Here is a 134,702-nt window from a genome sequence, read left to right as displayed (position 1 = left end):
CCTCAAATGTGTTCCATAGGACTTGTATTTCTGGAACATAGAGAATTTGTGTTTCCTGTTTTCTCTAAAACCAAGAGTAATGTACTAATATTATAATGGAAATAAAATAATATTATAATGGAAATAAAATTCAGCTGGTCTGTGGCTTCTAGGCAGTTTTTACCTTGAGAAATGGAATGGAAAATTAATTGAATTTATAGTTTAAAAGGTAACATTAGACCAGAAGTCAACAAAACTGAATTTGTCAGCACATATCAAGTTAATCACTTCATTCTACTGTGTTCACTTGATTGCATGTTGTCTTTTACAGTAATATTCATAGCTAGACAAATTTTCGATAAATTTAGCTTCTGTTTTGAAATTTGCTTCTATGTAACATTAATCCCCAGTTTAAAAAAAAAATTCTAAACAAAAGCAACCAGTAAGAAATTCTGTCAGCCTTAAAACAATACAGTGCCCCCCACCCCATCTCCCACATACAGTAGAAAGTTTGCATAGGGGGTGCTGGATGATGGCGTGCCAGCTGAAGCAAACCACATAAGGTTCCCAGTTCGAGCCCCAGACTCCCCATATGCAGGGAAGTCGCTTCACAAGTGGTGATGCAGGTCTGCAGGTGTTTACCTTTCTCTCTCCCTCTGTCTTCCCACCTCTCAGTTTCTCTCTGTCCTATCCAAAAGATCAAGGGAATTGCAGGAGCAATGGATTTGTAGTGCAGGCACCAAGCCCCAGCAATAACCCTGGAGGCAGAAAAAAAGAAAGTTTGTGTATAACTTCTGAGTATACCTATCCATGAAGACGTAGCCATTATGTTGTTTTCCTTATTCCCTAAATCTTAGCTGTCAATAGCCTGCTATTTACTGGAAGCCTTACTGATAACACAAAAGGTACACTTTGTATGTTACACACTTTATATACTGTATTCTTATAATAAAGTCAGAGGGGAAAAAAGTGTTAAATAAGTGATGAGATAATTCATTTACAGTACCATGCTATACTTACTTATACCTTTACATCAAAGTTTACATGAGAACTCATATGTAAGTGGACCTACACAGTTCAAACTAATGATTAAGAGTCAACAGTATTTATATAGAGACTTATTTAAAAAGAGAGACTTTTTTAAAGAAATTGGCTCATGAAATTATGGAATCTGTTTAGTTGGGAGGTGGCGCTGTGGCTAAGGCACTGGACTTTCAAGCATGAGAATAATATTGTTTCAGGTCTGAAAGCCTGTAAATTCCAGTCAGTCTGAAGGCTGGGACAGACCACCTAAGGCAATCTAGCAGAAATTCCTTCTTAAACTCACATTTTATTTTCTTCTCTTCAGCTTAGAAAGGGCAATCTGCTTTATCTAGTCTACTAATTGAAATACTGATCTCACCCAGAGACGTATGGCGTAGGGGCAGCAAAAACTATTAGGGCAATGTCTAGACACTATGTCTTAGTCAAACTGGCGAAGTAAATTAACCTTGACAGATCATTAGCTTAATTTTTCGTTGTCTAATTTAAAATAAATGATAGATAAAAAATAGTTTATGAATAACAATAGTTCTGAATATTTACTGTTACCTAGTAAGTAGCAGTAGTAATCCACAAGTACTGCTGTGTAAAAGCTAAAATTTACCTTACAGACTCTTCCTTTCCCCATACTAGTTAGTTTCTGGGACCATATCCAGGCATCAGTGAGGTTCAGAAATAATGATTGCCATTATGTAGTGCTTAGTATGAACCAAAATGTGCTCTTATATAGAGAAATTTATTTTAATCTCAACATTTCTGTGACATTTATATTATAGTCTTCATCTTAAAAATATGTTTATTAGTGATTTAATAATGATTTATAAAATTACAAGATAATGGGTACAATTCCACACTGTTCTGCAGTGGTTCTTCCTATAGTCCTCATCTTACAGAATAGGAAACAAGTATAGAGAGGGTAGCATCAAGGAAAATACTATAAGAAAGAAGTCAGGGAGTCGGGCAGTAGCGCAGCGGGTTAAACGCACATGGTACAAAACGCAAGGACGGGTATAAGGGTTCAAGCCCCCGGCTCCCCACCTGCAGGGGAGTTGCCTCACAAGCGGTGAAGCAGGTCTGCAGGTGTCTATCTTTCTCTCCTCTGACTTCCCCTCCTCTCTCCATTTCTCTCTGTCCTATCTAACAATGACAACATCAACTACTACAACAATAAAAAAAAACTAAGGCAACAAAAGGGAATAAATGTAAAAAATTTAAAGAAAAAGGTCATACAGTATCCTCAAAAAAGATATATCTAAACAATAGAGGGATTCTTAGATTTATTTATTTATTTTTGGATCAGAGAACCACCCAGTTCTGGCTATTGGTGGTGCCAGGGATAGTACCTGGGTCATGCATGCAGGTACAGTGAGCTCCCGCTATACTGTTTTCCAAGCCCTCAGATGTCTTTCTTAATGATAGACAAGATAGGGTAAATGGAGTTTTATAGTTTTCTTCTGATTCCAGCTTATTTAATGCCACTAGTATTTTTTATTGCAGTTCCATTTGCTCTATAGTAAGAAACTTCCCCAGATATTTGCAAATAAATCATCAGTCTGATTTTGGTGCCAGTTTGCTCAAAAACATTTTCTGGTCTTTTCATGCCACACTAAAACCTATGGTAGATAATTTCTGAATTTCAAGATTTCTGAGCAAAGGCCACTAATGAGCAGCTTAAGGGTATAATTTTGGAAGTAGAACAGAAGTTCTAAGAGTTGTGAATTGAAGGGACAGGACTTAGAACAGACTGCAGTGAAAGGGACACTTGATTGTCAAAGTCACTAGACAGAGTGACTGCCAAGCCTCTGGATGAATCAAGGAGGAGTAGATGGTATACCAACAAAGAGTGGATTTTTTTTTGGGGGGGCAGAAGGGCTGAGGACCAAGTGCCCTATAGTGAAGGGAAAGGATAAATTAACAGAGGATATGCCAGAAAGCATGGTTCCATGCTGATACTTTTTTTAAAATTTTTTATTATCTTTATTAATTGGATAGAGACAGAAATCGAGAGGGAAGGGAGGGATAGAGAGGGTGAGATACAGACACCTGCAGCACTGCTTCACTACTTGTGAAGCTTTGCCCCTGCAGGTGGGGCCTGGGGGCTCGAACCCAGGTCCTAGCGCATTGTAATGTGTGCTCAACCAGGTGCGCCACCACCCGGCCAAGCTGATACTTTTCAAATTGGTTCAGTATATGTAAAATTAGCAAAGAAGAAATATAAACAGGAGGGAACTTCTCAGAAATGAATGTAAGCCAGGGGTGAGTGTAAAAACACCTCCGGAGTAAAACAAAACTTACTGTTGGCAAATCTAAAGTACTGGGCAGGAACTTTGTGGGAGCAGTTCCCAGATTTGCTTCATATCCACTGCTTCTGGTAGCCATTTTTTCCACTTTGTTGTTACTGTTGTAACGGAGAAATCGAGAGGGGAGGGGAAGACAGATTCCTGCAGACCTGCTTCGCAGCTTGCGAGGCGAACCCCCTGCACTTGGGGAGCCGGGGGTCTCGAACCTGGATTCTTATGCTGGTCCTTGCACTTGGCGCCATGTGTGGTTAACCACTGCGCTACGGGCCTCCGCGGCATAGTAAAAGACTCGCTCCCCAGGAATCAAGTGGTGGTGTACCGGGTTAAACTTAGTACAGAGTTCAAGGATCCTGGTTTGAGCCCCCAGCTCCCCACTTCACGAGTGGTGAAGCAGATCTGCAGTTGTCTATCTCTCTTCACCTCCTCTTAATTTCTCTCTGTCCTATACAACAGCAAAAAATGGGGAGGGGATGGCCGCCAGGAGCAGTGGATTCTTTATGCAGGCACCGAGCCCCAGTGATAATCCACGAGACAAAAAGAAGACTTAATCCTCCTCGGACATTCCTAACCAGTGCTTTTAGACATTAACAGGCACAACCATTCTTGGATTTGGCACTTCCTTAAAGTGAACACTGTTCATGGGTCAGTGTTAAAAGGAGACCTGCGGGAGTCTGGGGGTAGCGCAGCCGGTTAAGCTAACGCTTAACTGGCAAAGGACCTGTGTAAGGATTCTGGTTCCAGCCCCCGGCTCCCCACCTGCAGGGGAGTCACTTCACAGGCAGTGACTAGATCTGCAGGTGTCTTTCTCTCCCCCTCTCTGTCTTCCCCTCCTCTCTCCATTTCTCTCTGTCCTATGCAACAACGACAACAATAATAACTAAAACAATAAAACAAGGGCAACAAAAGGGAATACATAAATATTTAAAAATAAATAAATAAATAAATAAAGGAGACCTGCAAGCCATGAAGAACTTTGGTCCATACTCCCAGAAGGAGAGAAATGTTAAGGGAAGATAACTAGAGGGCTCCAAACTACAATTTCATCAGGAGCCAGAGAGAAGAGGAAAATAGTACATGAAGCAGTAATAGGTGTAGGTGTGAATTGGGAAGAAAAGGCAGGACCACAGATAAAATGGCCATATATATATATTTTTTTTTCATAGAAATAATAGCCCATATCCATTAACCTGGGAAAACTACTGCAGTTTCCACTGGAGTTAATGGGGACACCGACCTCTGGTGGTAGGAATGGTGTGGAATTATACCCGTTATCCCATAATTTTGTAAATATTAAATTACTAGTAAAAATAAATAAAATAGGTAGATATCAATGTTAAAAAGGAAACCAAGGCTAAGGGAAATTTCCTTTTATACACAGGTAGTAGGTACACAGCATCCCTACTCTACCAGTTTAGGAAAAAGAATGGGGCTTTTGGGCCTTGCACTCAATGGCTCAGGTTGACCACCCTCCGGGTGCTGTCCTGTGACGTCACCAGGAGATGCCAGAAGCCCTCAACTATGAGACAATTCGCCAAGGTGACGACACCTGCCGGTGACAATGCCCTCTCCTGGGCGGAGTGTCTTCAGATCTTGTGTTTTAAACTGTGTGTGGGGGGAGGGGAAGGGCGTGATAAGCCTCTGATTTACGCTATGGCAGAACGAAAAGGCAAGAACTTCGATGGTGTGAGCACTGACCGCCTTAAACTGGAGCTGCTGGAAGAAATCCACATGAAGTGAGTTGAGGGATGGGGAAGGGGTGGGTGGCGGCGCATGGAGGCCTCACGTGATGGCGCCAGAACGCGCCACTTGCGCCCAGCCTCTGGGTGCCCTGCCATTCAAGACTGAAGCTACTGAGGCAGGAGTGACACCATCTGTTAGATCTGGTGACATCTACAGATTTTATAGAAAGAGATAGTCTCTCTGCTGAGGCATTTGATATTATAAATAAGCAAACTTTGAGGTAGGATGGTTTGCCTTTAGGGTCAAATCAAATACGAGTGTATTATGAACACAAATATGTTTTTAGCTTTAATGTTCCACTTGATTCAGGTTTGCTACTTCAAATTGCAGTTTTTGTTATTCTTTTCTTTAACCCCTTTTAGAAGAATTTAAGAAATGTGACATTTTACAAAAAACTATGCCTCTACTATGTGCTTTAAAAAGTATTCAACATAGGTGCTTCATATTCTTTGAACTGTTTCAAGTATTTTTTTAAGTTACCCCAACACACCCACAGGCCACATTAGAATTAGTCTTCTACTTGGCCCTATAGCATTCTATACTTCCTCTATTGTAGCTGTAATCAAACTTTTAATTGCTTGATCTTGTACAAGATCTTAAGCATTCTGATGCCAGGTTTTGTATTCTGTTGGCAGAGAATAAGAGGAAGTGCTTTAAAGGAACCATGCTTGAGTTCCACCCTCAGCTCTTGTCACTCCTTAACTGTTCTTGAGCAAATTAATAAGCTGCTTTCAACCTGTTTTCTCACATCTAAGGTTGATAAATAGGCCTTTATCCCATACCTCATAGCAGCTGTCACCAGGATTGTGTGACATGAATGTAAAGCACTTAGCTTAGGCTTACAATAAAGCATTTGGTGAGTTTACTGATATTTCTGTCCTGTCCACTTACTGTAATATCTTCAGTACTCTGTACAATGTTTTGAACATAAATGGCATTAGAAATATTCAATAAATCTGTCGTCTTAATTTGATAGTGTACTATTCATTGATGCTTCTTGAGATTACATGTTAGAGCGCAGGGTTTCTAGTGGTTGCCTGAGGGCCTTTGAGCTTTAGTGAATATTAGTGTCCTGGAACTGGTACATCAGAAGCCTTTGTTTCACTGATTCCTAATTCTCAACCATATCTTCTCTAAGTCAAATTTTCACAAATTGTTCCTGAAGTGAAATAATGGGATACTATGTTATATTCTCATGTTATTTTTCAATTGAATCGTAACTAAATATTTTAACTAACAGGGATATAGTGCAACTCTCAATGCTTGAAATAAGACACAAGATAATGGAGCTGGAAGCCAAACTCAATACCAATGATGAAGGTATTAATAAGAAATTTTTTTCTGTATTGGGTATTAACATTTTATAATCAACAGTAAAATATAGTAGTTGATATATGTGTAACATTTCTCAGTTTTCTGTGTAACACTCTTAACTCCCCACCTAGGTCCTCTTCTACCATCATGTTCTAGGACCTGAACACTCCTCCCCTCCCCAGAGTCCTTTACTTTAGTGCAATACATCAAAAGAAAATGATTTTATGGGGCCAGGTGGTGGTGCACTTGGTTGAGCACACATGTTACAGTGTGCAAGGACCAGGGATCGAGCCCCCGGGCCTCACCTGCAGAGTGAAAACTTCATGAGTAGTGAAGCAGGACTGCAGGTATCACTCTGTCTCTCTCCCTACCTCCTCATTCTTCTCAATTTCTGGCTGTCTGTACCCACTAAAAATAAAGATAATAAGGGAGTCGGGCTGTAGCGCAGTGGGTTAAGCGCAGGTGGCGCAAAGCACAAGGACCGGCATAAGGATCCCGGTTCGAACCCCGGCTCCCCACCTGCAGGGGAGTTGCTTCACAGGCGGTGAAGCAGGTCTGCAGATGTCTATCTTTCTCTCCGCCTCTCTGTCTTCCCCTCCTCTCTCCATTTCTCTCTGTCCTATCCAACAATGACAACAACAATAATAACTACAACAATAAAACAACAAGGGCAACAAAAGGGAATAAATAAATAAAATAAATATTTTAAAAAATAAAGATAATAAAAAATTAAAATATATATTTTTTAAATAATTTTATATGTGACTTCTGTAATTTGTTCATTTTACCTAGATGTCTATAGTTCCTTAAAATACACTTTAGTATTTTGGGCAGCATTACTGATAAAATTATACAGATGTTTTTGAAACTAATATTTTAGAGAACCAAACCTGTTGTTGTATACTTATTTAAGGGTTTACAAGTTTAAAAGTTTTTTTTCAGAAACTATAAAAACCTGTTATATGACATCAGTTTAATATTTCCTTAATAAATCATAAATGATCACGTTTTCTACTTAAATAAGGTAATAATACCCTTTATGTCTTAACTTCTATATTTGGGCTATAATTTTGAAATTCTTATCTAGTTGTTGACTCTTGGTAGAATGTGGACGAGGAGAGCAAATTTTGCATATGCATATGCACATAACCATGTATCCTTGGAAACCATATATCCTGTGTACAGTATGTTAATTCCACAAATATTACAGGAGTCCTTGCCATGTTTGAACAATTTTTGTGGATGGCATTTATATTTTCTGTTCTAAAGATAGTCAATAATTAGTAAATAAAATGTCAAACTAAAATATGGAAATAAGAAGTGATGTAAGTTCTGCATATGGAGAAATGGAAACTCAGGTAAGCAGAACTTAATGTAACTCAGATAGGGGCGGAAGGGTAACCTTAGAAGCTGTTCTCAAACGAATGATAATGAACAGTAGCAAACAAATAATAGCAGAAAGAATAATTCATGCTCACAATAACATCCTTTTTAATTTTTTTTTTTAATTTTTTATTGCCAAAAAAAATTTTTTTATTGCCATCAGTGTTATTTCTGGGGCCTGTGCCAACACTACAAATCCATTGCTCCCAGCAGCCATTTTCTTCCATTTTTATTCCCTATTTTGTTTAATAGGGCAGAGAGATTAGGAAAGATGGAGGAAAGAGGGAAAATGAAAGACATCTGAAGACTTGCTTCACCATTCATGGAGCATTCCCCCTGCCAAGTTCTTGCATATGGTAATGTGTGTGTTCAACCGCATGCGCTACCACCCAACCCCAATATCCTATAATTTAAGGACTTAAAATGATAAATTGCCTCTTACAAATCTAGATTAGACTAGATTCCCCTGGATGGGACTTTATTTGGCTCTCATGTAGCGTAGTTGCAGACAAACACTGTGTGGGGCTCAGTCATCTGAAAGTTTAGCTGAGCTAGACATTCCAAAATCACCCAAGCAGGTGGCATCTGATTCTGGCCACTAGCCTAGGAGTCCAGCTGATACTACCTCTCAGAAGTACTCTGCTTTTGCTGTCACAGAATGGCTGCTGGATTCCAAGAGCAAGTATTCCAAAAGGCACAAGTGGCAAAAAAAAAAAAAAAAACTGGGAATATTAAAAGCTACTCCCAGATCTAGTTCAGTATCATTTCCACTCTATTTAACCAGTCAAAGCAGTCACAGATTCAGGGCTGTAGATAAGAATAGGCTCTATTTGTCATGGTCAGTTTATAAATGAACTTATGGGGTGGAATATAGTATTGTAGTCATCTTTGAAAAACACAACCTGGTAGAAGGAACATAAACAGTGTCTTTTAAAACAAACTATTGTGTAATTTTTAAAAAATGGAAGATATATTAATATTTATAAAGAAAATAAGTGAATGGTCTTCACTATGAAGCAAATGAATTTATATTCTGAAGACAATGGGTGATAGTTTTTTAAAGATTTTATTTTAATGAGAAGGATAGATATATAGAGAGACAATGGGTGATATTAAAGGAGTTTTTTAATATTGTGAGATAAATGCATGACTAGGTGTGATAACTGAGAATATCTACTTTTTAGACCACTATTTCATAGTTTGTACTCTATTTTTTAATTTTTTTATATTTATTTATTTATTTATTTATTTACTGGATAGAGACAGCCAGAATTGGAGAGACTGGAGTGATAGAGGGAGAGAGACAGATACCTACAGCACAGCTTCATGACTTGCAAAGCTTTTCCCCTTGACTGGGGTGGGGGTGGGGTGGGAGAGGCCTCGAACCTGGTCCTTGCCCATTGTAACATGTGTGCCTAACCAGATGTGCCACCACCTGGCCCCCATGGTTTCTATTCTCTTCTCTAACTTCAATCATCAATCCTGTTCTCACGGTCAGCTAGTAAACTTTCTTTTTCAAAAAAGGCACTGAGAAAAGATTTCCTACATGTTTTCACCAGTAAAGCTATCCAACTACCTACATATTTGTATATTATTCTCCTTAATGTCCAGTTACCATCATAGGTTCTGTTAAAATCTTATATAAAGTTAAGCCCCTCCACTTGTGCAATAGGTTTCATCTATTCTTTCTTACTCAAGTTTATCACTCCGGTGATCGTCCTTCTTTTCACCGCACCACCTGCTTTCCCTGCTCCACTAGATTGTTTCTAACAGCATGAAAACTATAAACATAAGGAATGTATCTTAGCTATTAATTTTGGCAGAATCAGGGCCTTACACATGTGTAATTTCAGTGCTCTTGGCTGACTGTTGTTGTTGCCGAGATGGATAGAAAGGGAAACACCACAGCTCCAGTCTTCTTCAATACCACAGTGCCTCTCATGTGGTACAGGGCCTCAAACCTGGATTGAAATTATGCAAGATATATGCCCTATTCAATGAACTCTCTCTTTATCTCTGAATTTATATTAATAAAAGAGGTGACAGATTTCTTTCGTTCCCACATTTCCTCTCCTTCCCTTATCCCCTTTCACTGTTCCATGTGCAGTAAAACTCTGATTTTTTTTTTCCTATTTCTATTGTTTGTTTTATCTATCTGGGTAACTTTTTATGTGAAGGGGAAAACACAATCAACTTCAAAGAGCTTTACATTTCCATAATGACCTCTTGAAACTTAAAGATTCATAGAAAACCATAGCCAGAAAAAAAAAGTCTATGTATTGATGTATTCTGAGTTTCATCATATTAAAGCTCATTTATAAGAAAGCAGGAAAGAATATACTTGGGAACTTTTTTTTTTTCATTTCAGCTCTTTTTTTTTTAAAATTTTTATTTAAGAAAGGATTAATGAACAAAACCATAAGGTAGGAGGGGTACAACTCCACACAATTCCCACCACCCAATCTCCATAACCCACCCCCTCCCATGATAGCTAGGAACTATTTTTAAGCTAATAGAATATTTGGTAGAACTTCGAATGTTCTTTTTTTTTTTAATCTGAAAACTCACAACTAACCTTTGAAAAAAAGATCATTACCCTTATATGTGACCTTGGGAGAACAACTGTAATTTCCAGTAGAGGGAATGGGGACACAGAATTCTGAGAGTGGAAATGGTGTGGAATTTTAACACTGTAATTTTATAAATCAATATTAAATCACTATTTTTTCTTTTTTTTTACCAGAGAACTGCTCTGTTCTGGCTTGTGGTAGTTAGTTCCAGGACTTGAACCTGGGACTTTGGAGCCTCAGGCATGAGAGCTTCTTTGCATAACCATGATGCTACCCCCCCCCCACATAAAAGTAATTGTAAAAAAAGAAAATATTCAGAAACCTTTTTAAGTTAACAAATGTTTGGTAGAACTGAATGTATTTTTAAAATTTAAAACCTCACAACTAACCTTTTGGGGAAAAAAGTGCAACACCACCCTACTTTATTATTACTATTGTCTTTATTTATTAAGTAGAGTCAGCCAGAAATTGAGAGGAGGAGGGAGATAGACACTTGCAGTCCTGCTTCACCATTTGTGAAGTTTTCCCCCTGCAGGTGGGGACTGGGGGTTTGAACCTGGGTCCTTGTACACTGTTATATATGTGCTCAACCAGGTGCACCACCACCCGACCCCATCAGCACCCTACTTTATACATGAAAAATTAGAGACTCAAATTTCAAATGACTTCCTCAATGGGTGGTGTGTTACGTATGAATCTAGAATTTGATTCTAGTCCTCCTGATATAAAATCACAAGACACTCCCTTTTTTATCATTTTTATTGGGATGGTATTAATGGTTTAATTTCTCATCTCCCTATGAAAGTTCTTTGCATAACACTCTCCCTCACAACCTAGGTCCTTTTACATCATTATGCATCAGGACCCCAAGGTTCTTTACTGTCCCTCCTTGCCCCTCCTTTACCAAAGTCCTTTTCTTTGATGTAATAAATACACTATGCCCTGTTCAAGTTTCACTATGTTCTCCCGCCCTGTTCCTATTAAGTCTCACCTATAAGTAAGATCATCCAGTATTTGACCTTCTCTTTTTGAAGAGCCTCTATTCCTGTTAACCTTTTAATCTTAGGCTTCTCTAATTTTCTTTTGCATTTGTCATCACTGGGATTTCACTGCTCTAGAGCAGCTATGTTTGGAGTGTGTTGTGGGGTGGGGAAAGACGCTGCAGTACCAAAATTTCCCCAGTACAGTGGACGCACTGTTTGGCAATTTTTTTTCCCTCCTAGACATGGTAGCCTTGATTTACTGAGCCAACTGGACATTTGCTTATCAAGGGATAGAATTGGTCCAGATGTGTGCCATATGAATGTTATGGTCTCATTCTCTCTAGTTGTCACTCCATCACACGTTTTCCCTCTATAGTCAAGTGAAATTGCTCTTATTCCTGTCTTCATCTCCTTTGCTTTAAAAAAATTATTTTAATTATATTTATTTTTTGGATAGAGACAATCAGAAATTGAGAGAGATGGGGAGGTGAAGATAGGGAGAGAGACAGATACCTATAGCACTGCTTCACCATTTGCAAAGCTTTTCCCCTGCAGGTGGAGAATGGGGTCTTGAACCAGGATCCTTAAGCATTGTAATGTGCACTCAGCCAGGAGCACCACTACTCAGACCCCCTTCATTTCCTTTCTAAGTCACACCTACACCTATTACTACCTCTGTGTGTCATTTCTTTTTCCTCTTCTTTCTCAAATAGAAACTGTCTGACTTCCTCTGATTTTCAGATTCTCTTCCCTCTGAGTGAAGGTATAAAAACAAAAATTCCTAGTTACAAATGTACTGGGTCCTAGTGGAATTAGGATTCAGATCTTAATCTTCCCCCCTCACTTTCACCCTCTGGGAGTATAGAACAAAATTCTTCATGGGGTGCAGAAGCAAGGAGTTCTGGCTTCTGTAATTGCTTCTCCACTGCACATGGATGTTGGTAGGTCGATCCAAACCCCTACCCTGTTTCTATCTTTCCCTAGTGGGATACTCCTCCACTTATTATGACTTTTATCTTGAAACTATTATTTGACACATCACTAAGCACTGGGTCCGTTATCTGTAAAATAGGTTTTTGTTTTCTAAATGATTAAGTTACTGACACATACAAAGTATTGTATACTTTATACACAATGAATGGTGAACCTGTAAACGAATTTATGAATAATTTTGAAAATTAAAAAAATGAATACAAATTTGGAAGGAAGGCAAATAAGATTTCTTCCATTTTGAAATTTTATTAGAGACTTAATAAAATTATGAGATAACAGGGGTATAATTCTATGCCATTCTCTGCCAAAATTCTGTGTCCCCATTCCCTCCACTAGAAAATGTAGTAGTTCCCTCAAGGTCACAGATGTGGGTTGACTATTATTTCTGTAAAACTATTTATCTATACTTATATATGTGCCTTTTTCTTTTCCTATGGTCCTACCTCCTCTTCCTTTCTAAGTCACACCTACACCTATTACTGCTTCCGAATGTCCTTCCTTTTTTCTTCTTCTTTCCAGGTCTTGATGCAGTTGGAGCTCAGAGCCATATGGTCATCTTCCCCTGTATTTCTCTTCCCCTAAGAGCATGGACCAAAATTCTTATGGGGTGCAGAAGGTCAGAGATCTGGCTTCAGTATTGCTTCTCTGCTGGACATAGGCATTGGCAGTTCAATCCATACACCCAGTCTGTTTCTGTCTCTCCCTAGTGGGCTAGGGCTCTGGAGAGGTGAGGTTCCTGGACACATTGGTGAAGTTCTCTGCCCAGGAAATTCAGGATGGAATCATGATAGCATCTACAATTTGGTGGCTGAAAGGCAGTAAGATGTAAGGAAGGACAAAGTGATTAATAAACAGGAACCAAAAGGTAGGAATATAGCAGATGAAAATAGGTATCTTGGAGTGGAAAAAAAAAATCTAGGAAGTCTATTTTAGGTATGTTTCTAGGGGCCTACTAGTTTATTAGTTTTTGCTTGAGTTTGCTAGACAACACGGAAGTGACTAAAAATACTCCCTAGGAATATTAAGGTAGAGAGTAGCTCCCAAACTGAATAAAATTTTTAAATAAAATAAACTGTTCAACCTATCAACCTGAACCTGACCAAGGGCCCATATATATTCATATTTAGCACAGAGGCCTGTAAACTCTGAGTCCCTGTCAGTTTGAGCTCATAGTGTATGATCACATCTGAGAACATTCTAGGCTGCACTTAATTTTGGACCAGTCTTCTTCAAGTGGCAGGGCATCATGACCCAGCCTCCCTTCGGAGAGTGGGGTAGTCCCTACCGTTGCTGCTTTAGGATAAGTTTCTGGAGTGGTCCACAAGAGGGCTTATGATGACATTCCTGATGAAAGTAACAGTGATAATGGAGAGAGGGATCTATTAAAGGTCTAGGCCCATCATATCTATGTGGCAATCCAAGCCTCCCTGCCTAGGGTCCCAAACGATAGGGTGATCTGATATTGACCAAAATGGTCTTGATTAAATGAGCTAATCTTTTGCTTCTATCCACTTTTGTATTCCTTTCTTTATCTGAAGAGTTTAGACTTTTCTCTTAGTTGTTAAGCTGTCAAATGGCATCTGTTTTATTCAAACCAGCATTAAGTTTATGAAGTCAGCCTTCTTTGGGGCTTTCTACTAGATTGCTGAGCTTACTAGGTCTGAGTCTGATGAGTTAGAGAATTTATGATGCCTTCTTTAGGCCATTCTACTAGAACGCTAAGCTTATTAGGTCTGAGTCTAATCACAGAGGGCTATTAAGCACTTTTTCTTTGCCCCTTGCTTATAGATATATGTACACCTTTACCCAGTTCCCTAGGCTCTAGCCTGTATCTAGTACCTATTACTTTGTTAGGTAACATGCCATCTGAAATGGAATTAGGTAGTTCCATGTGTTAGGAAAGAACTCACCAGATTAGAAGATTTGGGAGGTTGCAATCTCAGGCTTGGTGTCTTTGGCAACAATCCACAGTAACAAGTCAGTAGTAGCATAATGTGGCATGGTGGCACTGGTAGCACTGATGTAGATGAGGTCGACAGAGGCAGCATGATGATAAGGGTTCAGACGGAAGAACATCAAAAAATATGGACAAAGTCTTATAGGTTCCAGGACTAGGAGAAATAAGGATCTTAAAGAGAATGGGAAGGGTTCCTTGTAGTCTTAGAAAGAGTTTAAAATATCAATAGTTGACTATTATTATAGCCAAGTTAGTTGGAGGTTTGTTTTTCTTTGAAAATCCAGTGGTTAGAATCTACTGTATTGTACTTGAACTTATTATCCTTGTGCCATTTAGGGCTATCCACTAATTGCAGTATCTTAGATACTGACAGAGTCAAATGGTTTTTTATCTTATCTGGCCTAAGGTTGTAGGTAACTTAGATAGTTAAAGAAAGGAAGAAAGAAAAGAAAAGAAAAGAAAAGAAAAGAAAAGAAAAGAAAAGAAAAGAAAGAAGGGTGGTGGTATAGCATAACGGTTAGGATAAAAAGACTTTCATGCCTAAAGCTCTCAAGTCCCAGGTTCAATCCTCCACACCACCATAAGCCAGACCTGAGCAGTGCTCTGCTAACAAACAAACATATATATATATATATGCTTAAACACCTCCTGGAAATCTGCAGACACCATTTAGACTGTTACATATGGTCCAAGGGGGAAGAAACATGTTCCTAATATTCCCTTTACTACAGTTCCTTGTAAGGCTACATGAGGAACTAAAAATAAAATGGGGTTGGGATAGGCAGTGGAGCACCCGGTTGAGTACATGTTACCATAAAACAAGGTTCAAGTCCTGGCCCCCACCTGAACAAAGGAAGCCTCATGAATGATAGAGCAGTGCTGCAGATATCTCTCTCTCTCTCTCTCTCTCCCTCTCTGTCTCCTCCTCTCTCAATCTCACTCTGTTTTATCGCATTAAAAAGGAGGAGGAGGAGGAGGGAAGAGGAGGGGAAGACAAGGGGAGGGGGAGGAGGAGGAAGGAGGAAGAGGAAGGATAACTAGAAGGAGGAGGAGAAGAAGAAGAAGAAAAAAGGAGAAGAAGAAAAGAATATATAATGAAATGGGTAGGGGGTAAAGAATACCAGTATCCCCAGTAGCTATAGTGATGTCTGGCTGTCTGATAATCTGTGAGTCTAGTCTCCAAAGTCTGAAACATGCCATGTAACATGGAAATGTTGGTTTAAAAAATTACTTCACAGAAGCCTGGCAGTGGCGCAGTGGGTTAAGCGCACGTGGCGCGAAGCACAAGAACTAGCTCAAGAGTCCCAGTTATATCACCCGGCTCCCCACCTGCAGGGGAATCGCTTCACAAGGGTGAAGAAGGTCTGCAGGTGTCTATCTTTCTCTCCCCTTCTCTGTCTTCTCCTCCTCTCTCAGTTTCTCTCTGTCCTATCCAACAACGGCAACAGTAACAACAACAACAATGAACAATTGCAATTTATAAACAATAAGCAATTTATATTGCTCATTAAGTCAAGTGCAATAGATTGAACTGGTAAATGTCATTTTAGTGAAAACATATAAGAAGAAATTAAGTGAATCTGATTTTTCTTCTCTATCTCATTCAGGTAGTGGATGGAAAGCCCGTTATGAAATACAACTTGAACTGAATGATCAACTAGAAAAACAAATTCTTTCACTCAAAGAGAAATTAGAAAAAATCCACGGAAATCCTTCAGGTATAGAAGCAATAAGTATATGCTTTATGCAGTGCATTAAAACTGACAAAATATCAATTTTTTTCTGTTTGATTTGTTGTAGATAGACTTTCTTCTATTCGAATCTATGAGCAAATGCCAGAGGTAAGTTATGGGTAGTTAAAAAGAATAATCAAAGGAAAATGTGTGCATTTTCCCACACAGATTTCAAACAAAAGATGAAAGACGCTGTTAAGGATCAGCTTTGTCAATTGAAATGATTCTTGGCAAAAATCATTTTTTCAGAGGTCTCTGTTCTGGGAGTGAGGAATTCAGTAAACTTCAAGCTTAGTCTCTCTAATTTTTTATTTAAAAATGGAAATATTGACAAGACCATAGAATAAGAGGGGTACAGCTCCATACAATTCCCACCACCAGAACTCCATATCCCATCCCTTCCCATAGCTTTCCTATCCTTTATCCCTCTGGGAGTATGAATTCAGGGTCATTGTGGGTTGCAGAAGGTGGAAGGTCTGGCTTCTGTAATTGTTTCCCCTGCTGAACATGGGCATTGGCATGGTCAATCCATATGTCCAGCCTGTCTCTCTCTTTCCCTAGTGGGGCAGGGGCTTGGGGAGGTGGGGCTCCAGGACAAATTGGTGGGGTCATCATGGTAGCATATGGAATCTGGTGGCAGAATAATGAAGCTGGAGGGTTAACATCCTGACATCTCTGGAGACAGTCCAAAGTGAAACATGTTAACGTGGTACTGGTTGCACTGATTAGGTTAGGATCAGCAGATGCAGTATCAATTGGTATGCACTGAAAGAAGCATTCAGGAAAGTGAACTCCACCCCAGAGGTACCAGGACTGGGAGAAATAATGGGTTTTGTGGAGACTGGGGGAGATTCCTGCTGTCCTAGGGTTTAAGAAGGCAATTAGATAGTTATTGCTATAACCAGATTATTTGGCAACTGGGTTAACTTTGAAAATCCCATTGTTAGAATTTGCTGTATCATACAAGACCTGCCCATAATTTATGTCCTTTAAAGCTATTTGCGTATGGCTGTATCTTATTAAGTGACACCAACTGTATCTTATTAAGTGACACCATGAGTTGCTTCTGTTCTCCCTGATCTAAGATTATAGCTGATTTAATATTTCAAAGAAAAAGTCATTATTAGCTTAGTCTCTTTTTAAAATACCTAGACAGGAATTCTGTTGGAGGTGCAAGCAAAGTAGAAAGGAAATAATGTTGCAGAATAAAAGAAGTATTACAGCTTAAGTATTTTACAGTATTAAGTATTTTACATAATTGGACTCAATAGCCTATTAAGATCTTATGTTGTCCTCTGAGTATATTATCAAAATAGTTTTGTTCTATATGGTATAAAGTAGAAAACTTGTGATTACATAATATATGGTATATATTTAAATAAATTTATATAAATATAGATATATATTTACCCCCTTATTTCTGTCTCTTTGAAAGTTGGAAAAATAACTTTAGTTTTTTTTCCCCACCATTGGAAGGGTTTTTTTTCCTTTACCATGGAGATATAACTCCATCTTGTGGTACTTACAAATTACTGCAAGGCCTATCATAAAATTAGTGTTCTTCCCTCCCCCTGCCCTTAAGTAGAATTTCAATGCTGCCTATAGAATATAATACAGAAAATGCTGCCTGTAGAATATAAATAATTCTGCCTAACATACTTCTTGGTAACTCATCCTTCAGTCACAGCTCAGGAAATGGGGTATCACTAGCACTTTGATATGGTAATTATATTACAGCAAATCAAAAAGCACTTTACAGGGTTCCTAACTGCTAGCTTCAGTCTCTGTAACACCTTTGGTTTTCCCAGATGAGTTTTTATAATTTTGAAAGGTGGTTCTTTAAGAGATTCAAAATTGGAGAGAAAAAAATGGATTACTTTTCAGTAAGGAAATTACTTCTTAATAAAAAGCTACTGACTTTTATCTATTCCCTAAGCTTTTAACAAATATATGTGCAATTTTTTTCAATGTTCTCATTCAAAAAATAAATATGAAATGTTAAATTGTTTTCAAATTGGAGAGAATAGTGTTTAGCTCACCCAGTAAAGCATGAGCCTTATTATAAAAAAGCTGTGGGTTTAAGCTCCCATACTACCTAAGCACAACAGGACACCAAAGGAGGCTCCATAGATGGTGGAGCAGTGCTGAGGTGTCTCCCACTCTCTCACCTTCTCTCTTTAGCTAAAGAATGAAGAATCTGACCCAGAAGCAGTGATGGCATACCACAAGTATGAGGCTCTGGGACTGCAGAAAAAAAAACAAAAACACAGTAGATGCATCAATATGACCTAAGACACACACACACACACACACACACACACACACACACACACACATATATACATATCCCTATTTAGCACTTTTACACGGGAGCCTATGTAACCTCTGAGTCCCTGACAATCTTTGGTGGAGAACTATTACTGTGTGGTAACATTTTGAAGAGGTGTGAAATAACAGTTTTAGACATTTATAGACTTATACATCAAAATACCTCAGAAACAAAATCTTAAAAATACTTTTTTAAAAAGGGTCCGTAAAATACCTTACCTAGATAGTGCACCTCTTTTGTAATGTTCACAACCCAGGTTCAGTCCCAGTTCCCTGCCTCATGTGGGGAAACTTCAGTCCCGTGGTATCCTTTCCTCTGTCCTTTTCTTTCTGTCTTTGTGTCTATGTGAAAATGTCAACCTGGAGTGGTGAAACTTTAGTGAAGAAAAAAAGAGACAGGTGGGAGAGGGAGAGGAAGGAAGAGAAAGTAAAAAAGAAAAGGAAGGAAGAAAAGAGAGGAGTGAATTGTATACTTGGGAACTGTGGTTAGTTAATTGTATTCTCATGTCTTTCTCATAGGCATTCAGATGTGATTTTATATTGTTTGTAATGTGTTCTTTAATGTAGAAGTTGCCGTTTTTTAAGTTGATTGATAGCTTCCTTTCTACCTGGACAGAAAACATTGAGATAGGGCAATATAAACACCTACAGAACTTTCTCTCTGCTCATGACATTTCCCCCTTGCAGTTGGGGACCACTGGCTTGAACCCTGGTCCTTATACAATTGCTCAACCAGGTGCACTACTGTCTGGCACTACATTTAAATTAACCCTAAGTATCTCTTATTATAAATCTATAAATAGTACCTTTACATTTCTTACTTTTACACTGTTATTTTAGTCTAATATTAGACTTTACAACTAAATTAAAAGAACAGATTAAAAATATGCTATTACTTGGGGACTGAAGTCTGATTATTGTTAGAAATAAAATAGCTCTACCATAATAGGAAAATTAATTTTGTATGTACGCATTGTCATTATCATTGCCTCTTTCCTCCTTCTACCTTTCTTTCTCCTTCTTTTCCCTCTTTTCTCTTTTTCTTTCTCCTCCTCCTCCTAGTGGAGTCTTTAACTTAGCAACACAAGAGTATGCCTCTCTAGTTTGCAACCCAGATCATATAGTCAGTTAAGACCACTTGCGGGGGTCCAGCGGTAGCACAGTGGGTTAAGCTTGTGAAGCTTCCCCCCCCTGCAGGTGGGGACGAAGGGCTTGAACCTGGAACCTTGCACACCATAATTTGTTCGCTTAACTAGGTGTGCCACCGTCTGCCCCTTGATCTCTGTATTTAGACTCCTGAACTCAGCTTTCCAAGTTATCTTTAACTGTATCCTTTTCTAGTCACACCTTGCTTCTTCTTCACTGCTTAAATATTTTGCTTCAGCTCCCTCACTGCTAAACAATCATTTCTGACTCATGCTTACGGTTAATATACAGCTCCCTAGCTTTCACTTTTCTTTGCCTATCCAGGTTCTTCTTAGTATGAGATACTGATCTCTCTAGACCACATTTATTAGCTTCTTTTAAAAAAAAGCTCATGAGATACTTGTTATTCAGGATTTATTATGTTTGCTCCACATTTTGCCTTGAAATTTGCCTTATCATATGTACTTTTTTATATGGGCTTCTAATATTTGGGTCATATCTCATTGAAAATATCTCTAATATACAAATAATTTATAATGTGCATTCTACTAAGTGACTCACTTATGTTCAGCCCCGTTCTCCCAATATATAAATAATTTATATACCAGTAGTTTATTTATAAGCTAATTTTTAGATCTTAGAGTGAATACTCCCATTTGAAATGCCATTTAAATTTTTATCTAACACTGTATCCAGTTCTTACTATTAGGATAAATTAAGCTTGGAGTCCTCAGAGCATAGGTCTCTGCAGAAAAATGTTTAACTCTTTTCATCTGAATCCCTTTAAATGTTCCTACATGAGCATTAGTTTATTTTATAAGGACTTACTTTTCTATAAAATAACCTCATATTTATTCATTGATTTTCTGCTGGAGCAAGTTGTTTTTGAAGGAGGGGAATGGAAAATCATTAAAGAAACAGTGCATGGTTTTCAAAGACAAATAATGCATTCCTGAGACTTACCACCTGACTTTAACAAGGGTAGTAATCAAATATGCATACTGGAACATTGTTAATTCCAAAGCATTTGTTTTAACTGATGTTAATTTTAGAGATTAGAATTTGCCTTGTTTCAAATTGACCTAATTATACAGAGAGAAGGAGAGACACCTGCAGCTCTGCTTCACTGCTCATGAAGCTTGCCCCCTGCAGGTGGGGGCCAGTAGCTTGAACCCAAGTTCTTGTGTATGGTGATCAGTGTTCTCTACTGTGTTCATCAACACTTGACTCCTTGGTGCAATTTTCTTTTTTCTTTTAATTTTTTTGCATTATCTTTATTTATTTACTAGATAGAGACAGAAATTGAGAGGGAAGGGGGTGATAAAGAGGGAGAGAGACAGAGAGACACCTGCAGCACTGCTTCACCACTTGCAAAGCTTTCCCCCTGCAGGTAGGCACCAGGGGCTTAAACCTTGAACATTATAACTTGTGTGTTCAATGAGGTGTGCTACCACCCGGCCCCTAATGCAATTTTCTTAACAGTAAAATGGAAATAAATATATTGGCCACATCAAGGGCTGGTTTAAAAAAAAAAAATCAAGTGAGGGAGTCAGGCGGTAGCTCAGTGGGTTAAGCGCACATGGCGCAAAGAGCAAGGTCTGGCATTAAGGATCCTGGTTTGAGCTCCCAGCTCCCCACCTGCAGGGGAGTTGCTTCACAGGCGGTGAAGCAGGTCTGCAGGTGTCTGTCTTTCTCTCTACCTCTTTGTCTTCCCCTCTTCTCTCTATTTCTCTCTGTCCTATCCAACAACGACAACAATAATAACTACAACAATAAAACAACAAGGGCAAGAAAAGGGAAAAAATAAATCAATATTAAAAATATATATATATCAAGTGAAATGTGGCATATTATTAGCATTCAATTAATGTTACAGTTATTAGTATAAAAAGTTCATGTTATAGAATAATGAATTCACATGAGAATATATGGCATTCACTAGTGAAGTGGTGGCTGTTTTTGTTTTTGTTGTTTAGAATTCAAGTTCAAGTATAAATTTACTATTTATTCTTCCAGGAATCATTAACTGCATTACTTAAGCAGCTAGAAAAAGAAAAAAGGAGTCTTGAAAATCAAGTGAAAGCATATGCACAAAGGTTGGAACTTGAGACCAAGGTTTGTTTTCATTCTATACTAAGAAATTCCTCTGAGATTGTCATATTATATACAGGTATGTTATATACAAGCTGACTATATAACTACCACAGAATACCTAAACAACTATTTCATATTCTACTTTATTATTTATTATATTCATCATCTAGTGAACAAAGAAAAAAACTAATATTGAAGGGGGAGATAGTGAGGGAAAGAGAGAGACAGCTGCAGTACTGCTTCAAGCCCCCTGGGGGCTTGAACCCCAGTCCTTGCACATGGTAACATGTGTTCTCAAGTGAGTACACCACCACCAGGCCCTTTTCCTATTCTTTTTTTTTAAGTTTTATTTATTAAAAGGAAACACTGACAAAAACCATAAGATAAGAGGGGTACAACTCAACACAATTCCCACCACCAGAACTCCATATCCCATCCCCTGATAGCTTTCCTATTTTTTATCCCTGTGGGAGTTCGGACACAGGGTTATTATGGGGTGCAGAAGGTGGAAGGTCTGACTTTTGTAATTGCTTCCCTGCTGAACATGGTTGTTGGCAGGTCAATCCATACTTCCAGCCTGTCTCTTTCATTCCCCAGTGGGGCAAGGTTCTAGGGAAGTGGGGCTCCAGGACACATTGGTGGGGTCGTCTGCCCAGGGAAGTCCGGCTAGCTTCATGTTAGCATCTGGAACCTGGTGGCCAAAAAGGGTTAACATATAAAGCCCAACAAATAGTTGACTAATCATGAACCTAAAGGCTTGAAACGTTCATATGAAGAGTGGGGGGGGGGGGTCCATTTTGTAGATAGTTAGTAGCCTTATTTTAGTTGTATTCCAAAGAGCCCATGACTATTACTAGTTTGTTTTTTTTTTTTCCTGAGCCTGACATCTTATATGCAGGTGAATCTAAATTATTGTCTGGGGAGATGATGTCATGGCTGGAAAAAGACCAGAAATATGGATAAGGGAATAGAGTAGCTCCCAAATATGGGAAATTTGTATAAATATTGTTGACTGCAAACCCCATCGATTTGATCTAATCCAGGACCCACGTTCCCCTTAGGAGCCTATGTGACCTCTGTATCCCTACAGATAGGAGCTCACATTCTGTGGTCACGAGTAGGAACGTTCCAAGCTGCCCCAACTTCAGGACCCATCTTCCTCAGGTGGAACTTAGTATTTGTTGTCCATCCCCCCTTCGCAGGATGGAACATTCTCTACTGTTGTTGATCCACATTGAGGGCAAGGTCCTACGGGGGCCCACAAAGGGATCTCTTGTGTTGTTCCTGATAGAGATGTTCCAGTATAAATGGAGAGAGGAATCTATTCTATTCTGTTTTTAAAGGCAAGGTAGAAAAGTCAGAGAGCTAAGTTATTAAGTGTTTCTAATAACAGAAATCTTTCTTCATCTTGGATTCTTTACTTGTGCATGTTCCATGCAGGCTCACCATAAAACCAACAAGGAACACCATGAATACTTGGCAGAAATGTCTCAGGTAACTTTTTTTACTACCAAATCTGTAGTTTCCTTTCTTTGTAAATTATGTTTTGTGCTTTCATAGATTTTCTTTTCATTTGATAGAGAAACAAATGTCAAAAAAAAAAAAAAAGAATATGTGAATGGGGTAGACAGAGGTGCCCCAGCAGAGCACACATTACCATCCACAGGGACTTGGGTTCAGGTCTCTGATCCCCACCTGCAGAGGGTAAACTTCATGAGCAGTGGATTAATGCTGATTTCTTTCTTTCTCCCCACACCCCCATTTTTTTTTTTTGCTTCTAGCGTTATTGTTGGGACTTGTTGCCAGCACTACGAATACACCACAACCAGTGACCTCCCCCCACTCCCATTTTATTGGATATGACAGAGAGAAATCGAGAGGGGGAAGGGAAGATAGTGATGGAAAGGGTCAGATAGACACCTGCAGACCTGCTTCACTGCTTGTGAAGCACCCCCCTGCAGGCGGGGAATGAAGGCTCAAACCCTGGTCCTTGTGCCTATCCTTGCACATACTACTATATGTGCTTAACTGGGTGTGCCACTGCCTGCCCCCTCTCCCTTTTTATTTCTTTCTGTCAGAAATAAAAATAATATATGAGAAGAATTTACCAACTTTCTAAGTAAAAAAGCCAAAAAGGAAAATAACTTTAATAAAAAAAGTTTTATTCTAGAGTTGGGGAGATTGCTCAACCTGGGAGAGCACTGCACTCACATGTGTTAGGGCCCAGGTTTCATCCATAGCACTGCTGTGCACTAGAGTTGAATGGTGCTCTCCTCTCTCTCAAAAACAAATTAGGTAAATACTTTACCCCTATTAACATTACTCTGATATTTTTTATTAAGATATAAGTTCAGTTTTCAGGGTACATTATCTAGTTAGGAGTATATGAAAAGCAGTGGTTCTATGAGTCTCAGGAAAAAAGGATTTGAGGTGTAGAGATGGACATTATCAACTTAGAGAACATAAAGCCATGTGTCTGAGTGAATTATTAGAGGAGGAATACTCAGGGTGAAAAGATGGTCTATGCTGTCACCCTGAAGAGTTTCAACATTGATATTCAAGGGACAAAGAACCAAAAAGAGGATTGAAGTCTTCAAGATACAGCTGGACGAGGCAGAGAGTTTGATATGAAGGTCAGCAGGAAGTCATAAAAAGTTCAAGGAGGGCTGGGTTTGAAATAAGGCAATCTAAATTACGGACCTCTAATATTATGAAGTCCATGAGCAGGTTAAAAGGAAGAAAGTTAATTTGGGCATGGATCCAGAAAGGGAATATATAAAACGATTTGGGAATGAACGTCAAGACAATGGTAGATAAATGGAGACTTAAAACTTCTAGTGTTTACTAGGAAATTAAGGCAAAATATGATTGATCCTTATAGTGTCTTATCCCTAAAATAGACAGTCATTTCAAATTTTTTATTTTCTTTTTAAATTTATATATTTTTATTATTCTTATGGTTGGGTATTTGGTTGGATGTGAGTATCCTCATACCTTTTTTTAGACTATATACTCCACTTATATATATACTATATATATATATACTATATATATATACTATATATATATATATATACTATATACTCCACTTATATATATACTATATATATGGACTATATACTCCATTTTTAGACTATATACTGCCAATACTTGCCAATTGGCATACTTGCCAATTCCATTTCTTTCAAGGGTTAACACAAGTCATCCTTCTTTATGAGACCATTAGATGATGGTAGTCCAGTGATCAGTCATTGCAATTTTGGTTTTGAATCTCAGCTTGGCATTTACTGCTATGTCACTTTTCTGATTCTTAATCTCTCCTTTCCTCTCATGTGAAAGGGATATAATAGTAGTATCCTGCAGTATATTTGTATTTGGAGATAATTTATGCAAAGTGTTGAGTGAGGGGGTCGGGCTATAACGCAACAAGTTAAGAGCATATGGCGAGAAGTGCAAGGACCAGCTTAGGTATCCTGGCTCCCTACCTGCAAGGGGGTCGATTCAGGAGCAGTGAAGCAGGTCTGTAGATGTTTATCTTTCTCTCCTCTTCTCTATCTTCCCCTCCTCTCTCTATTTCTCTGTCCTATCCAACAACAACAGCAATAACAACAATAACAACAACGAACATAGTCAAAGATGGCTACCAGTGGAGCAGTGGACTTGTAGTGCTGGCACAAAGCCCCAGTAATAACTCTGGAGGCAAAATAAAAAAAATACAAGTTAAGTTAAAAAAAAAAGTGCTGAGTGAAATGGCCAGCATATAATAGGTTCTAAATTCCAATAAATGGTGAATATCATTTTCTCATTTTGCTTCCCTGATCTCACTAGCCCCTCTTTTTGTGGCAAGGAAATCAAAATCTCTACTTCATTTAGATTTCTTTCTTTACCTTTGTTTGTCATTTAGGTGAAATAGTTCCTATCCTGATTATGCAGAATCACTAATAAACAATCAAAGCCCATTTTAACAGCTTCCCAGGAAGATGATAATCCTGTTCCCTAGTGGAAATGTGAATAAAGATTTTCATTCTAAAGTACTACAGATAGTACTGACCATGTGGATACTATGGTGACTTGAAAGGTCATAAATGATTTGCAGTTCTTTCCATAATAAACACATAAATGATTGATTCCTTGGTAGGTAACTACAGCTAAGTAGCTGTGATACAATTGTGTTGTCTTCTATGTTTTGACTGATACTCATTTTCATATCTCAGTATTATATATGAACACTTTTTTATTTTTTAATTTAAGAAAGGATTAATTATCAAAACCATAGGGTAGGAGGGGTACAGCTCCACACAATTCCCACCACCCAATCACCATATCCCACCCCCGCCTCTGATGGCTTTCCCACTCTCTATCCCTCTGGGAGCATGGACCCAGGGTCATTGTGGGTTGCAGAAGGTGGAAGGTCTGGCTTCTGTAATTGCTTCCCTGCTGAACATGGGCATTGACTGGTCGGTCCATACTCCCAGTCTGCCTCTCTCTTTCCCTAGTAGGGTGGGTCTCTGGGGAAGCAGAGCTCCAGGACACATTGGTGGGGTCTTCTGTCCAGGGAAGCCTGGCTGGCATCCTGATGACATCTGGAACCTGGTGACTGAAAAGAGAGTTAACATACAAAGCCAAACAAATTGTTGAGCAATCATGGACCCAAAGCTTGGAATAATGAAGAGGAATGTTAGGGGGATACTCACTGCAAACTCTAGTGTACTTCTGCTTTCAGGTATATATTTTGCAGTAGTTTATGGATACGTGTGAACATATGCTCTCTCTCACAGAAACTGGTGTATATCTAGGTTTGGGGACTTTGTTAGAAAGTGAACCACCTGAGATGGAATTAGAGAATACTGTGAAAGGAAAGGTCTCACCTGAGCAATGAAGCTGAAGGGTTGTCATTCCACACATGAAGTCTCTGGAAACAGTCTGAAGTGAGGCATGTTGAGGTGGCAATCGTTGCGTTGATTAGGTTGCGATCGGCAGATGCAACATTATTTGATATGGATTGGGAGAGGCATACGGGAAAATGGGCCCTACCCAATGGTTCCAGGACTGGGGGAAGTAGAGGCTCTATAGTGGAGATGTGAGGTTCCTGCTGTCTTAGGGTTCCAAAAGACAATCGATAGTTAATGTTATCATCACATTATTTGGTAATTGGGTTAACTTTGAAAAGTCCTTTTGTTAGGGTTTGCTGTATAGTACCCAGTATCTTGTATATAACCAATAGCTGTGCTATTGGTTGCTTCTGATCTACTTGGTCTAGGCTTTTGAGACCATTGCATATCAATTACACAGCCTATATATTTAAAAGATTCAGTTTGTGTTTTAAAAAAACTTCAAGACATACAATTAATTTCCCCCCTCATATTAATTAACTAGTGATTTATATGACTACATTTTACTAGGAGTATACATAAACACCATTCCCACCACCAAAAGACTGTGACCCATCCCTCCCACCCACTCCCACCCCCCACTGGCCCAGGAAGCTGCATGTCTACCCCTCACCACAGGGTTTTTACTTTGGTGCCCTACTTACAATTTGGTCAGGTCCTGCTTTTAGTTTCCCGTTCAGATCTTCTTTCTCAACTTCTGTTGATGAGTGGGATCATCCCATACTCATCTTTATCTTTCTGACTTAGCTCACTTAACATGGTTCCTTCTAGCTCTATCCAAGATGGGTCAGAGAAGGTGGGTTCATTGTTCTTGATAGCTGCATAGTATTCCATTCTGTATATATACCACAGCTTTCTCAGCCACTCATCTGTTGTTGGACATCTGGATTGCTTCCAGGTTTTAGCTATTATGCATTGTGCTGCTATGAACATAGGAGTACACACCTCTTTTTGGTTGGGTGTTATGGAGTCATTGGGGTATAACCCCAGGAGAGGAATTACTGGATCATATGGAAGGTCCATGTCTAGCCTTCTGAGAGTTTTCCAGACTGCTCTCCACAGAGGCTGTACCAATTTACATTCCCACCAGCAATGTAAAAGGGTTCCTCTGTCCCCACAACCTCTCCAGCATTTGTTGCTGCTGTCCTTTTTGATGTATGCCATTCTTATAGGAGTGAGGTGGTATCTCAATGTTGTCTTAATTTGCATTTCTCTGACAATCAGTGACCTAGAGCAGTTTTTCATATGTTTGTTAGCCTTTTGGATCTCTTCTGAGGTGAATGTTTTGTTCATATCGTCTGCCCATTTTTGGATGGGGTCATTTGCTTTTTTGGTGCTAAGTTTGCTAAGCTCTTTATATATTTTGGTGATTAGTTTCTTGTCTGATGTCTGGCATGTGAAGATCTTCTCCCATTCTGTGAGGGGTATCTTTGTTTGTTTAATAGTTTCTTTGGATGTGCAGAAGCTTTTCAATTTGATGTAGTCCCATTGGTTTGTTTCTGCTTTAGTCTTCCTTGCAATTGGGTTTGATTCATCAAAGATGTCCTTGAGGTGTAGGTGGGAAAGTGTTTTACCAATGTTTTCCTCTAAGTATTTGATTGTTTCTGGTCTGATATCTAGGTTTTTGATCCATTTGGAGTTGATTTTTGTCTCTGGTGAGATAAAGTGGTTCAATTTCATTCTTCTGCATGTTATAACCCAGTTTTCCCAGCACCATTTATTGAAGAGAGACTCCTTCTTCCATTTAATCCTTCGGGCCCCCTTATCAAAGATTAGATGTCCATAGGTGTGGGGATTTATTTCTGGGCTTTCAATTCTGTTCCACTGGTCTGTGTGTCTATTTTTGTTCCAGTACCATGCTATTTTGATGATGATGGCTTTATAATATAGTTTAAGGTCTGGGAGTGTGATGCCACCATTTCTGTTTCTTTTCCTCAAGATGGTTTTGGCAATTCTAGGTGTTTTCAGGTTCCAGATAAATGATTGTAGTGTTTGTTCTATTCTCTTAAAGAAGCTTGGTGGAACTTTGATGGGTATTGCATTAAATTTGTATATGGCTCTGGGGAGAATATTAATTTTGATGATATTTATTCATGAGCATGGGATATCTTTCCATTTCTTGGTATCAGTTTCTATTTCCTTGAGTAGCGACTCATAGTTTTCAGCATACAAGTCTTTCACTTCTTTGGTCAACTTTATTCCTAGGTATTTGATTGATTTTGCTGAAACAGTAAAGGGGAGTGATTTCTGGATGTCTTCTTCTTCAGATTTAGTGTTTGCATAAAGAAATGCCACTGATTTTTGTACATTGATTTTGTAGCCTGATACCTTGCTATATTGCCTAATAACTTCCAGTAGTTTTCTGCTGGATTCTTTAGGATTTTCTATGTATACTATCGTATCATCTGCAAATAGTGAGAGCTTGACTTCTTCCCTTCCAATCTGTATTCCTTTGATTTCTTTCTCTTGCCTGATTGCTATGGCAAGAACTTCCAATACTATGTTGAAGAGTAATGGTGACAGTGGACAGCCCTGTCTAGTCCCCGATCTGAGGGGGAATGCTTTCAGCTTCTGTCCATTGAGTTTGATGTTGGCTATAGGTTTGCTATATATAGACTCCACTATCTTGAGGACTTTCCCATCTATTCCCATTTTTTGTAGAGTTTTGAGCATGAATGGTTGTTGGATTTTGTCAAAGGCCTTCTCTGCATCTATTGAGATAATCATGTGGTTTTGGGCTTTGCTTTTATTGATGATGTGAATGACATTGATTGACTTACGGATGTTGAACCAGCCTTGCATTCCTGGGATGAATCCCACTTGGTTATGATGGACAATCTTTTTGATATGTTGCTATATCCAGTTGGCCAAGATCTTGTTTAATATTTTGGCATCTATGTTCATCAGAGATATTGGTCTATAGTTTTCCTTTTTTGTTCTGTCCCTTTCTTGTTGTGACACATGGGATTCTTGCAAGCAGCTTATGGTTGGGTTGTGTTTTCTGATCCATCCCCCCACTCTGTGCCTTTTGATGGGTGAGTTTAAGCCATTGACATTTATTGATATTATGGATTTAATGTATTGTAGTGCCATTGTTCAAAAAAAATTTTTGTTTGCTCTGATATATTGCAAGTATTATAGTGATGTTCTTGTTTATAAGAGGTCTTTTAGAACCTCTTTCAGGGCCGGCTTGGTGATGGTTGCTTTCTTTAACTGTTGTTTGTCTAAGAAGGTTTTGATCCCTCCATCTAGTTTGAATGAAAGCCTAGCAGGATATATTATCCTTGGTTGAAACCCTTTTTCATTCAGGGCTCGGTAGATATCTTGCCATTCTCTTCTGGCTTTTAGAGTTTGAGTGGAGAAGTCTGCAGATAATCTTATGGGTTTTCCCCTGTATGTGACTTTTTGTTTCTCTCTTGCAGCCTTTAGGATCCTTTCTTTATCCTTACTTCTTCTCATTGTGACTATGATGTGTCTTGGTGTCTTCAGGTCTGGGTTGATTCTGTTTGGTACTCTCTGGGCCTCTTGAATCTTGATGTCCTTTCTGTTATTCAGGTCTGGGAAGTTTTTTTCTATAATTTCCTCTAGAATGTTTGCTTCTCCTTCCTCTCTTTCTTCCTCTGGCAGGCCAATTATATGAATGTTACTTCTTTGGAGATGATCCCATATGTGTCTGTTGTTGTTTTCAGTGTTTCTCAATCTCCTTTTGAGCTCTCTCCCTCTTTCTTAGTTTTCTCTAACTCATCCTATGTCTGACTAATTATGTTTTCTGCTTCTGTTAGTCTGCTTTTCCTTCCCTCAGCTTCTTTCCTCAGTTCAGCTATTTCAGCTTTCAGTTCTCTAATTGCCTCAAGATAATCAGTATTTTCCTTGGGGGTCTCAACTTTTGTTTCCCTAATACTGCCATTCCTTTCTTCCAATGTTGTTTTCATTTCTGTGATTAATAAGTTTATTATTGCTTGCATACTTTTCTTATCTATGGTTACTTCTGGCTGATTTGTAGTTTCTTCAGGGCTCTTGTCTTCATTCATTGGAGTAGCAGTTTTATTTGTTTTTGATCTACCCATTTTTTAATTTATGTGTTTCTTATTTTTATGTTCTGTTTTTCCTCAGTTTTTGTGTTTTGAGTACAAGCAACACTGTACTAAATACCTTTATGACAAATGCAATCACAAACCTCAGGAATTACAATAGCAACTGAAGCAAGTAATTAAGCATTTTAATCATTACCAGTTAGCCAAACAATGTCTCCAGTCTGTGAAAAAATAGTAACCAATTCCCAGTGAAGAAGAAAGAGAAAATAAAGAAGGGATAGCAAGAATAGACAGTTATGCAAATCTACTATCCACTGTGTATTCTAGGGGTAACAAGAGTGGAAAAGGAAGTAGAGCAGAGATACACACATAGAGAGTCCACTCTGAGTCAGATATCTTCCCCAAAATAATTCCTAAATTCAGAAAGACAAAGAAGAAGGAAGAAGTGTATGACAACATAAAAAAAAAGAAACAAGAGACCGAAAAGATAAGAGCAAGAGCTGTAATTAAAGAGCAGTGAAAGGAAAGGTTTTTTATTACTTTATTTTTAATTTAATTTAATTTTTTTAATTAGCTAGGAGGAGGAAGGGGAGAGTCTGTAGAGGAGGTAGGAGTAACGAGACAAGTTCCTCCCACAATAGATAAGATGCCCACTACCCTAGCAATGAAAGATACCCTAAGAGTTAATTCTGATCAACCTAAAGGGGGGGAAGATATATGCCTTTATATAATATTAATAATAAAATAGAGCAGGGTACAAAAAAAAAAAACCCTGTCCCAGATTACCTCAAACCTCGTGAGCGGTGGCAGCTGATTGTTAAGAAAGGAAAACAAACAAACAAAAAAAAAACCTCAGGACTAGACAAGGTTAGCTGAAATAGACAGTTATGTAAATCTACTATCCACTGTATATTCTAGGAGTAGTTAAAAGAGGAAGGAAAGTTGAGCAGAGATACTCGCAGTGAGAGTCCACTCTGTGTCAGAATTCTTCCCCAAAATAATTCCCAAACGTGTATCAGTGAAAGCACACTGTTTGGTGGTTCGGGGGATGGGGCCTGTCACTTTGGAAGCTGTAGGATTAAGGAAGAAAGGATGACAAGAATGAGAAAAAGAAAAATGAGAAAGAGAGAGAGAAAAAAGAAAAATATAAGAAAAAGAACAGTAATAAAAGAGCTGTGGAAGGAAAGTTTTTTATTTAAAAAATTTAAAAAATTATTTAATTAGCTATGCGGGGGGTGTTGGCTACTTAGAAAGAAAAAAGGCCAGAGGTTTCAGAAGGGACTAGACTTAGAATGAATGATACTCCTTGGTGGGATGGGAATCCTGGTAAAGAAAGAAGCTAAGCAGGGGAGCCTGCTAGGAGCTGGTTCCCAGGGACTGCTTATGGGGGTGGAAGGGGGAGGAGGTACGATTTGGATATAATAATTTAAAAGAAAAAAATTTTTTTCTCTTTTTTTCTACTCTATTTTTTTAACCCAAATTAAGTTATAGTCACCTCCTTGGTGTCACCTCTAGAACCTCTTACTGACTGGCCTACTAAAGGCAGAAATTCCTACCGTTTCCAGAGGATGTGGTCAGAGCTCAAGCCACTAGCAGCTTCTCAGTCTACCATCTTCTGGAACCCCCGTATCCTATTTTTTCTATGGCCCTGTCTTCTCTTCCATTTTTTTATTGTTGTAGTTATTATTGTTTTCATTGTTGTTGGATAGGACAGAGAGAAATGGAAAGATGAAGGGAAAACAGAGAGGGGGATATAAAGATAGACACCTGCAGACCTGCTTCACTGCTTGTGAAGTGACTACCCTGCAGGTGGGGAGCTGGGGGCTCGAACCAGGATCCTTGCACTTTGTGCCACCTGCACTTCGCTACCACTTGACTCCCCTCTTTTCCATTTTAAGTCACAGCTACACCTATTACTATTTCCACCCCCCCCCCCATGGATCCTGGTGGAATTGGGTTTCAGACTTCTCAGCTGAAAGCTCTATGAGCCAGAAAAGAATAGAATGACATACTCAGAATACTCAAAGACAGATTCTGTCATTTAACAATCTTATATCCTGCAAGACAGACTCTTAGATATAAGGTACAAAGAAGGAATAGAATTCTTCACATAGAATGCAAAGATGATAAAGTTTGCCAGTATTTGCCTCCTCTAGTCTATATAACTTTAACAAGTCTCTTTTGTCAGAATGTTGGTGGGTATTGCATTTAAGCCATCTGACTACTTTGTACCTTTTAATTTGTTAAGTTTGATCCAATTACAATGAGGGAGAATTGTTGATATCTGGAGGCTTACTATCATTATGAGTTCTGGTTCTCTTTATTTCCTTATTTTTTTTGTAGAATTATTTCATTTAGATAGAAGAGTTCCTTTTAATATTTCTATGTTATTCAATTGTGGTCAGGATAGGTGTTTGATATGAATAAATTTTATTTATTTAGAAATGTTTAAATGCTTTATATAGATATATAGGTATGAATATGTACTATCAAAATGACATAGAACTGTATTTCATTTTAGAGATGAGTAACTTTTCAATTCATTTATAACCATTATTCTTCACCTTCTCTTGCATATATTATCAAAGAACCTGGTTATAAAAGAATTGAAAAGTTATACTCATCTCTGAAATGAAATTTAAGGATAATTTATTATAAACTTTTTTCCCTATCTTGTGCATGTGGATTTCACTGCTCCCAGGCTGACTTTATTTTTTAATTTTTTAAAAATTTTTTATTTATAAAAAGGAAACATTGACAAAACCATAGGCAAGGAGAGGTAGAACTTCACACAATTCCCACCATCAGATATCTGTATCCCATCTCCTCCCCTGATAAGCTTTCCTATTGTTTAACCCTCTGGGAGTATGGACCCAAGGTCGCTGTGGGATGCAGAGGGTGGAAGGTCTGGCTTCTGTAATTGCTTCCCCTCTGAACATGGGCATTGACAGGTTGATCCACACTCCCAGCCTGCCTCTCTTTCCCTAGTGGGGAAGGGCTCTGGGGAAGCGAAGCTTCAAGGCACATTGGTGGGGGGAAGTCTGTTTGGCATCATGCTAGCATCTGGAACCTGGTAGCTGAAAAGAGAGTTTAAGATACAAAGCCAAACAAATTGTTGAACAATCATGGACCTAAAGGTTGGAATAGTGCAGATGAAGTGTTTGGGTCGGGGGGTGGGGGAGGGGATCCTCCATTTTGTAGACAGCTGGTAGGCATGTGTTTGTTATATTTCGAAGGGCCTGTAGCTATACTAGTGGTTTTTGGTTTTGGTTTTTGTTTGTTTGTTTGTTTGTATTTGCCTGAGCCTGAAATCTGATATGCAGGTGGATCCTAATTATTGTCTGGGAAGATGATGTCATGGCTGCATAAAGGACCAGAAAGCTGGATCAGGGAAGAGAGTAACTCCCAAATATAGGAAAGGTGTATAAATATTGTTGACTGTAAACCCCAATTTGATGTGATCTGGGGCCCATATTCATCTTAGGAGCCTAAGTGACCTCTGCTTCCCTGTAGATTTGAACTCACATTCTATTCTATGGTCATGAGTAGGAACATTCCAAGCTGCCCCAACTTCTGGACCCATCTTCCTCAGGTGTAACATAGAGTATGTTGTCCATCATTCCTTTGGAGGATGGAACATTCTCTTACCATTGTTGATCCAAGTTGAGGGCAAGGTCCTATTGGGGGCCCACAAAAGGGGTCTGTTTTGTTGCTTCTGATAGAGATGACCGGTAATGGAGAGGGATTTATTCGAGTTCTAGGCCCATCAAATCTGTTTGGGAATCTCAGGACTCACCGATTAGGGCCCCAGCTGGCGAAATGGTCAGGCTGACTTTATTTTATTTTGTCTCCAGGGTTATCGATGGGATTTAGTTCTGGCACTATGAATACACTGATCCTGGTAGACATTTTTTCCCCCATTTTATTGGATAGGACAGAGAGAAAATGAGAGAGGATGAGGAGATAGAGAGGGAGAAAGACACCTGTAGACCTACTTCACTACTTGTAAAGCATTCCCCTTTCAGGTGGGGAGCAGGGGCTCAGACCCAGATCCTTGTGAGGGATCTTGCACCTTATGCTGTGTGCACTTAACCGGATTCACCACCACCCCCTGACTTTATTATTTTTTTTAAGAGAAAGGCAAAGAGACAGAGGCAGAGAGAGTTAGAGCTAGCTTTCAATCACCAACACTCAATGTTTTATATTGCAGGTCTCTGGCTTACCCAAAGTTTCTAAAAAACAACAGATCGATCACCTGCCTAGAATGAAAGGGAATCTAATGAAGATGTAAGTTTAATTATAGCTTTCCTTTTGAATTAATTATATTTACATTTGAATGGTACTGGTAAACAGGTGTCCCTTATTTTTGAAAAGTTAAACTTCTAGATCTTATGACAGCATCATAATCTTCTAGACAGTAAAATAACTTTTAAAAAAATGCATTCTGTTTGGTAATTATTCATATAAATTTTTGTAGACCCCAGGAATAATTTTCATCCTCAGGTATTTTATTTTTTAAGCTATAACAGTACTGTACCCAAGGGAAGCTTAAAACGATACCATTAACAATATAAATGTAGACCCATATAATTATCAGCCTTTTTAGTACAGAGAGATGAAGTCTGAAGCAACTATAGGTGACCATGCAGTTTAAATTAATTTCCTATGTAAACAAAAATAATTTGATTAATAAAAAAATGAGAAATGTGTTTGTAAAAATTATAAGGAGTATGGTGCTTATCTTTGTGAGTTGGGGCTTAGGGATACAGAACCTTGGTCCTGGTGTGGTGTAGAACTATTTATTGTAATCTTAAAATCTTGTAACACACTATTAATAATGAATAAAAATTGTTTTAAATTCAATGACAAAAAATGTTATAGTTATAAGAATATAGCTACAGATAAATTTTTCTTAGTCCTATATTAGGTACATAAGAATTACTCAATCTTTATTTTATATAATCTTATTCTATGCAGGGTTATATAGTCATTATTAAAAATACAAAAAAATTCATTGAGCACACTCAATATCATGCCAAAGGTTCAACCATATATTTATCTACTATAGACTCTATAGTAGATATCTTGTGGGATGATTCCCACTCCTTGTATTATCTGTCCTGTAGTTTAGCTGTAAGGAGATTATATGTGATTCCATAGTTTAGCATTGTATCATAAGCAATCTCCATGGGAAATTTTTTAATATTTATTTATTTATTTATTCCCTTTTGTTGCCCTTGTTGCTTTATTGTTGTAGTAGTTATTATTGCTGTTGTTGTTAGATAGGACAGAGAGAAATGTAGAGAGGAGGGGAAGACAGAGAGGAGGAGAGAAAGATAGACACCTGTAGACCTGCTTCACCACCTGTGAAGCAACTCCCCTGCAGGTGGGGAGCCGGGGGCTCGAACCGGGATCCTTATGCCCATCCTTGTGATTTGAGCCACATGTGCTTAACCCGCTGTGCTACCACTCGACTCCCTCCATGGAAAATTTTTACCTGAATAACTGTGGGCTGGATGGGGTTGGGTATAATATAGTATCCTTCATCTGACATATAACATTTTGTTGTATACATTAGTGACATAAATATGTGATTAATACTTATTATATTTCAGGGGGAGACTTAATCTAGTTAACCAGAAGACAATGAATGTCAAGAGAGGTCCAGTAAGAAAGATTACAAGATCAAACCATCTTCCAAAACTCATCCCCAAATTCCAGAACTAGATGGATTTCAGTTTTTTCCCTTTTTCATCTATAATATTCAACTTCTGAAGCTGCTGATATCTGCCCAATAGTTCTTTCAGGGAATAAAATAGATAAGAATTATCAAAACTTATCTTTTTCTACAAGTTTATTTCTTTGTCCACATCAAAGTAGTCTCATGAGACCCTAAAATATCTAATAGCATTACAAGTTTTAAAATGTTCCTGGAAACCTGCAAGTTTACATCACTACATTTCTTTTAATAATGTATCACTAATCTGCTGTGATAGAAATACTGTGATTATATTCTATTTCTAGTTCACTAATAGCTAAAGTAGTTCGTCAAAAGTATTTGCTATTTTAGGCTATAAAAGATTTTTATTTAAGGTCTAAGATTTTTCAAGGTTAAGATTTTTAATTCAAGGTCTAAATAAAAGGGTAAATCAAATGCCAAACATTTTTAGCTTTGATTTGAACTACCATATCATTGTGGAAACAGTCTTTAATCAGGAATGAATTTGGTTATAGTTCCCTTTTTGCCATGAATTTATGAGACCTTGGGTAAATTCCTCCATATCATCTTTATTTCTTGTACTTGTTAAATGACTCAGCAAATACAAGGTCTAAGATTTGTTACAACCAAAATTTGAATATTTGATGAAAAGGTCCTGGCACTTAATGCATGGTATTTTCAGTCATTCTAAGACATTTATTTATAGTTAGTTATTAACTAGTTCTTTGGGCCAAAAATTTCAAATGTTCAGAATACTCATAAGTAAAGAAATAGTGAAGATAGGAGACTGGTCGTTTTGAGGAACTTACAAGATGTAGTGAATTCTACTCATGTAAGTTGTTTATAAATGTTATCTACATTTGAAACATATGTAAGATGTATTTGCCCAAATTAAAAAGTGAAATTGTTGATTTTAAATTCCAGAATTCATTCAGAGATAAACATATTTTGCAACTAACAGTATTCTCATTTTATATTAGGCACTGAAATTATATTCTATGTACTAACAATAATGCATCTATAAATTGACTTCTATAAATAATTCTTAATAATTTAAGAAAAATGCATACATTCCAAGTAGTTAAATAATTATTATATGTGACTTTAACTATAATTTGAAAACATAGGTCATGGAACTTGGTGTCCATGTTAAGTTTAAGAAGGGGGGGGTGTCACCTAACAGTTCCCATATAGAATAATTTATAGGAAATTATATTTCTCTGAATTAGTTATTGATTTAACATTAGTTAGCAATACTTAAAATTTTAATGGTTTAGTCTTATACTTTAACAATGTATATAACTTACTCTACCTACTACCATAATTCTAGAGTCTCCTCACTATTAAAAAAAAAGCCTCTTAATTTTAATAATCCCAAAAGCACTGCTTCTTGACCTACTCCTTAAGCATATAGCTTAGAGAGCTCCACTCAGTTATTCCTATTACCTCACTAAGATGGCATTATTCTAAGAGAAACATTTTCTAAATTTTGGAAAACATTCCAAAGTAGCTCCTACAAAACCAACACTTACACGTGATAGAACCACTCTGATAAGATGTTCAACTAGTATACCATTCTAGCAAGTAAGATAACTTATTTATTATTTACTTATTTCTTATACTTCATTTTATTTTGGCTAAGACAGAGAAATTGAAAAGGGAAAGGAGGGAAGGAGGGAGGAAGGGGCCCCTGCAGTGCTGCTTCACTGCTCATGAAGCTTCTCCACTATGGCTTGGGGTATTTAAAAAAAATTTTTTTTAAGATGTATTTGATTTACAGAGAGAGAGAAGGCAGAAAAGCATGCTAGCAAATGTAGTGCTGGGGTCAAACTTAGAAAGTTATATGTGCAAGTATAGAGCACTACTGCTGTGACAACTCCCACACCTATGAGATAACTTTAAATAATTCAATTTAAATTAAATATCTTATTTAAATGAATTAAATAACATTTAATCCAAATCTCACAATAGCTTAGCAGTTATTTCTGTATGAGAGAAGCTTATTTTTTAGCAGATTAGAAAGCTAAAATCAGATCTAGCATTTTTTAAAGCATAAGAAATAATTTGGATTCTTTTCTAAATAGAAAGGGAGTTAATATTCTGGTTTTTATTTTAAAAGATCACTCATGCTATCCTATGAAGAAATCCTTGAAAGGAGACAGGAAAGGTGACAGGAGTGAAAGTAAAACTCACCCTTCTCAGCATTTTGAAAATATCCTTGTCCAAAGTTCTTTTTTTTGTGTGTGTGTGTGTGTCTTCTTTTTTTTTTTATCCCCTGAGGGAAGTTTTTTTTTTTTTAATTTAAGAAAGGAAAGTTTTTTTTTTTTTTAATTTAAGAAAGGATTAATTAACAAAACCATAGGGTAGGAGGGGTACAACTCCACACAATTCCCACCACCCAATCTCCATATCCCACCCCCTCCCCCGATAGCTTTCCCATTCTCTATCCCTCTGGGAGCATGGACCCAGGGTCATTGTGGGTTGCAGAAGGTAGAAGGTCTGGCTTCTGTAATTGCTTCCCCGCTGAACATGGGCGTTGACTGGTCGGTCCATACTCCCAGTCTGCCTCTCTCTTTCCCTAGTAGGGTGGGTCTCTGGGGAAGCTGAGCTCCAGGACATATTGGTGGGGTCTTCAATCCAGGGAAGTCTGGCCGGCATCCTGATGACACCTGGAACCTGGTGACTGAAAAGAGAGTTAACATACAAAGCCAAACAAATTGTTGAGCAATCATGGACCCAAAGCTTGGGAAAGTGGAGAGGAAGTATTAGGGAGGTACTCACTGCAAACTCTAGTGTACTTCTGCTTTCTTACTTTGGTGCCATACTCCAAACTCAGTCAATTTCTGCTTTGCATTTCTACTTCTTTTTTTTTTTTTTTACATGCATAACATTCCCCAGATTCCCATTTAACAATACAACCCCCACTATTTCATTCATCATTTTTCATGGACCTGTTTTACTTTGGTGTAATACTCCAATTCCATTTCATGTTCGACTTGTGTTTTCTTTTCTAATCTTGTTTTTCAACTTCAGCCTGAGAGTGAGATCATCCCGTATTCATCCTTCTGTTTCTGACTTATTTCACTCAACATGATTTTTTCAAGGTCCATCCAAGATCGGCTGAAAACGGTGAAGTCACCATTTTTTACAGCTGAGTAGTATTCCATTGTGTATATATACCACAACTTGCTCAGCCACTCATCTGTTGTTGGAGGAATATCCTAAGGAATCCAACACATCCATCCAAAAAGATCTGTGTACACGTATGTTCTTGGCAGCACAATTTGTAATAGCCAAAACCTGGAAGCAACCCAGGTGTCCAACAACCTTGTCCAAAGTTCTACAGTATAATTTAATGGGTAGTGAAGTTATGATAGATTCTCAGACTTCATATTACAAGGATAGTACCAATAGGGTGCTCAAAGGTGTATTTATTTTCAACCCTTAACTATTTGTGTGTGTGTGTGTTCTTTATTTTATATTACACAATTACATGTCAACAGGGGTTTGAATCCACACTATCCCCACCACCAGAATTCTGAATTTTCACTCTCCCCACTGCAATCCACTGCTGTTCCCCTAAGGTTATAGATACAAGCCAAGCATCTTCTCTACAACTATCTGTCCACATCTATATAGTTGCCCCCCCCCCTTTTTTTTCTGATTCAATCTTCTCTTCTCCCCTACTTCCATATGTCCCTCTCCTTTCCTTCTCTCTCTTTGGGTGCTGATGGAGCTGGAGTTCAGAGCCCTTTTATCTTCCTCCTATCACTTCTCCCCCTTTGGGAGTATGGATCAAGGTTGTTTATAGGGAGCAGAAGATAGGAGTTCTGGCTTCTGTAGCTGCTTCTTTGTTGAGCATGGGCGTTGACAGGTTGACCCATACCTCCAGCCTGTTTATAACTTTCCCTAGTGGACCAGAGCTCTGGAGATTCAAGGGTCCAGGACACATTGGTGAGGTCGTCTGCCCAGAGAAGTCAGGATGGAGTCATGGTAGCATCTGTAACTTAGTGTCTGGAAGGTGGTATGATCTAAGTTGAGATAAAATGGCTAATAAACAGGAACCAAGAAGTAGGATTAGAGCAGATGAGATTAAGGGTTTTAAGGTAGAAGAAAGCTAGGAAATCCATTTTAGGTATGTTCTTGGGGGCATACAACTATGGTAGTTTTGCTTAAGTTTGGGAGCTAGTCAGAGACTGGATAAGAAAATTGTCTGAGAGAATGGTGTCAGAGTGGAGAAAATGGCTAGAAAGTTGAGTTAGGGTAGGGATAGCTCCCATTTTTGTTAAAAAAAAATTCTGTGGCTAATATTAACTATTTACCTCCATCCTCCTGTTCCGGGGCATATACATTTAGCACAAGAGCCTGTGTAACCTCTAAGTTCCTATTAGTCTGAGCTTATAGCTCATGGTCACATCTGAGGAACATTGCAGGCTGCACTCATTTCAGGACCAGTCTTTTTCAGGTGGCAGGGCAGGATACCCCCAGCCTCCCTTAGGAGACTGGGGCTATCCCTACTGTCATTGCTTTATGGTAAAGTCAGGCTCCTGGGAAGGCCCAAAAGATGCTATTCCTTATGGAAGCCACCCGTGGTAGTGGGGAGAGGGACCCTTTAGAGGTCTCGGCCCATAATATGTGTAGGGAAATCTAAGAATTCCCTAACTAGGGCCCCAGATGATCAGGTGGTGTGATATTAACCAAATGGGCCATTATTAACACTCAACTATTTTTTAAAAATGCCTTTTACAACAAGATGGATGAAACTTATGGTAATTACACTAAGTAAAATAAGTCACAAAGAGAAAAGCAGTTACTATATGGATGTATAATATAAAGAAATAAGACAAATGAAGTAACACAAACCCAAGGAAAAGAATTCTTAGACTCTGACAGCAAAAAAAAGTGGTTACCAAGGAAGCAGAAGAAGGTGGTGTTGGTGAGAGGAGCAGGTAAATGGTATTAGAAGTTTGTGATTACAGAATGACATATACAAATATTAATATGTGAAGTTATACTACTGATCACAGTTTTGTGAACGAATCAATAAATGCATAATAATAAAAATTAAAAGTTTTTTTTTGTTGTTTCATTTTGTTTGTTACCAGGGTTATCACTAGGGTTCAGTGGCTGCACAGCAAATCCACCACTCCTGGTGGCCATTTTCCTTTTCTTTTTAATTTGATAGGACAGATAGAAATTGAGAGGAAGATAAAGGAGAGATAAAGATAAACACCCACAGACTAGCTCCACCACTCATAAAGTGTTCCTCCTGCAGGCAGGAAGCAAGAACTTGAACCTATGTTCTTGTACATGGTAATTGTATGCTTAACTGGGTGTGCCACTGCCCAGCCCCCAGTATGTGTATTGTAAAAGTGAGTATAATGCATGTCAAATGATTGATTATTAGGGAAAATGAAATTCGGTAATTCCTGGCTCAAAGCTTCCATTGTTACAGTACTATTTATGAACATATTTTTGGATGCTTCAGCATCTTTGAAAGGAAAGAACAAATAGGTAATCTAGGGCCTCCTTGAATTTTAAATTTCTGTGTTTCTAAGAATAAGTCAGAGATATATATATCTAGCTCCACCATATATATATATATATATATATATATATATATATATATATATATATATATATATATACCTGTAAGCATAGACACACACACAAACACAAAACTGGTATTCGCCACTACAGTTTGACCTTCAGAGAGAGAGAAAAGGGAGAAACATTACAGCACTGAAGCATCCCTTAGTGCCAATATTACTTTTATTTGGGTGTGCTGAGAGCATGAGAATGAGTTACATGCAAGGCAAAGCAGGCTCTCTCCAAGGTGAACTAACCAAATAGACTAATTAATTTTTTTTAATTTTTTTAAAAGATTTTATTTATGACAAAGATAGGAGGAGAGAGAAGGAACCAGACATCACTCTGGTACATGTGCAGCTGGGGATCAAACTCAGGACCTCATGCTTGAGAGTCCAAAGCTTTATCACTGCGTCACCTCCTGGACCACTAAATGACTTTTAAACTTATAAAATACTATTTTATGAGGGCTGGGTGGTGTCACATTCTGTTGAGCACACATGTTAAAATTTACAAGGACTCAAGTTCAAGCCCCTGGTTCCCACTTGTAGGAAAAAAGCTTCACAGATACTGAAGCAGTGCTGCAAGTTTCTCTCTCTCAGTTTCTCTCTGTCTCTATCCAATAAATTAATAAATAAAAATTTTAAATTTATTTGTGTGTGAAACAGAGACAGACAGAATGAGAGTTTTAGCACGTCATGCTAAGGATCAAACTCCAGATAATGTGCCTACAATTTTAGTGCTTTCTCCACTATGCTAACTCCTGGGCCAATAACAACATTGGACATTAATAATACCTCTGATAACACAGCTGGATGAAAAAAATTCAAACATTTCAAGCATAGATTAGTTATTTTAAAAGTTTTCCTTTTTAAAATTTTTTAATATAGTTTCAGTTTTTATTAGTGGTTTAATATTGATTTATGAAATTATAAGATAATGGATGTATAATTCCACACCTTTTCCACCACCAGAGTTCTGTGTTTCCATTCCCTCCATTGGGAACTACATTAGTTCTCCCAAGATCACAGATATGGGTTGACTTATTTCTATAACTATATATATATATATGCCTTTTTTTTTCTATAGTCCAGACTACTTCTGAATGCCCTTCCTTTTTTTTCTTTTTTTTTTTCTTTCTTTTCTCTCTCTGGGTCTTGATGGACTTAGAGTTCAGAGCCCTATGATTGTTCCCCTAATACTTACCCTCTGGGAGTATGGACCAAAATTATTTTCTTTTTGAAGATTTTATTTATTTACTAATGAGAAAGGAGGAGAGAAAAAAAACCCAGATATAATTCTGGTACTTGTGCTGCCAGGGATTGAACTTGGGACCTCATGCTTAAGAGTTCAATGCTTTATCTATTGCACCACTTCCCAGATCACTGGACCAAAATTTTTATTTTTTAATATTTATTTATTTATGTATTTATTTATTGCCTTTTTGTTGCCCTTGTTTTATTGTTGTTGTTATTGATGTCGTTGTTGGATAGGACTGAGAGAAATGGAGAGAGGAGGGGAAGACAGAGGGGGAGAGAAAGACACCTGCAGACCTGCTTCACCTTTTGTGAAGCGACTCCCCTGCAGGTGGGGATTACCTGACCAATATGTTCAGGAACCCCGCCTCCCCAGAGCCCTACCCCACTAGAGAAAGAGAGAAACAGGCTGGATAGGACAGAAAGAAATGGAGAGAGGAGGGGAAGACGGGGGGGGGGGGGGGGGGGGAGGGCGCGGAGGAGAGAGAAAGATAGACACCTGCAGACCTGCTTCACTACCTGTGAAGTGACTCCCCTGTAGGTGGGGAGCCATGGACCAAAATTCTTTTTTATTTATTTATTTATTTATTTATTTTTATTTAAGAAAGGATAAATTAACAAAGCCATAGGGTAGGAGGGGTACAACTCCACACAATTCCCACCACCCTTTTGTTAGGGTCTGCTGTACAGTACCCAGTATCTTGTATATAGCTGTGCTATTGGTTGCTTCTGATCTACATGGTCTAGGCTTTTGAGACCGTTGCATATCAATTACACAGCCTATATATTAAAAAGATTCAGTTTGTGTTTTAAAAACCTTCGAGACATACAATTAATTTTCCCCTCTCATATTAACTAGTGATTTATATGACTACATTTTACTAGGAGTGTACATAAATACCATTCCCACCACCAAAAGACTGTGACCCATCCCTCCCACCCACTCCCACCCCCCACTGGCCCAGGAAGCTGCATGTCTACCCCTCACCACAGGGTTTTTACTTTGGTGCCCTACTTACAATTGGACCAAAATTCTTTATGGGGTGCAGAAGGTGACAGGTCTGATTTCTATAATTGCTTCTCTGCTGGATATGAGCATTGGATAGTAGATCCATACCCTCAACCTGTTTCTTTCTTTCTCTAGTGGGGTAAGGCTCTGGGGAGGCAGGGTTCCTGAACATATTGGTCAGGTAATCTGCCCAGGGAGTTCAGGATGGAATCATAGTAGTATCTGCAATTTGGTGGCTGTGGCTTAGTGAGTTTCTGGAGATATCCTGGTTGAGTTTTCAGGTAATATTTTTCCTAGTGTATCAGGAGTACAATCTGAAAAAGCTCCTACTCTATAGCCATGCCTCTATATATGATTTTTTTCCCATGGGAAAGAGGAGAGAATACTACTTTGGCACATGTGATACCAAGGTTGGCTATTAAGAAATGTACACTTTTTAAACAGATACTAATGCTGGATCTTTACTGCTTTTCCAATTAACCAGGAACTGAAAGCACTTAGATAATTCTTTCTAAGGAAGTTAGCTTGTTCACCAAAGTAAGACAAAAAAGACACATGCAAACACCTTGGGATAAGAGTCCTGGCATCAAAAGGGAGGTGCTATGGCAATGGAGGATACTCTGGTGATGTGATGATGATTCTCCCTCTTCTCTCCCTCTCTCTGTATCAAAGTGTCCTGGATCAATGAAAACCACTTATGCCCAATGTACCAGTTCCACAATAAATGAATAAACAAAGTAACAGATAACATAGATATTTTAATAGTCTCCAACCTGTTAATAGAAACACAAGCTTATAAATGAACAGATATCTGCACTAAAATAATGACTTTCACTGCCTGAATTTTTACTCTGAGACACTGTCACAACTGGCATCTTTCCAACAGAAACAAGGGCTTGCTGTGAAACATCAGACAGTGCCCAGGACAGCCTCCCACAACAGAGCATTATATGGTCCAAAATACCATTGATATTGAGGTAAAAATTAAAACAAAATTTTAAAAAATCTATACATATTGTACAATAAAACAAGGACTGTATGCCATTTATCACCTTTAATATAATATATTAAATATATTAATATATTTAATTTATCACCTTTAATATACTTCAGTCACTCTGATTTGTATTATGGGGAAAAACAGGCAGATGGATGCTTTCTGTGGCTCTGAAAAGTAGCAATATGTCACTTACACTCTGGATGCAAAGCTAAATACTACGAATTACAAAATACAGCAGGAATAAGTCTACATAGAGAAACCTACCTTATGGCCAATCACACTTCTGCTTCATGACTCTGTTTAGCAAAAACCTATTTTAAAAGTGTGCTCAAAATTAACAATTCAAGTTCTCTCTTGAATATAGTTTCCTGGTCATTTAAAATAATTATCAATCATAAAATATGCTTTAGATTATCCCACCCAAATAAAATTGCAATTGTTTTTCAAAATAATAAAAATTCTATTTTACTGAAAATACTTTATTTTCAGTATGCATGTACTCTGCTATGCTTATAAATAATACAGTATACATGGTCTGGTCAAATGAATTCTTATAAGTAATCCAGGGGGTTGTTCTTAAAACAACTTCTGTTTTAGTTTGTTTGTTTTTGCCTCCAGGGTTATTGCTGGGGCTTGGTGACTGCACTAAAATCCACTGCTCCTGGCAGCCATCTTTTCCCTATTATTATGGTTGTTGCTGCTGTTACTGTTGTTGGATAGGACAGAGACAAACTGAGAGAGGAGGGGAAGACAGAGACAGGGAGAGAAAGGCACCTCCAGACCTGCTTCACTGCTTTGAAGCCACCCCCCCATCTAGGTGAGGAGGCGAGGCTAGAACCAGGATCCTTGAGGGTCCTTGTGCTTTGCACTACATGTGCTTAACCCAGTGCACTACAGCCTGGCCCCCTAAAACAACTTCTTATATCTATAATTATATATTTAATATAATATGACATATATATGTAATTTTTAATATAGGCATCAGAGAACCACCCATTTCAGGCATATGGTAGTGCTGGAGATCCAACTTGGAGCCTGAGGCATGTAAATCCAGTTCTCTATTGCTGGATTATCCTCTCAGTCTTTAAAACACTGTTTCTTAACAGAAGCATGAATATGGGATGATCTCACAGGCAGAAGTTGAAAAACAAGGTCAGAAGAGAAAACTCTTAGCAGAACTTCAACTGGAGTTGGTGTATTGCACCAAATTAAAAGACTCTGGGGTGAGTGGGTGGGAGGGGAGAGTTCAGGTCCTCAAACAGGATGGCAGAGGACCTAGTGGGGGTTGTATTGTCATGTGGAAAACTGGGAAATATTATGCATGTACAAACTATTGTATTTACTGTCAACTGTAAAACATTAATCCCCCAATAAAGAAATAAAGTAAAATAAAATAAACACTTTCTTGTAGCTCCTTATTTATTGACAGTTTGAGCAGAGCCATATATCAACCATGAACAAGGTGGTATCCCCAAAAATGATCCAGCTAACTCAAAACACAACTGGTTCCTGCCAATTTTACAGCTTCACAATTAATTGCCCAGTTGAGACTATGAAGTTATTCTAAAATGATCTTGTCATGTGTACAGGCTACAGAATACCTTGTGTCTATCAAAGTATGATCAGCTACCATGTGCCAGGTTCTTCTGCCAAGTCAAATCCAAAGTAGGGCAACTATCAGATGCCATACTCTTCTCTCCTCTCTCTGCCCCTCCTTCCTTACAGCAATGGGAAAATCAGTTTCAGAGGTAAAGACAGACAGGAGGAATGATTTCCTTATTGCTCCTGGCGCTCAATGATCTTAATGAAATATCTAGAGAAGACTGAATGAAGTGTTTACATAGCATCCGACATCAGAAGGCTTTCTTTTATCTCGTTTTCGCACTTGAACAAATGAGGACAATAGCAGCTGAAACACAGAACAAAATGAAATGCTCCTAAAATATCCAATATCTGAGCGGTTTGAAAAGAGAGCACCGGCTCAGTACTCAGCTTCTCTCTTCTGAACGTGTTTGCTTAGGAGAAAGAAAAGAAAAGAAAAGAAAAAACCCTGTCTGCTATGCCTTAATATCAAACCTTGAAAGATTCTTCATGATATAATCATTTTTCAAATTTTGTTAATTTTAACGAGACAAAGACTATAGAGCACTACTCTACTCCTGCCATCGAACCTAAGGCCTGTTGCAGCGTAAACGCTCCAGGAAGAAATGGCATTTTGGGTGGGCAATTTGCCCAAGACAAGGGTCTCCTAAGGACCTGACAGCTAGAGCACGGTGAAGTGGTCTGGTGCTCAGTCTTCTGCCGCGCCCCGCCCCGCCCCTCCCGAGCCCGGCGGGGACCCGCGGAGCAGCTCAGGCTCCAGGTGCCCGGCCCGCGCGCGCGCTGAGAGGCCCTATTCAGGGCCTGCGGGGGGCGTGCGCGCCGGCAGCTGCGGGCCGGGAGCCATTAGCGCCGAGCGAGCGGCGGGACGCGGCGGGTTTGGCGAGCAACTCCTGCGGGGAGGCTGCCCCCAAGCCAGCACGTGCACCGAGGGCCATGGCGGCCTCAATTAGCGGCCCTCAGGCCGGCCACGTCCCTGGGCAGGTAAGAAGCGGGGAGGAGAAGGGGCGGCAGCTGCGTGTAAGGCCTGAGTGGCCCCGGGAAAGCACAGGAGCGCGCCGGCAGCTCTTATTCCCGCCCCGCCTGGGAGGGCGGAGGCGGGCGAGGCCCCATCTTGGGGTGCCAGAGGCGGGCGTGGCGTCCAGGGCCATCTGGGTCGCGCCCCCTATCCCCCGCCCCCATCGCTCTTGGAGGCCCATGCTCAGTTTCTGTCTCCCGAAGTTTGGGGGCTCCACTGAGTCTCCCTTGCAAGAGTGGGAACCGAAGGAAGAAAGTGGACTGAATTCCCGCTCCGGGTCCGGTCACTTGTTGAATTGAAAACTCCATTTTCAAGTTCAAGACTCTTTGTTGGGGGGTACCTAGGAGCAAAATGTCGGGGGCGTTTGCGGTGCGTGGCCTGACAAACCGAATGATGACCTTTTTTTTTTTTTTAAACTTTCTTAAACTTTATTATTTTATATTTATTTTTACCAGGGCACTCCTCACTGTTCAGCTCTGGCTGATGGTGGTTTGGGGGATTGAACCTGGGAGTCTCAGGCATGAAAGTCTGTTTGCATAAGCATTATACTATCTCTATCCCGTGAAGACAGTTTTGATTTTGCTTTGCGTCTAGAAAAGTGTATTTCATATAGTTGTTTCTTGTTTACTATGGTTTTAAGCCACATTTCCGCATCACGGTTTCTGAACCACTTCGCATTCTTCCCTGCACCCCCTGTTGTTGCCCATTTTGCTTCATGGCATGGCCTATAGGGCACCCTAAAGTTGTCTTGTACAGGCCTTGTCCTGCAAACCCGTCCAGGTGATTGGGGGTGAAAACTAAAGCCCTACGGCAAGGGGCCTCCGCTTTTTTCAAACACTGCTTCTGAACTCAAAGTCCACTGGTCGTTTTTTGAAAGTACCTGACTTGTGTCTCCATTACCAGGAGCACCCAGTCATCTCTGTGGCCCTTTCAGACAGAAGTAAAAGGTCAGGATTGTTAGCCCACTGGGAACGCATAAGCAAAACTTCACCCACACCCAGAAAACAAGGCAAGCTGGTATCAGCCATTTTCTTAAAATATTTTACATGCCCTGGTAGACGAATATAAAAAAGAAGCATTTTGAACTTAAAAGTGAATCTTTTAGAATCGTTCAGACGATTCTCCTCACTCCTTAAGAACAAGCTTTCCAGCGGAGGGTAGATAGCATAATGGTTATTGCAAAGAGACTCTTACTTGAGGCTTCGAAGTCCCAGGTTCAATCCCCCACTCCACCATAAACCAGAGCTGAGCAGTGTTCTGGTAAAAGAAAAAGCAAGCAATCAGGAAAAGCTTTCTATTTGATTAATAACTGAGATTTTGAAGTCTTAGGATTTCAGAATCACAGGACTTGTAAATACAATAGACTTTCCATATAGTCCACACAGTGATCTGTTTGTTCATTTGCGTTCTTACATCTATCGAGTAAAGATATAAGGCAGTTTAAGTGGGGGAGCAAAAGATAACAAGGTTCTTGTAATGGAATTATGACCATTGTCAGTAGGGTTTCATAATTATTTTAAATGGAGGCAACTCTTTAGACTCAAAGGAAAACTAGTATTTTATATAAGGTGCAAGATTAGAAAAACTGCACAGTATGAAACTCTAAATTAAATGTCTTGATTAGCTAACAGTATAAATAATTGTTTTCCTGCCCTTCAAATGGGAAGCCCTAATTGAACCTTTTGTTTGCATTTGAAGAGCAGAGTGCTCAGTTTCTCCAGATAGAGCCAGTTAAATCCCTTGACTTGGGGAAAAGTGAAGGCCAACAATTGCCCTGTGAGCTCTTACAGCTGCTTTATATTGTCAGCTCTGCTCCTGGTGATAAGCCTGACATAAATAACTCACTAAAATGTAGGAGTGATTTGCTTTAAGCACTTCAGCACCTGCTGTTCCTAATTAAGGGTTTTAGCCTGCCACAGATTGCAAATGGAAACCTAGTGTTTTAAAAATTGTAGAGATTGCAATGCCCTGCATGTTACTGTGATCTCAAATCAAATGGAGTGGATAGAGAGCACTGGGTGACGATGATGGTGACTGGTTAAAAAAAAAAAAAACCTACCCACATTTGAAAGAACTATCAGGGTGTTAGTAGTGCTTATCTCTGAGAAGTGGAATTACACAACCTTTTATTTTCTCTTTAGATTTTTTATTTGCATTTTCCAGTTCATGATGTATATTGTTTTAGTTTGTTTCTAAAAAGTTGTAGTTAGCAATTTAAATGGGAAAAAAGAAACTTTACCACCAAGCATTGGTTCAAATTGTAGCACTCAAAGACAAAAATCTTAGATATACTACTGGCAGTGAAAAACATTTTAGTTGTACCAAAAGGCAGTTTTCTTAAAGCAGAATGCACTAGAACATTGTATACACTTTTATTATTCCCACCTATGAATTGTTCTCATCACCTGTGTTCATAATATAGTGCCAACATATATTTTTAATTAAATAAAAACTTAGATTTAAGTTGATTTAAAGCTACTTGATTTATTTGAGTTACCTTGGAAGAGTAGGTTATGGCAGTAGTCTAATTTGTATGGTTATTAGCATTCCAAGTGTGCTATGGTACTAATTTTGTAGGACAGAGGAGGTAGACTTTGGGAGGACTGCAAATCAGTTCTTCTTGGAGCTGCCTTATTTCATTCCCCTCTGTGTTTGGTGTAAGGCAAAATTTAACACTCCACTTTTTTTTTTTTTGAAACTGGGTTTTCACCCCCTTAGATGTCTTCCCACCCCTCTGTACCTGATCTGCTCTTCAGAGCTTGCTTTTGACTTTCTTCCAGAAAACTTTGCAATTCTGGGGGAGATTGGGTACTGAGTATGAGTGGAATGCCACAGTCTGAAAAAGGAGAAGGTTCAAGTTAGAAAATGGTATATGCTATTCAAAGCTTACCTTTTCTACCTTATTTTCCAAGCTTAGTGGATCAGATAATTCAAAGAGAAGTTCAAGACTGTTTTCATAGGTGTAATTACATTTCTTTCTCTCTCTCTCTCTCAATTTTAATATATTTATTTATAAAATGAAAACACTGACAAGACCATAGGGTAAGAGGGTACAGTTCCCACCACCAGAGCTCTGTATCCCACCCCCTCCCCTGATAGCTTTCCTATTCTTTCACAACCTGGGAGTATGGGCCCAGGGTCATTATGGGATGCAGAAGGTGGAAGGTCTGGCTTCTGTAATTGCTTCCCCACTGAACATGGGCATTGACAGGTCAATCCATACTCCCAGCCTGTCTCTCTCTTTCCCTAGTGGGGCAGGGCTCTGAGGAAGTGGAGCTCCAGGACACATTGGTGGGGTCATCTGTCCAGGGAAATCCAGTTGGTATTGTGGTAGCATCTGAAACCTGGTGGCTGAAAAAGAGTTAACATATAAAGCCATATAAATTGTTGATTAATCATGAACCTGAAGACTGGAATATTGCAGAAGAAGATTTAGGGGCTCCGTTTTAGAAATAGCTAGTAGGTCTATTTTAGGTATATTCCAAAGAACCCATGACTATACTAGTTAATGATGACTCTTTAGTCATTATCAGGACACCCCATCCATCAGCAGGGGCCCTAGTCGGGGAGTCCTGAGATTTTCAGACATGAAGGGCCTAGGCCTCTAGTGGAGTTTCAGCTTTAATTCTGCTTGAGCAAGGGATACACAGGTGAATGAGATTGACTCTTGATAGGGAATTAAACACATATGCCAATTTCTCGGCCTACAACTGACACCACTTCAGGAGATAAAAATGCAGTGATAGCTTCAATAAGTAAATGTCATAGAATAACAAAGAGAGATATTCCAAATTAAAGCTGTGAGGAGAAGTTAACAACCAAATGAAATACACAGGTCTAAACAGTATCTAGGGATTTGGAAAAAGCAGTGTCTCCTTAAAAATCAAACATTTCACGGGAAAATTTGAAATTTAGAAAGCAGATGGGAACAAGTTACCTCGAAAACAAAAGTGAAGAAAGCACAGCTTAAGAACTCAAGAGAGGGGTTGGGTGGTAGCGCAGGGGGTAAGCGCACATGGCGCAAAGCACAAGGACCAGCTTTAAGGATCCCAGTTCCAGCCCCTGGCTCCCCACCTAGAGGGGGCCACTTCAAAGCAGTGAAGCAGGTCTGCAGGTGTCTGTCTTTCTCTCCCCCTCTCTGTCTTCCCCTCCTCTGGATTTCTCTGTTCTATCAAACAACAATGACAGCAATAACAACAACAGCAATAATAATAACGATAAACAACAAGAGCAACAAAAGGAAAAAAAATAGCCACCAGGAGCAGTGGACTCTTAGTACAGGCACTGAGCCCCAGCAGTAACCCTGGAGGCAAAAGAAAGAGAGAGAGAGAGAGAGAGAGAGCGAGAGAGAGAGAGAACTCGAGAACTCAAGAACTCTAGATTTGGGGAAGTGAAGAAATGTGGAGGGAAAGCATCTTCACTGTAGTGGGAGGTTGAATGTGAGCCTTTTAGACTCCCAATTCATTCCTACATCTAGAGCAAAGGGAATCACCCTGCATGAGGAAGCCAACTGTCTAGTACTGCTAATTCCCAGACCTTTTTAACTGACAGAGAGCTAAGGCAAGGCAGTTCTGCCCTGGAGTGATATTAAAAACGAATGATTTGGGAATTGGGTGGTAGCACAGCGGGTTAAAGCGCAGGTAGCACAAAGTGCAAGGACCCGTGTAAGGATCCCAGTTCAAGCCCCAGCTCCCCACCTGCAGGGGAGTCGCTCCACAGTCAGTGAAGCAGGTCTGCAGGTGTCTATCTTTCTCTCCCCCTCTATGTCTTTCCCTCCTCTCTCCATTTTCTCTGTCCTATCCAACAATGACGACATCAACAACAATAATATCTACAACAGCAATATAAACAGGGGAAACAAAAAGGAAATAAATAAATAAATTTTCTTAAAAAATGAATGATTTAGGGCAATCCCTGCCTTTATTTTGGCAGTTAACTGTTCCTGGCTTTTCTATTCTCCAATTTTTGCTCCCATTGGCCCACTGCTAGTTGTCCCTCAAATGAAGAAGACACAGGGAAAATTACTTTTACATATTGACTTAAGCCCTTGATTCATAATAACATTTGAATAACCAACATCACCAGACTAGACACAACTATTCTTGAGACAATAGACAGATTACTAAGGGTATAGCCTCATAGCTTAAATATACAGAGTTATGAAAAATTACTGGAAAAGAAAAATAAACTCACAAATGAGCAACTCACATTAAGTCAGCTAGAATTTAAAGTCTTTATAAGGACTGAAGACTGAGCTAGTGAGATGGAAAATAAAAAGTTGTTCAGAGAGTTGAGGCATGAAGGACCTGATTTAGGATGTTCAGCATCTAATAGAAAAATTCTAGGGGGTCAGGTGCTGGCGTACAGAGTTAAGCATACCAAGTACAAAGCTCAAGGACTGGGTTCCAGCCCCCCCTCCATCTGCAGGGGGGAGGGGGTTGCTTCACAAGTGGTGAAGCAGGCCTGCAGGTACCTCTTTGTCTCTCTTCCTCTCTACTTCCCCCATCTCTCTCAATTTCTCTGTCCTATCCAGTAAAAAACGGGGGTGGGGTGATGGGATGGGAGGCCTCCAGGAGCAGTGGATTCATAGTGCTGGCACCAAGCCCCAATAATAACCCTGGAGGCAAAAAAAAAAAACTTTCTAAGGAGACAGAAAAATAGAGAGGAGGAACTAATCAAAGAAATAGTGGAAGGAAATGTCTAGAGCCAGAAATCCTCTGAGTCAACTAGAATGAAACAAACACACACACACACACACACACACACACACACACACACACACACACCCTAGACAATACTAGAAATATTTCAGAACCCACAGCATAAGAGAACTGCATCAAGAGGAAAACAAAACAGCTTATTCTTTCCACCAACAGCTAGACACTGAAAATGGCCCAGCATCTTCAAACTTCAGAGACAAAGTAATTTTGACCATAGAAATAAGTTCAAAGTAAAACTAGCATAAAATTATAGTCCTTAATGACATTTAAGAATCAAAATTAAATATTATAGAAGTAGGAGGGAAATGGAAATTATTATTTAAGCCTAAGAGAAGGCTTGGAGAGAAAAAAGAACAAAAATCACAGTGAGTAAGAATTCTGAAATAAATATGAATGGGATCATTAATTTTTGTGTTAAATAGTATATGCTTCATAATTACTTGAATAGTAGTTATGTGACATTGGTTAATGCAATTAGTATGATTGCTTCCTTAAACTCATATTAAAAATGAAATCTCAGACTAGTGAAGACCTAAAAATTCAAATATATACTGTTTAAAAGTCATACAAAATGAAAAAAAAAGATATATATAAATTCAAAATAGGGCTGAGGAGGCAGTATAATGGTTATGTATAAAGACTTTCATGCCTGAGGCTCTGAAGCCCCTGGTTCAGTCCCCAGGACCACCATAAGCCAGAGAGAAGCAGTGCTCTGTTCACTGTATTTTTCTCTTTGTATCTCTCTCATTAAAATAAATAAAACATTTTAAAAAAGAAAAATAAAGGAATATGAAAACTGAATATTGCATATCAGAAATAAAATTTCAGGAGAAAAGCATTTAGAAGGACAAAGAATCATAATGTAAGTGTATATATATATATATACATATATATATATACACACACACACATCTATAATTTTAGATAATTCAAGACAGATTTAATGTGTACTATGTAAACACACTGTGAATCCTACTATAGTATATATTGATTTTATATATTTATATGAATATAATGTCACATGTAATTCACATACTTATGAACCTTTGATGTACCTTACCCATAACTAGAAGTAGTCTGTGGTTAAAGAAACCATAATTAGGGAAAATATTAACATACCTAGATCATAAACTGAAAGATTAAGTAGTCCAAAAATGAAAAAGCAGTTAATAAGCTTTTTCTAAAAGCTCTATTAAAATATATGCTCCAGGAAAGAAAAACATTCTCAAAACAGCTTAATCACTGTCTTCAAATATCCATGAAATATTAACAAAAACCAAGTGTATGTTATACCACAAAGAAAATATTAGTTTCTTTCTTTTCTTTTTATTCTTTTTTCTCTCTTTTTTTAAAGATTTTATTTATTTATGAGAAAGATAGGAGGGGAGAGAGAGAGAGAGAGAGCAAGAGAGAGAGAGGACAGACATCACTCTGGTACATGTATTGCAGGGGACCGAACTCAGGACCTCATGCTTGAGTCCAATGCTTTATTCACTGCGCCACCTCCTGGACTCCTTTTTTTTCTTTTTCTTTTCTTTTTAAAAAATATTTATTTATTTATTTATTTTCCCTTTTGTTGCCCTTTTTTATTGTTGTAATTATTATTGTTGTTGTTATTGATGTCGTTGTTAGGACAGAGAGAAATGGAGAGAGATGGGGAAGACAGAGAAAGATAAGCACCTACACCTTCACCACCTGTGAACTTACTCCCTTGCAGGTGGGGAGCTGAGGGTTCGAACCGGGATCCTTACCCCGGTTCTTGTGCTTAGTGCCACATGTGCTTAACCCGCTACTACTGCCCAACTCCCTTTCTTTTCCTTTTTTAACTCCAGGGTTATTGTTGGGGCTTGGTGCCTGCACTATGAATTCACTGCTCCTGGTGGCCATCTTTTTTCTATTGTTGTTGTTATGTTGTTGCTGGATAGGACAGAGAGAAATTGAGGGAGGAGGAGAAGATAGACGGGGAGAGAAGGGTAGACACTTGCAGACCTGCTTCACCACTTGCAAGGGGTCTTGAACCTGGATTCTTGCACTTCACACTATGTACCTTAGCCAAGTGTGCTTAGCCAAGTGTGCTACCACCAGTGCTCCCATCAGTTTCTTAAAAGTAGAAGTCATGTGGGATACATTCACTGTTGGCAATGCAGAAACACCTTTCTTTTGAAAATTAGAACCATATTTACATAGATATTTAATATTCTTAAAAATATTATTTGCAAAAAATAAATATACAAAAATCTATAGCAAAATAGTTCTTGAAGGACTATACTGAACTTAGCATTGTCAAAATTATCCAATAATTGTGCTGTTCATACAGAAGTCACTTGCGGTATGTGTACATTAACCATTTGAAATGTGATTGGTATAATTGAAATGAATCCCAAGCTTTAATTTTATTTGACTTTTTTTTTTTTTTTGCCTCCAGGATTATCTCTGGGGCTCTGAATCCCCTGCTCCTGGAGGCTATTTTTTCCCTTTTGGTTGCCCTTGTTGTTTATCGTTGTTGTTGTTATTATTTTTGCCACTGATGTTGTTGTTGGATAAGACAGAAAGAAATTGAGGGAGGAGGGGAAGACAGAGGGGGAGAGAAAGATACCTACAGAACGGTTTCACTGCTTGTGAAGTGACCCCCCCTGCAGGTGGGGAGCCAGTGGCTTGAACTGGGATTCTTAGGCCGGTCCTTGCACTTTGTGCCATCTGCACTTAACCCATTGTGCTACCACCCGACTCCCCTTTGACATAATCTTTTTTTTTAATTAATTAATTTATTTATTCCTTTTGTTGCCCTCATTGTTTTGTTGTTGTAGTTATTATTGATGTCATTGTTGTTGGATAGGACAGAGAGAAATGGAGCGAGGAGGGGAAGACAGAGAGGGGGAGAGAAAGACAGACACTTGCAGACCTGCTTCACCGCCTATGAAGTGACTCCCTGCAGGTGGGGAGCCGGGGGCTCGAACCGGGATCCTTCCGCTGGTCCTTGTGCTTAGCGCCAGCTGCGCTTAACCCGCTGCGCTACCACCCGACTCCCCTGACATAATCTTAATAGTCACATGTTGCTACCCCATAAAAATCTGTCTGTAGTAAGTATTACCAAAAAAATAAAATAGAGATTTAAATATACATTCTATATCAATCTCTATAACTGTTTTATCTAATAGTGCAAGTAATATTAGATATTTAAGATTAATAAAATTCAAAATGTAGATTAGATTTATAAAATATATATTCACAAAATTCACGTAAAAGACAGCAGAAAACAAATTTATAAACAGTCAATAAAGAACTACAAAATTGTAGTTTAAAATATACCTCTCTAAATGACTTTGGACCCATATTTCTTTTATTTGTTTAAATTTCTTTATTCAGGAATTAATGGTTTACAATCAAAAGTAAAATGAAATGTAACATTTCTCAGTTTTCCACATAACAATTCAAGCCCCACCAGGTCCTCCTCCAACCATCATGTTCCAGGACCTGAACCCTTACCCCCCACTCCAGTCTTTTATTTTGGTGCAATATACCAACCCCAGTCCAAGTTCTGCTTTGAGTTTTTCCTTCTGTTCTTATTTTTCAGTTTCTGTCTGTGAGTGAGATCATCCCATATTCATCCTTCTTTTTCTGGCTGATCTCACTTAACATGATTCCCTTCATGCTCTATCCAAGATGAGGTGAAGAAAGTGAATTCACCATTTTTAATAGCTGAGTAGTATTTCATTGTGTATGTATACCACAACTTACTCAGCCACTCATTTGTTGTTGGACATCTGGGTTGCTTCCAGTAGACCCAGATTTCATAGATATACTTTACCCAGACTTTAAGAAGTAGGTCATTTCTATATTTTATAAAATATTCAAGAGCATATGATAATATTTTAGCTTTCTGTCTCATTCTTCAAGGCTGGTATAACTTGAGACCCAAACCAGATAAAACAATGTATTTAAATAAAACTGAATATAGATGCAAAATATAAAGTAAATTGAACAAATTGGATCTGTTATATTACTCTTCATGTATAGATTTATTTCAAAAATGCAAGTATAGCTTGACATTAAAAAAAAAAAAACGGGAGTCAGGCGTAGCACAGCTTGTTAGCACAGCAGGTTAAGTGCAGGTGGTACAAAGCGCAAGGACTGGCTTAAGGATCCAGGTTAGAGCTCCAGACTCCCCACCTGTAGGGAAGTCGCTTCACAGGTGGTGAAGCAGGTCTGCAGGTGTCTCTCTTTCTCTCCCTCTCTCTGTCTCTTCCCCTCCTCTCTCCATTTCTCTCTGTCCTATTCAACAATGAAAGCAATAACAACAACAATGGTAAACAACAAGGGCAGCAAAAGGGGAAATAAATAAATATAAAATTTTTTTTTAAATAATAAAAAATAAAAGTGTTGTAATCCATATCAAGGCCCCATATATTTTTTTAAAGAGAATAGAACAAAAGCTACAAATGTTTATCTGAAACCAGAAAAGACCTAAAATTGCCAAAAAAATCTTGAGAAGAAAGAACAGAACTTTAGGCATCACACTCCCAGACCTCAAACTGTATTATAGGGCCATTGTAATCAAAACTGTTTGGTACTGGATCATAAACAGACACACTGACCAGTGGACTAGAGTTCAGAAATAAGCCCCCACACTTACGGATATCTAATTTTTGACAGATGTGCCCAAACTATTAAATCAGAAAAGGAGAGTCTCTTCAGCAAATGGTGTTGGAAAAATTGGGTTGAAATGTACAGAAGAATGAAACTGAACCACTATATTTCACCATACACAAAAGTAAATTCCAAATGGACCAAGGACTTGAATGTTAGACCAGAAACTATCAAATACGTAGAGGAAAATATTGGCAGAAATCTTTTCCATTAAAGGCAACTTCAACTGCATATGAATCCAATTACAAAGAAGACTAAAATAAAAATAAATCAGTGGGCCTACATCAAATTAAAAAACTTCTGCACTGCAAAAGAAACCGCCACCCAAACAAAGTGAGACCCCTTACAGAATGGGAGATAATCTTTACACTCCATACAGCAGACAAGAGGCTAATAACCAAAATACATAAAGAGCTCAGAAAACTCAGAAAAACAAAACAAAACAAAAAGACCACATCCAAAAATGGGAAGAGGGTATGAACAGAATATTTACCACAGAAGAGATCCAAAAGGCCAACAAACATGAAAAAATGTTCCAAGTTACTGCTTGTCAAGAGAAATGCAACCAAAGACAACAATGAGATACTATTTCACTTCTGTGAGAATGTCATACATAAGGAAAGATAGCAGAGGGTTAAGGGGTTAAGTGTATAGGTTCAAGTCCCCAGCTGGGCTCCCCACCTCCAGGGGGGGTCTCTTCATAGGCTGTGAAGCAGGTCTGCAGGTGTCTATCTTTCTCACCCCCTCTGTCTTCCCCTTCTCTTTCCATTTCTCTCTGTCCTTTCCAACAATGACAACATCAATAATAACAACAATAATAACTACAACAACAATGAAAAACAAAGGCAAAAAAAAAAAAAGAAATTTAAGTAGGGGGCCAGGTGGTGGCATACCTGGTTAATAAGCGCACATAGTATAAAGCAAGGACCCACACAAGGACCTGGCTTCAAGCTCCCACTTCCCACCTGCAGGGGGAAACCTCACAATGAAGAAGCAGATTTGCAGGTGTCTACCTTTTTCTCTTCCTCATCTCTCAATTTCTCTGTCCTATCCAATAAAATGGGGGGATGGCTTTTAGGAGTAATGGATTCCTAATGCAGGCACCAAACCCCAGGAGGTGAAAAGAAATTTTTTTTTTTTTAGTAAATGACAGTGGAGAGGTGGCACAATGACTAGAGCACTAGACCTAAGAGCGTGAGGTCCAGTTTGATCTCAGCATCACATTCACCAGAGTGATACTTTGGTTCTCTCTGATTTCTCTCACTCTTTAATAAACAAATCTTTTTAAAAAAGATTATTTAAGTTCAAATAAGAGTTTAATTAATGGGATACTCATGTACATTGTTAGTGGGGCTATACATTTTCTTTTTTTGTCACCATGTTTACCTGTCGGGGTGCCAGACCTACAAAATTCCACTGCTCTTAGTGAACTCTGTTTTATTCCTTTTGTTTAGATAGAGAAGGAGGAGCACCACAGCACTGCTCCACCTTTCTTTCTTTTTTTTTACTGTTCCACCTTTCATGAAGCTTCACTACTGCAGGTGCTCCCATGTGGTGCTTAGGTACTTGAGCCTGGGCCCTTGCTCAATATGAAGTGTGGCCTCTAACAGTTGAGGTATTTCCCACCCCCCAAATTTTTCTATCTTTTGTGGTGAACAACAGAGTGGTATGTAAGTTGAAAAACAAAACCTAAACTCTTTATCTTACAGTTTTTCTTTAGGATATATAATTATTTGCACAAAGGTATACTTCCGAAGGTATTCACCATGGCTTGCTATAAATCAACCCCGTGCTGGGAGGATACGTCAATGTGTGATCATCATCATTAATGAGGTAGACTTAATCAAGATAGTCAATGAGCATTTGCTCTCTTTCTATCACAGAAGTCAGCATGTGTGAGAAAAAATATTTAATAGAATTAATCTATATCAGCATGGAAAATGAGAATGTTCTCAGTGAACCACAATTTCTAGGAATTGTTGAACAGTATTAAATAAGAAAAAGCAACTAATCTTAAGAAAATATATATACCATTGTGGTCCGGGAGGTGGCGCAGTGATAAGGCTTTGGACTCTCAAGCATGTGGTCCCGAGTTCAATTGCCGGCAGCACATGTGCCAGGGTGGTATCTGGTTCTTTCTCTCTCCTATCTTTCTCATAAATAAAATAAAAATCTTTAAATATATATGTCATTTATGGGAAAAGTTAATTAATTATCTGTGCATTATTCTCATATGGCTGACACAGAAATTGCCTGGAAAGATATAGTCCCAACTATTGACAGTAGCTACTTCTTGGGAAAAGGACTGAATTAGGATATCAGAATCAGAGATAGGTAAAGAACTTCATTTAGCTTATCTCCGTTAACATGGCTGCAGCCAAGAATATGGGATGATCTCACTCATAGGCAGAACTTAAGAAGCAAGAACAGAAAGGGGAAACAAAACTAGGCTTGTTGTACTGTACCAAAGCAAAAGGCTCTGGGGAAGAAGAGAGGCTTTGGTGCCCTGGTGGCATGATGGTGGAAAAGGACCTAAGTTGGGGTTGAGAGTGTTTTGCAAACACCTAACTGTGAGATGAAAATTTTGCTCAGGTGTCAACATCTGTACTGTAAACCATTAACCTTCTAATAAAATTATTTGAGAACAACTTCATTTAGCATTTTTCATTTAGCTTTTTATCATAAGTAGAATTTAATTGGTGATTTGAAAATGAACTCAGCTTGTGTGGAAAACTGAGAAATGGTATGCATGTAGCAATATCAAGAGTCTGGCATTCCCAGGTGTCTGTGATTGTTTCCATTACTTTGGGCACCCCCCTCTTGACATTTTTAGTGGATTGCATTCAATCACTAGAGAATAAAATATAGAGGAAAAAAGCTGAAGATGGAAATGTATTTTTTCTGATTGAATTTACTAGAAAATGTTTCCAAATGGAAATAAATACATAATATTGGATTAACATGTATATTTCATTCAAGCAAAGGAGTTTGTTTATTAGGATTTAGGAATTTTGCCTTTTATTTTGCCTGGAATATATACTTTATCAAAATAAACCATGCAGGAAGGTCACAAGTTTGATTCTGTCCTTGGCAAACATAATTTCTAGCAGACTTTATAATTGAGCATCTGCACCATAACTTGTAGGAAAACCACTCTAGCATGGTAGCATATGTGGGAAAATTTAAAAATTATGACATGGTCTTCAGACCCATTTACTATCTTAGGTAACAGAGAACATAAAAGTCATAGTTCCTGCCTTTACAGTGACTGGAGTTGTGCATTTAACCCAGTCAGCCATTCTGTTATATTTTATCCTCTTATATGGCATTTTTTCTATGTCCAGATATTAACTAGTGATGACTCTGCCTTTTTCCCCCTTGTCTTCCAGGCAAAACTAGACCTTTTATTAATTGGAGATGTCACTGTTAACTACCTGGCTGATATTATACAGAAAGTCTTTTCAAGCGTAATGAAAGTAACCATCACCATTAGTGATGTGAGGAAGGCAGTGGCACTTTGGGACGATGACATCTTCAACATCGTTTTCCTGAAGATAACTGCTTTACCAACCATTGAGGAACTCGAAGTTGTAAAGTTAATTAGGTAAATTTCTGAAACCTTGACTCCATATCCTTAGAAAAGATATTACAACCTATTTCTGGAATTCTCCTTATACTATTTATAACGAATCATACCTTCATGGACAGAATCTATACATGTTTTTATTGTCAGTTTGACATCTTCTTATAAGAATGATAATTTAACTTAAAAAGTAACTGGGGTCAGTGCAAATGTGAGAATTGGTCATAGAAACTGAGTTTGACATATAATAGCCTTTACCCCTTAGATATCCCTTTTTAGAATCTATGTTAATAAAATGACACATTTTCTCAGAGTGATAACAACAATGGCAGAGACTAAGACAGGTGAGCACTGTTCACTTTATATCATGTTACCTATGGACTGAAGCTGCCTCTTCCAAGAAATACCCTAATGTGAAAATGGCACGAGACTGTCTAGATCCATTGAGTTCACAATATCCCCATTTGTCCTGTAGTTCTATATCTGTGTGACTCACTCAACTTTGGGGATTGACATTTACTGATTGAATGTTCTTTCTTATCTTACTAATTTGATTTTGACCCATTTAGGATGTTTTTAAACAGAGATAGGCCAGAACAGACTTTTGTCTGTGACAAGAGTGAGGAACCTCTTTTCAGCCAAGGGCCCTTTGGATATTTATAATGTCATTAGCCAACCATACAAAATTATCAACTTAAAAGTTAACACTTACTGTTGCTATGAAAAAGCTCCTAGATTTATTGAATTTTGAGGCCCTCCTGCTGTTGTCATAACTAAACTGAATGATTTCATGGTCCTATTTTGCATATGGGTCAAATGTTCACCACCCCTGTATATAAAAGACAGGAAGGTGTTCTTGTAGGTACTGTTGGACTTGTAATAAGGATGTATCACGATTATAAGCAGGCCTTTCTAGAGTAAAGGAGACAGTATTGTGACACTTGTATAAGAAACAAGCATGTTATGTTGGGGGGGGGGAGAAATAGGCTGGGAAGCAGCCAAAGCCACTGACTTACCTAAGTGAACTTGTGTGTGAGAGAATACAGACAGATTGCTCATGGAGTTTCTTGGAACAGTGAACTTTCTGCATTTCTCTTGGGATTCTGCTGTGAATATGAATTCTATAAAGAAACCAAGAAGGGGGTTGAGGGGAGAAAGAAACTATTCAGACTATATCCAAGTGCATTTTACTTCTAAAATAATGTTGTGAACTGTTTTTGGAAGTCATACCTATTTTATTACATACTTAAAAAGATATAATGTTCCTGCTGTTGGAGAGTCATAAGAATATCTCATTTGCATAGGATTTATTTATTTATTATTATTATTTTTTACCAGAGTACTGCTCAGCCCTGGCTTATGCTGGTGTGTGGGGGTTAAACCTGGGAGCCTCAGGCATGAGAATCTTTTTTGCATAGCCACTATGCTACTTACCCCCACTCGGATTTCTATTTTTTTTTTTTTAACTGAAGCTTTATAAAGACAGTACAGCAGGGTTCTTTATATTTCCTACTTGACTGTTAGAAAACTAATCTTGGTGTGCCTTACCTGAGACCATATGACTTATTTTCACAAAACTCAGGCTAGAAGTTTTCTCTCTTCTTTTATCCTTCATTTTGAAAGTATATAATTAGTTGACTTCTGTGCTAAAATTGCTCTGAGACTGAGAATATGCCAAACTTCATGTAAATGTATGTATAGTTTTTTAGAAGGCACTGGATAAGTCAGAATGGTTGACCAGGCCCCATTCCATAAGGAAGACCCTAGATGTGCCTCTTCAAATAATAGTAGAGGTTTTGTATTTGTTAGTTATTCAAGTTACAGTTTTGCACAGGATAAGAATAAAATGCTGATTGGAACAAGCTTTATATCTTGTTACAGTTGTTAAAAACTAAGACGTTAACAGAAAGAACTTTCTGTCTAATATTAGTGTAGAGTTTCTCCACTGTGCTTTTTTCTTTTTTATTATCTTTATTTATTGAATAAAGACAGTCATAAATCGAGAAGGTAGAGGGAAATAGAGAGGGAGAGACAAAGAGACACCTGCAGCACTGCTTCACCACATACAAAGCTTTCCCCCTGCAGGTAGGGACCAGGGGCTTGAACCTGGATCCTTGTATATTGGAACGTGCACTCAACCAGGTGTGCCACCACCTGGCCCCTGCTTTTTTCTTGTTTGATTCACAAAGCTCAAGATTTCTTAGCTGGGAAAATAAGGTAGATGAAGATGTTGAACATTATGCATATAATGGCTCCTCTGTATTGCTTCAAAAACATTTGTCTGAAGAGAAGAAAATGAATAATTAATAAAACACATGGATTTGTTTTTCTTGTCTGTTATGAGGCTTTTCCTTATACTTAGCATAGGTCTTGACAATTAGCAGTAATTCAGTATCTTGCTGTGGGTATGTGGCTATGAGTGAGTGACTGTGTAGGTAAGTGTGAAAGATGCTATTCTGCCATAGAAAGTTATTTCTAGCTTTGTTTTTGGGAAAAAAAAAGAAAAAAAAATTGTGGAATTATACTTCTCATAATTCTTGCATCAGTGGCTAGGAACATCTCTGGAATTTTCTTTCTTGCCCTTAGAACTCATGAATTTGTAGCTTATGAAAATTTAAACATTGTGGTACATCTTAATATTGTGAAATTTTAGTTTTCCCTAGAATACTGAGTCCTATAAATGAACTGCTTCATTTAAAAGGCATTGAAGCTTTTATATTTATTAAAGAACTTTATCTTTTGAGTCTGGGATGACAGTTAAAGACTAAACCAAAATGAGGAGTCTTGGTTCAACTTCTGCTCTGTTTTAGACTCCCACCTCCTTTAGATCTTTGTTTTGTAATAACTCAAAATACAGATAGGTCTAGGAAAATTACAGCATATATCACTATTTTTACATATATTTACCTCCCTCTTAACTAGCTGGGTACTAACTGTGCCAATCGTGAATGAGCAAGTTATTATATAGTAGAAGCATCCATACTTATTTTCTGTATTAGAGCACATGATCAAAAATGTATTTATCTAAAGCATGGGTTTCTCTTGAAAACTGAGAATGATATATATCCTATCAGCTACAAAATTACCCTCTATTTATTGCCAGAGCAGTGCTCAGCTTTGGTTTATAGTGGTGCTGGGGATTAAACCTGAGAACTTTGGTGCCTCAGGCATGAAAGTCTTTTTGCATACCCATTAAGTTATTTCCTCAGCCCTAGACCTATGTTAGAATAAAAAATAACCAATCTCCTTGAAAAGATTATTAAACTTAATTATTTTTATTGGGTGATTAGTGGCTTACAGTAAATACAATTATGGGTATATGTGTAAAATTACCCAGTTTTCTGTACAACACAATGTCATCAACCCTAGGCCAGGTCCTCCTCTATCATCGTGCATCAGGACTTGAAAGCTTCACCCCACCTCACCCCCAGAGTCCTTTACTTTGTTGCAGTACACCAAATCCAGTCCAAATTCTTTTCTTTCTCTCTCTCTTTCTCTCTTTCTTTTTTCCTTTCTTTCTTTTTCTCTTTCTTTTTTTTTTTTTTTTTTTTTTTTACCAGAGTACTGCTCAGCTCTGGCTTGTGGTAGTGCAAGGGATCAAACCTGGGAATTTGGAGCCTCAGGCATGAGAATCTCTTTGCAGAACCATTATGCTATCTATCCCCATCCCCAAATCTAAGTTCTTATAGAGAATAATTCTTTTTAATGTGAAGCTAATCATTTGTTATTTCTAATCATATACAAAATATTAGTATTTTGCTTATTAATATTCAAGAATTATGACACATCTGAATTACAGCCCCAATTTGATTTAATTTCATTGATGCTTATAAGAACCTCTTAGTTCTCTTAGTACATGAGAAATATCAGAAGCTGGTTCTTTCCCAAGTTTCTTTGATCAGTATACAGCTCAGCCTAAAACACTTAGAGGGGTTGAATGGTAGCTCATATAGTACAAAGCGCAAGGATTGGTTCAAGGATCCCGGTTTGAGCCCCCAGCTCCCCACCTGCAGGGAGGTCACTTTACAAGCAGTGAAGCAGGTCTGCAGGTGTCTATCTTTCCTCCTCTCTGTCTTCCCCTCCTCTCTCCATTTCTCTCTGTCCTATCCAGCAACATCAACAATAGCAACAACAATAATAATGGAAAAAAGATGGCCACCAGGAACAATGGATTCCTAGTACAGGCACCGAGCTCCAGCGATAACCCTACAGGCAAAGCTAATCCCCCCCCCAATCATTTATTTTTCAGTTACCAGACCTGGGGGTAGGGACACAACTGGAATTGGGCAATACTGTAGTATGTACTTATGGCTGCCTCCAGTTTCAGAGAGTTCTTGGAGATGAGTAGAATGGAAGTCAGAGTATTAGTAATTACTCTCACATAGGGAATATTCTTAGGAATCATCGTGACACTTAAGTAGCATATTCTAGGGCCTGGCTTTGGCACACATGGTTAAACACACACAGTGTGCAAGGACCCTGGTTCAAGCCCCTGGTCCCCACTTGCAGGAGGAAATTTTCACAAGTGGTGAAGCGGGACTGCAGGTGTCTGATTCTATCCCTCTCTACTTCCTCATCCCCACTCAACTTTTCTCTGTCTCTATCCAATAAAAAAAATAAATTTAAAAAATGTAAAAATAAGGAGCATATTCCGTGAAACATTAATAATGATCCCTCAGGAAGTTGCATATTGTTAATACCCAGGAGGCTTCAGTTGAGCAGATACACGTATTCAAGTCCTAGACCTAGCGATTTGATTTTGGTATTTGGAAAGAGTATTACCAGTTGGGGTGGATAGAGGCATTTTTGTTATACCTTATGTGTTGTTTTCTTTGGTTTTAAGGAACATTCATTCATTCATTCATTCATTAGAACAATGACCCTTTTTGGTGATCCTGGAAGCTAGAAAGCCTTTTAGTTTACTGATTTGTAGAGAATGTGAATGATTAGCTGAGCTTAAGACCAGAGTGTTGGATTCTGGGAGTCTATTGATTGCTGGAGTTTCTTTACAATTAGGATTTCACTTGCAAGGAAAGTGTATGGGTCAGTAATTGATTCTGTGCTAATGACAAAAAGGAAGGAATTCCATCATGACTGATGTAAGCCTTAAGATTTGAAAGCCATCCCAGCATATTCATCTATCCAAATCTAATGTATTTTATTGTCAGTAAAATAAATTTATTAAAAATTCTTAACTACAAAGGATTATTTCTAAAACAGTTTTTAAAGTCTTTTTTGTAAATATCTTTTTATTTATTTATTCTCTTTTGTTGCCCTTGTTTTATTGTTGTAGCTATTGTTGATGTCGTGATTATTGGATAGGACAGAGAGAAATGGAGAGAGGAGGGGAGAAAGACACCTGCAGACCTGCTTCACCGCTTGTGAAGCGACTCCCCTGCAGGTGGGAAGCCAGGAGCTCGAACTGGGATCCTTATGCTATTCCTTGCGCTTTGCACCACGTGTGCTTAACCTATTGTGCTACTGCCTGACTCCCTTTAAAGTCTTTTAATGTTCACTTTTCTTGGTTTGTAATAAAATATGTTTTGTGAATCTATAAAATGTTTTTTTTTGTTTCAGAACTTGAGCTGAACTACTCAATAAACTGATTTTAGTTCATTTTCCCCTCTACTCTCTTTTCTTTTCCTATTATCCATACTACCATTATACATACACCACACCTCTTCAGTGCTTTAAAAAATATATAAAATATTCAAATAGCTGTTAAGTATCCTTACCACTGTGTTCCCACAACACCCCACACTAGACCACCGGACTTTCCTATTGCCATATTCAGTCTCCAGTCTGATTCTTCCCTTTCTTCTCTTCCAGCCCACACGATAAAGAATTCATAGATTAGACTCAAGCCTGAATAGACATCAGTTGGGTGAATGTCACATTTTAATGCCACCCTACTTGTTCAAAGTAATTAACTTAATAAACTATCCAAATTATTTAACTTTTTTAAAGTTTATTATTTTTTTATTATCGGTGGGGCTGGGTGCCTGCACTACAAATCCACTGCTCCTGGCAGCCATCTTTTCCATTGTTGTTGTTGCTGCTGCTGCTGCTGTTGGATAGGACAGAGAGAAATTGAGAGAGGAGGGGAAGACGGGGTGGGGGGGGAGAGAAAGATACCTGCAGACCTGTTTCACCTCTTGTAAAGCGACCCCTCTGTAGGTGGGGAGCTAGGGGCTCGAACTGGGATCCTTGAGCTGATCTTTGCGCTTCACACTATTTGCGCTTAACAGGTAGAGCTACTGCCCCAACCACAATTATTTACTTTTTAAAAGAGAGTTCTTAGGCATGTTTCCTTTGTCCCTGCTATGGATAACTTTGGTGTAGTGCCTCTAATTCCCACCCACCCCACCACCGCTCCCTCCCTCTGCTTTGTCCCTAATATGGATAACTGCAATTTGGTGCCTCTAATTCCCCTCCCACACACACCTATATTACCTTCCAGCCAGCCAACCAGTCTCCCAGAGGCAAAGTGATCTTTCTCAAATGCAAAGGTAATCTCATAGGGGCCAGACGGTGGCTTATCTGATTAAATGCACCTAGTACTAAGTGCAAGGATCCTTGCAGGGACCCAAGTTTGAGGCCTCTGCTCCCCACTTGCAGGGGAGACTCCTCACAAGAGGTGAAGCAGGCCTGCAGCTGTTTCTCTTTCTCCCTCTCTGTCTTCCCTCCTCTCAATTTATCTGTCCTATCCAATAAAATGAAAGAAGGGAGGAAAAAAAAAGCTGCCAGAAGTGGATTTGCTATGCAGGCACCAAGAAAGAAAAAAAATATATATGTATTTCTTTAAACAAGAGTAAAAGTGGTCTGTCTTTTCCCTTACTGATTTGAGGAACTATTTTTACTAACTATACATACTGATACCACCATTTATTTATTTATTTTTACCAGAGCATTGCTCAGCTCTGGTTTATGTTGGTGAAGCAGATTAAACCTGGGACTTCAGAGCCTCAGGCATGACAGTTGTTTTTTTTTTGTATAACCATTATGCTATGTACCCCTGCCCCATACCAACCACCATTTTAAATTCCAAAGAAAGAAGCAAAACTATTCTAGTTTAGTTCTTAATTAGAAAAACTATTGAACCCCAACTTTTTGAGTGATAACTTTGCCTCATTTTAACGGTTTTTCTTTTAGATTTGGCAAGGCAAAAAATGCACATTTGCTGTTTGTTTTTATAGTTCCAGAGAATTTTAAAGGTATGTAACTTGTGGGTATCATTTGCTTTTTTCTACAAGTAGAAATCATAAGGTCAATCTTTAATACAAATATTCTTAGGTTGCATTTCAGGGTATGGAGCTGACATTACTTTAACTGAACCACTGACAATGGAAAAAATAAGCATTGTGATAAAATACTGGATAACATATTTCTCAAATACTGGTGAGTAAAAAACAGATTTGGAAAGGTTTGAAAATTCTAATTAAAATTTTACAGAAACTATATGAATGTTAAGTTGGTTTTCCACTTTAACCTTTTATTTGTAAATGATTAACAGTATTCTATATCATCTTGTTAATCATAGTCTGAAGAAAACAAATATAAAGAGAAATATGTTCTCTGTGAAGAAAAAGTTTACATGTTCAGAGTATTTCACAAGGACAGATAAAGTACTGTGAGAAATACTGGATTTTTTAAGTGCAGGTGATAGGATGGTGTTATTTTGCATTTGAAAATTTGCTTTTGAATATATACTATCACCACTACTTAATCATTAAAATGGAATTACTCATGCTGTACTCTTGTATGATTGTTTAAAACCAAGAACACTAACCTTGAATTGTATTGTCTCCTTGGAAAGTACTATGTGTAAATCATTCTACTTTAAGTTGGTAGGGTGGTTATTTTTTGTGTTTTAGATTTTGAGACATAGATACTTTACTTTTTTTTTTTTTTAGATAATTTGGAAACACAAGACTTCAGTTAGACCTGACATTTTTGTTATCATTATTGTTATTATTATTATCTTCATTTATTTATTGAATAGAGATAGCCAGAAATTGAAAGGAAAGGGGGAGATAGATAGGAAGAGAGACAGACCCTTGCAACATTGCTTCACCACTCACAAAGCTTTCTACCTGCAAATGGGACTGGGAGTTTGAACCTGTGTCCTCGTGAGTTGTAATGTACACTTAATCAGGTGTGCCACCATCTGACCCTGAGAACTGACATTTCTAAACTTCGTACTTATCTTACATTGTGCATACCTCATCTAACTACTTAAGCTAATTAAAAATGTTAAGTGAGATAAACCAGAAGGAGAAGGAATACCCAATGATCTCACTCAAAGGTGTTTTTAACTAAGAAACAAAGAAAGGAGAAAATAGGGGGAAACTTAGACCAATTGTGGTGTACTGCAACAAAGCCTAAGACTCTAAAGGAAAGGGATGGTGAGTTGGCCCCGTGAGTAGTGTACTGCTTTGCCATGTGCATGACCTAGGTTTGAACTTGAAAGCCACTGCACTGAAGGAAGCTTTGGTGCTATGGTTTCTTTCCCACCCAACTCTGTCTCTAAAAATGAAATGAAGGGGTATTGGGGAAAGAAAGTGGGGATTGAGAGGATGTTGGGTTCCTAGTCATGATGGTTCAGGAAAACTTCAATATGGTACATAGACACCTGCCAAGAGAAAGATAATGAAATATACTCATGTGACTGACTCATGATTAACTCTCAATAAAATGGTTCAAAAAGAAGTGTAGGAAAAAAAATTACCTTTAATTTGGCTTGTAAAAGGACAGACTCTAACTTCTGAAATTAGATTCCATTGGAATCATCATTGGTCAATGGCTTGCTTTTTCTAGGCCTAAAATATCCTGTATAAGCTCATACTCCAAATGGTACGGGATCTAGCACACCCCTTCTTTGTTAATGGTCTTTTTTAATTTTCTGAGAAGAAAACATTCTAGTGACACCCAGCCCTCCTAAGTGTTCTTCCTTGAAATGGCTAACCATGGTGACTAAAGTTGCCTTCTCAATTTATTTGGTTCTCAGTAGAAGTAAAGCAGCTGTCCATTACCACCTGTCTAGTGCCCATCCCATTGGCCATATCTACCTCTACTTCAAATCATCTCATCTCTCTTCTGAAGAAGAGCAGCTATAAAACAAACAAAACCCCCAAAACAAAAAGCTTCAAGAACCCATCAGGTGCCATGTTTTGACAATGTAGCTGCTTTCTAGAGAGTCATAGATATTTTCTGTCTCTGAATTTACTTTAAAAAAAATCTCACTTATGGACAGAAATTAAGAAACAAGAATAGAAAGGGAAAACATAAATTACAACTTGGACTGCTTGGGTGTATTGCACCAAAGCAAAGGGCTCTGGGGAAGAGCAGCAGGTAGAGGGGTGGGAAGAGTGGGAGTGTTTAGGTCCTGGTACAAGATGATGAACCTAAGTTGGGGTAAAAGTGTTTTATAGACACCTGTCTTGGTGAGATGAGAAATTGTACCCATATGACAACAACTCTACTATAAGCCATTAATCTCACAACAAAAAAGGAGAAAAAGATTTTAAAATGTATTTATTCATTTTTGAATAAAGACAGAAATTGAGAGGGGAAAGGAAGATAAGGAGAGAGACAGACACCTGCAGCTCTGCTTTACTACTTGAGAAGCTTCCTTTTTGCAGGTAGGAGCTGGGGGCTTGAACCTGGGTCCTTGTGCACTGTAATGTGTGCCCTTAACCAGGTGAGCCTCTGCCCAGCCCCAGAAACAAACAAACAAAAAGCAATCTTAATAAACATACCCAGTTGAGTATATTTTAAGCGTACATATTGCTCCGTTACTAGAACTATTTGGAAGAAGATGTCTTGGGATAAATAGTACATGGTGTTTTAATTTTCATTTCAACGGGGGTTTCATACTTCACAGTTTCAAATATATAATTTGTTCTCTATTTGAAAAACGTGTACTGCTTTGAGGAATCTATTGAGTAAAAAGTTGCAACTGCTTTTGATTAGCACTTATATATCTGCTTAACATCATCCATCCTAGTGATTTTACTAATAAAAAAAAAAATCCCTCTTCTAAAAATTTCAGTTAAGATGGACAACTCTGTGAAGTCTGAAGAACTTGAATTACCTCTGCAAAAGTCCTGCGGTGAACAGTTACGATACTTTCCTACTGACCAATATACATGGTTTGTTTGTTTCTATAATAATAGAAATTTTTATTGTATATGTTTCATCAAAAATTCTGGAAAGCATACTGATTGTAGAAATCTAGCTCAAGTTCTAGTGATACAAAGTGAAGAGATTATTCTGTGAAGAGGGCTGCAGCTTTATCTGTATTTCAGACTTCTGAACTGGGAATATAGGCACACATTACAGAGAAGTATTTGACTTGCTATGAATATGAACTTCATAATCATAAATAATTGTAGGGAAACATTAAATTGTATGATAGTAAACTCCCTACCACTGGATTTGTTAAAAGGATAATCAGGGTTACCAATATCAAAGCTAAATCAATGGTATTCAAATATTTAAAAAAAAAAACCAGTGGTATCTGTTATTCAAACACAAAAATGTTATATGTCCCTATATCTAAACAATTATGAATAGCCTTTATTATTATCACCCTACGAATAAACCTTTTCTAATACTTTTTTGAACTCATGAACCTAGTTATTTAAAACAACCCTATAAAGATCTCTAAATCTGTTCCTAGTTCTCAGATTTTACAACTTCCACTAGAATTCACTATGGATAGGCATATGAATTAGACATCAGACTCTTCCAGTGTTAATATCATATGCTAACAAAAATTCACTCTTATGAATTTCTTCCCTTTTCCTTCAAGTTGATTTTCAGGGAGGCTTAAATAGAGCATAGGGCTAGAGAGAATGGACTTTTGACTGCTGAGGACCTGGGTAATGATGGTGAGAATCTGAGTAACTTCCAGAATTTGAAGAATTTGACCATAAGCTATTAGAATAAATATGACCATCTACTATTTTGAACAAAGAAGAGACTTGGAAACTATTAAGTTGCTTAAACTAAAGATAATACTCTTAAATAGTACAACACTAATGTCACTAGCATACTTGATTTTATTTAACGTTTTAACCTCAAAGAAATTTGCTTAAACTTATCTGGGCTATAGGAAGGGTTTTTGAAGATTTGTGATTTGGAGGCAGCACTACTTATAACCTTTTTGTACCCTACACATCTTGAGATTTTTTTTCTTCAGATTCCTACCACTATGAATAAAATTAAAATTTCAAGTCAAGTTATATCCTTTGGGGGTAAAGGAGATTAGTTTATAAGTATCTTAGAGAAATAATGACTTTTCCCCCCACCAGTGTTATGCTGGAACGTGGGACCTGCATGACTCCACTGCTTTTGCATAAATAAAGGGCAGCAGTCAGATTCTAACTTCTCCACACATGCACACACACACAGGGAGGGAGGTGTCCCACGGACTCCACTCCTTTTGGTGGTGACATTTTTTTTTCTTTTAAATAAAAAGTAAAAGACAGACTAATAGAGAGACAGAGCAGTAGAGCCATTGCAGCAATGCTCCACCTCTAATGAAGCCTGCCCTAAAAGATGCCCCCATGTGATGCTCTGAGACTCAAATCTGGGTCCTCATGTATGATAATATGTAAACTCTACTGGATGAACCACATCTCAGCCCCCAATATAAAAACTTAATAATTAAAGACTTAAAATGTTTCAAGAAGCTCTTGAAAAAATATATATAATGTCCATTTCTCTCTCTTTTTTTAATTCTTTATTTATAAAAAGGAAACATTGACTAAACTATAGGTTAAGAGAGTACAACTCCACACAATTCCCACCACCAGATCTCTATATCCCATCCCCTCCCCTGATAGCTTTCCTATTGTTTAACTCTCTGGGAGTATGAAACCAGGGTCATTGTGGGAAGCAGAAGGTTGAAGGTCTGGCTTCTATAATTGATTCCCCGCTGAACATGGGCATTGACAGGTCAATCCATGCTCCCAGCCTATCTCTCTCTTTCCCTAGTGGGGAAGGGATCTGGGGAAGCGGAGCTCCAGGACATTGGTGGAGCTGTCTGTCCAGGGAATTCTGGTTGGCATCCTGCTAACATCTGGAACCTGGTGGCTGAAAAGAGAGTTATCATACAAAGCCAAATAAATTGTTGAGCAATCATGGACCTAAAGGTTGGAATAGTGCAGATGAAGAGTTGGAGGGTCCTCCATTTTGTAGATAGCTAGTAGGCATATTTTAGTTATATTCCAAAGGGCCTGTAGCTATACTAGTTTTTTTGTTTTGTTTTGTTTTTTCTTTTTTCCCCTGAGCCTAAAATCTGATATGCAGGTGGATCCAAGTTATTGTCTGGGGAGATGATGTCATGGCTGGGAAAAGGACCAGAAAGCTGGGTCAGGAAGAGATTAGCTCCCTAATATGGGAAGGGGGTATAAATATTGTTGACTGTAAACCCCATCGATTTGATGTGATCTGGGGCCCATATTCAGCTTAGGAGCCTATGTGACCTCTGCATCCCTGTAGATCTGAGCTCACACTCTGTGGTTATGAGTAGAAACATTCCAAGCTGCCCCAATATCGACCCATCTTCCTTAGGTGTAGCATAGAGTATGTTGTCCATCCTCCCTTCCCTCAAGTCCCTGCTCCCAACTTGCAGTGGGGAAGCTTCTTCAGGTGTTTGTCTTTCTCTCTCCCTCTCTGTATCTCCCTCTCCTCTCTCAATTTCTCTCTGTCCTATTGAATAAAATAGGGAGAAAAAAAAAAAAAAAAGGAAAAAAGGAAAAAATGGCTGCCATAAGTGGTGAACTCATAGTGCTGGCACCAAGCCCCAGCAATAACCCTTATGGCAAAATTAATTAACTGAAAATGTCCGTTCCGTGGACAGTTTCTAAATAATGAGAAATTACGCTTTCCAGATCAAATTAGCACTCTAATCGTTTGTGCTTTTTGTCTAGCAGTATGCTTTTAGGCATGATTTGGGATAACACCTGAACCAATGAGATCATATTATTTTAATTAGTTTGAATCTGTTACTCTTTATACATATATTTGAGATTTTTTAGTTGCTAAATTTATGAATATCTTGATAATTCCTTTGAATTTTGAAATGAAGTAATTTGCACCAAATATGTAAGTGCCTTAACATTTACTGCACCTGTATATGAAGCAAGAGAATTAGAAAAATAGTCTTTTATTAGTATATATGTTTTAATTGTTTAATTGTCTTATAATTTTCCTTTTACAAATGGTATGGTTTTCTCTCATTTCTAGCCCTGAGTTTTTAAGGAATGACACTGGGTTTGAATTAAACGCTCCGATGTCAGATTTTGAAAAAAGTAAAAATATTTCTCTTCTTCATTCAAGCAAAGAAAAACTAAGAAGGTAAATTTTAATACAGATCTATTTAAACATCATTGCCTTATAGGAGGAAATAACTTTCATGAATTTCATATTTTTGTAATATTGTTAAGAATATCTGTGAAGTACTAGACTTATACTACTCCTCCAACCTTTAAGTCATTCAAATACTTATCTATTGGCATATCTACAATGTTTCAGAAGATAAAGGAAAAGTGTCTGGTGCTCGGACAGCTTTTAAATTGACTATCAAATAGAAAATTATGTTTTAATAAATGTTATTATAGAAAAGAGAAGACTAGGAAATTTACTTAAGACAGGATAATGGACCAGAGGACATTTATTGAGATGATAGCTAACTTGATCTTTAAACAAAAGTCACCATTCATTTGGTTTAGAAATCAATGATGAATTCATGTGGTAGGAGTAACAGGTACAGAGACAGACAATATAAGAAAATATAATGAATTTATGGAACTATGAGTAGTATGTATTTGGTTATAAGAACGCAAGTGAGAGGCAAGAGATGAGAGGCTGTAGGTCCAGGCTGGGTGTGTTGTTAAGGAATATGAATTTCATTCTAAACTGTTGGGGAGATACAAAAGGATTTTTAGCAAAGGAGTGATAGAATTTTTATTTTTAATTAATTATTTATTTTCCCTCTTGTTGCCCTTGTTTTTCATTGTTGTTGTAGTTATCGCTGTTATTGATGTTGTCATTGTTGGATAGGACAGAGAGAAATGGAGAGAGGAGGGGAAGACAGCGAGGGGGAGAGAAAGATAGACACTTAAAGACCTGCTTCAACACCTATGAAGTGGCTCCCCTGCAGGTGGGGAGCCGGGGGCTTGAACTGGGATCCTCACGCTGGTCCTTGCGCTTTGCGCCACGTGTGCTTAACCCGCTGTGCTACTGCCTGACTCCCAGAGTGATAGATTTATAGCTGAAAATGAAGACTCTAGCAGAATATCTGAAAGTAAATTGAGGTCGTTGCTGCATGGACCTATCCCCCTGTAATTATATAATCTTCTAAACCACTATTAAATCACTAATAAAAAGTGAAATGAGGTCTGGGAGGTGGCACAGATAGCTAGGTAAATATGCTACTGTGCTAAAGCATCTGGGCTTAAGCCCTTGGTTCCTACCTGCATGAGAGAAACTTCACAAGTAGTAGAGCAATGCTTTAGGTGTCTGTCTTTCTCTCTCCATCTCTGTCTTCCTTTCCTCTCTCAATTCCTCTCTTTTCTGTCAAATAAAAAGGAGAAAAATGAAACAATATTTGCCAGGAGCAGTGTGTTGTTTTGATTTGTATTGTATTGAATTCCAGCAGTAGCTGATGGCAAGTAACAGAAGTGAATTGAGTCTAGGAAGTAGTGAAGCCAGTAATTGTAAATGATATTCTGAGCCATAGTGCTAAATATGGGGTGGCTCACCATAGACCAGTTCTAGATATTTTAGAGGCAGCGTCACCAGAGCACAGTTGAAGTTAATTAAGTATAACTTCAAGTGATGTCAAACCTGAGGCCTAAGTACAGTGAAATGGCAGTGCTGTTGCTCTTGTTGAGCTGGAACACCTCAGGTGTATATGAAGCTTTCCAGTAAGAAGTTGACTCAAGTTTTCTAGGAAAAGGTCAAGGCTACACTTGGAGCTTTTGAGACACTGCATCTATTTGAAACATTGGATGCAGGAATAGATCCGGATACATTGAAAAGCATAAAGGGAAGAGATAAGTGGAGAAGGGAATTCGGTGGGCTGGATAGCACCATAGTTATGCAAAGAGACTCTCATGCCTGAGGCTCCAAAACACCAGGTTTAATCCCCTACACCATCATAAACCAGAGCTGAGCAGTGCTCTGGTTAAAAAATAAAAGAGAATTTTGTGGGAAATCTCAGAATTTCAGGAACAGGTATCAAAGATCAGAGAAAGAATCACTAAGGGAGACACCAAAAACAAAAACAGAACAAATAAACTGAGAGAAAGCAATATAAGGGAAATCATGGGAGAGAGACTAAAATAATATGTGTTCAGGAGTATTATATTACAGAGGTCAACTAAGGTCAGAAGTGAAGACTGAATATTTGTATTGAGCAAAGCCTAAACCCTTTTCCCTCCTCCTTCTCCTCCTCCTCTCCCCTTCCCCCTCCTCCTCCCATTCCCTCTCTCCCTACTCTTGCCAGCTAATAGCTTTACATTCAGTTTTGTCTTGTTTCACTTTTAAGCAGGACAGGGAACATGTTTGCTAATGTGAAAGAAAGAGTGGTCCCAGCTGATGGTTTTGAGATCAGAAGTATTCAGGTTGGTCTGGCAACTGACATCAGCAACTTCAGCCTATGATCTTGAATATTCACATTTAGGAATTTCTTTCCTTTCTTTTATCCTTTGGCCTCCCTTCCTTCCTTCCTTCCTTCCTTCCTTCCTTCCTTCCTTCCTTCCTTCCTTCCTTTCTTTCTTTCTTCCTGTATATGGCATGTCTGAACCTCATACATCCACAATTTCACCCTTCTAGGTTACTTTTACTTTTCATTCAGAGATGGGGGAAATATAGATGGGAAAACACCACAGCACTGAAACATTCTCTGGTGCCCTAGCCTTCCCATATGGTACATAGTAAGGCTTATGCCCTACCCAGTGAACTATACTCTGGCCCAGGACTTATTTTTATAAATAACTACCAATCTGGTTTTAAATAAATAAATTATATTGGATAGAGACAGAGAGAAATTGAGAGGGGAGGAGAAAATAAAAATGGAGAGGGAAAGAGAGACACCTGCAGTACTGCTTCACGATTATAAAACTTTCCCCCTGTAGGTGGGGACCAGGGGCTTGAACCTAAGTCCTTTTGCATTCTAACATGTCTGCTCTACCAATTGTACCACCATCTGCCCCCCCCTTATTTCTATTTTCTTTATAGAGATAGGTTAATAAAAGTTAACTATAATATGTTGGTGAAATCACATTCATTACACATGTTATAAATACAGCTTGATTTTGTTGTAAGTGTACTTTTCAAAGTAATGCCACAGTTTTGTTTGTGTGTTCATGAGTTTATATCATGATGGTTTAATGATTTTTTTCAGGATGTTTACTTGCCTAAAAATAAGTGAAAGTGAAGCCAGGCAGTGGAGTACCTGGTTGAGCACACATGGTACAATGTCCAACGACCTGGGTTCAAGCCCCTGACCCCACCTAAAGAGGAGGGAAATTTTACAAATGGTGAAGCAGTGCTGCTGTTGTCTCTCACCCTCTTCTTTTCAATTTTCTCTCTTTCTATCCAACAAATAATAAATAAAATATTTAAAAAAGGAATAAGTGGAAGTCAGTTTTTCATAAATAAGGGCTCTTCACGAATAGCCAAAGCTTAATAATTCAAGGAAGGTAGAGCAAGGAGTTCTTAGAGGGTCCCAGCTCATGCCTGACTTCTCTCTGTTAATACTTATCTGCTTAAGACTCGACTGTATAGTTTCAAGCATTCAGTTTAGACAAGACTTTTGGCTTCAGATTGCTTTCTTCCTCTCTCAAAAATCACTAATTTGGGGGAACATGAAACCAGATTGCATTTTTTCTCAACTTATTTGAATTATGTTACAACCAAGCTTCTATGGCAAATGACAAAAACAAAACACATTCTTTGACTTTTGACCTTACTGCCTACTAATGCTTTCTGTACACAGGAAAATGACAAGATCCCATGGAGCCTGTAGAGCTTGTTATCCTACTTCTTTGAGCAAATATTATCACCTGTCCAAAAATTTCACTAAACATTCCCTCCTTCTTTAGTTTAGTGTTCTCCTTTAATTTCAGAAAAAGTAGCATATAGTGTAATGCAGTGAAATAAATATTTAATGGCCTTAAGTTTATTCTTTAATTATTATTCTCTTTATTTATTCATCTTGTTCATCTTCTTAGTGAAGTTTTCTGCTTTTTCAAATCAGATTGTGTAGTTCATTATATATTTTGGATATTAACTCTTTGCCAGGTGTCTACATTGCAAATATCTTCTTGAATTTATGTTTATATATGTATTATATATATATACATATTTTTTAGTCTAAGATATATCCTTGAAAGAAAGTTACCTACAGTAGGTAACTTTGGTTTATATCCCCAAGAATTAAACTTGACTCATTTACTTGTTCTGTTGTTACTTTCTGATATAATTCATTCAGTTCCCAGCTCTGTCTTTACCTGAAGTTTCTAACCTTGATGGTAGAAGCAATTAATAAGGCTAGATCTATAGCATTCGCTAAGATACTTGATAGTTTTGAGGGAGATTAGAGAATTTAGCATAAAGTGTTAGATTCTAGATTGATGTTTATAAAAGATGTGTTACCTGTCTCTAAGGGTATGGCTTGGTGAGTTTTTAAAAAATGTCTCTGTATCCTTTACTTATATTTGGTATTGCTCTTTTCATTTTAATTATTGCAGTGTTTGTGGAATATAACTTAGTTGTATTTTTTTCTTTCTTTTTATTTGATAGGACAAAGAAATTGAGAAGTGGGGGTAGAGATAGAGAAGGGAAAAGAGAGGTACTTGCAGCCGTGTTTCACCTTTTCTGAAGCTTTCCCCCTGCAGGTGGGGAGTGAGTGAGGTCCTGGTCCTGGTAGATGGTAATGTGTGTACTCAACTGAGTGTGCCATGGCCTAGTCCCCAGCTGTGATTTAAATTTGCATTTCCATTATGATAAATTAGACTAAGAACCTTTTTTTATTTTATTGGAGGGAATTAATGGTTTATGGTAAATACAGTTGTGGGTATATGTGTAAAATTTCTTAGCTTTCTACAAAACACAATCACCCCCAGTCCAGGTCTTCCTCCATCACATGCACTAGGACCTGAAACCCCAGAATCCTTATACTTTGGTGCAGTACACCAGACCCAGTCCAAGTTCTACTTTGTGTTTCCTTTTCTGCTCTTATCTTTCAATGTATGATGATTGGTGAGATCATCCCATATTCATCCTTCTCTATCTGGCTTAGCTCATTTAACATGATTCCTTCAAGTTCTGTCCCAGATGAAGTGAAAAAGGTGAACTCATTGGCTATTTGAGTATGTTCTCTCTTTTTTCTTTTTTTTCAATGTTTTTTTATTATTATTGTTGTTATTTATTGATGTTGCTGTGGTTGGATAGGACAGAGAGAAATGGAGAGAGGAGGGGAAGACAGAGAGGAGGAGATAAAGATAGACACCAGCAGTCCTGCTTCACTGCCTGTGAAAGTGACTCCCCTACAGGTGGAGAGCTGTTGGCTCGAACCGGGATCCTTATGCCAGTCCTTGTGCTTTGCGCCGCCTGTGTTTGGCTAGCTTTGCAGTCAGGAGAGAGGATCCAGGAACCAAGCTCGTGGTGGTAGCAATACAAATCTTTATTCCTGCTGGAGCTCTAGAGTCGGTGTGAGCACAGGGGGTTAAGCCATGTGGCGCCAAACTGCAATGGCCACCTCCTGCTCTGCATGCCAGCCCTTCTCCAGGTCAGGACTCCAGCTCAGGGAGAGAATAGAGTGAAGAGTGAAACCAGGAACAGAAGTGGGCTTTATAGGGTAAAACCAGAGTGGCAAGTCGGGAACCCAGATGGCTGGGAAAGGGGGTGGAGAAAAGAAAGAGCGGGAAGGTAGAAAGCTTCCATAGCAACGGTTGCTAGGGCTTTAACTGGTGGGATTAATGTACCCTGCAGACAGGGCGGGTCTCCAGGTAGAAAGAAGATAGATCAGGCAAAACAATGATTATGTAAATAGGCCATACTATCAGCAATGCAGCATGGAGCAGGGGGAGCTGGTTTAATGCCTGACAACCTGTGCTTGACCCTCTGCGCTACTGCCCGACTCCTTGAATATGTTCTCTTATAATCAGTCTGTTCAGCTCTTTGACCCATGAGAAAAATTGGGTTACTTAAGCTTTCATTATTGAGTTCTAGGAGCTCATTGATAATCCAAGATTTATGATTATGTCAATATATTTCTTGTCAGCTTGTGGGTTACTATTCATTCTCAAAATAGCACCTTTTTATGAATAAAGTTTTTTTTAAAAGATATTGAATAGAAGAAAGATACCAAAACACTGCTTAGCTCTGGGATATAGTGGGCTCTCTGGCATGTAAGTCCTGTACTCCAACACACTGAGCTATCACCCTAGCCCAAGTAATTTTTTTTTTTTTGTCCATCCACTTTTTAATTTATCTGACACCAAATTCCCTGCTTGAGGAGTTGAGAAGTGCATAGATGATGAGGAGTCTACTCCAGACACTTACAGGTGGGAGGTGGGGGTGTGCTCAGAAGCCTCACACAGACCTAAGGACGGCATACATAAAGACTCTGGGCTCTCTTCTGTGAGGTTTAGCTACTGAAGTTATAGTAGGAATGAAAGGCTCATGATTGGTATTTGTTTAATTAAGACTGTAAAGGCCAAGTAATTTTTTTTAAATTTGATGTTCCATTTATCCATACTGAAAAGTTTGTGAAAAGTTTAATATACAAATTACAGTTTCTGATAAGGTTCAGATGGACAAACACCTGGTTAAGTACACAAATTACCATGCACAGAGACCCAGGTTCAAGACCTATGCCTACTTGCAGGGAAAAAGCTTCATGATTGGTGCAGTGGTGAGGCAGTGCTGGAGGTGTCTCTCTGACTCTCTCTCCCTCTCATCTCCCCCTCCTTCTCAATTTGTCTGTTTATCACATAAAATAAATAATTTTCTTTTAAGGTTATAGTTTTTGTAATGAACCCAGCATACATAACCACTTCATATCTGCTGAATAGAAATATAGGGTTGATTTAAATCTGTTTTATTAGTGTATTCGAAAACTAAATTTTTATATATGCCACCATACTCATCATGTCTGATATTCTTCTATAAATCACATTTCTACTTGATATTATTACTTCCCAAGAGGAAACAGTAAGTTAGAGGTATTTTTAGGTTTTAAAAAAAACTTAGAAGATGTTGACATTATAAGACTTAACAGGCTAAGAAAGTTAAAGAGAGATCTTTAGGCTAGAGGGAAATAATAACTAGAAACTTGTATCTTAGGGGCCAGGCAGTGGCACACCTGGTTAAGCACACACATTATAGTGCGAGTTTCAAGGACCCAGTTTCAAGCCCCTGGTCCCCCCTGCAGGGGGAAAGCTTCATGAGTGGTGAAGCAGGGCTGCGGGTATTCTCTGTCTCTTTCCCTATCTATCTCCCCCTCCTCTCTCAATTTTTCTCTGTCTCTACCCAGTAATAATAATAAAATCAAATTAGAAATGGAATTTGTGTCTCTAGGAAGGAACAACTAGCATCAGAAATGAGAAATGTGCAGAACAGTATTGATTTACCTTTTGTTTAAACTATTTCAAACTTTTTAAATACATGGTCAGTTTTCTTTTTTATATTTATTGATTTTGGGTAGAGACGGAAAAATTGAGAAGGAAAGAGGAGATAGGGAGAGAGAGATACCTGGAGCACTTTTTTACCTCCTATGAAGCTTCTCCCTTGCAGATTGAGACCAGGGGCTTGAACCTGGGTCCTTGTTCATTGTAACATTTGCACTCAACTAGGTATGCCATCATCTGGCCCCATTATTTCAAACTTTTATCATAAAAATTATAGCATTGGGAGTCGGGCTGTAGCGCAGCGGGTTAAGCGCATGTGGCGCAAAGCACAAGGACCGGTATAAGGATCCCGGTTCAAACCCCGGCTCCCCACCTGCAGGGGAGTCGCTTCACAGGCGGTGAAGCAGGTCTGCAGGTGTCTATCTTTCTCTCCTCTCTTCATTTCTCTCTGTCCTATCCAACAATGACAACAACAATAATAATTACAACAATAAAACAACAAGGGCAACAAAAGGGAATAAATAAATAAAATTTAAAAAATTATAGCATTGTATTGTGTATGTACATTTATCCCAGTCATCCTGACAACTCCTGCATTAAGGATGACTGGGATAAATGAACATACATCATTACAGGATTTATAAATTATGTGTGATGTCATAATCAGTCACTTTTGATAGTGAAAAGTTAGCTATATATTTTTTTATGTTTTATTATCTTTATTTATTGGATAGAGGCAGTCAGAAATCAAGAGGGAAGGGGGTGATAGAGAGGGAGAGAGACAGAGAAACACCTGCAGCCCTGCTTCACCACTTGTGAAGCTTTCCTCCTGCACATGGGGACTGGGGGCTTGAACCTGGGTCCTTAAGCATTGTAACATGTGCACTCAACCAGATGCACCACCACCTGGCCCCATGTTAGATATATTTTATAATGCCAAGATTAATTCTAACAAGTTTTGCATAAGATGTTCTTATGAAACCAATAGACATATTGAAGTTAGATTTCAAGAAAAATATTCAGAAGTAAACCAGGATAAAACAACTAGAAGAGTAGAAAATCAGAGAGTATTGGAAAAAAATTATAAAATGGTAGCCAAATAAATAATCAAACAATAAAATAGATCCATATAGCTAATAAGAGATCAGAATCACATAGCAAGCATTAGAAAATATTTCAAACACAATGACTCTGAGAAAAGAATATTTTAAAAGTTGTAGGGCACGCAAAATAGTTCACTTGGATAGTGTGCTACTTTGCCATGTGCACAACCCAAGTTCCAGCCAGGCCCCTACCACACTGAAGGAAACTTTGGTGCTATGATCTCAGAACCTCTTTCTCTCTCTCTCTCTCTCTCTCTCTCTCTCTCTCCCTCTCTCTCCCCCTCTCTCTCTCCCCCTCTCCTGCCTCCCTCCTTCCCTCCCCCTTCCTCTTCCTCTCCCCCCTCCCTCTCTGCCTCTCTTCCTCTCTCTCTCTTTCCCTCTCTCTCTCTCATTCCCTCCCTCTCCTCTTTTCTGCCTTTTGTCTCTATCTAAAAATAATGTGAGAAGCAGCTAAATTGTATAAAGTGTTTATATTAAAAGAAGCAAGCAGTCTGAAAGCTAGTGAACTTGGAATCCATCTTAGTAAGTTAAAAAAGAAGAACTTGGGAGTGGGGCTGTAGTGCAGCGGGTTAAGCGCAGGTGGCGCAAAGCACAAGGACCGGCATAAGGATCCTGGTTCAAACCCCGGCTCCCCACCTGCAGGGGAGTCGCTTCACAGGCGGTGAAGCAGGTCTGCAGGTGTCTATCTTTCTCTCCTCCTCTCTGTCTTCCCCTCCTCTCTCCATTTCTCTCTGTCCTATCCAACAATGACAACAACAATAATAACTACAACAATAAAACAGCAAGGTCAACAAAAGGGAATAAATAAATAAATACTAAAAAAAAATTATAAAAAAAAAGAAGAACTTGGACCTGTGTTGCAGGAAAACAAGAGACTCTGGGGAAGGAAGGCAGAGAGAGGGCTGGGGCATTTGGGAGGGGGGCGGTTTGAGGTTGTGGTTCATGATGATAGAAAAGGACCTAAGTTGGGGGTGAGGATATTTTGCAGACACCTGTCATGAAGGGATGTGACATTTTAAGCATGTGTCAACAGCTGTACTGTGAACCACTAACACCACCCACCAAATAAAAAGATTAAAAAAAAAAGTTTAGTGAAAGGAAGTAGGGGTAAAATGAGGGCACTGAAAATATAGTAATAATGTGCCTTATTACTACAGAATATATAAATATTTAAATATTAAAAGGATATATTTAAATCATTCAATACCAGTAAGCTAATGTAAGATAAAATGGGGAAAATTTAAAATGGGAAATATTAAAAATGCATTTCACCAAGGCTGATGTCAGATAAAACAAACAAAAAATCTGCCTATTATATTGGACCAGTGGAATTTTCTATCAGAAACCTTACCAAAAAGACAATGATGAATCCCAAAAGGTTCTACTGATGAATTCTCAGACATTTAACAAATTATTATAGAAAGAAGAAAGTGAGTGCACAGTTCCATTTCATGAGACAAGAATAACCTTAAAATTTATAAAGAAGGGGGTTGGGCAGTAGCACAGCAAGTTAAGGGCACATTGGTGCCAAGCACAAGAACCGGCCTAAGGATCCGGCTCCCCATCTGCTGGAGGTCACGTCACAAATGGTGAAGTAGGTCTGTAGGTGTCTATCTTTCTCTCCTCCTCTCTGTCACCCCTCCTCTCTTGATTTCTCTCTGTCCTATCCAACAACAATGACATCAATGTCAACAATAATAATAACTACAGCAGCAATAATCATGACAACAACAAAGGCAACAAAATGGGAAAAATGGCCTCCAGGAGCAGTGGATTTGTAGTGCAGGCAACGAGTCCCAGCAATAACCCTGGAGAAAAAAAAAATTATAAAGAAAATTACTGGCTATTATCCATCATGAAAAGAGATATAAAAATGTTTAGCATAATTCAAGCAAGTTGAATAAATAATATGAAGAAAATGAATAAAGATATAATGCATCATAACTATACCAGGCTTATTGTAGAAAAACAAGACTGGTATAGCATTAAAAAATAATCAGGGTCTAGTGGCCTGGGAGGTAGCTCAGTGAGTAGAGCTGTGGACTTAAAAGCATGGGGTTCTAAATTTGATTCCTGGCATCACATGTGCCAGAGTGATAGTCTGGTAGCTTTTTTCATGGTAATAAATAAAAGTAAATATCCCAACTTTGATTCCCAGCTCCACATGTGCAAGAATGACTGGAACAGTGTCCCAACACTCTCCTTCTCTCCCTCTCACTACTAAATAAACATACTTAAAAAAAAGAGTCAAGGCCAGGAAAATAGCATAGTGCACCTATTTTGCCTGGTACCACTGAGGTTTAATTTAAGCCCAGCCCCCACCATACTGGAGAAAGCTTTGGTGCTGTAGTCTCTGTATCTCTTTGTCTACTTGAAAATATCAGCCTAGAACAGTGAAGCCCAGGTGACAGTAAAAATATAATTTGCCATACTAAACAAAATAAAGTAGAAAAAATATGATTAACTGATTCTGAAAAACTATGTGATAGTTTTGATAAGACCTCCTCAACCTGGGAAAGAAACACCTCAACTTCTATAAAAACAAACAGGCTGAGTGCACATGTTACAATGCACAAGGATCCAGGTTCAAGCCCTCAGTCCCCACCTGCAGCTTTGCGAGTAGTGAAGCAGGATTGCAGGTGTCTCTCTGTTTCTCTCCTTCTTTATCTGTCTCTATCCATCTCTTCCCTCTTGATTTCTGGCTGTCTCTATCTAATAAATAAGATAATAAAAATCAAAGAAACAAATAAAAAACAACTTGGTAGTCTGGGAGGTGGTGAAGTGGATAAAGTATTGGACTCTCAAGCATGAAGTCCTGAATTTGATCCCAGGCAGCACATGTACCAGAGTAATGTCTGGTGTTTTGTTGTTGTTGTTGTTGTTTTGCCTCTCTCTCCCCTTCTTGCTTTCTCAATAAATTAAATCTTTTTTTAAAAAAAAAATCTTGTAGCTAACATGTAACTTGATGAATTTTTGATCATTCATTCTTTATAAAGATCTGGACTCCCACTCATACCACTGTATTCCTTATTGAATAGTCTTCCATAGCAATTGCAATTAGGTTAGAAAGAGAAAAACACAGAATAATAATTTAAAAGAAAAACAGCAAACAGCACCACTTTTATTTATAGCCAGAATGATTTCTTAATGTATTAAGGCCCAGAACACCTATAAAATTGTACTAGAACTAAAATGTGAACATAGCAATTTGCAGGATATAAAGTCAATATAAAAAAAAAAAAACGAATTGTATCTTTTATATGTTAATATCAAACAATTTGCAATGGAAATAGGGCTGGATGACTACATAGCTACATAGCTACATAGCTGGATGCCCATAGCTTTCTAAGAACAAACAGTTCACAAGTGAAGGTAGACAGGTATCCAAGCAGCATGGTAAAAGCGCTCAATATAATTAGTTGTCATGGAAATGTTAATTAAAGCATGAGATGCTATTCCACATATACCTCATGCCAAAATTCTGAAATTATAATTACTAACAATGTTAAACATTATCAGAAACTTGGTATAAGAACTGCCATATGCAAGGGCCAGGCAGTGGTGCACCTGGTTAAGTACACACAATATAGTATGCTAGGACCCAAGTTCAAGCCCCTGGTCCCCACCTGCAGTGAGAGAAGCTTCATAAGTGGTGAAGTAGGGCTGTAGGTGTCTCTCTGTCTCTTTCCCTCTCTATCCCCCCTCCTCTCAATTTCTGTCTGTCTCTATCCAATAATGAATAAAATATTTGGGGGGGGGGGGAGAACTGCCATATGCTAAAATTGGACTACTTTGAGAAAAGTTCTGCCAGTTTCTAAAAAATTATAAAATAACTCATCTGCTCTATTCCTATTTGCCCATGAGAAATAAAAGCACGCATCCACAGAGTGGTGTACAGAGTGATCTAAAAGTGTCCATTCGTAAGAGAGTAGATAAATAAGCTGCGGCACAGTTCACTACGGCACACATACCTTTACTCAATAAAAAGGAACAGAGCATTAACACAGGCAGCTTAATGAATAAATCTCAAAAACATTGTGTGGAGAGTAAAAAAATCTTAGATAAAAGGACATATGCTGTAAAATTCGATTTATATGAAATTGAAGAAAGAATCTAATCTGAGATGGAAAAATATCAGATATGTGGTTGACTCCTTGGGAGATGGGTAACTGGGAAGGAACATGAGTGTTCTAGGTAATGATATTATTGGTTGTGTTATGTATTTTTGTACATTTGTTAAAACTCATAGAATAGTGCCCTTCATTTTTGTGTGTTTCATTGTATGTAAAGTTTACCTGAAAATTATTTAACTCTTATTTAATCATATGTTTAAGGGGTTAATGTATGTATTAAAGCTTTTAATTTACTTTGAATTAACTTGAATATAACACTATTGGCTGATGTATGGCCATTAGGAAGATTCATTTGTAATAAACCAAGACCATATTTTATATGCTATCTTATATTCTATAAAAATATGCTATTTTTCCCCAGAAAATCTTGCAATGTCATTTCTACTTCTGGGTAATAGTCTGCTGACCTTATAATGTATTGTGCTTTCTTATTGATTTTTTTATTTTATTTTATTTTATTAGATTTCTTTTCTTTTTTTTATTTTTTAAATAAATTCTTTTTTTATATTTATTTTATTTATTTATTCCCTTTTGTTGCCCTTGTTGTTTTATTGTTGTAGTTATTATTGTTGTTGTTGTTGGATAGGACAGAGAGAAATGGAGAGAGGAGGGGAAGACAGAGAGGAGGAGAGAAAGATAGACACCTGCAGACCTGCTTCACCGCTTGTAAAGTGACTCCCCTGCAGGTGGGGAGCTGGGGTTCGAACCGGGATCCTTATGCCGGTCCTTGTGCTTTGCGCCACCTGCGCTTAACCTGCTGCACTACAGCCCGACACCCGATTTATTTTCTTTTTTAAAAAAATGTATTTATTTATCATTGGATAGAGACAGAGAGAAATTGAGAGGGGAGGGAGACAGAGAGGGAGAGAGACAGAGAGACACCTGCAGCTCTGCATCACCACTTGTGAAGCTTTCCCCCTACAGGTGGGGGGGACCAGGGGCTTGAACCCAAGGCTTTGTACATTGTAGTGTGTACACTTAACCAGGCATGCCACCACCTGGCCCCATTTTATTTTGTTTTTATAGCTTACTAATTATTGCTACAACAGATAAATTTTTATAAATTGTTGTGTATTTTTGACCTTTGCAAGTGGAAGTATGTCGGGGTATGAACAGTTTCAATGTTTCTCCTACATATTACTGAATTTTCCATTTGTTTCTTTCCAAAATATCTCTGATATTTCCACAGTCCCAAAAGCTCCTGAAATCCTGTTAAAACACCACTGAACTAGGGGTCAAGTGGCAGCACACCTGGTAGAATGTACACATTGCCATGTACAAGGATTCCAGTTCAAGTCTCTGGTCTCCACCTGCAGGGAAGATTGTCTCTTTCTTTCTACCTTTCTCTCTGTCACTTTCTATCAAAGAAAGGTAGGGGGAAAAAGGCCTCCAGGAGTGGAGGCATGGTCTTGCAGATAAGGAGCCCCAGCAATAACCTTGGTGGCAAAAAATAAATAAATAAATACTAGCCAATAATATTTGTTTATCATTGTTTATATATCAAACTAGATCCCCCCCCCTTTTTGCTCTTTAGAGAGGTTTAGTAGCTTGTGAAGGTGCTAGTTGGTATAGGCTGAGGCACTATTTGAACCTCTATATATCAAGGTAATATTTGGCACAAAACAGGGGCTAAGTAAATCTTACTAAATGTATACAAGGATAAATGAAGCTACCAAAAACTTTGATAATTTTAGTTGTATGTTTCCTACGTGTTGCCCTTCAGGACAATAAAGGATTCTTTTAGTTCTTTTTTGAAAGTAGCCTGAGAATTGTTGCCTTTGCATATTGGCTTGTTCTCTCCTTACCTACCTCATGTAAAGGAAGCAGAACACACAGTTCTTTGTTTCAGAATGCACAGTTACCTATGAAGCCCCTGCATTATATATTTCCCATCAGTTTTTTTTTTTATTGTATAAAATATTTGGTTGGGCAGGGGTAGGTAGCATAATGGTTATGCAAAGACACTCTCATCTTGAAGTTCCAAAGTCCTAGGTTCAATCCCCTGCACCACCATAAGCCAGAGATGAACAATGCTCTGGTTAAAAAGGAAAAAAAAATGATTTATTGGTCTTTGGGGGGAATTAGATTCATCACCAGTGTACAACTGAGACTTTAATCTTGTGGCTTCATCAATGTTAGCTGCTGATTTTCATGACACTTCTGTGGAACCAGCTGTTTCTGCTGAGGTTCAAAAGAAAGACTTGTTGAGAAACGTGCAAGTTCCTTTTGTATATCTAGAAAAGCTTTATTCACTCCGTCAACCTTTTCATTATTCACAGTGTTTATCTTTTTTAAGATTAGTGGTAGCTGGTTTTGCTTTGATTTTAGCCTTTTAGCTATGTGAAAGGCATTCCTAGGTTTTTTCTCTTAATTTGTTCTTGGCCATTATCTTCGGAACTGTTGCGAAGCTGCTTATGATACAGGTAATGACATCTGCTCAGGATTCCTCCCATTTGATCTTTTGTTGGGCAAGTGGTCCAGGCCACAATGACATAAATATCCTGTCTTCTGAATTTCTAGTGGAAATCAAAAGAGAATTTATTCATATTGTGTGTGATCTTCTTTCATGAGGGAAGTGTCTCTTCTAGGTTATCATGGGTAGTAGGTGGCACTATGTAGTCTCCCTGGTATCTGGTATCCTGCCCACTGCAGCAAGTCTGGTTGGCATTAGCTCAAACACTGCGTTGGCAGCAGTGTAAGTAGGCTCCCCAGAATACAGATTTCAGGGACTCTAGTGGCTACGGATGCATTGCTGACCTTTCTTTAACATAGAGACTGGGTGGAGAGTGGGACAGTTCCTATATAAACAAATTCTGGAGGAAGTTTTGTCTGTATTGTGTGCAAGAGAGAAAATGAGACTAATTATGTGTATTGTAATTCTGTAATCAGAGAGAGAATCAAGTATTGCTGTGAGCAGCTGCGCACTTTGTTGCCATATATAAAGGGACGAAAGAACGATGCAGCTTCAGTTCTTGAGGCAACTGTGGATTATGTGAAGTATATCCGGGAGAAAATGTCTCCAGCAGTCCTGAGTCAGGTATTTGATTCCTAAAACCTTGCATTTTGTCATTAAAGGCAGTGCATTCATGTTCAATTTTATTTTCTTCTTTTTTATGTGATTGGAAGTGTGTGTGTGTGTGCGTGTGTGTGTAGTCTGTATCCTAACAGATTTCCCTGTCTCTGTTTCTTAGATTACAGCTGCACTTCAAAGCAATAAGAGGTTTTGTAAGAAATCACAAATGCCCGTTCAGGCACCCCTGCCAGGCACAATTATGGCACAGAGGTATGAGTCTAAAGTTGTTTTCTTTTGAACAAATGCACAGCATGAAGAAAGGTCGCAACCCAGACCCATCCATAATGAAAACTCAGATATTCATCAGAATTTTCCCCTGTTCATCAGTAAACCTAAACTGAATAGTGTGGTGGTTTTAAAATTAAAAAGTGAATTTTTGGGAGACTGGGCAGTAGTGCAGCAGGTCAAGCGCACATTGTGCAAGGCACAAAGACTGGCTCAAGGATCCTGGTTCAAGCCCCTGGCTCCCCACCTGCAGAGGGGGGTCACTTCATGCACAGTGAAGCAGGTCTGCAAGTGTCTGTCTCTCCCCCTTATTGTCTTCCCCTCCTCTCTTGATTTCTCTCTGTCCTATCCAACAACAACAGCAGTGGCAACAATAACAACAACAAGGGCAACAAAATGAGAAAAAAAAATGGCCTCCAGGAGTAGTATATTCATAGTGCAGGCACTGAGTCCGAGCGATACTCTGGAGGCAAAAAAGTGAATTTTTCTTATTCCCAGTGTATATAAATTTATGATAAACTGTGTGGACTATGGCCATAGGCTCATGATTCTTTATTCCCTCATTGACTTACTCTTGTTATTTCTGAGGACCCTAAATGGCACTTCCCTCTATATGAATGATAGTGCCTATGGCAGTCCAAGAGAGGCACAAGGGATCCTCACATTCCTGTCATAAGAGGAGGCCACAGGTCCTGCAGCCATCCAGCCCTGTTTCAGCTGGGAGTGTTTAAAGTAATCACTAGTGTAAAATATAACATGCCAAAGGATTATTCCATATTTAAACTTATTAGAATATGTAAACAGAGAAAAACTATAGAACATATAGAGCAAGAGCTTATGCTCCTTCACATCCTAAAGAATCATTTTGAGTCCTATTCAACAATCTGTTTTTATCTGTCTGCGTGTGTCTGCGTGTGTCTGCGTGTGTGTGTGTGTGTGTGTGTGTGTGTGTGTGTGTGTGTGTGTGAGAGAGAGAGAGAGAGAGAGAGAGAGAGAGAGAAGGTGGGGGAGTGGCATGGAGGGTTAAGTGCACATAGTACAAAGCGTAAGGATAGGACCAGCACAAGGATCTTGGTTTGAGCCCCCAGCTTCCCACCTGCAGGGGATCGTTTCATAGACGATGAAGCAGGTCTGCAAGTGTCTGTCTTTCTCTTCCCCCTCTTTATTTTCCCTTCCCCTGTCAACTTCGCTCTGTCCTATCAAAAAAAAAAAAAAATAGAAAAAAAGAAGGAGGAGGAGAAGCTGCTTCCCTTCTGGCACCAAGCTCTAGCTATTACCCTGGAGGCAAAAAAAAAAAAGGAAAAGAAAAAGCGGAGAGGGGAAGGGAGGGGAGGGGGAGGGGAGGGGAGGGGAGAGGAGAGGAGAGGAGAGGAGAGGAGAGGAGAGGAGAGGAGAGGAGAGAAAAGAAAAGAAAAGAAAGAAAAGAAAAGCCAGAGAACCATTATGCCATTTACAATGTTCTATTTGTTTTTGTCTCCCTTGTTTTGGTGTGGCATCAGGGATTAAAACCAGGGCTCCACAAATTTAAGGCTCTGCCACTGAGCCACCTCTCTGTTCTTTTTTTAATATAAGGGTTTCTTTTTGCTGATTTTAGTTATATATTATTTATTGGATGGAGACCGAAATTGAGACAGTAGGGAGAGAGACAGAGACATGCCTGCAGTACTGCTTCACCACTTGTGAAGCTTCTCCCACTGCAGATGGGGACCAGGGGCTTGAACTGGGATCTTTGCATATTGTAACATTTGCACTCAACAAGATACACTACTGCCTCCCCACCCCCAGTGTTTTCTTCTCCTCCTCCTCCTTCTTTTTCTTGACTCCAGGGTTCTTGCTGGGGCTCAGTGCCTGAACTATGAATCCGCTGCTCCTGGAGGCCATTTTTTCCATTTTGTTGCCATTTGTTATTATTATTGTTGTTGTTGTTATTGCTTTTGTTGTTGGATAGGACCTAGAGAAATTGAGAGAGATGGAGAAGACAGAGAGGGAGAGAGAAAGACACCTGCAGACCTGCTTCGCCACTTGTTAAGCAACCCCCTGTAGGTGGGGAGCCACGGGCTCGACCAATGTTTTATTCTTATACTTAATAATTCAAGCTTCAGCTGTGTTTCTTTGGAAATTGAAATGATATTCTGCAACAGTCACTGTTTTCCTTCTGAAATGTCTAAACAGTTTTTTTTTCCTATCCTTTTAAGAGAAAACACTCTGTTGACAAGCACTTATTCACCTGTCAGAGGGATCAGAGTCCTGGCTAATAAGTGCTTGAATGTGTACTCTGTTCCTGCCTCAGCAGGCTCCTTAGATGAACCTGTGAGAGGTGAGTTCTGCCTAATGCCTCAGGATTTGTGGTTTACTTGAACTTACACACAAGGCTCTCTCACTCTTGGCCTCCAAAGTGGCCAAGATGTAACCAGGGAGTAGAGCACTGCTGTGAGATTACACCATGAGCCTTCATATCATCTGCTTTAAATGCACACACTGGCCACCCAAAGATATTTAAGTAGCTTATTCCAGAAGCTGGACTTAAAATCGACCTTCATTAGTAGAAGATTCATTTTACTGACAGGCACACTAGTGTAGTGACTTCATTACATGAATAGACTATAATGGGGAAAAAGGATAGTCCTATTAATTCAATACTATGTCCTGAGAATTTAGCTTGTTAGTCTATTTTTTCCTGTTTTGTTCATTGCTGTATTTCTTTTTTTTAAAGATTTTTTTCCCTGCATATGTGTATGTTTTCTTTTCTTCACACATATAATTATTCCATTTAATTTACTTATTTATTTTTGACAGTGACAGAATTTATAGAGAAGGGGGGAAGGGAGACCTGCAGCACTATTTTACCACTCATAAAATTTCCTTTCTTCAGTTGAGCACCAGGAGTTTGATCCTGGGTCCTTGTGCACTATAATATATGTATTGTACCAAATGTGCCACCTCCTGGCCCCATTACTTCTGTTATTATTTTTTTAATATTTTAAAAAATATTTATTTCCTTTTGTTGCCCTTGTTTGATTGTTGTAGTTATTGCTATTGATGTCATTGTTGTTGGATAGGACAGAGAGAAATGGAGAGAGGAGGGGAAGACAGAGAGGGGAAGAGAAAGATAGACACCTTCAGACTTCCTTCACCGCTTGTGAAGCAACTCCCCTGCAGGTGGGGACCTGGGGGCTCGAAGATCCTTATGCAGGTCCTTGCGTTTCATGCCACCTGTGCTTAACCTGCTGCACTACCGCCTGACTCCCACACCTCTGTTTATCTAATACCTAGATGTGGACCAACATTCAGTTAAATGCTCAAGAAGCATTTATTCTGTGAGTACTTATTATAAAACAACCAATTATGAGACATTTTTGTTATTTGTGTTTTATAAGATGCAAAAAATCACTATCTGGAGAGATAGTTCAACCTTAGAATACTAGATATGCAAGTCTGAGACCTTAGAGGCTCCAGATTCCTGAGCTGAGCAGTGCTCTGATATTTCACTCATTCTCTATTTTCCACTAAAATAAATCAATTAGGGAGTTGGGCACAGTGGGTTAAGCGCACGTGGCGCAAAGCACAAGGACTGGCATAAGGATTGGCATAAGGATCCCGGTTCAAGCCCGGCTCCCCACCTGTAGGGGAGTCGCTTCACAAGTGGTGAAGTTGGTCTGCAGGTGTCTATCTTTCTCTCCCCCTCTCTGTCTTCCCCTCCTCTCTCCATTTCTCTCTGTTCTAACAACGACGACATCAGTAACAACAACAATAATAACTACAACAATAAAACAACAAGGAATAAATAAATATTTAAAAAGATCATCAATCAGTCAAAAAAAAATTTTAATGCCCAGGGCTGGGTGGTGGTGCACCTGGTTTAGTGCACATTACAATGCACAGCAGCCCAGGTTTGAGCCCTTGCTCCCCACCTGCAGGGGGAAAGCTCTGCAAGTGGTAAAGCAGTACTGCAGGTATCTCTCTGTCTCTCTCCCTCTCTCCCCCTGCCCTTTCAGTTTCTGTCTCTATCCAATAAATAAGGATTTTAAAAAGCCCAGCCAAAGTATAAGGATAAGCTGCCAGACTATGGTTTTTAATATGTCCAAATTTATTTTTCACTGAGAAACCAGTAGGGTGTTGAGCTTCTAACCTGTATATTAGTGCTATATGGCAGGACACCCTACCCTTTTATTTTTTTTCCATCTTTGAGGAAAGGACTCAGATGTTGAATATGTGGAACTATAGGGCCTCCCCAGACAGTGTGTGGGGAAGGGAGACCCCCAGCAAAGGGAAGGTGCTACAGTGAGAGTGGAAGCAGTCTATGGAGCCAGAGGAAGGAAAACCCCAGACTCAGGTACTGAGGAAAAGGGTAGGTGTCTGTCTCTGTCTGTCTATCTGTAATGAAAACAGAGACAGACACCACAACACCAGAGTTTCCCCTAAAGTGGTAGTGGGCCCCACACATGACAAAGTGCATGTTCTGCTGTGTGAACTGTCTCCCAGTCCTTCATTACTATTTTTAAAATATTATTTCTGGAGATTAAGTGCTGTAGTAAAGGTACAAGACAGATGAGGTCATTGGAAAGGGGTCTAAAGTCTAAAGTGTTACTTATATCAAATCTGCCTCAGGATGTTTTATTAGCTAATTTGGATTTTTTTTTTCCTGACTTGGAGAAAAAGTGGGAATAGAAATACATGCAGCTTTTCCTTTTACGAAAGAGAGAAGGAGGGGGAGGGGAGGGAGAAGGAAAGAGAAAGGGAAAGGGAAGGGGAGGGGAGGGGAAGGGAGGGGAGGGAAAGGGGAGGGGAGGGGAGGAAAAGGAAAAGGAAAAGGAAAGGAAAGGAAGACAGAAAGGGAAAGGAAGACAGAAAGGGAAAGGAAGAAATGCATCTGGGAGCCACAGCTAATCTTGTTAAAGTAGCTGTAGCTGAAAGTCACAAGTATTGATGAACTCAGCCCAGATGAAATCAGATGGCTGTCATGCCACAGGCATATGTCTGTCCAGACTACTTCTCTTAGATGTAATACTTACGTCTGTATTCTCACTATTGACATTCTGAAATACTCTTACCAGAATAATTCAGATTTTTTTCTTCTCCAGTCTCTTTTAGTATTGCATCACCTACAGCAACTGCTCTTGAGAAAACAAAGATATAGTCAGACCCCCAACTCATGGCTTATTAAAATCAAAGGAGGACTTTCAGACATTAAATTAAAACCTACTTTCACCTTATTTATATCCTTTTTTTTTTTCATTTGAAAAACAGCATTAGTCCTTCACTAACCCAGCTAGTAGTGGTTCACATCTATTTTTATGTATATTTTCTTATGGTATAGATCATATTGGACATCCAATTTTGTCTTCTGCTTTTTTCACTTAACACAAAGTGCTATATATATTCTAATTCAATGGTTTTAATTATTTGTATAGTGATTTATGATATGATTTTCTTAGCAATTTTCTAGTGACTACATTGTGTTTCCAGTTTTGTGGCAAGAGTGCTTATATATTTTAAGAAATATTATAATATTTCCCCCCTCTTTTAATTCATTTATTTTTTAATTTATTGGATAGAAACATAAATCAAGAGGTAAAGGGAAGATAGGGAGAGAGAAATAGAGAAACCAGCAGCACTGCTTTACTGTTTATGAAAAGTAAATAGGTGGGGACTTGAACCAGAGTCTCTTGCATACTGTAGCATGTGTGTTCAACCCTTTCTCCCCCAGACCTCCTAACTTATGTCTCTATCAAAAAACAAATAAAAATATATTTATAAAAAAGGAATATAAGTACATAATGAGGGAAACCAAGTCATTGAGAGGAATTTGACCAAACTTTATTCATGACTAGAGTTATTTTTGGTAACATTCTTCTTTGTTCTTTTAGGTAGTAGAACAGTTTTGATTAGGATGGTAATACATTTGCTTCTACTCATGCAAAGGCACAGAAAGCTGATGCTCCTCTGGAAGCTGTCTTTAATGATGCATGAATACTAATTTATGGTGTTAACTGTAGGCGTTGCTTTCGTTTTTCATCAGCAGGAGTATAGCAGTAGTATAAGTCTACAATGTGAAGAAATACAATAGAAGACAGTTCATTTAAAAAATATCTAGTAGTTTCAGAGTCATATATATTGATGATATTTTTGTTTTTATTAAAGGTCAGTCCAGCTCCAGTCCAGAGAATGCTGCCAGTGATATTTATAAAACTCAAATGCCCAACACAACTCTCTCTCTTAATTCCTTCCATGCTGTCAGATACTATTCTAAGGTCATCCCTTCTTATGATGCAGCTACTGTAACAAATCAGAACATTCCTGTTCACTTTCCATCAACCATGCCCAAAGTCTCAAAGTTTCTTCCTCAGCACTGCAATTCTGTCTTGGGCCAGACATGCACAGCACATCCTAACAGTCTGGTAAGTCTTCTGGAGGAGTCTTGGATAAGATTGAGCTTTTTGATTCCAGTTAGTCAGCAGAGATTCCCAACTTGCCTTTTTTTTTTTTTTTTAATTATCTGGACAAGTATTTTTAGAGTGGATCAGCTGTGGGTAACCCAGACTCTAATTCCACATGCCTCAGGAATGGCATTTAGACATTCTGAATCAGTAAATCCTGTTGTGGCTCTGCTTGGTGACCTCCACAGACTAGATAGAACCTGATTTCCTCTATTCCTCTAAAGTCCCTCTCCTCATCCCCTCTCCTCCTGTGGTACCACATCCCCTTCAAGTCTCAGCCTCAACAGTCTTGTTCAATATACTAAGTTGATAAAGATCACTTAACACTACAAGAAAATGTATTATTCTAACACCACCCAGGCTGGTTTCTCATTCTAGTTATCCTCAGATCACAGATAGTTACAGAACATCTATTATATTCTAACACTAGAGATCTACTATATGCTAACCACTAGAGAGATGTTTTATAAAAAGTATCATTCCTGACCTCACGACACTTGGTGTCATAAGGAAGCAGGCATAGATACAGACCAGGATGGGCTACATTAGAGCACATAAAAAAGAAGATTGTAGCTTATATAATATGATCTAGACTAGGGAGATATTTGGGCTGCTCACACCTGGTAGAAATATTATCTAAGTTAAGCTCTGAAGCATATGTGTTGACAGGAAGAGAAAAGCATCCAGGCAAATGAATTAACACATATAAACAGTGTTATCATCTCTCTTGAAGACACTATTTAAGACTACAGGAATACCCAAACCAGACTCATCTTCTAAAAAAAAAAATATCCGATAACCTTGATATTGTTGGTAGTGTTTTGCAAATTAATAATAGCTAACATGATTTGAGCACTCAATTCATAATTTACCTGACTATACACTTAATATGGAAGATCTAATAGATATCTGAAATAGCCCATTACAATAAGTACTACTGTTATGACTTCCAGTAGTGTCTATAAAATAGAAATGGTAACCTTTCCCAATATGTTTATGAGAAAAGTACTCTAAAGTTCCAAGTGAATTATAAAGAAAAATTACGGATAAATTTTAAATAGATATATATAATAAACATAGTAGTCATCATTAGTATACCAACAGGAAATCCAGGTTAATTTTTTAAAAGAGTTCCAGAATATTTTTGTTGTTGACCTATAGTAATAGAGTTTTTCCAGTAAATAATTACTCTTAACAACTATAGATATTACATACTTAAAACCATATGGGTGTATTTTCACCTAAAGATTTCTAGTGATGATTTTATAAATTACTTCATATTACTTTAGAACAGGGATGGTGAACATTTGGCCTCTGGGGTATATATGACTTACAGAATCATTTGGTCTAGCCTTGCCAAGATAATTTGTAGCAGGACTCAAATCTAGAATATTTTTCATAACATTAAGTGCTAGTTTTAAGTTAATAATTTTGTATGGCCCACAAATGATATAAATATCCAAAGGCACTTGACAGAAAAATAGGTTCCTAACCTCTGCTTTAGAACATAGAAACTATAAATGTTACATGATTAAAAAAATAGACTATGATTCAATTAGTGATTCAGTTTTTTCCCCTTTGCAGCAACAGTTTTGGGCCTATTAACAGCACGTTTGAAATTCACATTCTAGAACACCTGTTGGGTGCAGTTTGACAATGAAGGAGGACTGGAACAAAGAATGATCGATCCTGAAAGCAACATCCAGAGATCCAGTATCAAAAGAATATGCAATATGTAACCTCTAATAATGATGTCAAAAACTTTTGCAGAAGAAAGATAGAAGTGCTAACCATACACTTTCACTTATCTTCAAACATATGTGAGTCTCCCCTAAGCCGAAAACTACAAAATCAAATGGTCCAGGGCACCTGAATTCCTCTTTCTTAAAAAATAAATAAATAAATAAAATCACAATTTATTTTTTAAAGTCCATTGTAAAGAAAAGTCACATAACTTGACAAAAATGATAAGATTGAGGAACTGCATTGGTACTCTGGTGTCAATGAATGCAGATACTGCAATGTCATTCTTATTTTTAGTATCATTATGAAATAATGTCACATTTCTAGGTAGTATCTTTTCTAGATTTGATGTTTTAGAGAACCTCCTTCATTATTCACCATTCAAACTAAGAAGTCTTAGTTTGAGACATGTGATTAACCTTCTTACTTGATTACTAATGAATAAATAAATGTATTTGTTTTTGCATTTCATACTCCCTTGAGTAAAATAGCTAGTAGCTAATTTTTCTTTCTTGACTTTTACTTACAGACTCTTTATTTTCCATCTCTTGTTGAAAATGAGGAAAGAATGTTTTATATATTACTGAATTGTTCTTATGCATAATGTAAGGTTTATTATTAAAACAAATATATTCAGACTTGAACTTGAAAATGGTAACCTGGTTTTCTTTTGCTTAATATATGTATTGCAGGTGTCTATCTTTATATCCCCCTCGCTGTCTTCCCCTCCACTTTTTAGTAGTACTATGTAGCAGATTTCAGTTTACTAGATTTTTGAGAAGTTTAAAAACTACTTTAGGCTATACAAATAGCTGCACTCCCCTGCTGGAACCTCTAAACAAGCTCTCCAGAATTGCTAATTGAAATGAAATGAAACCAGGAAAATCAGGATGCCAGTACTTCTCAAGAGCTGGTGTTAATCCTTTTATATCACCAGTTTATCCATCAAAAAAGTAACTGGTACTAATGCAACCTTTTCTCCATGACAATCTGAAGTTAATCTGAAGACAATCTGAAGCCTCACTGCAGTTAATCTGAAGACAATCTGAAGCCTCACTGCAGCTCTCCAAAGTTAGCATTATTTAACAGAGGGTTTGTAGGCTCATCTTCATGTTCAATGGAAAAAAAAAAAAAAACAGAGAAAAGCAAATAGATGGGACCTGTGTATTGCATTCTACAGATATGCTGTTAAACTCCCAGTCACAGGCGGTAGCACAGCACGTTATATGCTTAGTGGTTCCAGCCCCTGGCTGTGAAACAAATCTGCATGTGTCTTTCTTCTTTCCCCCTCTGTCTTCTCCCCCCACTCTCAATTTCTCTCTGTCCTGTCCAACAACAGCAATAACAATAACAACAAGAGCAACAAAAATGAGGGGGGGGAATGGCTTCCAGGAGCAGTGTATTCATAGTCCAGGCACCAAGCCCCAGCAATAACCATGGAGGAAAAAAAAATTCCCAGTCACAGGCTGACACTCCCAATCACACATGACTCTAGGAAAACCCTGATACAAACCAAAAGTCCTGGTAGCCATTAAAACTGGCTTTGAAAGGTCTGGGAGATAGCTGTAAGGATTGTAAAGATTGCCTTTAGTGATGTACAAATTTGAGCTCCACCACCTCATGGGAAGCTCTGGTGTTAGTGTTTCCCTCTGCATTTCTTTTTCCACATTTCTAAATGAAAAAATCAGCTGGGAGCAGTGAAATCACCCCTGGTTGAAGTCTGGACTTGGTCACAACAACTGGCTATGAACAAACTTCTTCTTTGTTCATTTGTCTTCACATGGTAGTGTCCAAAATTCTTCAGTAGGTTATCTTAGCTCACCAAAGCAAATCTTTTTTAAGGGCATAAATATACAGAGCCATTCACCCACTTGAAATAGTAAGCATAGAATAGTAAGCATAGAATTGGAAATTCCTAGTTTCTTTATAAAGTTTTCCAAAGATCTACAGATTCCATCAAAGGAAAGTTAAAAATTTTAACATAAAATTAGGCTGAGCTTAAAGTAGCTTTTAAACTTCTCAAAAATCTAATAAAATGAAGTATGAACCTGCGGCTACTCCCACATGCACTCTGGACTTTTCCTCCACAAACTATAGGAAGCTGTGAGCAGCCTAGGCCCTGAGAAAATTCCCAACTCGGGAAGTTTCATGGACTTTCCAATGCCACCCTTCTGTCTTGGCAGCCACAGATGTCCAGTAGAGAAAGACTTAGTGTGACATATATAAGATCTTAGAGAAGTAACTATCTCAAGACTGATTAAAATCTTGGGGTTCAGTGGAAGTGAAGGGTGTTATCTATGTGCACAACTTGTTGTGCCCAGTTTGGCTGGGTAGAGATTGAGAATGACAGTGGAGTTCAGTCACCATTTGCAGTTTGGAAGAGTCCAGGCTTTGCCCTGCCTCTAGGCATGGATTCATCCTAGGCAAGAAGTGACTAATGCAACAGAGGGCCACTGCTTTGGCTTCCAAAGCGATGGAAAAGGTGTCATAGGACTGGGCCACTCCAAAGGGATGGGGTAATTCATGGTCTACGTTATTCATGGGACCTCATCTTCCTTAGCACCACACTTCACCTCTATGCTTGGCACATTTTCCTGGTTCAGACCTGGTCTGGCTCACGTTTTCTGTTCCCAGGTCCCCCTGCAAAATGTCTCGATTTGTAGACAAACACTGGGAAGAGCGAGGAAGTTTGGGGTTTTCGCCCAAGATCAGCACGCAGCGGGGCTGAGAGGGACCCTGGGGGGCGCAGGGAGGGCGAGCAAGGAAGCATGCCACAATAATAGGGAAGGAGAGGGAAAAGGAAGAGGGGCGGGGGAGATAGCATAAAGATTATATAAAGAGACTCGTGCCTGAGGCCCTGAAGTCCCAGGTTCAACCCCCCATACCACCATAAGCTAGAGTTGAGCAGTGTTCTGGGAAAAGGGAATGAGAGGAGAAGGGACGCCGCAGGGGGCTGAGTGGAGCGTCTTGTTTCAAGGACCAGGCAAGGCACAGCCCCCCACTAGCAGCTGGCGCAGAGGAAGCCCCGCCCTGTAGCTCCACCCAGGAGCCCGGGTCGCTCCCATCTCAGCTAGGTTGCCTACTGCACGACAACCAGTGCGCGCCCGCAAAGACTCCTCAGCGGCACGGTTTCCCCCCGACCCGTGCTTGCTCTGCCTTTGCTGGAAAAGGGAGCTGCGGGAATAGAGATGGTGGGATGGATGGTCGTGGGCCCGGCAGCAGCGCCCACTCCTCCCGCAGTCGCAGGCAGTGGCGGGGCGCTGTGGCCCGGAGGACGCCCCCTTGTGCCGCCACCGCGGCTAGCTGCCTGGGGCTGCTGGCACCTGCGACCTACCGCTCAGGCGGAGGAGCAGCAGGAATGATCAGGGGACTCCGAAGGTGACCACCAGGGTGGGTCAGGAGGAGAACAGAATACAACACACTCTGTTGGAGGGTGAATCTGAACTCAAGTTTTATTTAGCAAGTGAGAGTTTATATATCCTTCAGTCTTATATAAACAGTATCTAGAACAAAGCTCATTTCTTGATTAGATGGCCTTGCAGTTTTACACATTAATGTACTTCATGGGGTGATGCATTTCTGAGTAATAGGCTTAGCAGATAGTATTTTACGTAGAGTTTTAACATATTTCATAAGAGGAGGTAAGTATTATTAAGAATTTTTCCTAAAACTTTATGTATTTGATGACCCATAACTTTGTCTACCTCATTTCTCGTTCATCTGTATCTAATCTGGGAACAGGGGCTGTTTGTCCCCGATTACACAGCATCATTACCATGTACATAATGAAAACAATAATCAGAGTTTCCAATTTAGATCTGCTCAGGATGCCAAGACCCACTCCCAGAACTCCTCTTCCTTGAAGAGTGTTTTCCAGGGTGCTGACCCTGTCAGACCCATCATTCTGGAGTTGAGTGGGGGGTGACAGGCACCTGCTTCTTTTGTCTCAGATTTGAAACTGGAGTTCCGCAGACTTTCCACTGTGTTGTTAGTGGACAGGAGAGAGAGGGGACGGAGTTGCCCAGGACAGGTGTGTGCCACTGTTACAATTGGCCAGCTGAGCAAGGACCAGGTCTGCTCCTGGAAGGAGTGGCCAGGGCCAGGTCTTTCGTTTTGTGTGTGCTTTTAGGCTAAACCGATCTGATCCAATCCATGCATGGTTGGGGAGCGGGGGGGGGGGGGGGGGTGTGCAGTGTGGATGCCTCCAGTCCATTTTCAAGGTCTCAAGTTCCCTTGGGGACTGCCGGTGCAACATCATGTACCTACAGTGTTAAAAGCATGCGGAGAGGAAATGGTATTTTTCTTCCTAGTGGGAGCGCACATAGAGCCCTGCATTGCCCCGCAAGAGGCTGCTTTTTGAAAAGCAGGTTTGCAGGAAACCAAGTCACCCTTGGCTTAGGTAACGAGATGCTGGTAGGAGCTGGAAGAAAGATTTCATTCGAACTGGCTCCTCTTCTCCGCACCTGCAAATGTGTGTGCAGGTTATGGTGCACACGCCTTCACCACTGCCACATTGCAGGGTGCTCTGTGAATACTCCTAAATATGGGCAAGGAAAGTAGACAGCATTTTAAATATGAGATAGCACATGCGCAAGGACCAGAAGGGATTTTTCAGAAAAGTGGCATGTGCAGGAACCTCATAAAAGTTTCACACACAGCCTGTGATTGTGCTTAGGGCAGTGTATTCTGCTGTAAACAAAAGCTCTCCATTTTAACTTGTATTTTATTCATTACCGACCTTAACTATTTTTGAGTGTTTCAATAATAACATTGGGTTAGTAGGAGGCCCTTCTAGTTACTCCTATGTTCTTGAGATTTGTTCATTTATTTTTTTTCAAACACATATATAATTTGGAAATAAGTTTATATCACTGTCTCCAATTTCAGTCCTTTCTCACAAGATTTTTTTTGTTCCATTGCATGTTTATGTCCATCTTACCTCAGTAAGAATGCCTAAAATACTTTTACATATACTTTTGCTTTCATTCTATAAAATATAAACTCATTGAACATATTTATGATTTGTTATGCTTGCTCCTGCTACCTCTCACTTGGGTGATACTCCATGGCCAAAAATAGTCAGATATTGTGTTTGGAACTGAATTCCTTAACTAGGTTCATTTCTTTTTATTTGCTTCTAGTTTAAGCATTTCTTCTCCCACATCCTTCTTTAAACAATATTTTATTTATTTTATTTTTGCGTGAAATGCAGAAGAGAGACACAGAGAGAAACACCAGAGCACTGCTCAGCTCTGGTGGTGCAGGGGATTGAACCTGGGATTTAGGAGCCTCAAGCATGAGAGTCTGTTTGCATAACAGTTATGCTGCCCCCCCCTTCTCCCACATCCTTTGGTTTAATGTAGTTTTTTCAATATTTAAAGCATCAAAATGTATTCAGAAGTTCATTAAAAGAAGAGTGAACTCTATCAAATGTCACTTCCTCCCTTGTTCTCAAGTTCTTGCTTGTGTTCACCTTTCTCTCTATGCTTGTGAGAAACTTCATTGTTTCCTAGCTTATTTTTCTGTGTTTCTTGTAAACAAATAAATACACACTAGATGTGTGTGCCCACACATACATATTCATACACACATACTAGATGTATAAGTATTACCCTTCTTTACTTTCTAGAAAAAGCAATTTCCTTTTTTTTTTTTTTTTTTTTGCACTTTGTTGTCTTTACTTCAGCTCCTAGAAAGTGTTTAATATCAGTTCATAGAGCTTGTCCTTACTCTGTTTTCACATCTGCTTGGTACTTTGCAGTATACATTTGCTGCAGTTTATTCAGATTCTTATGCTGGACATAACATTTCTAGAATTAAGATAGCTAGGTTGAAGATGAATGTCCATGTAGTTTTGTGAGATTTTAACATTTCTTTCCCCTCTGTGAGTTTAATATATCCCTGAATATAATGTACTTTGCTCAATGGTCACAATTTTATCCTTTCCCTTTTCTTTGTTGCTGAGGGATGGAGGAATTAGTTAGTTCAAAGAATCTGAAAATAAACACTGATTCTTCTAGACTTCTCTGATCATGTGTTTGATATTTTTCCTTCCCATGGTTCAGCTCAGTGATCAAAACTGACTTTGCAGTTTGTTATCTTAACATGGTGTTGGGGGAGTAATTTCACTAGCTGGAAATTTGTTATTTTAGCGAAATCTTACCCAGGCTGTTTGCAATGTTCCAAGCTTCCTTATTCCTTATGATTGTTCATTCCATTGTTGAGATAATTTTAAATAATATTCAGTGGCATGGAGCAGTATTTTTTACTCTAGAGATCCCTGAAAGGGGTATTATGTAGTCAGAGGGAGAGTTCATGATCCAAGGTGGGTGTTTACCAATCTGAAATAAACATTATTATACTCATTCATGGCTACTAATTTAGTAGTAAGAAATGTGCTATTTTCATTTTATTTATTTTGTTAATTACTTTTATTAGTGTTTGATTCTGGCCTGTGGTGGTGCTGGGGATTTAACCTGGGGTTTTGGTGCTTCAGGCATGAAAGTTTATTGGTATAACAATTACTCTATTTTCCAGCCCTAAATTGTGCTATTTTTAAATTAAGCACTTGCTTAACTATCTGTTGTTATATATGCTTTTTAAGTGAGTCGACAGCTATTAAGGCATTATGCCGTACAATTGATTCTGCTATGTATTATGAAATGTAAATGAATAACTTAATAACATGATTATGTTAAAATACTTAGTTTTCTTTTTTATTTTTTTAAATATTTAACATTCCCTTTTGTTGCCATTTTTTCCCATTGTTGTAGTCGTTATTGAATAAGACAGAGAGAAATGGAGAGAGAAGGGGAAGACAACGAGGAGGAGAGAAAGAGAGACACCTGCAGATCTGCTTCACCGCTTGTGAAGCAACTCCCCTGCAGGTGGGGAGCTGGGGACTTGAACCGGGATCTTTATGCTGGTCCTTGAGCTTGTGCCACCTGCGCTTAACCTGCTGCTCTACCACCCGACTCCCAAATACTTAGTTTTCTAATTGGGTTCACAGTTGTAACATTTATTATTTTGGTCTTTGGCCAAGCATTTACATACTGATTTTAATAATGATTTTATGTCTTACTGTCAGCTTAAAATAGCAACATGCTTTTTTATGAATAATCTTTAATACAAAGTTTTAAAACTTATTATCTATTATATAGAGATAACCAAAAAGAAAGGGAGAGAATGTGAGGGAGCAAAAGAGACATCTGCAGCACTACTTCACTGCTTGCAAATCTTTCCCCTTGCACATATGGGCCAGGGGCTTGAACTCAGGTCCTTGTGCATAATAATATGTGCACTTAACCAGGTATACCACTGCCAGGCCCCACTAATTTTAATATACTGTATACTGATCTTTTCCTTTACAGTTATCATAGTTTAGGATTGTTTTTTGTGTGGAGATTTATTTCATCTTTGTTTTGATTACATACTTCATGTCTTATGGGGTGGAATTCTTTGGAATAATATACATTTTATTTCTTACAAATTTTGGTATCAATTTCACTTATAAGTAACCTAACAGATGATGAAGACTAATGTCTCAAGATCTACTTTTTTTTGTTTTATACATTTATTTATTTAGTGAAATAGATCAGTCAGGAGTATCACTGATTTGATATACCTACTGCTTTGGACTGAACCATGATCTTACATGTGCAACTTTTGTGTTCAACCTTGTCTGTATCTCTTCAACTTCTAGAAACATTTAGTTTACTATCTACTTAAATTTATTAAAAATTACATGTTGTCTATGCAGTTATTGTTAATGTAACTTGCTTACTCTTTAAGAAAGGTCAGCTGGGGAGACCAATTTTGGATATGCTTTATTGGAATGCAATACTAGCAACCATGACTAACATTGGATCCAAATATGGAAGAAAAGATACCTGGATAGGTGCAAATGGGGACCAGACTTTCCTATGAATGGATGAAGCACTAATTAATTCTCATGTACTTGCTACATCAGAGATTTTGCTATTAAACACATGATAGGTAATACTTCAAACAAAATCCCTCCAGAAAATCATTGTCGTAATTGACAGTAAATGATTAATGTTTCTTTAATGCTAGATTAATTGTTGTAGCTTTTTTTTTTTGCCTTTCTTAGATATAATCTAGAGGGAAGTTCTAAGTATTATGTATATGTATATATGTATATGTTCTTTGTTAATAGAATAATTAGGAGAGCTTGAAACAAGAATATTTACAAATGAGAGAATGATGGAAATGTTAGTGTATCACCTATCTTGAAAGAGGAATATTCTGTATTGGTTATTGTTAAATAAATAATAGAAATTAAATTTTATGGGAGATTAAATTTTAGGTTTTATTAAGACCAAATAATTCATAATTGTATTCATGACATCATAAATAACTATATAGTAGGTTGGTGTAGAGTAAAAGCTAGTGCATTGTAGCATTGTAAATTTATATAGCTTTGAGTTTTAGTCATACTAACTCAAAGAGATTTTTAGCTACTTTCTTTAAGTATTAGCTTCTTCTATTAAATGAAGGTAGTAGGAATACTTTATAGGATTTTCAGCAATAAGAAAGTTATGACAAATATATATAAAAATATTTTTCCTTGAGTCCCAGTACCTGCTTCTATATCAGAATCCCCTCTATTTAAATGTCTTCTAATAAATACAATGGATGGAAGTTGTAAAACTTTTACTGACTCTGAACAAGAAGATCTGCAAGTGTATATCTTCATCCAGTGTATGATGTCATTTAGAGGTAAGCTGTTGTATTTATAAAAAATAATAGAGTCAAGGAGCAGCAAAATAGTTCACTTGGATAGTGCCTGTCTTGCCATGTGCAAGACCCAGGTTCAAGCATGGCCCACACAGCGCTGAAGGAACCTTTAGTCCTGTGCTCACTTTAACTTTTTCTCCCTGTGTCTCTGCCATCTCTGTCTATTTCTAAAAGAAAAAGGCTGAGGAGAGCATAATGGTTATGCATAAGACTTTCATGGTGAAGGCTCTTAAGGTCCCAGATTTATTCCTCAGCACCACCATAAACCAGAGCTGAACAGTACCTTGCTCTTTCTCTCTGACTCTTTCTTTCTATATCTATTTCATTAAGATAAAAAATACATATATAGTTAGGGTTTTGGTCAACTTAATATTCTATGGTAATAGAAGAATCCTGTATTCTCCTATTTTAACTATCCACTCATATTACGGTATTCCTGGGGACCTCTACAATATAGTAAAAATAGTTAATAACATGTGTTTCGCCTACTTTTATCCCATATCCACCATTTTCTTTTGTTGTCACCTTGAAGAAATCACTGTCTCTGTGACATCAATTAACAATAATAAAATAGTACCCACTTCATCTATTATCTTGAGATTTGAACACCTTAGAGCAAGAAACAGGTGTGCTGTGTAAACGTTTGTTTCTCTTATTATAATTTTGTTTCTTTTAAAAAAATTTGTTTCTGTCTGCATTACTCTCTGTGCTATATAGAACTGATTACATTTTCTTTTCCCATAAATATTTAATTACTCCCTCCTACATGGACAAAATTATGTGGAAAATAATGCAAAGTAAGATAAATATGACTTTTAGAAGTGTACATAACAAAATTCTTATACTGGTAGAGAAGTGTACATGATTGTGAAATATCTAAAGATGGATACAGGTGCACTAGCTTTACTACATTCATTAAAAATCTATTGTTCTTTCAATGCATACTAAGTAAAGGGTCCCTAGCATTTCTAGCTTTGAATCCTAATATGAGGGTGTCCCACCAATGCTGCAACTCATCTAGTATTTATCCTGTTGCCCATAATATGTACTTGTCTTTGTTGGCAGACATTTAGATAATTTAAAAGGCTAATGTGGCATGAGTGAGGACAGGGAAGAGAATTTCTTACTTTGTCACATCATACTTGCTTTCATTTCCATCAACCAATAGAGCTGTAAGAGAACACATTTTTTTTTAGTTGTAGGTTTTTATTAATGATTTACAAAATTACATGATAACAGGAGTACAACTCCACACTGTTCCTACCACCAGAGCTTTCAATCTCCAGTCCTTCCATTGTAAGCTACAGCAGTTATCCCAAGGCTGAAGATATGGGTTAATTATCATTTCTACAATTATCTGTCTATATTTTCCCAGTTAACTTTTTTTGTATTATTTTTATTTGTTGGATAGAGAAAGCCCAAAATTGAGAGGGAAGGGAAAGATAAGGAGAGAGACAAACACCTGCAGCTCTGCTTCACCACCTGCAAAGTTTTCCCCTTGCAAGTGGGGACTGGGGGCTCAAACTTGGATCCTTGCACATTATAACATGTGTACTCAACCATGTACACCACCACCCAGCCCCTATTTGCCGCCCCTTTTAAAGGTCCCATCTTCCCTTTCTTTCCAAGTTACACATACACCTGTTACAGTATCCAAATGTCCCTCCCTTTTTCCTCTTTTCTTTCCGGGTCCTGATGGAGTTGGAGAAGACATGTTTTCTATCAGTTGTGAAACCCATGTTCAAACTGAAGGAATGATGGTGCTATTCAGTATGATGACCATTTACTATTTCATTTGTGCATTTTGTGAAAAGACGTAGGGGTCAGAATAGGGTTTTAGATCTACCTAGTAGCACTATAAAGGCTATGATAGATAGCAAGACTCTAGTAGTAATTCTTATGAATGTATTAGACATAAAGTGCCAGAGTTAGAGTGGTCACAGGGAATAAGATAAAAGGGTTAGAAAGACAAATGTTACATAAAGATAGAATTGTCCTCAATTACTTAGTGGTAATAGGAGACTTTGCTACTAAAACAAGCTCTCTTTTGTTCCTGGGTTTGACATTATGTTTTATTTTTTATTGTCCTTACATGCCTTGCTGTATGTAAGACTCTGTGTTTGAGCCCCAAGCACAATGACAACATGGACAGCACTGGGGTAGTTCTATGGAGGATGGGGCATTGATGTAGTTTTTCTCCTCTGTTTCCTCCTCTCTCCCACATTTCCTCTTTCCTTTTTCAAAGAAATAAAAATAAAATATTGAGCTGGAAAGACTGCTCAGCAGTATTGCACACGCTCAGGATGATGAGCTTATTCCTTTGCCACCACATAAAAAAAGTTTATATCCTTTTTATATATAATTCAGGTTTTATATATAACCTGAAACAAATATGATACTATAGATACAGGCATATGACAACATTTAAAGAGAAGTAAGAGAATAAAATTCAAGATAAGTATTATCTTTTGAAATAAAAGGAATTTAGTAGGAAGATGACATGCTATTTTAGATATAATAGTGATGATTTTTTTACTAAAATATATCATGATTATGATATTTTGTGTGTATGTATCTCATTCAGATAGAGAGACAGAGGGAAAGACAATGTAGCTCTGTAAACACAGAGACTCCTCCAGGGCAATAGCACCTTTTATGTGGGGCCATGATTTGAATCAGGGCCATGTGCATGGGAAGGCCGGTGCCCTACCTGGTGAGTTATCTCTTCACCTATGTTACTATTATTCTGTCAGTTTAAAACATTTATTTATTTATTTATTACTGGATAGAGAGAAAAATTGAGAGGCAAGGGGAAGATAGGGAAAGAGACAGAGAGATACATACAGCACTACTTTGCCATTTATGAAGCTTTACTCTTGGCAGGTGGGGACCAGGGGCTTAAACTCAGGTCCTTGCACACTGTAATGTGTGCACTTAACCAGGTGTACCACCACCTGTGCCCTTATAGTCTGCGTATACTGACTAGTTAATAAAAACAACTTGCTAGAAATAATTCATAGAAGTGAAGACAACTTTTTGAAGATTTTGTTTTGAGGGAAAGATAATGGCAGGAGAGAATTGTAGATTCCTCTTATTGGGTTGTTAGAAAAGTCAAAAGCATTTTTGCATGCATCAATATGCCATTTTAGTAAGACAGGACATCTGTATACATTCTCATAGTGCTTCCTTAATAAGACCAGCACTTCCACTCTTTGTATCTACTTTTGGCATTTATTACTGTTTCTGACTTACTTGCAAAATCTTTTTATGATGTTGTGGTACTGTTATTTATGTCTCATATGTATATGATAGGCTTTTTTCCTTTATTGGAGGGATTAATGGTTTACAGTCAACAGTAAAACACAGTAGTTTGTACATGTGTAACATTTCTCAATTTTCCACATAACAATTCAACCCCCTCCAGGTCCTCTACCATCATGTTCCAGAACCTAAACCTTCTACTCCACCCTAGTGTCTTTTACTTTGGGACGGAATGAGAGAGAATGAGAGACGAGTGAGTTGATGCTGAATCAGCTCAAGCAGACCTCTCTGTCTTACTTAAGCAGAACTTTATTTTTATAGTCTCATAAGGCTTAGATCATTAAAACAAATATAACCAAGGCTTTGTATTCAAACAAAAATCACCAAGGCTTTGATTATTAATACAAAAATCACCAAGTAAGAACAGCACAGGTAGGGAACACCTCCTGCTTTGTGGAACATTCACATTCCAGGGGTACTTTTCTCCTTAGAGATCACATCACAGTTTCTATGGTTTTTGTTGTTGTTGTTGTTGTTGTTGTTATTCCTATGCCTATGTGCGAGGCAGATGTCCTATTGATTAAGAGTAATATTTTACCTGTATGTTTATGCCATTCTCTTGCCCCTATCCATCAGAAGCCAATGGTTCATAGAAAGTTCAAGCTTGTTATGTTTCTAGGGACTATAACAAATTGAGCAGCCCATTTTTCATAAAATCTGTTCTATAGTTTGATCAAGGAGTTTTGTTTTGTTCCTTACTGAGAAGGCACTAAGGTGGTGCTGACCTGGTCAGCCTCATAAGGTTAAGCTCTCTAACTGGAATCCATCTTTCTTGTATGCTCACTGTGTGACCTAGGTTCTCATGTACTATTCCTGCATAAAGAAGTGGGAGCATAGTGGTAGGTGGTAGATTAAAAAGCCCATTATATCTAGGTAAGTATCATAATTTTCCATTTATTAATTATGCTTTGGAAGGTGGCCCCTCCACTGTGGGAACCACCAATCTTTCTCTATAATTTAGTGGGAATACTATAGGAAATGGTGTAGATAAAGGGGAAAATAGTTTTTCCTATTGGAGCCTCCTGAAAAATTCTGCATTACTGATATCATTTGTTCCAATATGATCAATCTTAGAGTGCAATGCAGGTTTTGTCATTACTTTAGTTTTTGGTAATGCTCTGAGCCTGGCCATAGGTAAATATTAAGACCACACAGAGCAAACACTATACATGGCAGAAGGCAAGATGGTTTCAATTTGGCCTGGAGAGTCCAGCCGTGCTGAACTTCCTGCAAAGCTGGTATCTTGTCAAGCAGTTCACATGCAAATCATAATGACCTGTTGGATAGTATGCCAGCTCCCCCTGGCTTCTGCTTAACCATATGCCTATATAGGGATAGATTTAATCCCATTCAAAGCTTTGGTCTATTTACATAAATCACTTTTACATTTACCTAAAGCACTCCCTCCAGGGCATTGGTGGTTCAGTGATAGGATTCTCGCCTGCTCCACCCCCTCCTTGTCACACTCTGATTTTCGCCAGTCACTTTTCTCTCCACCCTCTCTATGTCACATCCTGTTTCCACCCTACTTGGCAAGTATATATAAAGACAGCATTGAGAGTTTTAGAGTACTTGAGTTTAACTTAGCTCCTCTTAGATTGTGCTGCATCCTACATGAATAAAGAGATACTGCCTACAGCCCAGCCATGAGTCCCTGGTCGTCTGTTGCCCGCCCGTGAAGCCATCCCGGCGAAAACAACATAACCCGTCAAAAACAACAATGACCCTGGGTCCATACTCCCAGAGGGATAAAGACTAAGAAAGCTATCAGGGCAGGGGATGGGATGCAGAGTTCTGGTGGTGGGAATTATGTGGAGTTGTACCGCTCTTATCCTATGGTTCTTGTCTGTGTTTCCTTTATTTACTTATTCTTTGTTTATCCTTGTTGTTTTATTGTTATACTTATTATTGTTGTCATTGTTGAATAGGACAGAGAGAAATAGAGAGAGGAAGGGAAGACAGAGAGGGGGCGAGAAAGACAGACACTGGCAGACCTGCTTTACTGCCTGTGAAGCAACTCCCCTGCAGGTGGGGATCCAGGGTCTCAAACCAGGATTCTTTTTTTTTTAATTTTTTTTATTTAAGAAAGGATTAATTGACAAAACCATAGGGTAGAAGGGGTACAACTCCACACAATTCCCACCACCCAATCTCCATATCCCATCCCCTCCCCTGATAGCTTTCCCATTCTCTATCCCTCTGGGAGCATGGACCCAGGGTCATTGAGGGTTGCAGAAGGTAGAAGGTCTGGCTTCTGTAATTGCTTCCCCGCTGAGCATGGGCATTGACTGGTCGGTCCATGCTCCCAGTCTGCCTCTCTCTTTCCCTAGTAGGGTGTGTCTCTGAGGAAGCTGAGCTCCAGGACACATTGGTGGGGTTTTCAATCCAGGTAAGCCTGGCTAGCATCCTGATGGCATCTGGAACCTGGTGATTGAAAAGAGAGTTAACATACAAAGCCAAGGGGGTCGGGCGGTGGCGCAGTGGGTTAAGCGCATGTGGTGCAAAGCGCAGGGACCGGCGTAAGGATCCCGGTTCGAGCCCCTGGCTCCCCACCTGCAGGGGAGTCGCTTCACAGGCGGTGAAGCAGGTCTGCAGGTGTCTATCTTTCTCTCCCCTTCTCTGTCTTCCCCTCCTCTCTCCATTTCTCTCTGTCCTATCCAACAACGAATTGCGTCAACAAGGGCAATAATAATAGCCACAACGAAGCTACAACAAGGGCAACAAAAGGGGGAAAAAATGGCCTCCAGGAGCGGTGGATTCATGGTGCAGGCACCGAGCCCAGCAGTAACCCTGGAGGAGGAAAAAAAAAATACAAAGCCAAACAAATTGTTGAGCAATCATGGACCCAAATCTTGGAATAGTGGAGAGGAAGTGTTAGGGAGGTACTCACTGCAAACTCTAGTGTACTTCTGCTTTCAGGTATATATTTTGCAGTAGTTTATGGATACGTGTGAACATAAGCTCTTTCTCACAGAAACTGGTGTATATCTAGGTTTTGGGACTTTGTTAGAAAGTGAACCACCTGAGATGAAATTAGAGTGTACTGTAAAAGGAAAGGTCTCACACGAGTAATGAAGCTGAAGGGTTGTCATTCCACACGTGTAGTCTCTGGACACAGTCTGAGATGAAGCATGTTGAGATGGCAATCGTTGCATTGGCTAGGTTGTGGTTGGCGGATGCAATATTATTTGATATGGGTTGGGAGACTGAATCTTTTTAATATATAGGCTGTGTATTTGATATGCGGACTCTCTCAAAAGCCTAGACCAAGTAGATTAGAAGCATCCAATAGCACAGCTATATACAAGATACTGGGTACTGTACAGCAAACCTTAGCAAAAGGACTTTTCAAAGTTAACCCAATTACCAAATAATGTGATGATAACATTAACTATCGATTGTCTTTTTGAACCCTAAGACAGCAGGAACCTCACATCTCCACTATAGATCCCCTACTTTCCCCAGTCCTGGAACCCTTGGATAGGGCCCACTTTCCCGTATGCCTCTCAAACCAGGATTCTTAAGACGGTCCTTACACTTTGTGCCCCCTGCATTTAACCTGCTGTGCTACTGCCCGACTCCCAGTGTTCCCTTCTTATGAATAAAAATTTAAAAAAGAAAAGCTTATGATCAAATCAATGGGGTTTACAGCCAACGATATTTATACACCTTTCCCATATTTGGGAACTACTTCTTCCCTGATCCAGCTTTCTGGTCCTTTTACCAGCCATAACATCATCTCTCTAGACAATAACCATAATCCACCTGCATATCAAATTTCAGGCTCAGGGGAAAAAAAAAACCCAGTATAGCCACAGACCCTTTGGAATGTAACTAAAATATGCCTACTAGCTATCTACAGAACAGAGGACCCCTCCCCACCCCAACTCTTCATCTGCACTACTCCAGCCTTTAGGTTCATCATTAGTCAACAACATGTTTGGCTTTATATGTTAACTCTCTTTTCAGCCACCAGGTTTCAGATGTTACCATGATGTCAACCAGACTTCCCAGGACAGTTGACCCCACCAATATGTACTGGAGCTCTGCTTCCCCACAACCCCACCCCACTAGGGAAAGAGAGAGACAGGTTGGGAGTATGGATCAACCTGTCAGCGCCATGTTAAGCAGGGAAGCAGTTACAGAAGACAGACCTTCCACCTTCTGCACCCCATAATGACTCTGGGTCCATACTCCCAGAAGGTTAAAGAATAGGAAAGCTATCAGGGGAGGGGATGGGATACGGAGTTCTGGTGGTGGGAATTGTGTGGAGTTGTTATCCTATGGTTTTGTCAGTGTTTCCTTTTTAAAAATATTTATTTATTTATTTATTTTCCCTTTTGTTGCCCTTGTTTAACATTGTTGTGGTTATTGATGTCATTGTTGTTGGATAGGACAGAGAGAAATGGAGAGAAGAGGGGAAGACAGAGAGGGGAGAGAAAGATAGACACCTGCAGACCTGCTTCACCGCTTGTGAAGCGATTCCCCTGCAGGGGGAGCCAGGGGCTCGAACCAGGATGCTTAAGCCTGCCCTTGCACTTCGGGCCACCTGTGCTTAACCCGCTGCATTTCTGCCCAACTCCTAGTGTTTCCTTTTTATAAATAAATAATAATAATAAAGAAAAAAAGCTTATATGGGACAGGGATCTGGCTTAGTTGAAAAAAAAAAAAGGAAATATTGACAAGATCGTACCATAAGAGGGGCACAACACCACACATTTCCCACCACCAGAACTCTGTATCTCATCCTGTCCCTTGATAGCATTCCTGTTCTTTAATCCTCTGGGAGTATGGACCCAGGATCATTATGGGATGCAGAAGGTGGAAGTTCTGGCTTCTACAATTGCCTCCTCAATGAACATGGGCATTGGCGGATTCATATTCCCAGCCTGCCTCTCTCTTTCCCTAGTGGGGCAGGGATCTGGGAAGTGAGGCTCCAGAACACATTAGTGGGGTTGTCTGCCCAGGGAATTCAGGTTGGCATCATAGTAGCATCTGGAACCTGTTGGCTGAAAAAGAGTAAAGATATAAAGCAAAACAAATTGTTGACTAATCATGAACCTAAAGGCAAGAATATTGCACATCAAGATTTGGGGTCTCTGTTTTGGAAAAAAATCATAGGTGTATTTTAGGTATATTCCAAGGGCCCCATGATTTAACTAATTTTTGCCTGAGCCTGACGTCTAATATGCAGGTGGACCCAGGTTATTGTCTGGGGAGATGGTGTCATAGTTGGTCCTTCTAATTTTAGAAGTCATCTTTGAGCAAGTCAAATTATGTTAATAATATATGTTTTCTCCCAGTCATGTTTTAAATAAAGAAGCTTTCCTGTCCCCAATTTTACAGGAAGTCATACAGTTGAAAAGGAATTAGCCAGTCTTGGTGGGGTTTGTGCAGCAGCTTTGATGAAAAAAGATCTAGCACTTCCTACTGGTGAGTCTAATAAAGTATTAGCATTTGCTCATGATTTTTCAAATTTTAAGAACAGTTCAGGTTTATTATTGAAAATAGGTTAACAAAAAAAATTTTTAAAGAAAATAGGTTAGCAAAATGAATTCCATAGTAACATATACACTCATGAGTTGTAATTGCTCATATACCAGTAGTTAGACTTAAAAAAAATAGGGGGAACATTCTAGACTGCACTCTTCGCAGGACCCATCTTCTTCGAGTGCCAGAGTATGTTGGCCCAACCTCCCTTTGGAGAATGGGAATGTCCCTACCAGTGTTGACCCACATTGAGGACAAGGTCCTTTAGAGGCCCACAAGAGGGTCCACTATGTTGTTCCTGATGGAGATGATCAATGACAGTTAAGAGAGGGATTTGTTAGAGTTCTAGGACCAACATATTTATGTGGTAATCCCAGGATTCCCTGAAAGAGCCATCATTAAAGTGTGTCAGTCTCTTGCCCTTATCCTACTATTGTAGTCCTCACCTAGCTATGACAACAGAATGTGCACTCAGATCTATAGGAATACAGAGGTTTCACAGGCTCCTATGCTGAATATGGCCCCCTGATCAAATCAATGGGATTTACAGTTAACAATATTTACATACTTTTCCCATATTTGGGAGTTACCCTCCTCCCTGATCCACTTTTGTAGTCCCATTTCCAACTCTGACACCATCTCCCCAGACAATAGCTTTAGCCCACCTGCATGCTAGCTGTTGGGCAAAAATTAGTAAAGTCATGGCCCCCCTTGGGATATACCTATTAAAGGCCTACTAGCCTTTTCCAAATTGGAGACTCCAAATCTCATGTGCTATATATTCTTGCCTTTAGATTCCTAATTATTAAACAATTTGTTCTGCTTTATATCTTAATGCTTTTTCAGCCACCAAGTTGCAGAAGCTACCATGATGCCAACCTAACTTCACTGAACAGATGACCCCATCAATGTGTCCTGGGACTCCACTTATCCAGACCCCTAGGGTAAGATAGAAACATACTGAAACTATGCATTGACTTGCCAACACCCATGTTTAGCAGAGAAGCTATTACAGAAGCCAAACCTTCCACCTTCTGCATACCATAATGACCCTAGGTTCATGCTCCCAGAGGGATAAGAACAGGAAAGCTTCCAATGGAGGGGATGGGATATAGAACTCTGGTGGGAATTGTATGGAATTGTACCCCTCTAATCCTATGGTCTTGTCGATCATTATTAAATCAAATTTTTAAAAAAGGGAGACTGAAGAATGTCCTCTAGTCTCTCTCTCTCTCTTTTAATGGAAGTAGAGGTGTGTGTATGTGTGTGTTCGTATAAGAGATAGCATCCAAGCTTCTTGAATGTAAGGGGAGCCAGGCTATTTTCCAGCCCATCTCTATTTTTTTTTTAATTCACACATGCACAGAAATACCTTCCTAATGCAAAACATGCTGTGTAGTATCCACTTTTGGTTGAGACCAAAAGTGTTAAATAATTTTAAAATTTCCTAGTGACCATATGAAGTAGACAAATATTCACTGATACTCAGGGGATAGTTACTAGTAATGCCATTTGAACATAGCTGATATTCAAATTCATGGAACCACATGAAAAAGTAGTTACAAAGAAAAAGCAAATACAGATAAGATTATCAAGAATCAAAGCTAGAATTTTCCAACATTTCAAAGATGAACAGAATGGTACCAAGAGACTGTAAGGCAGTTGAAATAATAAATGTTCACTTTCTGAGTAATTTGCTTTCTAGCCTTTGGTGAGGTAAAAAGTACATACACTAAATTCAGTAATACACATTTGCATATACATTTATATTTATATTTTTGCAAAGCACTGGCTACTATTTGAATATTAGCTTGATTTTTACACTTATATTCACACTAGAGATTATATTTTAAAATGTAAGCTGCTGATACTTATCCAAAATTATGACAGTTGTTTTCAATCTGTAGTGTCACATTTGTGAAAAACACATAATGAATGTAGAGCACCAAAATATTGAACCTATTTACTGACTGACATGTCTTAGTGACAGATTGAAAACATCTGTCGTAATTTTATTAGATAGAGACAGCCAGAAATTGAGAGAAGGGAGGAGGTAAAATTCACAAATACTTTCCTTGCTTCCCTTTACTGTACTGTTAGTGGATATTACCTCTGGTGCAAGACATAGATCCTATAGCCAAAGGAGTAACAATAGGGTTCTAAGACTTTATTTTAGAAGAATGCTTTGAAGAGCTGTGAACATTTAAACTGAACTTTGGAAACCTTTTGAACTTTGAACTTTTGAACTAAATTGAACTTTGGAAACCTGAGGAAAAAAGGCAAACACATTTCAGAAAGGAAGCTGAAAATATACATTGTTTTAGTTTCTGTTGGAAGTGATAAAGAATCAAGTAGTATAGTTGGTGAGTTCAGATTGTCCTAGGCAACAATGCCTTGTTAAGTGCTTAGATCCAGATGGTTGTTGAGTGCTGTTATTTGTTCTAATTAGGTACTTTGTCCATTAATTAGCTAGTCCTGTTTTCTCACTGTAATGGAAACACTTAGTATTTGTTTCAATGAAGTACTCTTTTGGTTCTATTAGTGCATCACTATATAAACCTTATTACTCGTAATTACTGTGAATTTATTATATTTACTTCTTTGCTAGTTTCAGTTTAACTAGTAACCATATATAGGATACATCTAGTGGGAGTCGGGCAGTAGTGCAGCGGGTTAACCACAAGTGGCATAAAGCGCAAGGACAGGCTTAAGGATACACTTAGTAAATGTAATAAGAATTTGTAAACAGCATTTTTCTAATTATAAAATTACCTAAATTAGAAGTTATATGATGTATTACTAATTGAATATCATACTCAAAGCATCAGTGATGAAAGTATTTTGTATATTGAAATAGTATGTACATAAGATTAAGAGTAACTCAACTAAATCACTGATATTTCAGCTATAAAATTTTATTCAAATGTAAAATTTTACAAAAATAGATTTTTCCAAAATAAGGGTGGTTATTAACTTTTTGCTGGTTAGTCAACTATACTTTTGCAAACTGTACTGCTAATTATCAACAATATCTTATTTTAATAACCCAGTGTAGAATGAATATATTCTTTTTTTAAAAGGTTTTATTTATAAAATGGAAACACTGGCAAAACCATAAGATAAGAGGGGTACAATTCCACACAGTTCCCACTACCCGAACTCCATATCCCATTCCCTTCCCTGATAGCTTTCCTATTCTTTAACTCTCTGGGAACATGGACCCAGGATCATTATGGGGTGCAGAAGGTGGAGGGTCTGATTTCTGTAATAGCTTCCCTGTTGAACATGGGCATTTGCAGGTCAATACATATTCCCAGTATATCTCTCTCTTTCCCTAGTAGGGCAGGTATCTGGGGAGGTGGGGCTTCAGGACATATGATGGGGTCATCTTCCCTGGGAAGTCCAGTTGGCACTATGGTAGCATCTGGAACCTGGTAGCTGAAAACGAGTTAAGATAGAAAGCAGAACAAATTGTTGACTGATCATGAACCTAAAGGCAAGAATATTGTGGATGGAGATTTGGGGTCTCCATTTTGGAAAAAGCTAGTAGGTCTATTGGGGCTTATGACCCAACTAGTTTTTGCCTACAACTGACATCTAATATGCAGGTGGCCTAAGCAATTGTCTGGGGGCATGGTGTCATGCATGGTTGGAAAAAGGACCAGAAAGCTGGATTGGGGAAGAGAGGAGCTTCCAAATATGGGAAAAGTATATAAGTATTGTTAACTATAAACCCCATTGATCCGATCTGGGGCCCATGTTCAGCACAGGGACTTATGTAACCTCTGCATCCCTGTAAGTCTGAGCTCACATTCCATGGTCATGGCTAGGAACATTCCAGGCTGTGCCAACTTCAAGACCCATCATCCTTTGGTGATCGGCAGAGTATGCTATCCAACCTCCCTTCAGAGAATAGAATATTCCCTACCACCATTGATTCACATGGAGGGCCAGGTCTGATAGGGGCCCACAGAGGGGTCATTATGTTGTTCCTAATGGAAATGACCAGTGACAGTGATGAGAAGATCTGTTAAAGTACCTATTTCATTAGGTACTTATTGGTGTCTTTTTAGGTCTTTCTGCTTAGAAGTCTAGGTCCATCATGTCTGTTTGGGAATCCCAGGACTCCCTGACTACGACCCCAGGTGATAGGTGGCCTGGTAGTGACTAAAGAGTCATTAGAGTATGCCAGTCTCTTGCCCTTATTCAGCTTTTTTAGTCCTTACTTTGTCTAACAAGGTTAGCTTTGTATTGATTGAGGGACATGGGATAGAAGGTAGGTGAGGAGCGTATCTAGGTCTAAGTAGAAACTATTTCATTAGGTACTTATTGTTGTCTTTTTAGGTCTTTCTGCTTGTTTGCTACATTTATTGACTCACTGCAAACTACTGTGCACTTTTGCTTTAAGGTATATGTTTTTCCCCAACTTCTGTATATATATGTACTTATGCCCATCTCATGGACCCTGGTCTATATCTAGGTTTTGAGGTTTGTTAAGAAGTCTACCACCCAAAATGAATTTAAGGAGTCCTTTGAGCTAAGAAAGGTCTCATCAAAGTGATGAAGCTGGTGGGTTCACATTTCACACCTAACATCTCTGGATGCAGTCTGAAGTGAAACATGTGAAGTGATACTGGTTGCATTGATTAGGTTGGACTCAGCAGGTGCAGTATCAGTTGGTATGAATTGGTAGAAGCATGCCGGAAAGTGAGTCTTGTTCTAGACATTTCAGGACTGGGAGAAATATGGGCTTTATAGAGAAAGGGGAAGATCCTGTGCCTTAGGGTTTAAGAAAGCAATATATTGCTATAGCTATAGCTATAACCAAATCATTTGGCAATTGGGTTAACTTTGAAAATTCCATTGTTAGGATTTGCTGTAGCATACAAGACCTCGCCATAATTTATATCCTTTTATGCTATTTACATATAGCTGTATATTATAAAGGAACACCACCAGTTGCTTTTGTTCTCCCTAGTCTAAGCTTTTAGGAGATTTAATATTTCAAAGAACAAGTAATTATTAGAAATGTATTAACAATTTGAGCCCACTGTTAAAATTCAATCAGATTACGAATTTGAAATCTTAAGTGCTTAGATTGAAGGAACATGTACTCAGAACTATGTTCTATGCAATAAAATGTTTGAGACATTTGATCTATTTTTCCCCTCTTATAAATTGAATAGTAATTTGTGAGATTATAAGTTAATAGGAGTGTATATTGACACCATTCCCATCACCAAAAGTCTGTATCACATCCCCCTTTTATATCTACCCTCACCCTCACCCTCCACCCAGAGAGAGCTATTATTATAGTGAAGGACTAACTATATTATATCCTTATTTAAAAAAAATTTTTTTGAGAGAGAGACAGAGAGAAATTGAGAGGAAAGGGGAAGATAGAGAGAAAGAGAAACACTTACAGTGTTGGGTTTCTCGTGGGGGGCCTATCTCTGGTCCAGCTCTCTCTGCATGACAGTCCCATTGGCCACCGGAGACGGGTGCAGATAAGAACTTGGCCTGAGATTGCAGCAGGGGTGGCACACTGAGGTACCTCTGTGACCTGTGGCAAGAGACTAGACCAGTGATCACCCCAGAGGGCTATGGCAGCAGATAACCCGTTTATTGAAAGGCATAACAGAGCATTTAAAAGGTGGTAGGGGGATGCAAAAAGGTAGGAGGAAGTAGTTTGTTTTATCTTCATTGGTTAAAGCATTAGCAGGATGAGAAAGGATGGGATTTTTTTTCCAGTAATTGCTGAGCTCATCGGAAATGAGGAAGTGGGATTATCAGTAGGTACACAGGGAGAGAGGAAGAAAGAGAGGGGGTCTTCTTGTGGGTAGGAGGGAATGGAGCCATGCATAGCCAAAACAGCAGGAGGCAGGGAAGCAGTAAGGCAGCTTCTGGTTACTGTTTGACTGAGCAGAACAATAGTCTGAGAATAAGGAAGTGAACTAGTATGTTAACATAAGGGGAGTGTGGGGCCCCTTGTGAGGCAGGGGAGGCTGATAGGGAGGATGAAGCCCTGGAGAGCCAAGGCCCCCCTGCCCTACCCCGGGTGGGGGAGGCTAATGGGGTGACTGTACCTCCAGGCACCCATTTTTCCACAGGTGGTCCTCACCACTCTCAACACTCAGCTTCACAGTTCCCTACACTACAGCACTTGCAAAGTTTCTCCTGTGTAGGTAGAGACTGGGGACTTGAACCTGGGATCCTCTGCATTATAACATGTGTATTCAACTGGGTGTGCCACTTCCAAACCTCCTTATTTTTTTTCTAATAGTGATATTAAGAAGAGTACATTGAACCCACATTTGGGAAAAACTGATTACATATTCATTGTCTATTGTTTGTGGACAGTGGTAATTTAAATAATATTGTTAGAGCACTTTATGGTTTACAGTATCACATTTTAATTTTTCTGTTTGCAATTGCACCTCACAATTATAGTAACTGAAGTTAAGAAAAATATTTCCCATGTCTAAGGATTCAGCTAACTAGGCCTTTGAGACTGGTGCTTAGGTCCTCTAATACCAATGCATAGTGGGTTCTATTTTATTAATCTCTAAGATGAATTGACTACTAATAAATATTTTCAATATTTGTTGATTTATGTATATATGTATTATTTCCCAGTTTGATAGTACAGAGAGAAATTGAAAGGAGAAGGGGAGATAGGGAAAAAGAGAGGCACACCTACAGTACTGCTTTAGGGATTGTGAATTCTCACCCCTGCAGATGAGGACCTCAGGCTTGAACAGGTCTTTGTGCTCTGTAATGTGCTCTCAACAAGGTGTGCCACCACCTGCCCCATAAACATTTAATCTTACTTTTATCAAATACTATTACAGTCATAGTGAATAATTTTAATTCATTTAATTCTCCAGAAATCCTATGAATTAAAGTTTTACCTTCATCTACTTATAAGGAATCAAGTAGTACCCAGATTGTCACTACTTATAAGAAACTGGGCTAGAATTTGAAATCTGGAAGTTTGGTGATAAAGTTCATGGTCTTGATCACTTCTTGCCTTAGGAAGTCATAATGTCTTCAGTAATATTAAAAAGGGTAAATCTTTGTATCTAAAGACCAAATTAAAAATTAATTCAGAGGGCAGTTAGGAAGATGGCGGCCTGAGAAGTCGCTAACAGGGAGTGCTCTGATCGCATCGTCGGCAACGGTAGGATTTTCTGCCTTTAGCAGGCCAGTCAATAAGGGGGGACACCAAAGAAGTGATTACAATTTAATTTGGGTTAAGAATTAGAGTAAAGGTGACACGGACTAGTGGGGCGCCAGAATACCCAGGCAGCGCCGGGCAAGGCGAGTGCGCCGGGCATTGTCCTCCGCCCGCCCGGGAAGGCGGCTCCTCCGCCGGTTGCAGAGCGCGGTGGGCAGAGGACCCGGAGAGAGCACTTTAGCTCGGGGGCTGCCTCTTGGGAGTCTCCAGGGTCCACCGCGACCCTGAGGGCGGATCCAAAGACTTCTTGAGTATAGCTCTCATTGGATCAAAGGACTTGGAGCTAGTTTTCATTTTTGAGAAATCCTTTAAAAAAGTCTGGAGGGGGGGGTTTCCCGAAAGATGGCGGACTGAGAAGCGGCTAGCCTTGGAGCTCCGGACACATCTCGTGTAAACAATAGGATTTTCTGCCTTTAGCAGGCCAGCCAATAAGGAGCCATAGCGGTGACAACAAGGAGGTGTCTATAACTTAATTTGGGTTAAGAATTAGAGTAGGGGAAAAAAATTCTTTTTTCTTCCTTTTAATTTTCAAGCATACATCCTTCCCGCCCCCCCCCCCCCCGCCATAAGCAGTGCCTGGGACCAGCTACTAGCAGGATACCCCATAACACCTAACAGGGTGTTTTTTTTTTTTTTTTTAAATTCACTGATACACATTTGGGAAGTTCCTCGCACTGCTCTTTAATTACAACTCTTCTTCTTATCTTCTCCCTTTTCTCTCTCTTATCTCTCTCTATCTCTTTTTTTTTTTATTATTCTTGTCATAAACTTCTTTCTTCTTTGCCTTTCTGAATTTGTGAATTACTTTGGGGAAGAAATCTGACCCAGAGTGGACTCTTTATGTGTGTATCTCTGCTCTAGTTCCCTTTACACTCTTGTTACCCCTAGAATATACACTGGATAGTAGATTTGCATAACTGTCTATTCTTACTATCCTCTCTTTCTTTTCTCTTTCTTCACTGGGATTTGGTTACTATTTTTTCACGGACTGGAGAAATTGTTTGGCTAACTGGTAACGATTAAACTCCTTCAATACTTACTTCAGTTGCTACTGTTATTCCGGAGGATGGTGAGTGCAATTGTCATAAAGGTATTTAGTACAGTGTTACTTGTGCTCAAAACACAACAACTGAGGAACAACAGAGCATAAAAAAAAAGAGAGAGAAACACATAAAAAAAATGGGTAGATTAAAAACAAATTAAACTGCTACCCCAATGAATGAAGACAAGAGCCCAGAAGAAACCACAAATCAGTCAGAAGTAACCATAGATAAGAAAAGTATGCAAGCAATAATAAACTTATTAATCACAGAAATGAAAACAACATTGGAGGAAAGGAATGGCAGTATTAGGGAAACAACAGTTGAGACCCCCAAGGAAAATACTGACTATTTGAGACAATTAGAGAACTGAAAGCTGAAATAGCTGTAATGAAGAAAGAAGCTGAGGCAAGGGAAAGCAGACTAACAGAAGCAGAAAACAGAATTAGTCAGACAGAGGATGAGTTAGAGAAAACTAAGAAAGAGGTGAAAGAGCTTAAAAAGAGATTGAGAGACACTGAAAACAACAACAGAGACATATGGGATGATCTCAAAAGAAGTAACATTCATATAATTGGCCTGCCAGAGGAAGAAAGAGAGGAAGGGGAAGCAAACATTCTAGAGGAAATAATACAAGAAAACTTCCCAGACCTGAATAACAGAAAGGATATCAAGGTTCAAGAGGCCCAGAGAGTACCAAACAGAATCAAACCAGACCTGAAGACACCAAGACACATCATAGTCACAATGAGAAGAAGTAAGGATAAAGAAAGGATCCTAAAGGCTGCAAGAGAGAAACAAAAAAGTCACATACAGGGGAAAACCCATAAGACTATCTGCAGATTTCTCAACTCAAACTCTAAAAGCCAGAAGGGAGTGGCAAGATATCTATTGAGCCCTGAATGAAAAAGGGTTTCAACCAAGGATAATATATCCTGCTAAACTTTCATTCAAGCTAGATGGAGGGATCAAAACCTTCTTAGAAAAACAACAGTTAAAGGAGGCAACTATCACCAAGCCGGCCCTGAAAGAGGTACTAAAAGACCTCTTATAAACAAGAACATCACTATAATACTTGCAATATATCAGAGTAAACAAATAGTTATTTAGAACAATGGCACTACAATACATTAAATCCATAATATCAATAAATGTCAATGGCTTAAACTCATCCATCAAAAGGCACAGGGTGGGGGGATGGATCAGAAAACATAACCCAACCATATGCTGCTTGCAAGAATCCCATCTGTCACAACAAGATAAACACAGACTTAAAGTGAAAGGATGGAAAAGTATCATACAGGCTAACGGTCCACAAAAAAGGGCAGGAACAGCCATTCTCATCTCAGACACGATAGATTTTAAATTAAATAAAGTAATAAAAGATAGGCAAGGACATTACATAATGATTAGAGGGTCAATCAGCAAAGAAGACTTAACAATTATTAACATCTATGCATCCAACGAGGGACCATCTAAGTACATTAAGCATCTACTGAAAGAATTTCAAAAATACATCAATAGTAATACAATAATAGTGGGAGACTTCAATACCCCACTCTCACACTTAGACAGATCAACAAAGCAGAGAACCAATAAAGATACAAGAGAATTGAATGAAGAGATTGACAGACTAGACCTCTTGGACATTTTCAGACTCCTCCACCCCAAAAAACTGGAATACACCATCTTTTCAAATCCACATAACCCATACTCAAGATAGACCACATGTTAGGCCACAAAGACAGCATCAATAAATTCAAGAGCATTGAAATCATCCCAAGTATCTTCTCAGACCACAGTGGAGTAAAACTAACTTTTAACAACAAACGGAAGATTATTAAAAGACATAGAATTTGGAAACTAAACAACATGCTCCTTAAGAACCACTGGGTCAGAGACTCGCTCAAACAGGAAATTCAAATGTTCCTGGAAACAAATGAAAATGAAGACACAACCTATCAAAATATTTGGGACACAGCGAAAGCAGTACTGAGAGGGAAACTTATAGCCATACAATCACATATTAAACACCAAGAAGAAGCCCAAATGAACGACCTTACTACACACCTCAAGGACTTAGAGGAAGAGGAACAAAGGAACCCTAAAGCAACCAGAAGGACAGAAATCACTAAAGTTAGAGCAGAAATAAACAACATCGAAAATAAAAGAACCATACAAAAGATCAATGAAGCCAAATGTTGGTTCTTTGAAAGATTAAACAAAATTGACAAACCCCTAGCCAGACTCACCAAACAAAAAAGAGAGAAGACTCAAATTAATAGAATTGTAAACGATACAGGAGATATCACAACTGACACCACAGAAATCCAGAGAATTCTGCGAAACTTCTATAAAGAACTATATGCCACCAAGCTAGAGAATCTGGAAGAAATGGAACAATTCCTAGAAACCTATGCACTTCCAAAACTGAACCAAGAAGAACTACAAAATCTAAATGCACTAATCACAGACAAAGAAATTGAAACCGTTATTAAGAATCTCCCCAACAACAAAAGTCCTGGACCAGATGGCTTCACAAACGAATTCTACAAAACTTTCAGGAAACAGTTAATACCCATAATTCTTAAGCTATTCCATAAGATTGAAGAAACAGGAATACTCCCATCCACCTTTTATGAAGCCAACATCACCCTGATACCAAAAGCTAATAGGGACAGAACAAAAAAGGAAAACTACAGACCAATATCTCTGATGAACATAGATGCCAAAATATTAAACAAGATCTTGGCCAACCGGATACAGCAACACATCAAAAAGATTGTTCATCATGACCAAGTGGGATTCATCCCAGGAATGCAAGGCTGGTTCAACATCCGTAAATCAATCAATGTCATTCATCACATCAATAAAAGCAAAGCCAAAAACCACATGATTATCTCAATAGATGCAGAGAAAGCCTTTGACAAAATCCATTCATGCTCAAAACTCTACAAAAAAAGGGAATAGATGGGAAATTCCTCAAGATAGTGGAGTCTATATATAGCAAACCTACAGCCGACATCATACTCAATGGACAGAAGCTGAAAGCATTCCCCCTCAGATTGGGGACTAGACAGGGCTGTCCACTGTCACCGTTACTCTTCAACATAGTATTGGAAGTTCTTGCCATAGCAATCAGGCAAGAGAAAGGAATCAAAGGGACACAGATTGGAAGGGAAGAAGAAAAGCTCTCACTATTTGCAGATGATATGATAGTATACATAGAAAGACCTAAAGAATCCAGTAGAAAATTACTGGAAGTTGTTAGGCAATATAGCAAGGTATCAGGCTACAAAATCAATGTACAAAAATCAGTGGCATTTCTTTATGCAAACACTAAATCTGAAGAAGAAGACATCCAGAAATCACTCCCATTTACTGTTTCAGGAAAATCAGTCAAATACCTAGGAATAAAGTTGACCAAAGAAGTGAAAGACTTGTATGCTGAAAACTATGAGTCGCTACTCAAGGAGATAGAAACTGATACCAAGAAATGGAAAGATATCCCATGCTCATGGATTGGAAGAATAAATATCATCAAAATGAATATTCTCCCCAGAGCCATATACAAATTTAATGCAATACCCATCAAAGTTCCAGCAGGCTTCTTTAAGAGAATAGAAGAAACACTACAATCATTTATCTGGAACCTGAAAACACCTAGAATTGCAAAAACCATCTTAAGGAAAAGAAACAGAAATGGAGGCATCACACTCCCAGACCTTAAACTATATTATAAAGCCATCATCATCAAAACAGCATGGTACTGGAACAAAAATAGGCACACAGACCAGTGGAACAGAATTGAAAGCCCAGAAGTAAATCCCAACACCTATGGGCACCTAATCTTTGATAAGGGGGCCCAAAGGATTAAATGGAAAAAGGAGGCTCTCTTCAATAAATGGTGCTGGCAAAACTGGGTTGAAACATGCAGAAGAATGAAATTGAACCACTTTATCTCACCAGAAACAAAAATCAACTCCAAATGGATCAAAGACCTAGATGTCAGACCAGAAACAATCAAATACTTAGAGGAAAACATTGGTAAAACACTTTCCCACATACACCTCAAGGACATCTTTGATGAATCAAACCCAATTGCAAGGAAGACCAAAGCAGAAACAAACCAATGGGACTACATCAAATTGAAAAGCTTCTGCACATCCAAAGAAACTATTAAACAAACAGAGAGACCCCTCACAGAATGGGAGAAGATCTTCACATGCCAGACATCAGACAAGAAACTAATCACCAAAATATATAAAGAGCTCAACAAACTTAGCCGCAAAAAAGCAAATGACCCCATCCAAAAATGGGCAGAGGAAATGAACAAAACATTCACCACAGAGGAGATCCAAAAGGCTAACAAACATATGAAAAACTGCTCTAGGTCACTGATTGTCAGAGAAATGCAAATTAAGACAACACTAAGATACCACCTCACTCCTGTAAGAATGGCATACATCAAAAAGGACAGCAGCAACAAATGCTGGAGAGGATGTGGGGACAGAGGAACCCTTTTACATTGCTGGTGGGAATGTAAATTGGTACAGCCTCTGTGGAGAGCAGTCTGGAAAACTCTCAGAAGGCTAGACATGGACCTTCCATATGATCCAGTAATTCCTCTCCTGGGGTTATACCCCAAGGACTCCATAACACCCAACCAAAAAGAAGTGTGTACTCCTATGTTCATAGCAGCACAATTCATAATAGCTAAAACCTGGAAGCAACCCAGGTGCCCAACAACAGATGAGTGGCTGAGAAAGCTGTGGTATATATACACAATGGAATACTATGCAGCTATCAAGAACAATGAACCCACCTTCTCTGACCCATCTTGGACAGAGCTAGAAGGAATTATGTTAAGTGAACTAAGTCAGAAAGATAAAGATGAGTATGGGATGATCCCACTCATCAACAGAAGCTGACTTAGAAGATCTGAAAGGGAAACTAAAAGCAGGACCTGATCAAATTGTAAGTAGGGCACCAAAGTAAAAACCCAGTGGTGAGGGGTAGACATGTAGCTTCCTGGGCCAGTGGGGGGTGGGAGTGGGCGGGAGGGATGGGTCACAGTCCTTTGGTGGTGGGAATGGTGTTTATGTACACTCCTAGCAAAATGCAGACATATAAATCAGTAGTTAATTAATATGAGAGGGGGAAATCAATTGTATGTCTCAAAGTTTCTCAAAAGACAAACTGAATCTTTTTAATATATAGGCTACGTATTTGATATGCGGACTCTCTCAAAAGCCTAGACCAAGTAGATTAGAAGCTTCCAATAGCACAGCTATATACAAGATACTGGGTACTGTACAGCAAACCATAACAAAGGGACTTTTCAAAGTTAACCCAATTAACAAATACTGTGATAATAATATTAACTATTGACTGTCTTTTTGAACCTTAAGACAGCAGGAACCTCACATCTTCACTATAGAGCCCCTACTTCCCTCAGTCCTGGCACCCTTGGATAGGGCCCACTTTCCCATATGCATCTCCCAATTCAAACCAAATAATATTGCATCCGCCTATCACAACCTAACCAAAGCAACGATTGCCATCTCAACATGCTTCACCTCAGACTGTATCCAGAGACTTCACGTGTGGAATGACAACCCTTCAGCTTCATTACTCGGGTGAGACCTTTCCTTTAATAGTACACTCTAATTTCATCTCAGGTAGTTCACTTTCCAACAAAGTCCCATAACCTATATATACACCAGTTTCTGTGAGAGAGAGCTTATGTGCACACGTATCCATAAACTACTGCAAAATATATACCTGAAAGCAGGATTACACTAGAGTTTGCAGTGAGTACCTCCCTAACACTTCCTCTCCACTATTCCAAGCTTGGGATCCATGATTGCTCAACAAATTGTTTGGCTTCATATGTTAACTCTCTTTTCAATCGCCAGGTTCCAGATGCCACCAGGATGCTGGCTAGGCTTCCCTGGATTGAAGACCCCACCAATGTGTCCTGGAGCTCAGCTTCCCCAGAGACACACCCTACTAGGGAAAGAGAGAGGCAGACTGGGGGTATGGACCGACCAGTCAACGCCCATGTTTAGCGGGGAAGCAATTACAGAAGCCAGACCTTCTACCTTCTGCAACCCTCAACGACCCTGGGTCCATGCTCCCAGAGGGATAGAAAATGGGAAAGCTACCATGGGAGGGGGTGGGTTATGGGGATTGGGTGATGGGAATTGTGTGGAGTTGTACCCCTCCTACCTTATGATTTTGTTCACTAATCCTTTCTTAAATAAAAAATTTAAAAAAAAGAAAAAAAAATTAATTCAATATGTCTTTAACAGACACTAAAATATGTTAGTGATATTCGGTTTGAGGAAAACCATCAGGGAGCTTATTTATTATTTTCACTACAAGTATCAATATAATTTACAAAATGTTATTTAAGATAGATATTTTAATTATACTATTATTATTTAAGAAAATGATATCATGTCCCAAATATAATTTTTTTTCGTATAGAAGGTAGTTGCCTTATGGTCTAACATCTATTACAAACATCCCCTACTGGACCAGCAAGATAATTAAACTGAATTTGGAAGCTTGCTTTGTCCTGAGCATGACTCAGGTTCAAGCCAGATCCCCCCCTCACTGCAGGAAGTTTTAGTGCTGTGTGGTATTGTCGGCTGTGATGCGGAGGAGAGAGAGAGGAGATCCAGAGCTGAAAGGGAACACAATTCTTTATTCATGCTGACACCACAGAGTTGGCTGAGAGCACAGCAGTTCGGGCCACTTGGAGCTAGCCAAAATGGCTGCCTCCTGCTGTGCGTCACACGCTTCCATTCACCGATGTGAAAAACAAGCAAGAGAGTGAGGGACGGAAGAAAAAGGGCTTTATAGGCAAAAACCAGGAGTGATGAGCCAGGACAGGATTGGTTGGAAAGGCACTCCAAGAATGTCCCAACTCTCTCGGGAACTAGCAATAGCCTGAGGGGACAACATGGCAGATGTGACTGCATCTGCATAATTTCCCAGCATGGTATTTTATCCTTTCTCCCTTGTGTCTATTTGAAAAAATAAAAAACATCTCTCTGTAGCAGTGATGCTCCCTTGAATACAGTAATTAGAGATGTAGTATGCATTTAGTTATTTAATTTAAAATTTAAAATAGAGAAGAGATACTATTTGAGCATCACTTTGTATTTTATATATCACTTATAGGAATTGTCTGTAAATTCAATCAAGAACCTATAACAATTAATGTTTCCAAAGTCAGAGTTTGAACTCATGTCTATTTGGTTCTAAAGATTACAATTTGAATTTGCATTGCTTGTAGAATACACATTACTATTGTATACATTTTATAGTTCTGGAAGTATATTCTTTTTCTATAGACAAATTTTGGTTAAAAATGTATTGTATAGCTACAATAATGTTTCTTGAATTTCAGCATCTTTTCAAACATGAATCTTTTTATATACTTATTTGTTTATTTGATAAAGACAGGGAGAAATTGAGAGGGAACGAAGAGGTAGAGAGGGAGAGGGAAGGGGCTAGGTGTTGGTACACCTGGTTAAACATACATGTTGCAATGTGCTAGGATCCGAGTTTGAGCCCCCCATCTCTTACCTACAGGGAGAAAGCTTTGTGAGTGGTGAAGCAGTGTTATAGGTGTCTCTGTGTATCTATCTCTCTTTATCTCCCCATCCCCTTCCCTCTCAATTTCTGGCTGTCTCTATCCAATAAATAAATAAAGATAATAAAAATTAAAGTTAAAAAAAGAGGAGAGACAGAGAGAGAAACCTGAGCACCGTATCAGTGATAATGAAGCTTCTTTTCTGCATGTTGAGGCCTCAGGTCTGAACTGAGTCTTTGAGCACTGTTGCTCAAGCACATGCTCTATCAACCACCTGGCTTCTCTAAACATTAGACATGTTTGTTTGATAGATGCAAACCAAAATTTTCATTATTTTACCTTAAAATCTTACCTGGGAATGTAAGCTATCAAGAACATAGGTACCAAATGGAGTTAAAAAAAAACAAAAGGTGCACCAGAGACAATAATAAAACACAACTTAAAAAATAAAAAAGCATAACAATATGACCAGCAAAATCAGATTAAATGACATGATGACCTAGAAAATGGTTATTATAGTGTAGTCACATGGATAAGAAATTAATCTTGTGGACTCAAAAACTGGATTTAAGAACTTACTACATGCATTCAAGTGAAAAATTCATCATTGAAAAATATGCAATATTCTCAATGTATTAATGTATGTTAGATTATGATCAAAATTCTGTTGTAAAATGGAATAATTTTCTTATCATTACCAGGATTACTGATTTCTCTATTCATTTTTTTTCTTATTTATAACATGTGAGTTTATTTTGTGAATGCTTTTTATATTCTATAGAGTAATTCATAATAGACTTAAATTTACTTCAATGGAGAATGTGATGATCTTTCTTTTTTTTTTTTTTTTTGCCTCCAGGGTTCCTGCTGGGGCTCAGTGCCTATACTACGAATCCACTGCTCCTGGAGGCTTTTTTCCCTCCTTTGTTGCCCTTATTGTTTAATGTTGTTATTGTTATTGTTGTTGTTATTGATGTCATTGTTGTTGGCTAGGATAGAGAGAAATGGAGAAAGAAGGGGAAGATAGAGAGGAGGAGAGAAAGACAGACACCTGCAGACACACTTCACACCCATGAAGAGACCCCCCCTGCAGGTGGGGAGCCGTGGGCTCGAACCGGTATCCCCATGCCGGTCCCTGTGCCCTGAGCCATGTGCAACCAACCCTTTGCACCACTGCCCGACCCCTGTGATGATCTTTCTTAAAGAAGGATAATCAAATGGGATTTTAAAACAATTCATCTAAGTGTAACATGCTGTATAAATAATATATATAATTAAGAGTACACCATATTCCATTCTTTATATGTATGTTTGGGTTAGGTCACAGTGTGAAATTTGTACTGTGTCACTTGTAAAAATAATTGATTTTTATAGTAGGAATCAACTTTCACACATGAACTATATGTGTCTTGTCTCTTTTCTTTTAAATGTGAGTTACAGATGATGTGCTATTTAGATTTTTTTTAAATGTACTACATAGTTTTACTAAAAGTAATAATGAGATGGGCAGGTGTAGACAGCATAATGGTTATGCAAAGAGACTCTCATGCTTGAGGCTCCAAAGCTCCAAGTTCAATCCCCTGCACCACCATAAACCAGAGCTGCTCAGTGCTGGGGGTGGGCGGGGGTAGTAATAATGAGGTGAAATTACTTACTCAGAGTGAAAAGGATTTTGTGACTTAGAAAAAAATCACCATCTTCCCAGACAATACTTTCATCCTGCATGTTAGCTATAAGACTCAGGCAAAAATTAGTAAAATTAGTAAAGTCATGGGCCCCTTGGAATATACCTAAAATAGACTTCCTAGCTTCATGAGTGGTGAAGAAGAGTTGCAGGTGTCTTTCTCTCTCTCTCTCTCTCTCTATTTACCCCTCCCCTCTCAATTTATTTGTCTCTATCCAATAATAAATAAATAAATAACTTTTAAAAATCTACAAACTAGTATTCATCTTTCTCATTTTAGCTTATCTCAATTTAAGATTTTTCCTTTATCCTAGGTCCAAGATAAAGAAATCTGTACTATAATCATCCTTTAGCCTCCCAATAGGCAAAAAAAAGAAAAAGGAAGAAAAGAGGGATAAAAAATATATACAAACAGCATGTTCTTCCTTACTTCCTTTATTCATTTCTCTAAAAGAAAATTTTAATGTCTGAATGGTGTTTAATTCTGACATCAGTGTAACATTCTGTGAAATTCATATACTGTTGATTCTTAAATTCACTTAACTAAAATTTGGAGGACTAGGAAAATAATGCAGCTA

General features: G+C 38.7%; 2 protein-coding genes and 1 pseudogene across 9 annotated transcripts; 2 read left to right on the top strand and 1 right to left on the bottom strand.

The window, feature by feature from the left end:
* Window positions 1–4,936: 4,936 nt before the first annotated feature.
* On the top strand, window positions 4,937–36,322 carry CCDC169 (coiled-coil domain containing 169). Of its 2 annotated transcripts, XM_007533876.2 has the most exons (8): window positions 4,937–5,053; window positions 6,301–6,380; window positions 15,868–15,978; window positions 16,061–16,101; window positions 21,484–21,582; window positions 23,002–23,055; window positions 34,698–34,774; window positions 36,103–36,322. In XM_007533876.2, the coding sequence occupies exons 1-8, from the start codon at window positions 4,971–4,973 to the stop codon at window positions 36,212–36,214; spliced, it is 657 nt and encodes a 218-aa protein (XP_007533938.1). In that variant the 5' UTR covers window positions 4,937–4,970; the 3' UTR covers window positions 36,215–36,322. The 2 variants fall into 2 exon arrangements, with proteins under 2 accessions (XP_007533938.1, XP_060047525.1); XM_060191542.1 differs by lacking the exon at window positions 6,301–6,380 and having other exon boundaries at window positions 4,976–5,053.
* Window positions 36,323–47,326: 11,004 nt separating this feature from the next.
* SOHLH2 (spermatogenesis and oogenesis specific basic helix-loop-helix 2) lies at window positions 47,327–111,259 on the top strand. Of its 7 annotated transcripts, none has more exons than XM_060191540.1 (11): window positions 47,343–47,643; window positions 61,434–61,648; window positions 68,780–68,841; window positions 68,921–69,025; window positions 71,679–71,778; window positions 74,882–74,992; window positions 90,401–90,548; window positions 90,703–90,794; window positions 93,005–93,126; window positions 96,951–97,207; window positions 98,878–99,633. In XM_060191540.1, the coding sequence occupies exons 1-11, from the start codon at window positions 47,596–47,598 to the stop codon at window positions 98,983–98,985; spliced, it is 1,368 nt and encodes a 455-aa protein (XP_060047523.1). In that variant the 5' UTR covers window positions 47,343–47,595; the 3' UTR covers window positions 98,986–99,633. The 7 variants fall into 7 exon arrangements, with proteins under 7 accessions (XP_060047524.1, XP_060047523.1, XP_060047521.1 ...); XM_060191538.1 differs by having other exon boundaries at window positions 47,348–47,643; window positions 97,083–97,207; XM_060191539.1 differs by having other exon boundaries at window positions 47,349–47,643; window positions 97,083–97,207; window positions 98,831–99,633.
* LOC107523113 (ribosomal biogenesis factor-like) lies at window positions 80,872–89,897 on the bottom strand (annotated as a pseudogene).
* Window positions 111,260–134,702: the final 23,443 nt, after the last annotated feature.

The sequence above is a fragment of the Erinaceus europaeus genome, chromosome 5, assembly GCF_950295315.1.
Source record: "Erinaceus europaeus chromosome 5, mEriEur2.1, whole genome shotgun sequence".
Lineage (NCBI taxonomy): Eukaryota > Metazoa > Chordata > Mammalia > Eulipotyphla > Erinaceidae > Erinaceus > Erinaceus europaeus.
Note: the sequence above shows the minus strand (reverse complement) of the source record. Positions and strands in the feature narration are given on the sequence as shown.

Excerpts from the sequence above, each read along its gene's own strand:
- SOHLH2 (XM_060191540.1), top strand. The coding sequence starts at position 47,596 with ATGGCGGCCTCAATTAGCGGCCCTCAGGCCGGCCACGTCCCTGGGCAG. Across the intron at positions 68,842-68,920 it reads AGTTCCAGAGAATTTTAAAG|GTTGCATTTCAGGGTATGGA; the intron begins GTATGTAACTTG and ends AAATATTCTTAG. Across the intron at positions 69,026-71,678 it reads AACATATTTCTCAAATACTG|TTAAGATGGACAACTCTGTG; the intron begins GTGAGTAAAAAA and ends TAAAAATTTCAG.
- CCDC169 (XM_007533876.2), top strand. The coding sequence starts at position 4,971 with ATGGCAGAACGAAAAGGCAAGAACTTCGATGGTGTGAGCACTGACCGC. Across the intron at positions 15,979-16,060 it reads AATCCACGGAAATCCTTCAG|ATAGACTTTCTTCTATTCGA; the intron begins GTATAGAAGCAA and ends GATTTGTTGTAG. Across the intron at positions 34,775-36,102 it reads AAAGGGAATCTAATGAAGAT|GGGGAGACTTAATCTAGTTA; the intron begins GTAAGTTTAATT and ends ATTATATTTCAG.